This window comes from Semicossyphus pulcher, unplaced genomic scaffold (genome assembly GCF_022749685.1).
Source record: "Semicossyphus pulcher isolate SPU_LCO1_2020_fin unplaced genomic scaffold, fSemPul1.0.p SCAF_11, whole genome shotgun sequence".
Classification (NCBI taxonomy): Eukaryota; Metazoa; Chordata; class Actinopteri; order Labriformes; family Labridae; genus Semicossyphus; species Semicossyphus pulcher.
The window spans coordinates 20254231-20362129 of NW_027211615.1; the positions used below are offsets into that span (position 1 = coordinate 20254231).

The following is a 107899-nucleotide window of genomic DNA, read 5'->3' on the forward strand; positions in this document are numbered from 1 at the left end:
AAGTCGGCCCTGGTATCCTTACCCTTATGACTACATGTTCCTGACCGGCCAGTATCCTCCAGGCACAATCACTCGTTCCAGCAGCAGCTTCAAGCAGGGTGCAGATCACTGGCAAGACGCTCACTACCTCAGGTACCACTACCCTGCCTACCCCAGCACTCAGCAGGTTGAGACCCCTGTTCTGGAAGCCCCTCAGAGCTACAAGCAGCCCAGCCAACCTGTGAAGCAAAGCACTGGCAGCGCTAGTTATGATTGGAGTGGTGCAGCGACTGGACCAAGCCAGCCTTACGGAGGAGTTGGTCGTCAAGGTTCTCTTTACCAGCCAGGACGGTTTGAACAACCAAATCGGGGCAGCCCAGCAGCTGGACACGGAATGAGCAAGGTAAGCTAATTTTTGGGGGTTTTTTTAGCATTAACCTAATCAATGTCAAAGCTTGAGACTTAATTTCAATATCTCTTGTCTTTTCAGGTTGGATACTAAATGAATCTCCAGCAGACCTTGTTTCTGATTTTTAATAAAGATTTCTTCAAACTCATGTTTGTTGTGGTTTTGGCAGCAGGTCCTCTCATGAAGCACCAGCAAGGCCTAAATGTTTGACTTCAACTTAGCCAAACTAAGTTTTGACAAACAACTTTAACTACAAATGCCAACAAAGCTAACTCTTATTTGATCACTTAATCTTGACTGCAGGGGGTAGTACAGGGACCATTGGGATTGAACGTGCTGACAAATGACTGAACATGATGGATGCACTTAATAGGAAAATGCAGCTCTAAACTGAATACTAGTGGCAACTATCTTGGAAAACAGTAATGTCTAGCAGCACTTTATTTTTGCCAGGCATTGTTCCAAATTGTTGGACTTGACACTTAACTTGCAGGTGCAAATCCCAGATCCTGTTTTAATTCACCATTAGTCTCACTGCTTTTTAAATTCCCATTTTTAATTTTTTTTTTCCTTGAAGGCACTCTAAAGGCGCATTCACACCTGAAGTCTGTTTGTTTGGTCTGAATCAGACCAAATTGTTACAATTTTGCTTTAAGTTTGTGTTCAAACTGCCTTTTTTTTTTTTTTTTTTTTAAACCAGCGGACCAAAAGTTGATGCATGGGGAAACTGCTCTCTGGTCAGAACTTCCACATGGGAGAATTCCCTGAAGGGGAAAAAAAAGCAAGAGCACACTGATGAATCACACTCCACACGATCGAGGACTTCAATGCAAGTTTTTCTACTTTTAAACAACGTTGTTCCACAGTTCAATCAGTTCCATTGTCCTTTAGTTTTTCACTGAACAGTTTGATTAGTGTGCTTGTGCGTTTCAACAAGCATTTGTGAAATTGTTTGGTCAGCCCATATTCAATTTCCTCATTGCTCCCCCACGTCTGTCCTCTACTCATCTGGCTGCGAGTCTCTGCAAATGTCAGCACCTGTAAACATACAATGCAGTTTTATGGTTTGTTTCCTGTATTTGGTCCTACTCAAGTCCGTTTACGTTCTCACCAGAATCAAACTGGACCGTGGTTTGTTTGGAAATGGACCGAGACCCATCTTTTCTAGCGGACCATGGTCTGGACCGGAGTTTTATTCCGGCGTTCACACCACCTAAACGAACCGCACCGAGGGGACAAACGCTCCAGGGTTCGGTTCAAACGGACTAAACAAGGCAGGTGTAAACCCGCCCTAAAACTAGAAGGTCCATGACTTTAAAACGTTTTGGTAGGGTGATGCCAGCAAGTTCTCATTCCGATGGCAACAAACAATGCAAAAAGTATCCATTAGCATCTCAATGAGATGCACCAGGCTTTAAACTCATTGTTCTGTAAACCCATGCATTTCAAAATTAGAACCAGAAATACTTTAATTCCTGGGAGGAAATTGGGCATTGCAGTTGCTCTGACAAAATGAACAGGAGCAACTGTAACAGGCTGCATGCACGGTCAATGAATGCGCAGTCATACTTGATGTTTCCATAATTGATGGTCAAAGTGCTTCTATTGTAAGTGACTCCATTTCAGCTGGTCACAGCTGATAGGTCAAAAAACAAGGGACTTTTACCAGGAGGACAATGTGAGTCCTTAATGAAATCTAAATGAATTATTTTAACCTATACCATAGTTTTCTATAAGACCAAAACCATGAGTTCTTTGGCCTATACCAGTCATTGATAAAAGGTGCAACCATGAGCATCCATATGACACACACCAGAGCAACCATGTGCTTCTGAAGATGATTGTGACAAAGCATTAGTATTTGATGGAAGGGGATGGAAAAGGGGAAGCAAGAATCACAAGTAATCTACAGAAACATAAACAAACTAAGGAGAATTCAATTATGCTGGAAGAAAAACCTATATACTGTAGGAACAAAACTGTGGAATATAACACACCTACTGTGCAAGGGTCAACACAACTAAACAGCTTCACACACTTCCTGTTGAAGTTTCAGCATGCAGGATCCACCATCATCAGCATTGATTAGCTGCAGCTGTGTTTGGTTACCTCATTGTGTCCTGATTGGTCAGTGTAGGTCACTTGAAGCAAATATAAACCTAACACAGCTTGATGATGGCATTGGACTCACTCATTCAACATGATGGCTGGTTTGGTCAATTCAGGGTAAGCAAAGTTCTGTTTGATGATGTTTCACTGAATTCTGCTTGGTCACTCTTGTAATGTTTTGTCTCTTTCCTTTGCTTTTGTCGAACAGGTCCTTGCTCCTTGTTATGCTGGCTGTTACAAGTTACAGCTACCCTGTGAAGAAACGTAAGGTCAAGTTCCTCCCTTGTCAGCATGTAAAAGTTGCTTAGATGTTTAAAAATTCTAATGGATATCTCTTACTACCTAGGTTCTGATCCCAGCTCCTCCTATAGCAGCAGTCGTGCTGCAAACCCTGCTTCGTCTAGCTCAAACTGGGAGGTGCCTTCTTCTGGTGGATATGTGCCTGCAGCTTCTGGTTCTGGTACACTGTCAAATCCTGCTTATGCACAAGCTGTTCCGTACACAGAATCTGGTCCTTCTCAACCCAGTGTGCAAAGACAACCAGCAGCAGCTTCTCACAGGGCTAACGCTGCTGCTCGAGGGCCTTCAGGATATGCTGGCAGCTCCTCTGCAGGTTCTTTTCAACCAGCCTCTACCCATGGTAACAAAGACTTGCTTAGAAACATTTTCTGCTTTTGGCTTCTTGATTGTCTTTACTTCTGTAGGTAGTGCAGTTGTCTCTTTGTACTCAAATGGAGTGGTAATAAATATTTGACCTCAATGTATAAGCTTGAAATGCTAAATCCTGTTTTACTTCTCCTCCCAGAGGTCACCTGGGCAGTTCAACCTCCCAGTTTCTTCACTGGTGACACCAGACCTAATGCTGAACGGGCGTCCTCTGGTAACTCTGAAGCTTACGGTCCCAGCAATGTGAGTCCACCTATTTATCCAGAGTACCAGGGAGGGGAATTGTCCCAATATGAGAAGACCTTTGAGCATGGCAACTCTGAATCTGAGACTGAAGAGCAAGGCTTCCAGCCACCTCCTCCTGGTGTAGCAGTTGCAGCTGAACAAGGCTCCCCCAGTGAAGTTCAGCCATCCGGCCTGGGCAGAAATGGGCCCTGGTATCCTTACCCTTATGACTACATGTTCCTGACCGGCCAGTATCCTCCAGGCACAATCACTCGTTCCAGCAGCAGCTTCGAGCAGGGGGCAGATCACTGGCAAGACTCTCACTACCTCAGGTACCACTACCCTGCCTACCCCAGCACTCAGCAGGTTGAGACTCCTGTTCTGGAAGCCCCTCAGAGCTACAAGCAGCCCAGCCAACCTGTGAAGCAAAGCGCTGGCAGCGCTAGCTATGATTGGAGTGGTGCAGCTACTGGACCAAGCCAGCCTTACGGAGGAGTTGGTCATCAAGGTTCTCGTTCCCAGCCAGGACGTTTTGAACAACCAAATCGGGGCAGCCCAGCAGGTGGACATGGACTGAGAAAGGTAGGCTAATGTTTGTTAGCATTAACCAAATAAATGTCAAAGCTTAACTTTATTCTAATGTCTGATCTGTCTTTTCAGGTTGGATACTAATTGAATCTCCAGCAGACCTTGTTTCTGACTTCAATAAAGATTTCTTAGAGCTAATGTGTGACTTGGTGTTCAGTTGGTTTTGGTAGTGGGTCCTAAGGAGCACCAGCAAGGCCTAAATGTCTCACTTCCACTTAAACAAAGTGACTTTTGTTCCACTTGATGGTGTAGAAACTTTAATTACAAATGCCAACAAAGCTAATTCCTTTGTTTGACCACTTAATCTGCACTTGAGTGCAAGGGGTAGTACAGGGTAACACTTGGGTAGTGCTGACAAATGACAGAAGGAAAATGCATCTCCAAATTATGGCAAAGACTTTATGCCCAATTAAGACTAGTGGCAATTATCCTGGAAACTGGTAATGTGTAGCAGACAAATCAAACAGATCCTGTTTTTATCTGACCTGAAGTTTCTACCATCAGTGTCTCGCTGGTTTTTATATGCCTAAACATGTTCCTCGCAAAGTGTAAAGTACATTTTTACAATGTCTTCCCTTAAAGGAAATTTAAATCTGGATGTTCCATCATGACAAACTTGTTATCTTATATTTAAAGCTGTCAGTACCAGGGCTTGGGTAATGCCAGCCAGTTCTCATTCTTTTGCATCTCAATGAGATGCACCAGCCTTAAACTAATGTACTTGCCCATGCATTTCCATAGTTGATGCTCAAAGTGATGTAAGGGGAAAAGTCACGGCTGGTCGCCGGCTCAAATGATAAGGGACTTTTTCCGAAGTCCACAAGTATGTTGTGTCCTTTGGCTAACCTAACCGGACAATGACCACATGTAAGACAACACGGGTGCAACCATGAGTGTCTGAATGGCACATAATAACCTTGTGCTTCACAATGAGAGGGTTCAAAGGATTGTGAGTGTTGGTATCTGATTACCTTAAAGAGAACACGTTGCACAAATTGAACACCAAAGACTGTACCTGTGTTTTTCCTGCTACAACAAACCAAGCTCCACTGTTAAGTCAATAGTTCAGTGGTATTTACAACGGTAGGTGTTTACAGTAACCGTCATGAAATCAACTTAAACTTTGGTCCCTCATGGCATTCTTAGGGTGGGTTCACACCAGCCTTGTTTAGTCCGATTGAACCGAACCCTTAGAGCTTTGTTCCATCGGTGCGGTTCGTTTAGGTCGGTGTGAACGCCGGAATCGAACTCTGGTCCCGACCAAACAACTGGACCATGGTCCGCTAGAAAAGAGGGGTCTCGGTCCGTTTCCAAATGAACCATCATCCAGTTTTATTCTGGTGAGAACGTAAACAGACTTAAGTAGGACCTAATAAAGGAAGCAAACCATAAAACTGTGCATTGTAGCATATTTACGAGTGCTGACAGTCAAGAGGGAGCAATGAGGAAATAGAAATATGGGCTGACCAAACAAATGCTTGTGGAAACGCACGAGAACATGGAGGTATTCAAACTGTTCAGTGAAAAACGAAAGGAGATGGAACTGTGGAACGGTGTCAGTGTGATTGATCAGTGTGCTCTCTCGCTTTGTTTACTTCGGGGAGGTTTACCACGTGGAAATTCTGACCAATCCAAGAGCAGTTTCCCCACACGTCTAAACTTTTGGTCCGCTGGTGAAAGCTGCCGTGTGAACACAAACCAAAGTCGATGCAAAATGCAACATTGTAACAGTTTGGTCTTTGATTCGGACCAAACAAACATACTTCAGGTGTGAAGGCGCCCTTACCCCCTGTGATGGTGTCTGGTTACTGAATCAGGATATGGGAGCTTTGCACTTTAGTTTCTCAATCCAACTACCTCTGCTCCAGCATTAGAAAGATGTATGCCACTTATCCGTCTTCTGACGCAATCCATACATGAAGTAAAAGCCATACATTTTGAACACATGTTGTGTGTGGCTGTTTAAAGGCCTCTTTTATACTCATGAGTACAGGGGCATTCATAAACAAACCCCAATGTCTTCGGTAGTCTTGATCTATAGTTTGGCTTGAGCTGCGTCTCAAACACGAGTGAATCAATACCCAATCTGTTACAGTGACATTGCCTGATGTCATTAATGGACAGTGGGCATCCTAATTCATATAACAAATCACCTCAGAAAGACTCTCCATTGATCTTTAATTAGAAGCAGCTGTTAATCACCTTTATGACTCTCCTCAGTGGCACCGTAATGGTTTCTGCAGTGAAGCCACAGCAGTCTGTTCAGCTACAGAACAGCAGCATCAGCAGGGTGTGTTTACTGTCTCTGTTTATGGACAGCACACCACACTATTAATGGATCCCCTTCAGGTTTTCAGGATATTTTTAACATTTCATAATTGCGATTTTTATTCAATTTAAGCCAAGGAGAACAAGAGAATTACAGCGCCTTCATCTCTAACTCCTCTGCCGATGTAACAGCCTAAAATCCTCTCTTTCTAATGGTCTTTCCAGGGAAAGGGACAAACAATGACCCACAGGAGAGAAATGGCAATTACCTCCAGTAAGGTGCCCACTTCACACACCTGTCACAACACAGATGAACCCATCATAAAAGGCCGGTGGAGAGGGACAAAAACGAGGGAGTTCTCCCCCGGTGACCCTTCAGCTTTCATAGTCTCCCCTCCTTTTCAGCTCGACTATTAAGACATAAAGGGGTCAGTCCCCAGACGGCTCCATCCTCCCCGCACACACTCGTCTTTGACATAAAACCTTTGCTGTGTCTTCTCATTGGTCGCCACTGAGAGTTGACATCAAGAGTGTAATTGTAACTCGGTTTGCATTGTGATGAAATGGTTGCTTCTTCATCTATAGTTTCATTTTGTGACTTTCAGTGACGGTTTTAACATTTTTAATGATCATTTATAAGTGTTTTAAAGGGCCAGTTCGCCGATTTTCAACCTCAGTCCTATCATGCTATTACGGGGAGCTAATGCCATTATAGTAGAAAAAAATGTGCCTTTGGAGGACGCTGTCCGCTTCTCCAATGGGCCCAGGCCAGGGAGCTTGGTAAGCTACACTTCCTGAATCGAGGACACCCGCCTCCGATGTCTCGTGCAAAATCGTCAGGTTTGAAATGTAGACTGCAGACCTGAAGATTTTTTAGACGATCCACCGGTATATTCCCGTTGCCTGCAGCGAAAACTGCAGCATTTCACACCTGCGTCTCTCGCTGGGCTGCGCCTTTCAGAGGGAGGGGCGCAATGCATGCTGGATGTTGTAGGAATGTAGAATGGGCGAAACCACGAGCTGTTTGTACAACTTTCTCCACAGCTATGATGCCAATTTCAAATATTATTGCTTCTATCGATTACAGAGAAAACAGCTTTGACTGACAGCGGCTTTTTCCAGGGGCGAACTGCTCCTTTAATGCTGACTGCATTAAAGGTCCATACTTTAATCATATGAAGGGGACTTTAGTTTGATATATAACATAATAAAAATCATTTAATAATTTCAGTGATTTGTAGCAGTGCTCCTAAACATCTTGCATGAAGCACAGTAAAAAAAAAAAAATACATATTGCCATATGTTGCGATTTGGCATCTGGCGTCCTCCTGTGCCACTTGATGTGAAGGTGGGGTCTGGTTCGACTTAGCCATGTGGCAAATACAGGCCTAAACAAACATGGATTTCAGATGTCTGGCTGTAAAACTCAGATAAAAAGCCGTGGCTATATGGGGAAATAATTTGCTCGTAAAATTCATAGATCTTCATACTTGAGTGTTATTCCTTCAAGTGTTTTACGGCTCCCTCTTAACATAATGAAACAGAAATAAAACCCCACGGGGGAAGGATCTAAGTTTTATCTACAGTCGTTCTCATCAGCGTGATTTCTTTTGATGAGATTTGGTCATTTATTGTCAGATTGACTTATTTATCTATCTAAGCTCACACACTCAATTTGAAGCGCACAAAGAACAGCAAATCCTTTATTCTCAGCAGATTCCTCACATTTGAATACCTTTGTGGTATGAAAACCATATCATTAAGTGCACCGCAGAAATAGAGGAGGCATCAGATTCCATTACCTGCTACAACCGCTCAAGTCTTCCTCTTTTTCCAAGAATACACAGGATGTGTACAGACCAGTGTTAAAGTCTACCCCCAGCCATCGCAAACGGCCCAATTGCCTTGTGATTAACGCACAATAAAAGAATGCGATGGCTTAAAGAAGCAGCAGGAAAAGCTGCCCAGTGAAAGATTGGTGTATGGCGCACTCTATAATTAAGCCAGTCTGCACTTGATGAAAGTAGATCACACTGGCGGGCCACGGCTTCACAGCCAGTTTGTTTTTACGACATAATTACAGTCCAAATCAAATGAGAAGATTTAATATTGCGCCACGACAAGCATGTGCCCAATGCCAACAATGACACTGACCCCCCTGAGGCAAGGTGTGTGTGTGAGTGTGGGGGGCAGGCCGGGCGTCAGGAAGCCGACAGCAGAGAAGCTTCCCCACCACAGTAGCTATGTACCTGCGTCTGGGCCCACCTGGGAGGTCTGACACCAGTGGAATTACACAGACAGTGGGACAGAGGAGAGAGAAGAGGGAGGGAAGGTGAGGAGAAGGAGGGAGGGAGGGGAAAAAAAGTTTATCTGGAAGGAATCAATGCAGAAGAAGCAGGAAAAGGAGAGGAAACAGAGAACAAAGAGCTGAAAATAGATACAAGTGAGGTTATGACAAGAGAGAAGGAGCAGACCTCAATATGCAGACAGGGAGGGAGTGGCTGGAGCAGAGATAAATAAATGTTTTGCTTGATGGCGTCTCCATGGAGAGGTGACGGCCGGTTGTTTGGGAGGGCCTGTGCAGTCACGACCCGAGGAGTTGTTTCAGTGATAAAAAAGAAGGATCAGTTAAAGTGTTCAAGTGGATTACATCGAGTGTCACGGTCATGTCTGCTCAGTCTTTCATACCATATTTGTGATATTTCACTAAGATACCAGAAGTATATACCAGAGTTTAAAAACAAAGGAAAGTCCACTGAAAAAAATAAAAGGTTAGATTGACTGAAAAATTGGGATAATCAATTGAAAAGGCCGTATTTGAAGGCCGATTGCGTCACAGCGGCGCGTTGAAGACCCATTTCGAAGGCTCCTTCAGATACAGCCAACAAATGCGTCCTCCTTTTCCTAGTATCCCGACGTATCCCGAGATTCATTGCAGGCCAATTCAAATGAGATGGCGGACTCTTTCGCAGCCAAGGAATGCACTTTTAAATGTAAACGAATAGCTAATGTTACACAAGTTTAAAAAAACGAAAGGGCCCTGGAAACAAATTATCTTAAGGTTAAGCTACTCAACGTTAGTTTTGCTAGCTAGTTAGCCTGCTAGCTGCCTGTTGCTAAGCGACAGGAGTGGCGTTTCGTGACGCAAGGGTAAGGGAAATGCAAACAGGAAATCCTCCGTAGACGCGACATTTCAGTTTGGCTTTAACGGTCTACACAGGCTATGAATGGCTCATCCTCCGTAGACACCTCCTTCAAAGGCTGCAGCCCCTGGATTGGGACACAGCTTATAGCTTGTTTAAGGCTGCACGGTGGTGCAGTGGTTAGAAGGTTCAGACATAACGGGCCTTTCTGTATGGAGTTTGCATGTGTGTGGGTTTCCTCAGGGTACTCCGGCTTCCTCCCACAGTCCAAAGACATGCTCGTTAGGTTCATTGGTGACTCTAAAATAGCCCATAGGTGTGAGTGTGAAAGGTTGTCTGTCTTAGACTTAGACTTAGACTCAACTTTATTGATCCCTTTGGGATGACTCCCTCTGGGAAATTCAGTCTCTGTGTGTGTCTCTGTGTGTCAGCCCTGTGATTGACTGGTGATCAGTCCAGGGTGTACCCCGCCTCTCGCCCAGTGACAGCTGGCATAGGATCCAGCCCCCCGCGAACTTGAACAGGATAATCGATAAAGATAATGGATGGATGGATGGTTTGTTTAATCAAACAAAATTGCTTTAATCAAATTAATAATTTGCCACTGACAGAGTCCACATAAAATAAATAGGCTCAACCTGAATAGTAAATCATTTTACACTTTTGGAGAGAATAAAAAACACTTGAATGTTGGACAGCCTCTTTTCTTTCCCCTGTATAATATCTTACTTTTAAACAATGGATTCTATCTTTCCTATACTTAAGGGATCGTCTGAATGTAAGGGATGAAATAACAGAAACCATAAGTTGTCATTTCTGTTTTGAGATGAGTTCCGTTTTGATGCTTGACGACATGGCTGCATCTTAAACGACCAAAACCTCCCACCGAGCGGCTTCAGCGTTTCCCTCCCTCTGAAAAAGTCTGCCTTTCCTGTCCTTTACTTACACGCTCGACACGACCACAAAGCCTTTGTTCCTCAGGGTCAGATTGTCCCAGCAGAGAGAATCTTCCCAAGCCGCAGCTGTGGAGTGACCACGCTCGACCACACCGCTCTCTGTCTCCTGACCACCCTTCTCTCCCTGCTCGCCCTCCATCCATCTCTCCCTCCTTCTTTCCCCTGTTTTCCCAAGCGCAGCCAGCTGTGCCAGATTTACTCTGGTTGTAGCCCAGTGTGCCTGTTGGGCGGGCAGCGTCATTTGACTGGGTACTGGTCAGGAGCAGTAGATTAGTAACTGTATATGTATAGAGAGGCCAGTGGGGCCTGAGCCCTGTGATCCAGTGGAAAGTTGGGTCTCTGCGGCCGCCTTGTGGTTCTGTGTGGCCCAGGACGTCAACCGCCATGCCTGCTGACACCCTGTTCCCCGAGGACGTGGTTTTACTCCAAACCATGATTTCCCATCTCCCGCTCCGCGACTCACTGTCTGTGACTACAGGGCCTCTGCCCAGCAGAGAGGATACGGCACCTCCTCGCCACTCTCCCTCCAGGCCGCTTTTTCTCCCACGGAGCTGGGCACGCAGGAGGGGGCCTTCTCCTAAACAAGCTTAAAAGAGAACTTTGTAACCTCATGTCACATGTGGCCGGGGCGAGATGGGCTGGTGGCGGAGAAGTGGCCGGATCGGGACTGTGAGCACAGATCTGTGTGGCCTCTGATTACATGGAGAGTTGCCCTTAGACATAAGACACAGTTCGGTGTGGGCTGAAACGACGCCAGAATAAGTTGTGAAATATGATGTTTGCGGCTCTAATCAAATTTGCAAGACAAATACGCAACTCCTGCTCCTGAATTGGATAAGTAAAATGCATGTAATGCCATAAAACTGCATATTTTTTAAATAAAAATATGAAATTTGGGACCTAAACTTTGAAATCATTTGATATCACAGCCTTACCTATTTTCGATCATTAAAACCGTCCAGCTGCTAACCATGCGCAGAGAGTCATGCTATTGTTGTGTCAATAGTTCTGCCATTGCTGGGATAAGAGCTGTGGGAATGTGACATCTCCTCAGCATGCACATTTCTGCTGACCAGAAGACCAGAATCATCAACATGGCACCCAGATGTCAGCCTTCAGGCACACACACACACATACACACACACAAAGAGTCACAAAGCGATCCCTCCTGCAAACACCGAAATTCCTCCAAACATCTTCCGTGTAAGCAATTTGTACTCACATGTCCGATTATTTTGCAGAATATTCTGACATAATAATCATATTTCACATTGACTTATGCATAATTCTGCAGAACCGAAACGCTGTACGGGTCGTTGTGTGTGGCAAGAGCTGGCAAGCAGCGAGAATTCCTCCTGATTTGACTTTCTCACACGAGCCCGCCTTCTTTTCCTTTCTTCACTCCTCTATCTCCGCTCCATTGTTGTCTCTCTCTTTTCTCGCGCTCTCCCTCCAACTTAGTGCGCTCACACACACACACACACACACACACACACACACACACTGTACTGTCTTTCTGTTATGTTATCCAACGGCCTGGAGGCTGAAGCGAGGACGGGCTTGACTGCAGTTGGCCTGATATCAAGAAATACCTGATGGGTCCCCGCACTCATGCCAGGACTCATTTATGAAGCATGAGACTGTCAGGAGCTGCAGTCACTAATAAAAGTATGAGTCACTCTCTCACTTGTATTGTTTTACAAAGAACAAGGGAGCTGTACTAGTAGTCATAATTGAAGTTACGAGTAGTAGTGGTAGGAGTGTTTTTAGAATCAATTACCTGGAATAGTCGTAGATTCAGTCTGCGTCTCGTCTTGCCCGAAGAACGTTTGGCCAAATAGCTGCGAGCTAGCAAGATTCCTCTCTGACAACATGATAGGTAGATTAATTCCTGAATTTCAACCATAAAAACATAAACTCAGAGACCTTTAAACGTCACATGAGAGCCATTAAACACCTACCGCATGTCTCATGCATCTAATGACCAAATGATTCTAAGAGTTAGAAAATGTGACTTTGTAGATTCTGATTAAAAGTTGAAACATAATTTAAGAGGAATTCATTTCAGGATTAGAAAAAGAGTAAGTTTTAAGGACACAGGATATGCTATTGTTTCCTGATTAGTTGTACACATTAATGATTCGCACGTCCACTTTTATTCATCTTTTCCAGCTTCGTTTCGCTCACCTGTTTTGCACAGATGCTCCAAAATATCTGTAAGAGGCAGTGTTTTGACGTTCGTGAACGATGCGATTCTTTTGAACGGCTCTTTAGTGCGAACAACGGGAACCGAGTCGTAGGTGAGAGCCGTTCTTTTTATAGTCGTGCCCAAATTTCACCGCCTGCCGAAGTGATTAAGTGCTTCTAAACCTAGTACACACATGCGACTTGAAATTATATTGGTGGGATGTCTAAGTTCGTATCTGATTCAAACATTACCCTGTCATTATCCTAGTGATTATTTCGCAGATAAACCAAGTAACCTCCACCTGAAAAAAAAAACAAAAAAAACAAGAACTATGAGTCGTTCTTTTGAGCGGCTCTCTGAAAGGAACGGCGCCATAAGATCCATCTCCCTTCAAAGAGCCGTAATTCCCAACACTAGCATGAGGTGAGTGCTTGTAGTGCAAGTAGCTGCTACTAACAATAGTGATGTTCTGAAAGACGTCTTGTTTATTATTCTGTGTTGTGTATGCTTTTATAATGTTTGCTGTTTGAAATATAGCTGGAGCCAATCCCAGCTGTTATTGGGCGAGAGGTGGGGTACACCCTGGACTGACCGCCAGTTAACCACAGGGCTGATACAGACAACCTTTCACACTCACATTCACGCCTACGGGCAATTTAGAGTCACCGATGAACCTAACCGTGGACTGAGGGAGGAAGTACCTGAAGGGAACCCACGCATGCACGGGAAGAGCACGCAAACTCCACACAGAAAGGCCCACGTCGTCCGGACAGGGATTCGAACTGATATGTGGCGACAGCGCTAACCACTGCACCGCCATGCAGCCATTCTACAACATACTAAATTAATAATAGGGAAAATATATTAGTTTCACTTTTGTTTATGTATGTTGTAAACTGTTATAGTTTTATACATGTTTTCTCTTGGGTCAGCCCACGTGAAGTAAATTAACGTTTTCCAGCTTAAAGCCAGCATCAGATCAGAAGTGATGGTTTGTACTTGTAATGGTTAAAAGTGTACAAGTTTGATGTTATGTGGGGTGTAAAGATGCGGCTATTTCCAGACAGTTACCAACGAATGCCTGAAATGACTAAATTAACACTTTTGCTCAACTCGTTGCAGAAATGCAAACGCTTTTTCTCCGTCTTAACAGAAAGGAACATTTACAGTAACGGCCTCGAATGACAGTTTAGCAACAACAGAGTTTGTAGCAGCATATTCCAGTTTTGGCTGTGCACTAAAACCAATACTAAAACTACAAACTGTTTAATGGTGATGGAAGAAGAGGAGGAGGAAATAATCAGAATGAAAAGCTGCTTCAATCATAGAGCAATTGCAACATTTATTGAAGTGTTGGCTTTCTTGTATTGATTTTTCAACACATTACAAAAATACATATATGTTCAAAACAGCAGATGTGTACTGTTCTGAAATCACTTTTTTCACAATGATGCACTCCCCCCAAAAAGACCAAGGAAACTATTTTGTACAAAGAGTGTAAGTGAAAGTCGTGAAAAGTGAAATATGAAAATGTATTTAAAATTACAGTTGTAAGTGCCATCACAAGACCTTCAACCATGAGAGGGGGGAAAAAAAACAACATAAAGTTCATGAACGTCTCAGAGAAGTGATGTGGAAAAAAGCGGTCCCGCACAAAGCGTCGTATTCCCCTGCCGAAGGTTTCTTCCTTTAGGATCATATCACTCTTTTTTTTAATCGTTTTGTTTTACATCCTTGACGGATAGCTTCACCAAACCAACAACAGGAAAATCATTATAAAAAATTAAATTAAAAAAACAAAGGACTGAAGAAACCAAAAGTCAATAATGGCACCACTCTTGTTAGAAAAAAATAATAATCTGGCATGATTCTGCAATATTACATTTCCGACAAATGTCTTCCCATACAGTGAACGAGTAATCATACAGAAACATATCCATGAAGATAAAACCCCTCCACCAGGATAATCATACAAAACTGCTATGGCATTCAAAAACATCTGAAAGAACATTGGAGAAAACAATACTTTATTATCATTTAAACACTTACACAGAGTATTTCATTAATGGCATACTTCAACACTGTAAACATATTGTAAGACTGAATGTCCATGTGTGATTTAGATCTCAGGGTTGCACTGTTCGTCGTTTGAAGGTGGTGTGTTTTGTCGCTTGCATGGCTCTTTTTGGCCTGACTCTTAACTCGAGTTTTCCTCGAATGAATACACTGTGCGTTTACAAAAGGATCTAGATTTTTGCACTCATGCATCAACATGTGTAAGCAAGCTGAAAGCAGCTCTTCAGACCATCTCTTTTTGTGTTGATGTTCTGAACTACGCGGGAACTGAATAGCTTATGGAGTGCTGCTGTGACCTCAACATCGATTCCTTGCTTAGAAAAAAAAAAATCACAAAAAGAGGAATTTGCATTCGAGATACAGTAAAATTCTTTCTCGATCAAAACAAGTGTGTTTGGGCGACGATGAAAACCAGACAAAACGGCCAAAAAAAACAGGTCAAACTTTCAAGTGAGGATGATTTTGACGATTGAGAATTGCAGCACTAAAATGAAAGATGAGTCTCAATCTCCTTTCATGTGGCTTTGCTGTCTCCCTCCCTCTCACGCTCGCTGTCTCACTCTGACGGTCCGTTATAAGATGTGGCCAGTAGCATTTAGGTACAGAAAAAAAACTCACTTTTCATATGCTTCCAATTTCATTTGAATGACTCCTCTCCCTGGTCAAGGTCCTGCTCTCTCTCTCCCTCCATTTCTTTCTCCCACTTCTTCATTTCTCAGTTCCAATCTTTCATTTTTACTATAAGAATAGCCCCAACGCAAGGTCGCCCGGCCTTCCCACCCATTGCAGCTGTGCTCACAAATTATCATAACTCATATAGCCAGATTCATTTCAGGATGAACGATGCAGAAAATAAAAACTGTAATCCCCAAAAGTCACGAACATGCACACTGTCTCTGAATCTGTTACTGGGAGTTAAACCCGTATCACTTTGTGAGGCGAATGAACAGGCTTCCCTTTTAAAAGCCGCTCTAATGCATGAATCTGAGCTAGTGAACTGTGAAAAGACGCCGTCGGAGAGAGGCTTAGAGCACGCCGCGGAGAGAAGAAAACACACACGCTAACACACACATTGATATGAATTTCATTTAGAGCCGTTTTGTGGGACACAGGAAGTCGACCTGGGTCAGAGAGAGCGGCCACGCCAGACACGGGAGGGAGATAGAGAAGATTTAGACGGCGTTACGATTGTTGAAGTAGCTTTAGTTTAACTAATATGGGTGGGGGAGGTAATCAGGAGGGTCTGATAAAGCAATAATGAATGGTAGTAACACTTAGCATATACTGTGGATGATGCAAGCAGCTGGTCTTCTGATTGTTTAGTTTTAGGCCGTCTCTCAGGTACAGTCGGGGCTACTTTAACATTAAAAAAAGAATATATTTACAAACAATAAACAGGACTGTTCTCCTTCTCACATTAATCACAAGTAGTCTTAACTCATTCAACGTATTAAATATGGTGGTTTAATCCTACATTGGGAATGTACTGAGCATCAGTTAAGGGTATCTCCATTAAGTGCAACCTTTATTTACGTCCTCACTGACGCGAGGACAGCAATACAGTAACTGCATTTGGAAATAATTATTCACATGCCAATATTTAAATGGACAAATTCCCTGAATCAATTTAAAGTAACTCATCAGATCTCTAAGATAATGTTGGATTTTTTAAATCCAGCACAATGTTTTATTGTCAGGCTGACATTCAGTGCTTTAGGCCTGTGTGAGGGAATGGATTGTTGTCCGCTGCTGCAGGTAATTATATCAAAAAAACCAACTATTTTTACTTTTAAAAGCTAACTGCTTCACACAATTTTACTCTCACATGATAATAAGCTTCCTTAAAGGAAAACAAAAAGAAATTTGTATTAAGGGTGACTTCTTTCCAGTTATCTCATTTTAGAAAAAAAAAAATGTTTTAGCACATTTCAAAACTAACTCCATATGAAATCCCACAAAGATGTACCTGCACATGCCAAATATCATTACAAAAATCCAATAAATACAGAAATTATTGCACAGTAGAAAGGCTCCATGGATTCCTAACTGATAAAATCCTCAGACGGTTTGCCAAGAAACACCAAGCATGGCGTTCCAGACAAGTTTTCATTAAAGTTTCCCTTTGTTTATATTCTCAGGTGGCAGTTTCTGTGACAAGAAAAAGAGATGAACATCAATCAGTCTCATTTTTTTAAAGAGAAAGAATATCCAGCCAAGCCCCATAGCTGAAGAAGTGGTTATAGGGATTTTGTGTGTGCATGTGTGTGTGAATGTATGTGAGTGTTTGCTTGTGTACACTGTCGGCTGTATAAGTAATGTTTGCTGGCTTAACCTCTGTCCGCCTGCTCCAGTTTGACCTCACTGGCCATCAAATGTTCCCCATGCCACTTCTTCATGTGTTTCTCCAGCGTGCTGTAGACACTGAAGGGCATGTGGCAGATATCGCAGCGGTACACCTCCTTACCGAATTGACCGTGGGTCTTCATGTGGCGCGTCAGCTTGGAGCTCTGGGCGCAGGCGTAGCTGCACAGGTCGCACTTGTAGGGCCGTTCCCCTGTGTGGCTGCGTCGGTGCACCGTCAGGTTGCTGCAGTTCTTGAACACCTTGCCACAGTACTCACAGGTGTCGTTCCTCCTGTCCTTAGAACTCGGGGGCCTACCGGGTCCAGGTCCCCGCATGAGGTGAGGAGTGCTGCTGCCGCTGCGGCCCGAGGCGCTCCCTGCTTCCATCAGCTCCCCTGGCGGGGTGGAGAATCGAAGGCTTCCCGTCTCTGAGGAGGAGTGCTCGGAGGAGGTGCCGAACGGCGACTGACGAGAATCCGTGAATCCCAGGAAGGGTTCTCTGATGAAGTGGCGTGACGCGGCGTAGCCAGCCAGGAGCTGAGAGTAGACGTTCTCTGGGGAGATCAGGGGTATGGTAGGGGGAAGCTCCAGCTGTTCCTTCTCTATCTTGATCCTCTTGTTGTTGGAGGGGCTAGGGCTGGTGATCGGGGTAGGCCGACGCTGGAACAGCCCAGGGAAGGAGTCTGCTTCGGATACACTGATCCTGCCGTTCATCAAAGGCCTGTGCTCGTCCTGCTCCTCTCGCTCTCGCTCTCGCTCTCTCTCTCGCTCTCTCTCCTCTGCTCGCTCCCTGTCATTCTCTCTTGCTCTTTCTGCTTCACCCCTCTCTCCACCATCCCCGTTAGGTTGTCTCTCCAGGCTTCTCTTGTTGGTGTTCAGTCTCAGGTGATTGTCCAGGTGGTTGTACTGGTGCATGATGCCCACCCCGCCACTGTCACTTACTCTGTCACTGCTCAGGGATTTCTCCTCAGGCGACTGCCTCGGCCCGTTCTCCCGATTCTGGCCGAACTCTTGAGAGTCTTCACTTAAGTTGGAATCTGGCCGACTTCCATTCCTCATTTCTTCCTCCTCTTCCTCTTCTTCCTCTTCTTCTTCCTCCTCTTCCTCCTCCTCCTCCTCATTGTCCATCACCATCCCTCTTGAATCCCCCTCCCTACTCTTTTCCTCACCCTCTCCTCCTTCTCCTCTGTTTCCCTGCTCTGGTGAGCCGCTCATGGACCCAGACTTGTTGTGCATATGTGTCTTCATGTGCCTCTTAAGCTTGCTGGCCTGGGAACAGGCGTGATCGCACAGATGACACTTGTATGGCCTCTCTCCTGTGTGACTGCGTCTGTGGACGATCAGGTTGCTCTGGAACTTGAAAATCTTCCCACAGAACTCACAGGATTTAGACTTCCCCGGGGTCTGGTTCTGACCCTGGGGATCCGGAGGGCTGGAAGAACCGTGTCCCCCCTGAGGAGTTGGCGGCTGGGGAGCGTAGGTGAGAAACGTTGGGGGCTTGGCGCCAGGCTGGAAAAGCGTTGGACTCAGCAGGCGGTGCATGGGTGGCACACGGTTGGGTGAGAGAGGCGGTGTGGGTCCCCCGTTATTGGTCGTGTTGCCCGCTAGTTCCCTCAAACGTCGAGAGAAGTCCATGGAAGGAGGGTCCATTGGTGCCATCCGCATCACCCTCTCAAAGGCACTGGGGTGCTGGGACAGCAGCCCCATCTCCTCTGGGCCAAGCCGCTCTAGGGGGGGTCTTGGGGGTGGAGGAGGGCTAAGAAAGGGTGGTGTTGCAGGCAGCCGGGTTTCCATGTACCCCGGGGGAGGGGGGTGTTCCCTGAGCAGGGGCGCAGCCATGCGAAGGAGGTGGAATGGGTTGTTGGCGTCACCGAGGAAAGTGGGTAGAGGGGAGCGGGGCAGGGCATCAGGGCAGGGGGGTGGAGGCAGGGCCATGCGGGGAGTGAGGGAGCAGTTGATAGGGTGGTTGTCCAGATAGATGCGGATGCCATGAGTGTGCTGGGCATGCTGAAGCAGGAACCAGGCGCTGGTGAAGGTCTGCTTACAAGTAGTGCAGATGTAGCTGGATGGCTCATCTTTATCTGTAGGCAAAGGGAAAGAAAACCACATCAGTGTTTTAAAAAAAAAAAATATGCAAAGTTTTTATTCAACATTTCAAACCAACCTTTAACTAACGTAACCTGTGTGTACGTTAGAGGAACATGAATTGTACAGTACCTAAAACTTTCTGTTTGTGTCTCAGTATGAGGCTCTTCCATGTGCTTTTTCTGTGTATGTATGATTTTTGAATGTGCGTCTGTGTCTACAGGCTAATGCAGATGGCAGGTACTGCCCTAAGGCCATGACACATTATGCTAATTCTAATGTCAGCGAGGCTTTAATATACAGATCCATCTCGTCTACTCTGTCATTTCCATATGGAGACAGGGAAGGCAGCGACGGGAAAAAAAACACACCAATGGGGAAAAAAGGAAATATGGAAGAGGGGGAGAGGGAGGGTGAGATGTGGCATTAGAGAGAAAGATAGACACACAAAGGGAGCGACAGGAGAGGTGATGAAGACTATGTGTAAACAGTAAAAACCCCTCTGGTCTTAATGCAGCCTCCACATTAAATAAAGCTCCACGTCACTGGTGTAATAATAAGTACAGTAAAGTTATTTGTTGTGGCTTCACACACACACACAAACACACACAGGCCGTACGTCACTCAATGACAACTCGCCCCTTTAAATGGCATGACTTAATAATGCCAAATGAACCTATCAGTCACTGTGGCACGGCCCTGTCAGCCTGCCGGTGACTCATAAAAAAAGAGCCACGGTTTGGATTCATCTAATTCGACACAGGCTAACATTGAAGAAGCATTTCCATCGTCTTGTGTTTGCTTGCAAGGCATCTGCATCTACTTTTATCATCAGTGGCTACCGCAAGCCGAGTCAAGCTGGTACGGTGGTCCCACAGCTCGGAGCCCGGAGGGGGAAAACAAAGACGGAGAAGTTACTTTTGCCCAAAGTCTTATGTGATCAAGAAGAGAGCCCTTAAGATGGCTGACTGCCTCAAAGCCACACATTGTCATGGAATGTAAAACACACATGCGGACACAGAAACATGCGCAGAAATGTTTTCTTTTCACTTTTCCTCTCTGTCTCTCACAGCACACCTCAGTACACACACACACACACACACACACACACACTTGTGCCGTGCTGAACAGATGAGCAAAAGCTGATGTTGGATCAGTGTCTCGTACAGGAAGCTGATTTGGCGGTGTGATTGGTTTGGCTTTCCCCAGGGGAGACGGGGTCAGAAAGAGTTAATGAGGGGCTCATTTACTGATTCTGTCTGTTTTTCTCCGCTATTAGTGGGGCTCTGGTGTAGCCGTCACTCTCACTGTGTGTGTGTGTGTGTGTGTGTGTGTGCGGGTGGGAGATGACCTGACTCCTGCTTCTAACGTGTGTGTAACAGCATGTGTACGTGCGTGTGTGTGGACATGTATGTGGATGTATTTTAGCGCCTGTACGTGTGTGTGTGTGTGTGCGTGTGTTGGGGGGCGAGTGGCGGGCTGCCTGCCCGTGTTTAGTTTGGCGAGGCTTCACACGGCCGCTTGGCAGCGGAGAGCTGGACAGCTTAACAGCTTGGACGGGGAGAAGAGAGCGAGAGCAGGAGAGGGAAGGGAAGAGGAGGAGGAGGAGAGGGGGTAAGAAGAGAGGTGGAGGGACTTTAAGGGCCAGACGTGCTCGGGCACACACACATGAGCAGTGACACACACATAGAGGCCATTTACATGCCCCCAGGGACCAAGAGGGGTCTATAGGCTTGGGAGTTGTTTAATTTCATGAACACACGAGGATCAATATGAAATGAAGATGTGAGATTGGCAGAGGGACTGATGCTCTCTCTCAATTAATCAAATAGTGTGTTTTCTTTTATCCAGTTTTTTTTTTGCTCCGCACACATGGCCTCATCAATGCGCAGCACCCAACCACACCAGCACCCCCACAACCTTTCCATCCCACCACCACTACAGCAACACATTTGCATCTTGTCATATCTTACACAGCTGTGCCATATGCTGCTAAAGGAAGCGTGGCAGCTAATAGACTGGCAGCTGATGGCTGCTGCCTAATGACGGCCAAAGACAAATTTCATCAACTTCCCAAACAAGCGAGCGAGCGAGCGAGTGGGGGGAGGAATCAGAGGGAGGAAAGGAAACTAGATAGCTAGATTAATTTTCTTCTTACATTTTTTTTTTACTTTTGCAGAACATTTTAGCACGTTAAAAACGCATTAAATTTCTTCTCGGCATCCAGGCAATAACTAGAAAATTAAACATAAATTAAGAGGACTTAAGGGGCCTAAAGAACCTTATATTTGCTTGAGTGACAGCTCTCTTAGGCTATCACGCTCACAGTCACGGTTTGCAATTGCCACACGGCTCCACACAGATTTCTTCTGATTGCAAAAATGTAGATTTTTCTGTAAATAACTGATAGAAAAATAAGTGTAAACCCAAAGCTGCATGCTGCAAAACTTCCCCTTTACACTACCTTCTATTACAGGTACACACACAAAGATGTACACCCTCCATTCTCTCCTCTCTCACACACACTTGCACACACGCTGGGTGAGTGTGAACATTGTCACTGCGTAGTGCCCCAGCCAATAAAAGCCTTCATTAGGGACTCACGATGGGCCGTGTCATGCTTCAGTTTGAGGTAATTACAGTCGTCTCTCTGACATGCACGCAGGGACCCCTCCACTGCTGACCGCCAAGGTCAACTACCAGTTAGAACAGTTACACTCTCGTCTCCAACGCAGCCACTGATGCCGGACCTAATCGCCCAATTTACTCTGACACACCATATGCACACAGACACGTAACCACACACACAAGCACGCACGCTGTTCGGCAAATGATGAAAGATGAAAGGTTAAATGAAATGGAGTCGCAGCAGGATTGTGTAAATTGGCGTTGCATTATAGATTGAATTTGCCGTTTTTTTTGTCAGTTAGCGAGCAGTGCAGCTTCTCCTTTATGCTGCTGTGTGGTGCCATTGCCTTTAAATGGTCTTAATCTTTGACTCATCAGATATATTTCTGCTTAGGTGTCCCCGCAGACAGACTTTCCCTTGAAACAGATGAGCACAACACGGATCTGAGACCAGCTTAGCTCTCTTTGTCCTGTGCAACAAAACAAGGGCTAAGGGCCAGGAGGCCTGGAGGAAGTTATTAAAACATTGGCACATGCGTGAGGCTGAGGTGGGCCAGTAATAATGCCCTCCTTCTCTCCTGGGTTGGATTTTTTTTTTTTTTTACTAAACCACCGGGCCAATTAAGCCAGTCTTCAGGGACCGAGATCTGAGCTTTACATCAGATTTTATTCCTTCCAGATTGCCTTTTATAGCCATTATTTTGCCTTAAAAAGTACAAACAAAATGCCAGTGAATGAAGGGGAGCCATGATATTGACTGTTTGCATATGGCCGGTGGAGGAAAGTTGGTGTGAGCTTGGCAGGGTTTAAAGTAGACACCAGGCGCACGGTGCAGACATGTGGATTTGCGTTTAATTTAAGAATTCACATATGCCATCCCCGCAGTCTGAGTTTGATTTATATTTTGGAGGCATGAGCTCCCTCCATTTAAGTTACAGTTCGGGGGCTTTATCAGTCGCTCTAATCCAGAGGGATTTATACTAAGACCACAGAAGAATAACAAAAATCCGCAAACTCAGCCTTCGACAAGATGGCAAACCGGAGCTTCTCAGTGAACAGTGAACAGTGAGTGGATGGTAATGAACGCTCACTGATGCCAAATTAACTCTCAAAAGCTTAGAAAAAAAGAAACGTAATTGAAAATAAGTAGGATTTGAACGCTGGCCCGGCAACTTCTTCTGCTGTGCTGCGTTCACTGGCACGGACACTTCCACAGTTAGACAGAGAAACATCCACAGTTGCTTTACTGCAGAAAACGGAAGACAGAGCAAGTTCTGGTTGTTAACAAGGATGTGACTGTGAAAGCAGAGGATGTACTACAGTAGGTGTCACCTGCCTGTGTGTGTGTGTAAGGATACGTGTGTGTGCTGCAGCATTCCAGGGGTTCAGGTTCGCTCTTCTGCTCCGGCATTCCATCAAGGGCGACAGAACGCCACAGCGACAGATTTGCATACTGAACAAAGCCGCCCGCAGGCTAGGCCACTGGGACACAAACCTGCCCCTGCAGCCCCTCCTACACACACACACACACACACACACATGCACGCGCAGGCACAAGCCCTGGGAGTACGCGCATGTGTGTGTGCACCTGTCAGGGGTTAGCTGACACCTCTGCTGCTGGCAAAGCAGCTCCTCATTAGCATGGCTGTGATCTAGGGGTCCCCAGGGGTCCCAGCCTCCTCACCTCGCCCGCTCCCCCCCCCACCCCGCTCCCCTTACACCTCTGCTCCTCTCCTCCTCCTCACATCTCCCATACGTCCCTCCATCTCCTCCTCCTCAGCCTTCATTTCTCCACTCTAACCCTTTGCTCTGATGGCTTGTTTGTCATGACGGGGGCTAATCAGGAGGCCACGCAGATCAAGCTAGCGTGTCTGCGGGTGGGTTTCAGAGGGCGTCGGGGGGGCTCGGACAGTAGACTAGCAGCGGCTGATGGTCTCATGTACAGTATGAAGTAAAAGAGAGAGAGAGATGGAGAGACAGAGAGAAGGAGAGAGACTGTGGAGGGTGGCGGTAGCAGGCAGGGGGTAAGGCTCTCACACAGTGTGGCTGGCTCCATGCTAACTCAAACCAGCTTCGGCCTGCTAACCATGCACATGTGTGTGTGTGTGTGTGTGTGTGTGTGTGTGTGTGTGTGTGTGTGTGTGTGTGTGTGTCTGCAGCCAATATGACCAGCTGAAATGCCTGAGAAGCTTTAAAGAAACAGTGCTGCTTAATGTGTTTGCTGGAAAGTGTGCAGGGTGGAAAGTAAAAACTATTTTCCCTTCACTAACTTAATTTCTTCACTTTCCTCTGCGTCTTCCTTTTCCTCTCTCACGTACACACTTTAGCACCTGTACAAGGTATCTGGGTACTCCACCCTGACCCTCATGCCTCCTGGGATGCGGGTCAAATGAACAATAAAAGGGATCAGGTATCTCCAACAACTGATCACTGGAACGCACACACACACACACGGAGCGAGCCGCAGCTGTACAACAATGCGCGAGCGGAGCAGGCTCTCATGTAGCACGTTACCGCCATGAGGCGAGCTAACCCAGCGAGGGCACAGGGGACGCGCTGTGAAAAATAACTGGAAAGACCTCTCTGTCAGTGAAGAGCTATGACTTTTGGCTCGGCTTCTAGGACAAAGAAAGAGGGAGGGAGAAAGAGGGAGCGATACAGGCCGAAGAGAAAAAAGGCTGAAAAGAAAAAGGGAGCTCCATAAAGTGCATTAGCTAAGCTCTCTGTGGCATTTCTCTAAGCCTGACTCATCGCCATCAGCTCCTAACTGGTCCCAGCGCCTGCGTTCATGTGTGTGTGTGCGCGATTCAGGGGTATGTGCACACTTGTGGGGTCTGCTGTCTGTCATGTGACGCTGACAAATGGATGACACTCAATCGTGCCTTGTGGTCGAGATAGAAGCAAGATGGAGGAGAGGATGAAAGACGGAAAATGAGGGGTGGCGGGAGAAGGGGGAAAAAAACAACAGACAGAGAGGAGAAGAAATGTGTCTTGTTTGTGTTTATCACTTTCCTTTTTCAGTAGAACTTTAATCTCTCATTCCATCACCTACCCGGATTACCGTGACGCAGCAGAGCAGCAGCAGGGGAAACATGACGCCATGCATTCAGAGAGAAAGTAAGGCAGAGCTGTAGCGGTGAAAGGATGCTAAATTAAAGTCCCCACTGAGGCTACAAAAACACCAAAATGTTTGCAGAGGTGATGCCATCAAAAGACAAAAAAAAACCTCGCCCTGCTGTGACAATGAAATGGAGACCGACTTTGTGGACTCACACAATGTTTGTTCGAGGTTTTACATCCAAATGAGCTGCAGTCAAACCCCCTCGGGGACTCGCACTTTGTCCAGAAAGTTAATTTCCTATTCAGCGGCAGGGGATAGGAAATTGACTCTGACATGTGAGTGACACGCGAATTCTGTTTTTGTGGGTTTATTAAATTTTTCATCGGATCAATCATTTTATACAAACAGTGGATAAAATGTATCGTGCTTCTCTTCTTCCCTGAATGGTCAACTAAGGAAAATTAAATTAAAGAAAAGCACAGAGAATATGGAAACAGAAGCAAGAACAAAAGGGAGGAGAAAAAAGCGCCTCTGTTTGTGATGTATGTGTGGCGGTTTTATGGATGTGTTTGTATGTATATACCCATGCTCAGCGTGTGTATCTCAGGCTACCATCCTGTGACAGGGTGCTGTATTCTTTCAGCAGTAGTAATGGTCCCCAGCTGCTTTTTGCCCACTGGAGCCAAGCAGCCAGGCCCACTTAACTAGCAGCCCACAGGAAAATACCACCGCGGCCCTGAATGAAGCACACAGGCCTTTCCAACCCAATCAGCCTGCTATAAAACTTGCCCCTCACATGCTTTAGACATGGCGTAAAGTCCTTTCCAGTGATTAGCAAACAGGGCCTGAACATTTATGTTCCTTTTCACCATTACTCCAACATTTCTCTAGTTTAATACGTGATTCTGGCCACTAAAGGCTGTGAGAGGATGCATTCCTTTTCCTCACGCTCCAACACAAAGCAAAAAGCTGTTAGCAACACAGGAGAGCGCCCAGAAGTGTTGCATCATTTGACGCCAATTCTGCAAGCTATTTAATTAGTGTTAGCTTTCTAAAAGGAAGTAACAAAAAGTAGAGTGTTGAAAATAAAAAATGGACCAGAGATATATAGCCCTCTTTATTAAAACCGCTCTGCTCAGTGTTGGAAAAGAGGCATTAGAGCTACTTTGAAAAGAAGGATGTGGTTATATGATCCCCTGGCTAGCTTAGCTTAGCTTAGCGCAAGGCTGGAAATGCACAAATAGCAAACCTGACGCTTTGAAACAGTAATAAAATCTGTGTTGCAGCACCTCTTAGACTCCGTTATTCTCACTTTCACCTTCTTTGTTTTGTCCATACAAAAGCAGAAGTGCTAAAATGACATGGTGTGGTTTTGCTGGGGGTTATGTATCAGACATATATTTCCTGCCACAGAGCAGTGACTTCCTGGAGTGTTGTTTTGTTGTTGTTAAAATTCAGCTCTTGTGCTGATTTAACAACGAGAAATAAAGTGGTGATCAGGGGGAAACTGCTTCGTTCAAAGCTAACAAAATCCACCTACGAGCACGTCTTAAGCTAACCATTTCAAATCATGCAAAGCTAAGCTAGCAGACAGCCGGTTACGACTTCATGTTTACCTTACAGCTAGGGCAGTGGCAAGTCTTTTCATAAAAGTGTCAGTATAAAATGAACTCAAGCTCATTTCCAAAAATGTGAAGCAAATGTCAAATGTTTTATGATTGTACCTGAGGGTAAGGCTAAACTTTTAGCTTAGCGTCTTATGTAGCAATGCTAATAGGAGACCTTCAAGCTATTTAGGACAAATAAAAGGACAGATGAAGATGGAATTTCACTTACGTCCTTCAAATACACAAACTATGATCGAATACTATCAAATTAATTTACAAAAATGATCAATATTAGCTTTAATGTACAACAACGCAACACACAACAATCTGCTGATGTATTTATCTCTGTTAAATCTATCCCAAAGTGATCCAGTGAAGTCGGGACAGCACAACATTATTAGCATTGCAACGGTCGTGTCTTCAGGTGTATTCTGTTCTCTCTCATTAATAGGTCCTATACGTGCTCAGGTGTGTCAAACCGTCTCTAACATTTAACCTTGAATGCTCCACACACACCCACGCACACACACACATCCAGAAATGAGCATAGACCCATCTCTCATCATACACACCCAAGACATATTTATGAAGTGACAATTGTGCGTGCGCGTGTGTGTGTGTGATTGGGCTGACTTTGGCCTCAGGCCTCCCCCTGTGGGTTTTCATGTGGCCTCTCCCTCTCTCTCTCTCTCTTTCTCTTGTCGTTTCTTTCTGTCTCTTTCTCGTTCTCTCTCTGTCTTTCTGGCTGTTATCACGCTGATACATTTCCTGCTCCTGGCACGGCTCCTGCATAGCTTATGGTTAAAGAAAGCTTTCATCTATCCAGTGCCTTTAGGACACACACACACACACACACACACACCCACACTCGATCGCACATATAAACGCGGGTGCAGGCCAGCGCTGCCCCACCAGACCACAGGCCCAGACAAGCTCCGCTGGCACCAATCACCCTGATAACATCTTAGGCTTTATTTCATTTTGGCTCGCTCTGTTGTGCTCTGGGAAAGACAGACACGGAGAAGAGGGCTTTATGGAAAAGTATGAATTACGCCAGTATACAGGGAGAGTGCAGCCCCCTTAACCTTGAGCAGTTAACTCCCCTGTCTGCAATGCCATCTATGGACATGACAGTGCAAGCCCTCTTTCATCCCAGAGCAGAGCACATGATTCCTGCTTTTCCTTGTAGATGGGAGCACATGTTCTGTGAGGTAACGTGACTTTTATTTTGAAGGACAATTTTGAGCATCTTAAAGTGGGGTTTTTTTTTTCAAAAAGAAAATATAAAAAAATCAAACCTCGCAAATAAAAAGTTTTGGTATAACTTTAAAGTGTCTTTCCAAAATAAAAGTCCCTGGCGCTCTGAATAATCCTCAAAAACGACCTCTCTATTAAGAGTTTTCACAGGAAATGGAACTGCTTTCTGCCAACAAAAAAATGTCCCTATGAAAATTGTTCACAGTGTTCAGTGGATTAAACGGAGTAACGCTGTTTCTGGAAGGAGCTTTTGCTATTAAAATTATTAAATTATTTATTTTGTCAAGTTGAAGCACTACAAATGCACATCCCTTGTATTGGAGTGGAAGCGTAAAGAAATCAAAAGCTCAGTTTTAAGGCCCCTTCGTTTAACTTCCACTGCTTACAGGATACAGCTGTATAAATGATACTATGTGGTGTATCAATATGTCGTGTGCATGCTATATATGGCTCCTGGCTCACTACTGATTCACATCTAAGTGACAAACCCATCATCTTGTGTTGTCTGTGTCCGGTGTGCTCTCTCTCTCTCTCTCTCTCTCTCCGAGTAATTGCTGGAGACAAATAAGTGGATGAAATAAGGGGAATCGTAAGTGTACCATGAAAGGCTTTCAATATCTCTTGTGGCGGAGCAGCCTGTAAAAAGGAAAATACAGCCATAAACGCTGTCTCCTCATTTTCTTCTCCCACAATCCCGCCCAATCAGAGCGGGACGCTAATAAGATAAGAGGAAAGGAGCAACAACAGTGAAGCAAGTAGGATTACCCCTGTCTGACTGGCTAACAAGCGCCATCTCTTTTCCCTTTTCACAAGTACTAATGGTAGCCCTCTTCCTCCCAAAGGCAAACACTTTTCTATAGAGGAGCTGCGGTCAGAAAATCTCCCCATTTACTCCTGAAAGGGGGCATATTACATGTTACGCACAATAGCTGAACACACACACAGACACATGAGTTGCATGCATGTCGCATGAACACTTTAAGAACATGCTGCTCAGCAGGTTCGTCTCTCGGCTCCTGCATGTGTGTGTGTTTGGACGTGTACATTCGCTCTGTAATTACTGTAAGTTTTAAAAGAATTTTGCAACTTTACTCAGCCTCTGAAAGCACACCTGTTAGAAAGGAGAAGCAAGGGCTACGGTGCAGCAGTCAAATTACCTTGATTATAGCTATTTATGCAAAGAACATAAACACATCACAGATTCCCACTGACACAAGACAACTTATGGTCCGCAGCAGCGACGCCGTCAACTTCACATCAGCACTTCACTCAAAGCGGCGTGTTTGTGTGGAAGACCGAAGCGCCATCATCGCTCCCCATGCGTAGCAGGGACGGGGTGTGAGGTTTCTAATGCCTCTTAAGTAAGGCTGTTAAGGAGCAAAGAGTCCACACATCTGGAAGACACAGTCAGTCGGCACATGCTGAAAGTTAGCGGTGGCGCTCGCAGTCCAAATTAGTGGCGAGTTTTATTCCCCCGCTGTGGTAGGAAAATATCAAATCTGCTGCCATATGAGTGCCATAAAGCTGGCTGTGGAGCGTTTGATGCCTTCATGTGGGAGCCTTTAAGCTGTGTGTGTGTGTGTGTGCGTGTGTGCGAGGCCTTAATGTGAGATGTATGCATTCCAGCATGCGCACACATTTTGTGTACGTGTGGTTCTTATCTGTGTGTGTGTCTTCCTGCTTTCTGTTTCTCTGCGTAAATGTTTAATTGTTTAATCTGTAAGCGTGTGTGTGTGTTTGTGTGTGTCAGGTGGTACGTGTGTGTGCAGCCGTGCCATTTTAGCAGCTTTTCCTTATAGACCTAGTTGACCCTGCGCGTTATAGCAGACAGACACACACAAGCAGAGTCAGACGGCCCCTGGGGTGGTCCTGTCTGAGGCTCAGTGTTATGAGCCAACAACTCTAGGGGCCCATACACAGGCAGGAACACGGATACTGTAATTGTACACACACACACACACACACACACACACACACAGATGTAGCGTACGTGAACATCGTAGGCGCACGCAGACGTAGAAGCAGCGACTTAATGAAGTTTATTATTAAATTATTCTACCTTACTTTTAAAGCTGTATTTTATGGCGTGATCCCGCAGAAATACACTCACTACTCGTGCGCTTATTCTACGTCTAAATGTAGAATGTAGAAGTTGATTCCTTTTTTAGACCCAACCGGTGTCGACAAGTGCCTGTGCAGAGGTGTAGTTGCATGCAGCGTGATGCAGAAGAACATGTAATTACATGCAACACATAAAATGCATCACATGGGTATAATTGTTCTTTATTTAATTTATTCTTTAAAAACTGCTCAAAATTGGTTCAGAAATAACATTGAACCTGGCTTATGTGTCGCATTACTGGAGAAACGGAGGATTCGATTGTTAAGCAACCATATTTTTTATCAAGTCCAGTCATCCGTCATCTGTGTTCATAATTCAAAAAATATTTTTTATATATCTGAAGCATCAGATTATCTTGTCTTTCTCTATTTCTGTTACTTTTGTAGCTTAAAAGTGCAAAAAAACACATGAGAGGGAGATTCTGCATCGTGAATGACTGTTTGTTCGTCTTAATCAAAAACAAAATGATGTGTATTTTTGTGCAGGAAGAAGTGTACTCCTATTTTTACCCACAGAGGAATAAGGAAATATTTGCCACTCGCAGAAACTCACACACACACACACGCACAAATGAGAAAATTAAAAAAAGACACACATGCCTACTAGCAGACACAAGGCAAATTCCCTGGCAAGCATTCAAAACACTCATGTAAGAGCGCATAAACACACACACACACACACACACACACACTGCACTGGAAACACACACACCACCTACACAACTGCCACCATGTAACCCCTAATCACAACCCCAGAGCTTGGACATCAAATGAAGCAAGTTTTTAAAAAAAATCATCAGGAGTAATTAACGCATTTTCATATGCAAATGTGATTAATGCAAAACTACAAAGTCATTATGCAAATCGACTTTTCCTTGAGCCTCTGTACAAATATTCGCAGCTCAAATCAGGGATCAGTCTCGCCATCTTTCTTTTTTTATCTCCTACCCTTCTCCCTCTCTCTCCCTCTCTCTCTCTCCTGGAGTAGAGATAATGCGTAAGTAGCATGTGAAGTTATTTCTAACTCACACACTGTGTTTGTGTGCGCGCGTGTGTGTGTGTGTGTGTTTTCATGCGATGGGCCGAGGCTATGGCATTACGCCGCCTGCCTACTGATTACTGGCTGCTTGGCACTGGAGCGAGACAGGGAAGCCGGCGTACAGGGGAAGGTATGAATATGCAAAAGCCTGATTGCTTTTCATGATTAAAGCCTATTTAATATGGAAATGAGAGCAAGCCAGGTGATTAAAGGAGCATTGGGTGGTGGGGCAAAAAAAAAGGGAGGAAAAAAAAGACAGGGGGGGGAGAGAAAGAGAGAGAGGGAGGAAGAGAGGAAGAGAGGAGAGGGACACCTTCAAATCCACAGCGGTGCTGAGGTGTGGAAAGTAGGATGTCACAGTTATTTAGTGACAAGTGTCGAACATGAGGGTTTGACCTCGCCGGGTACAAAGGTCATTTGTCGTTTTTTTGTGTGTTACACCACAGATTTTTAACCAGAAACCACCACTAGTCATATTAGGTAATGAAATAAATCCTTGATGCTAATTGGCTGAAGATCAAAAACCGATCCTACCGCGTTATTTAAAAAAAACATCTGCACTGCACTTTAACACACTTTCAAACCTGCAAAAATGTTGCACGTTTAGGTGTGACAGTTTTAAAGTGGCGGTTGTCTCATTTAAATCCTTTGATCATAATCCAGTGTCACTCTGGTTCAGTTAAGAGCAGCGGTATCGGTATCACATCGAGCTGGCGAGTCGCTTCCTATCAAAATAAGATGACTAAAGTCGACCAATGTGGCGATGAAGAAGTGAGAGCAGGAAGATGAGAGGTGGACGGAGAGAGAGAAAAAGATGTCGCTCACATGGTCTCATGAAATATTTACCGTGCGATCTCTATACAAAGTGTTTGTGAGAGACACAGAAACAGACAGACACACAGAAGAGAGACGAGTTGTCATGATGTGGCTTCGCCCAGGATGTGCTGGATGTGTTTAAGTGCTCCGAGGGGGCCGCCAGCCGTCCTGGGAGGGGTTCAAAGCAGGGCCAGGGTCGCCTTAGCATGGTAACGCTCCCATAGCGACAACCTCTCGCTTGCCTGGTGACACGCGTCATTCTTCACAGACGCGGCACGCATACACAAATTCATACAAGGTGCACACACACGCACGCACACACATATTAACATACTCTGACAAAGCCCACACATAAACACGCAGAGTGCATGCATCAGCAGGAGAAACTCAAGGAAAATAAAATAGGGCACAGAAGGGCCATTTTTCATCTACGCCGAATGTGCATGTGTGTGTGTGTGTGTGTGTGTGTGTGTGTGTGCACCTTTTGGGGTTGAATCTGCTAGCCTTGCAGCATGTTTGCAGTTTAAGCAAGCGGGCTGACAGACAAAGAGGCCAGACAGGATGTTATAAAACACAAGCAGGTGGAGAAAAAAGAACAATCCAGGAGAGGAGAGGGTTAAGTGTTATGCATACAGCTATACAGCGCAGGTATGTCATGCACGCCGAGGACATTATGGTACATTTCTGCACTTATATGTGTGCAGGTGTGTGTTATGTATGATGCATGTTCTCATTTTGTGTGTGTGTGTGTTCTGGCTGCAAAGGTCTCAATGCAAGCAAACGTGATGATATGTCCTTATGTGTGTGTGCGTGCGTGTCTCCGTGTGTGTGCTGCTAACACTTTGGACTTAATTAGACCTAATAATGTAATCTAATTTGGTTGAAACTTGAGACTGCCTTGAGTGGCAATCTAATGTGTTGAACAAAGCGCTCCTCCTCTCTTTCATTTGCGGCTTGGAGTGCTTTCATGTCCTGTTCTCTTCGTGATAAGACCGTCAGTGTGTCTGTCTGTGTGAGTGACTAAATGACTGCCGCTCTAACAGGCTGACTCACTCGCTAACTGCTTAAATGTTTTCCCCCTGACCACCTAACAGACAAAGTGCCGTGTAAAATTCATTGAGTCTTTTTCATTGCATGAGCTTCCAGATGAGTTCCATGTTTTCTCTCTACTGCCGCAGGGCTTCTAGGTTGGTTCAGTGCTCGTTTAATATCAAAATTGTGGCTGGAGAATAAAAAATTAAGCGCGTCACAATCTAACAACAAAACTGACGGGCTGCTGCAACTTTTTCCTTTTAAATAAGATGCTAACTGCTTTCTTCCATCTTTATTTTTGGTTCAAAGAAACAACTTAAGGAATTTCTATAAATTTCCCATCACTTTTATTTTGAAAAACAAGCAGTGACAGCGCTGTCACAAATTATTTGTAATCTTCTTTTATGTATTTTTCTTAATCTATAAAAGCTGGCGACCACACGCAGCAGCTGCTGGCTACACACGCGGAGACTGAGCGTCTATGCTGCTGATGAAAGTTATCTGCAGCAGCTTTTATTTTGAAATGTAAAAATAATAAGAAACACGGTCCCTTTAAAAAAAAACTTTGCATGTATGTGAGACAAAAAAGTCTGTAAGGCACTCTGTTGACCAGTCTCTCTGTGTAATCTCTTTACGTTTTATTGTGGCGGGTAACTTCCACAATAAAAGCGTCTCCCTCCTCTAACCGAGTCCCTCTTAGTCTACTGGAGTCTGTGTAATCCTGGATAGCCTTCCCAGCTCTTGGGTGTGATGGTGACTGTCTCCTCTGATAACTTTGAACTGGTTTCCCTGCAGCGCTGGCAGTCTACACGCCCCCCTCCTCGCCCCTTTCTCGCCCCCCCTCCCCTCCCGTAGCCAGATGAACGGCCTTGCTGCTTTATTAATCCCCTTCTCCTCACCACGCACACAGATGAATTTTAATCAGCTTTCTTAACCTCTTTTTTTTTCTTCATATGCTGCAGGATTTCTTTACAAACGCTGCGACACGTGACGTGCACTCACAGGAGCCAAAAAAACAACAAACACACACACATACACACATACAGGGGGGGTGGCTCCTCTATCACCTTCCTCCTCGCCTTTCACAATTGGTTTCAGCTGAAGAAGTCCTTCAGGCCTGCCAGTGTGTGTTTGTTTGTTTGTTTGGTGTGTGAGCGTGTGTGTGTGTGTGTGATGTTTTACTTTTTACGTAGCAGAATAGACGCACACAGCTCTCACTCACACTAATGAAATCATCCCGAGCTACATTAATCCCTCCTGAAGGCCACTGTCAAAATAACAAGCAGCTGGGATTCTTTAAAGAGAGATATCTGTCTTGGACAGGTGAGAGACGTGTGTGTGTGTGTGTGTGTGTGTGTGTGTGTGTGTGTGTTTTGACATGAGAGCGCTCTTCAAAACTGTGTTGAGAATTGAGCTGCTCCTCCTTTAAATGCTCAGTGTGTTTCCGCCTCCGTACCTCCTCTCTCCTGTTTGGGGCAGATCCCCCTGGCCGGCGTCATCCTCCTCTCCTCAACCTCCTCTCTGCAGGGGGTCACCTGGATGCCCACCTCCACCGGGATGGACCCTCTCCCCAGCTCCAGCGACCTGGCCCTCGGAGAGAGCTGGATGCCCGTGAGCCCGCCAGCCTCCCCCGGCTTGGAGAAGGACCCCGGTCTGCTTCCCGGCCCCCGGCAGAGACGGCGCTTGTGCTCGATGAAAACCAAGATGTCGCCCAGAGGGAAGTTGGTCTGGCATTGGCCGCAGGTCAGGAGGTCATGCTCGCCGGGTCCCAACCTCCGAGGGCTGGGGGTCGACGGTTGGGGAGATGGAGATCCCGCCCCTGATTCATGATTGGTCTCTGCTGCAGAAAAGGGAAGAGAAGAGGGACACATTTAAATCATTTGCTGCTTTTTTTAAAGAGACACAGGAGCAGCACTTTGGTAACCTTGTTGTTTTAAAATGTGCTATATAAATAAAGTGGATTGGATTGGATTAGGAAGAGAAAAGAATGCACACAGAAGTTTATTTATTTCTGTGGAAGTCACATGATAAAAGCAAACCCTCCCTCCAGCATGTGATGATCATTACGTGCACACTTGTGTCACTTTCATGGCATAAAACAACGCCCCTGTGAAGCTACTTTGCCCAGACAAACACCTGCGCGGCTTATCCGTGAGAGATCTGCGTGGGTGGGACCCGGTACATACACTATAACATCTATATGTGTGTGTTTGGTCCTATTTGTGTGTGTGTGTGTGTGTGCGTGCGGCCAGGAAGCTATTCATCTCACAGTGCAGGCTGGGTTTCCGGTGAGGGCCTTTGCTGCGCTGCGCTGTCACAGCTAGACGGCTGCCTTCACCACGTGGGAGCCCCAGCTTGTGCAGAACAAAGTGTAGCGTAGCGGAGGCCACATCCACCAACATGTGTGTGCGCGTGTGTTCGTGTTCGTGTGGATCACAGAGTGAGACATAGAAAAAGAAAAACCAGAGATAAAGAAAAAGAAGTGCGTGTGTATGAATGGAGCAGGTGAGTTTGAACACTGTATTCTCCACAGACAGAAAATCTATAAAGCCAAACCCGGGGTCCTGTTAAGAGAGTAAATCTCATTCTTCACAGATCTGACACGGTCATTAATAACCATTACACACTCTTCCCCCCCGCTCGTCCCCTATGGCACAGACTGACTCCCTCAGCTTAACGTAAATCCCTCATGGACAACCTCCTTCTTTTTTTCTAAAACTACCCTGATGTACCAGTATGAAGACGTGTCCTGGAGGAAACCTGAAGCTCCAGAGACTCTGGGGGCGTCTGAGCGAGCGGGTACCCAGGGAGAGGTGTTGATGCCTGGGAGAGGAGTCTGTCTCTAAGCCCACCCCTCCCTTTTTTCTTTTTTTTTTTGTGCCTCTCTTTTCTCTCTTTCTCCAAACATGACACCCTAATAATTGCAAAGATTAGACAAAGAGTGTGTGTGCCTGCCTGCGTCTCGGTGTGCAGTTATCAGAACAAAGATCCTAAACTCTCTTATCACCCATCTCAAACTGTCAGGGAGGCGTTACTCCTCTAAAAATCCCAGTCATAACCGTTAGACTCCGGCGGAGATCCGCCTGAATATTACGCACATTTTTCCACAATTTTTTATCATTTCAAATATTTCTTTGCAGCGATGAATCCCCCCCCTCTCACTACCCAACCACGCACCCACCCTCCCACACACGCACACACACGTTCCAGTCCACTCACTTCGCCCTGGAGTGATGATCCGACGCCAAATATCTTTTCTCTAAATGGAGATGGGTTCCTGGATGCCTGCCAAATAATTTCCATCTCATAATCTTTGGCGGCAAAGAAGGAACACAAACACATATTTACCTACAGTTCACAGCTTGCGACCATAATTCACATGAAGCAATGTTCCAGAGTGTTCACACAGGCCGTGTAAGCGTGCACATGCATGCATGCATACGTGCATATGTGCGACGCATAAAAATACACGCAGGACTTTGCTTTGCTAACAATATGGCGCTCTTATTTCCTGACGTTGAAGCAGGACAGGTTGCAGAGGATCTGCCGGGATCTTTGTTTGTGTGTAACTTGGATAAAGACAGCGAGATGACAGACACCTGGACACATTTGAACTTCACTTTCTGCCTGCAAAGATAAAGTGGGGCCTGTTCGTTAGCCTATGGTTGAGTAACACGGCCTGGGGGCAGAAGGCGGTAAATTAGCAGGCGTTGGCACTGTCACTACGACACTCAAATATCAGTCGGACATCTTCTTTAAACCGCACCCCTTTATGAAAAACCCGCTCGCTCGCTCGCTCGTCTTTCCCGAGGCTCACCTGTGTGAGAAAAACACAGGTGCGAGGAGGAACTGAACGTGGAATTCTTCCAGAGGGGGGGGGAGAAGACGAAAAAAAAGACAGTGTGGACACAAACACGGTGAAATGGAAACATACACATGAAAGAAAAACAGTCTAATGTGGCCTATCATCGTGACAGACAGTGTCTAATTCCTCTGTATAAACTCGTATGTGAGAGGAACATGCTTGATAGGTGAGGGAGCATAGCAGACGCACTGTCAAACATGCCATCGAGGAGAAGGCGTGATGATAGCAATGAAACCCAGCTGTCTAACACGATACCGCACATACTTTATTCCTCTCTCTCACACACACACAGGGAGCTATACTCTCCCAATGACAGTCCTGCTACTCTGCCTTATCAAGTGCGAGTTAAGTCAGGCAGCCTTAGAGCACCCCCTATCAGTTTGATGAGGAGAGAGTCAGTCACTCTGCTGCTGCTGCTGCTGCTGCTGCTTCTGCACAATGTGTACCAGATGGGAGACAGAGGCGAAGACAATGGGCCTCTTTCACCAATATTTCCATTTGTGCAAAAAAAAAGGTGGAAAATTATATTAAACGCTTGATGAAGAAGGATTTAAGGGGTGAAACTTCTTCATGAGAGAAGAGGAATAGTTGGGATTATTTGTGCGAGCAGATGTCAGTGTTTGCAGCACATTAAGGTTAGGCCTGTGTCGTATTTAAACTGTAAAAATCTGTATATTATGCGGGAAATGTTTGATGTTTTTTCACTCAAGCGACCAGGTAAAACAAGCAAGGAAGGCAACACATGCCAAGATACATAAGGGTTGTGTCCTCTGATTTATCTCCCCATTATTCCCACTGACGCCTAATTATTGCTTTCGTCCTTAAACACTAGTATAAATAAATTTGACGACCTTGAGTTGTTGCCTAAGGTGAAGGTGTGGGCAAAGTTAAATGTGCAGCACGGTGTCTCGAGCTCGGCTCTGTCCCGCGCGGGGTTTGAACCGGAGGACGTTTCATTTAGCCGGATTTGAAACATTTGTTTTTATTCAGTGATGTGAATTTGATTAGACTCTTGTGAGCGCCGTTTAACAGAAACCGTGAAACTATTTCCCGTTGCCGCCGGAGTCCTGACCTTACACAACATTTTAATACCAGCTGCACACTCTGTTCTGCTGGTGGAGGCAGAGTAAGGCCAGGGGCACTCGTATGACAGTCGACCATGCTGTATGGGTTCAGACCTGTCTCCCTTTCTTTGTTTTCCCCTTTCCTTCTGCTGAGCTAAACCACCACACACACACACACACACACACACATGTGCAAACCCCACAGGGAAAGTCGGGTAAGATTCACGCTGTCATTGAAAATAAATGACACCAGCAACGATGCAGATGGTTGCAATCAAAAATTCAAACAACAAGCGGCCTCGCTTAGCCTATCCCTTTTTCTCGGCTGCGATTGCCAAGCAGAGCTGCAACAGTTCGGTTGTGTAAGGCCAGGCCTGTGTGTTTCATTATCTTATCACCATTTAATCTGTAGCAGTCGCGTTTCTTATCATAAATCTTAGATTATCAGGCTGAAAGTGAGCAAAATACAGCTCTGCTGCTGACTGTGACTTGTCACTAAATCGCTATAAATGACTCGCGAGCTATGATGCATGACATTCGGAGATATAAATCAAAAATTGCCAAACAATTTGAAGACGTATAAAAATAATAATAGAGGAGCTTTATAGCGTTTCAAAATTGATTAAATGTGTTCGATAATTTTGCAATATTGAAAGAGAAGCTGAGAACAAACTGCAGCGCCGCAGTGCAAATCATAAATCGCTCACCAATCATCTCCTGTGAGATTATCATCCGCTTACCACAATGTGTGTGAATATTTACTGTGCTGTTGCAGTGCGTACGGTGGGTTTTCTCCCCCAGCATTCGACAGCCATATGGTGCGAATAAAGAGGAAAACATTAACTGTTTCACAAGTAGCATGCCAATTCTGAGAGTAAACAGTTATGGCGAGGCGTTTCCATGGCTGGATGGCTGAAAACAATCGTCTGTATTAATAATTCTGGTATCAGGTTGCAAAGACCGCCGGGCCTGTGATACTCAACACCAGGTGCTGCATGTTACTATGTGAGTAATACATGTACCTATGATAGATTTCTTTGTCATGGAGGCTGAATCATTGGCTGGGAAAAGCTAAAAAAACCTTGAGGTGTCGTTTGCCTGAAGGAGTCTTAATTAAACAAAAGGATGAACAGTAAACTGAAGGTCAAATCCAGCTCGTTACATGTCATTAGTTAGTGTGTGAAATATGCAGTTTGTAGCATTTTGACGGTGGTATGTGCGGTTTCTCTCTGTCTGTTTCCCTGGCGCATACTTGTGCATTGTGTGCATGCATTGCAAGTTACAGTCACTTGTGCGTCCCTCTTGATGTCTGGCCTGGCAAGTAGATTTCCAGTACATAGTCTTCTGTAGAAAGCCTGTCCAGAAATATGCTGATATTCAGGTTCTGTGTTCTCCCATGAAGAGTGTGACCTATAAGCCCGTGGCTGCAGGGCACCAGGCTGTGTTTAGTTACACTGAGTAACCCCTTGTCTGACATGTGGCTGATATATGCTGGCACCCTGCAGAAACGTCGCATTATTACTTGTGCGAGGAGACGCTGGGAAGCTGCACCACCTATTTACAAAGTTACTTTTAAATAAACAATAAAGACCACTTACAGAATTTCCTAAATGTCCTCTGCACATATGCAAAGCTCTCATCTTATGTTGACTCAATCAAATTACAGTTTGGTTTTCCCCCAGCGCTCCTCAGATCCTTCAGCCTGAGGTGGGATCCTGGTCCTCCTCAGACCCACCCAGCTTAAGGAAACAGCCCACAGCGACACACAGCCTCCCCACACTGAATGATGGGTACGTTAAGAGCTTTCCATCCATCCATCACAGCCCCTGATGCGCTACCGTTATTAAGACATCCTGCACGTATGGCAAACATAAAGGTGCTTTATGCAAATACAGGACACACTCACACACACACACGTTCAAGCACAGACAGAGAGAACAATAGGACTTTAAAAATTATGCAATCGCGTGTTTTTTCTCCAAGTCCACTTTTGGCATTGCACTTGACCTCCTTGAATACACCACAAAGAAACAAACAAGAAAATACCTGCAGGTTCAGTCCTTCCCTAATCCTGCACTCCTGCCTCTCAGGTCATTGTCACAGCTCGAGGCCGCAGTTCATCAAACAGGAGACAGTGTGTATCATGTGAGAGAACAGGTAGGACCTGATTCAGGCCCAGATAGCCCTACTTTAAGGCACCTTACTGTACGTGCTGTAATAGCCACTGAGGCACGGTTTTGACCTCTGCACAGCGGAGCTGAACATCGAGCGTTTGTCAGCTTTTGCAACAAATAAAGCTTTTGTTGGACACAGGTCAGCAGTGATGACAGATCTCCAAAACACGTCTTTAAAAGCTTCATGCAAGAACAAAAACATGCATCTTACATGTGACCCTCAGACGAAGAAATAAAGACATTAAAAGCCAGTGTGTATTAGCTAATTATCCATCTAATTATGCAAGAATCTACATTCGGCAGCACAGGTTGAAGAATTTGCTGACTGCACAGCAGGTGCTTGGAGGGTTTGTGTAACTATTATGCAAAAGGATGTTAAAAAAAAGAACAGAAAAGAATGACCCATGGCTGCAAGGTGGGGAGGCAAATATTTAACATTGAGTCCAAATTTGTACCCGTTCCCTAAAGACAAATGAAAATATGCATAAGGTTGCAATTATTTGTCATAATTCATGCAGGTAAACGTTAAAACCGAGCACACATGCCTGAGGTCAAACTGTACTTATGTTTTTTTTTTTTTTGCACAGTTAAAAATGAATTGTGGGGGATGAAGTTCGTCCCCACCCTAATGAAGTGACTGTGCCAGCAGAGGATAAAATGTCAGATCAATGTTGAAGCTGGATCGATATAAAGTCTGCTATGGATGCACGACACTTTGGAAAAATAAAACACTTCTTAAAGCAAACATTTATATTTCAGATTGCTCCTTACGACTGAAATTACCGTAATTATTTCAGCTGAATGGGAGGAAAGTCGGTGACATGAAGCAGAGGCAAAGTGGAGGCATAAATGATAAGTGTAAATGCCAAACGTGTCGGGTGGGACGGAATGCGCCGAAGCCCTTTCAACACAAACCAGATTGGCCAAAGATTACATCATGAACTTCTGCAATGAATTACCCAGATTAGGCCTCTATGAAATTGGATTTAGGCAAAGCAGGGAGCGCTGGGAGATGAAGGTTAGATTGATTTAATTGATTTGAAATTGGATTATGTGACTTTTTAATCATTAGCCCGGGAAAAGAAAAAAAGAAGAAGCGATTCCTGCCTCAGATTTAATCTGCGCAATTTCATCACAATTTTTTAGTCGCAGCTTTGAAACAGTGCAAATAAGTTGTGACTCTTTGTGTGAGAATGTTGTGTTAATAAAGTTTAGATTGTGGTGAATTTGTGTGTGTTGTTTGCGTTTTTGTGTGACTGCAAACTGAACTCGTTTTGTGCGTAAATTGATTTGTGTTATGTGTTACCAAAAAGTGCTAATGGGCCTTTATGTGTCAGGAAAAATATGAGACTGTGTGTGTGTGTGAGTGTGTGTGTGTGTGTGTGTGTGTGTGTGTGTGTGTGTGTGTGTGTGTGTGTGTGTGTGTCTGAGTGTGTGTGAGTGATAGACTGAGATCAAACGAGATTATTTGAATTAAAAATACGTTTAAATTTAAATCTAAGTAATCCTGCAAAGTCACAAAATAAATACCTGCGTGTTTAGAAATCAGTGTAATATTTCACAAAGTGCACATAAATATAAACACGACGCCACATGTTGCAAGATGGCAGATAAAAATACTAAATTGTGTTGTGATAAAATGTTGGATTACACGCTCGAGACGCACGTGCGTGCACATGCAAACAGACAGAAAACACACACTCACACACACTCTCTCTCTCTCACACACACACACTCAGGCAGAAAGTCCGATGTAAGTGTCAAAAGATCATCTGTTATAATAAAGTCACGTAAAGCTGCAAAAGGCGCGCTTAGAATATCACTGAATGGTGGTTAAATTTTAAAAGTGTAAAACAACAATTACTGACCCGCGTAGTCGCTCAAAATCAGTCTAAAAGTCGTTTTTAATAAACAACATAGATCTATGTTTATCTTCTGTTATCACATGGTAAATTTTATGTCACAAATCAGTGTAATAGTGTAACAGTGTGGTCGATATTTTGCGTCCTCATTCGGCGCGTTTTAAAGAATAAAAACATGAGGATGTTTTAAATCTGCAAATGAAAACTTTTATTTCCCCATAACAATGATAATTAATAATAACGATAACCTATAATTAATTTAAACCATTTAAGTGGATCATGAAAGAAGTGGGACATGTGATTGTAATGAAACTCACCTTGTATTGTCTCCCTGTGCGTCAGTGATAAGTGCTGCGGGTTCACCTGCTTGCGGCGGGACATTGCCCCGGCATTTACTCTGGCATCGCCCGGTGAACGGCACTTGGAGTCGGCTTGGACCGTGGTGTCGGTCCTCTCTGGAATCGCAGGTGACAAACTTTTTCCCTAATCCCTCTGCTGTTCTCAGTCTTCTGCTACAACTTTGATGCGCGCGTGGGAAGGTGAGTAAGGAGTCGGACAGGAGCGCAATGAGGATGGGAGAGCAGTTTGTCCACAGTGTCCTGCAGGCAGCGTCTTATGAGGAAGCAACACCTGGACTGAGGAAGCCAAAGTGGAGTTTTAGGAAGAAGAAGAAGCGGCCGATGAGCTGATCAATGCGTAGGTTATTTGTTTGCAATGACCTTTCGCAGATAAAAATCCTGGACTGCCCACCTCTGCAGCGACCGTGATGGCTCCACCGGCGATGCGCTCAGGCTTTTATTTGGCTCCTTTCCCTTTCTCCTTTTCTTAATTTAATGATATGATTGTATCATCTGGGGTCAAACTGCTGCTGTTTATTCTAGGATTCCCTACAGTCCTTCCATTTCAGCAGCGGTGCGCTAAAATGACCCTTTGGCACTGACTCCTCCTGCGCGTTTTGGCATCGGCGCGCGGAACGGCAACTCTTGGCTCTGGTGGCAGTAGCCTCGCTGATTGAGAGAGAGAGAGAGAGAGAGAGGGAGAGAGAGAGAGAAAGGGGGAAGAGAGAGAGAGAGAGGGAGCAGGCGGGCAGACAAGACACCTCCTCCTCCTTCTCGTCCAACAAGCAGAGGTCCAATGTTTCCAGGTTTCCTCCAGTGTCGAGGCTACTTCTTGTTGACTCACACGATGAAAGAAGCTCTGTTAGGGAGGACCCCGCGTTTATGCGCGCGTGTGTTTGTGTGTGTGTGTGTGTGTGTGTGTGTGTGTGTGTGTGTGTGTGTGTGTGTGTGTGTATAGTCTATATGCAGCCTGTGTTTTTGTGTGGGAGTGTGTGTGGTTGGGGTTGCCTCCTTGGAGTGGGATTGGATTCAAGTTCAAGTGCGTCCGTGACGTTTGCGCGTCAGACACAACAAGCATGGGGAGGAAGGCAGCGGACAGCACGCGGACACTGGAGGCAGCGAGAGGTGGCTGTAGAGCTCAGCGCTGGTTGATCATTACTTATTTGACACAGAAAGTAATGATTACTGATCATCGGTTCCTTATGTATGACACACTGTCACTCACAAAAATGACCCTTTTTTCCTCTTATGTTTTTGCTTTTAATGGACATTAAACCCCCCCCCCCAAAAACGTGAAATCCGCGCATCTAATCATGATTTTTTAATCTCCATGCTTCCTTTTTTTATCAAGTTTTAATCAGATTGTTAAAACTTTATTTCCTTTCTTATAATGCCAGCTGAAAATTTGCGGATATATCATTAGGAAACAGTTTTAAACGTCAGGAATGTCCGGACCACCCACACCTAGATCTGATTCAAGAAAGCACATGAGTCAATCAGGGTTCAAAGGTCACCTTTCATTTAGATAATTAATACTTTTATGATATTGTTACATTTGAGGCTCAGTAAATGACCAGATAAGGCTCCTGATCAGTATGTAAAGCACACCTATTTCCTCTCATTGGATCAGAGGGAGAAACAGCAGGCTGCATCTTTGTTGTTGGATCATTTAAGCATGTTGTGAGGCAACAGTACCCTCTGTTGGCACAGTCAGGAGAGGGTGAAACCTTACACACACACACACACACACACACAGCCTCGCTGTGTTTTATTCTTATTTTTAGATAAGAAGCCTCCTTAATTTGCCATTTATACAATGCAGAATGTAAGAGAGTCCTTGAAGAGCAGATCAGGTTCACTCAGAGGCAATTAATGGCACTAATGGGCAATCATTGGGCACATAATTCACTGTATTCGTTTAGATCGCTGTGTGTGCACAGATAAGTGCTTTGTACAGCTCGGATAAGAACATGCTCAAGTTTTTTTTTTTTTACCTCAGCATACAATTCAAACCTGTGCTGCGCTATAATTTGAGTGAAATACATTGTTGAATAAAAATACAAAGCCTAATACGGCCATTTAAAGCCGACACCACTTCCTGGTGGATCAGCAGAGAAGTGTGCAGCTATATGCATTTTATAGTCGGCCATTAATAAAACATGGTGGGCAATTTTAAGAGCATTAGAAGTTTGATTGCTTCGGGGCAGGCCTAGGGGACTTTCAGGACAGTAATTATTTATATAAATGAAATGTCATCTCAGCTCTGGCTCAAGTAGACATAACCTCAGCAGACTCCACATGGAAACACTACACACAACAGCTCGCTTTCACACACACATGCCCGGCATGTTGTCGAGCATATTGCTTTGACTGGAGAGCATAAATTCAGTATGTGATATTACATGAAATGTCTTCTTTTTTTCGCATCGGGGCCAAGAGAGCAACAGCAGCCGTGGACACGTCGGATGCTCAAGGAAAACATTATCCTGGGTTCACACACACACTCTTGCTCTCCCTGCTGCCTGCAAGCAGCTCCTTGATCCTCACCCATGGGTTTCTCAATAATACATCAATGTCTCCATTATAGCTTGTATCTGCAGGCTGCGGGCAAAGGCAGTTTAAGCTGGGTTGCACAAGGCCAATATAACACAAATACCCTGCTTGTGGACACAGGAAAGGTTTTAAGTCCAGAGTGTTGCCTCTGAGGAGACAAGCATCTTTGCGTGGCAAAGTGCCATTGTTGAATCGGAGATCCCCTGAACGCACCGCAGGGCAATAGCTACACAAGAGAGGAGGAGATGCTGAGATGAAAGTTTAGTCCAAGTTACAAAAAGACATTATGTTCACATTTTAGCCCAAAAAGTGGCCCAAGATGTAAGGAATCTGGACACTTATAATTCATGTTAAATAACAATAAGAAGGGAGAGCTCGTGCACATCAGTGGACAGAAGTGCATGCAACTTAACAGGCTTTGATTTCTGGGTCACAACCTTCATCACATCCTTTTATCGTCCATTTTTCATGTCCCTCTCATCTCTAAAGAATACCAAAAATGCATTAATATCTTAAAATAGACCAATATTGTGCTTATAAATGAAAGAAAATAAAAGATAGTATTCTGGGTACCCGAGGTTTAAGTATAAAAGCCGGTCACTGCAGACGTTTTGACGTGTTTAACCACCACAGGACTGACACAAACAATGAGAGGTCCACTCCAGGACAGCTCGTGGTAATATGAATATTGCTCTGGGATTTGCTTATAGTCGGTGCTTCATTATGCAATGTTTAATATTAATAAAGAAAGTACAAGTATATATTATTCATAAGCTGATTTACTGTGTATGTGTGTGTATGCGTGCGTGTGTGTGTGTGGACTTGAGTGACAGATTGAGATGCTCCCTTGCTACGGGCAATACAACGAGACAAGGCTCTTACTTTTCTACAGGACACATCCTGACAATTTCTGCAGCAGTTAAGAGGATTTGTCCGAGCACCGCTGAATGTATAATGCATGCAGATTCCAAATTTTAATTTGGACCAAGTAAATGATTCAATGCCGGCTTTTCTCAGAAGTGAGGGTTGGGAGGGGGGACGCAGAGGGCACGAGATGTTACTTAGATGTAGCCTGCTCTTATTGCTGGAAGAGGGAAAGCAAACAAAGGTATAGGATGGTGACAAAGGGCATTGCTTTATGTTGGATTTAAAATAGTGAGGGAGGGAAATGAATTTGTACTGAAATTTTCCTGCACTGTAGTTTAACTTTGTTCTGCAAAAGATGCTCCTTCAGTCGTTTTTTCTGCTATATAATAGCCATATATATATATATATATATATATATATATATATATATATAAAAGATATCAAATATCTTGACTTAATATCCTTAAAAAACATTAAATTATTCCCTTTTAGTCAAATAAAAGTTTAATTTGTTGTCATAATGGGCTGTAACATGTCACTCATATATCAGGACAATGCTTTAAAGAATTCCTTTTATGTTAAACTCTTTTGTTTATTGGCGCAAATATATTTGATAAAAGTGTGATTTTTTTAATCTATATTATTTAAAACATTACTTATAGTCTATAACTTTCCCCTTACAAAGTAGAAATCACTTTGCATGTTTTCTCAAAGGAGGTCTAACTGGTTTAGAAAATAAATCTCTTTAATATAAAATAAATATGTATATTTTGTCCTGATTTCTTATCTTTCATTACTTTAAATGCTGTTGCCTGTGTAGCATGTCATTCTCTAACCCCACTCACTCTTACTCATATTTTTACATCCTTCCATAAAATAACTTTGCACCATTAAATACGCCTGTAGTTAAAATTATCTTCTTTTCTATTTACCTTTAAATTAAGGACCTACAAACCTACTGCACAAACCATTAAGCTATCCATCATATTCGTGCAGCCTAAGTACAGAAGTTGTCGTTTAACAATAAAAAGGGGACCAAATCAAGAATTAAGTCTGCAAAATAAGTTCATAAATAGTCAGAAAATCGTCTGAAAAATATCGTGTAGAAGATATATATTACACTCATTGTTCTTGTGAGTCATCTGGTCAAATGACTGCATGTGTCCAAAATCCATTCCTGGCTCCAGAAGTCAATGTGTAATTATTTGTCTCCCTCTAGTGGACATAATTGGTAATACCATATTTTCATCAATCTTAGTAGAAAATACGCGAGTAGTCTATATTTTATCTCCAGCAGAAGGAATAGTAATTTAAGAGTTCAACAAACTAATGTAGGAGAGGAAATGTAAAAACGACATTTAACCACATTACGCCTCTATCCGGCACCCTGCGTGATGACGTCTGCCAACATTCTCTGACGTCCTCCAAAATGGCGGTGCCCTTGTTACAATGGGGACTGTTGATGATGACTTGTTAGCCAACTTTTTGTGAATAACTGCGGATTATTTATACAGACGTCTCTTTTCGGCGATCTACTCGATCGGACACATGTTAAAGGTGAGAGCGGTGTTTCATTACGAACATAAGGACTGAGATGGATGTTAATTTAGTCTAGTTTTGATTCCGAGCCGTAGCGGCACTCGGACCTCGAGTGAAGCAGGTCTGCTAGCCGAAGCTGCTAACAGAGAGTCACCTGTTTGACTTCACGTGAACTAGCTGTCAACTTTGACCACATGTGTTTTAGAGTACAGATTATTAAGGCAGTGTGTTTAACGTACCTTAACTGCAGACCTCTCGGCCTTTACAAACTCCACTAACATCCTCGCATTAGTGGTTATATGGTAATGTTAGCTTCATGGCTGCAACTTAGAGTGCTCATTAACGCTAGCTCGGCTAACACTGAATGCTAGTAAGGTTTCGCTTCGTTAATTATGGGAAAATCTTATGTTTTGCTTTTGACAGTCATACTAATACATTGATTATGTCACTAAATGTATTGTTTGTAACATTATGTAATGTTAGCATGCTCAGCGTCGATCGTTATTTATGAATGAATGAGATGGGAGGTGCCATGCAAAACATTACATTCCCCTTAGAATAAGTTTACTATTTTCATCATTTCTACATTTTTTTTTCTTTTTAAACTCTGAACTGTTAATTTTGTGGCCCCCACAGTAACTGGACATTGGGAAACAACTGTTTGGCAAAACATGAAACATCCCTCCATTTTGGCTTATGGGATAACTTACACCGAGGGATGCACCCATCAGGATTTTTAGGGCCGATACCGATTACCGATTTTTTAATAGTGAGAACTGCCGATCACCGATTTAAATGCATTTTTCCAACATTTCTAAGAATATAAAATCATAATTCAGAGAGAGATATTAATACATTATAATCTTAGTTTTTATAACCCATTGCAGTTTATTAAGTGTGCTGCACATCATAGACAAGTACAAACCAGGGACTTTAACAACAGGCTCAAGTGTGTATAATGCCTGCAGAGGGTGGTCTCATCTAATTGTAGTTCCGTCAATGACTGATTTATTTTAACGACGATGGAAAAATATTAAGTTGTCGTTCAGTTTGATAAATTAGAAAACTGAGTGCGATCCTTTGGAGCGCGTCTGTGTCTGTGATCACTGTGGGTCACAGAGCGGTGACGCTGTGCCACTGGAGCAGGAGGAGTGCATCCTGCAGGATTTCCTCCTGGTAAAGTGAGTGCTTGCATCCGTTGAGTGAATCTTGCTAACTTCTGATCACCCCCTCTGCACTTTAGGGTAAATCAGGAGAATGCGTTTCTGAAATTGACATGACACCCCTAGGTGTTTGAAGCTATAAACATTGAACATCAAAGTAAGCCCACCTCACAGTTTTCATAATACACCTGCAATGCTAGTATTTACTCTTGTCTTTAATACTAATTGTTAGTTATGATAACTACAGTGTTGTTGTTTTTTTGTCTTGTTTCTTAACAGTCCAGTGCAGCAGGTCCATCCTCTGCAGCTTCTCCTCAACCAATGAAGGAATCAAAGGAGAACCTCTCAATGACCAACCAAGGGATCCTGGACCACATCAAGCCATGCTGGTACTGGGACAAGAAGGATTTAGCCCACACCCCCTCTCAGTCTGAAGGCCTGGACCCTGGCACAGAGGCGCGGTATCGGAGGGAAGGAGCCCGCTTCATTTTTGACGTGGGGACCAGACTCGGCCTGTATCCTTGATGGATTGATTGATTAATAATAGGCAAAGCATGAACATTTCATTTCCAAAAATGTCATTATGGCAAGTTTAATGACAGTAAAAGCATCAAAACTGAAGAAATCGTATGACTTTAGTACTTTACTTTGTTTTATAGACATGCTTGTGAAAAGGAAGCTACAGTGAGTTACTTTATTTAATGTAATGTACTTGTTATGTTTATTTTACAAAGCTGCTTATTTCTCAATAACTTAATTTGTTATTGATTAATTGAAATATTTAACTTTATAATTGTAGATGGTTTCTATGATATCCTTGACTGTCATCAGACACTATGACACACTGGCAACCGGCATCATTTATTTCCACCGTTTCTACATGTTTCACTCCTTCAAGCAGTTCCCCCGATATGTAAGTTCATCTGACTGCTCTCACTTTGGTTTTACTTTTCCTGGAATGTGACCAAATTTGCAGGATTACAGGTGCTATTTGCCTCTCGACAGGTGACGGGTGCTTGCTGTCTGTTCCTGGCGGGGAAAGTGGAGGAAACCCCAAAGAAGTGTAAAGACATCATCAAGACAGCTCGCAGCTTGCTGAACGACGTGCAGTTCGCCCAGTTCGGTGACGATCCGAAGGTACGATTTCTTTCATTCTCCCTGCTGTCTTAAGATATTTCTCCTGTTCACACTGGTCAGTGTAAGTTCACAGTTAAGGTAAACCTCAATCAAGTTTGTTCACAGAGTGTAGAAAATTAAGAGTCAGAAATACTTTATTTATCCCCGGGGGAAACTTTGTGCGTTGCAGTTACTCAATACAGACGAGTAAGTGTGAATATAGAAAATATAAGCAGAGTAAAACTATGTGGATATGTTAGTTATATACAGAAAAATATGGGGGGAAAAAAGATATTATATATACATAATAAGTAAATATGTGAAATATATATATACAGTGAAGTGTATATACATTTAATGTAACGGTTTTAAATAGGTGTCTGTGTGTCAGACAGTCAGAGGGAGGAGTCGAAGAGTTTGACGTCACTGGCCTTGCGGATCAGTTGTGTTCAGTTTGTCAGCGTCAGCTATCCTCTGCCTGCTGCCTCAGCACACAACAGCAAAACAGGATAGCACTAGCCACCACAGACCATAGAACATCCTCAGCATCGTGCAGCAGATGTTAAAGGACCTCAGCCTCCTCAGGAAGTAGAGGCGGCTCAGGCCCTTCTTGTAGACGTCTTCCGTGTTCTTGGCCAAGTCCAGTTTATTATCCAAGTACACCGCCAAGTACTTATAGACCTCCACAATGTCCACACTGACCCCCTGGATGAATGCCCTGACATAATATCATGTAGCTCTAAAAAGAGAATAATGATAACATTTTTTTTTAATGTAGTGTTAATCTGCTCCACCAAATAGACAATATCTCATGTATGAGGATTTAACCTCCTGACTGACCATGTTCCCCTTTTCTGTACTGAGAACAAGGTGTTACTGAGTACACGCTGTGATGTAGGCCGATCTCCTTCTGAGCCTGTTAAGGAATTTAATTTAACCTTAATTTAAATGCATTTTTATATTTATAATTTATTATGTGCAACTGTAAATGCAATGCAATTATCGTGTATTTTTACTGTTAAGTAACTGGATAATTTATACATGAAGAATGAAGCTGAATCTACTGTGTACTCCAGGGCAGCTGACGGCTAGTAACATCCTGTGGCTTTCATGTACCAATGTTTAATTGGATCAAAAATAGACTATAATACAGAGCTTCTGAAAAAATCTAATCATAATATAACCACACAATGCAGATATGGAACTTTTAGAGTTCTAAGTAAGGGTTGTAGATCTGATTTAAACGCGTTGTTTTCATGTTGATAGGTATGATAATGTGCAAGACATGAAAGTGTGTGCCTTTGCCAGGTGAACAAGTGCCCTTGTACTGTTCCAAACCAACAGGATTACTTGAGGTGTCTGTGTTTCTTTCAACAGGAAGAGGTGATGGTGTTGGAGAGAATTTTGCTCCAGACTATCAAATTTGACCTGCAGGTGGAGCATCCTTACATGTTCCTGCTGCGCTACGTCAAGCAGCTCAAAGGTGAGATAGGAGAAGTGTGGCTTTGGATCCTCACATGGGGTGAAAGTATTTTTTAGTTCTAGGAATCTTTAAAACGTATTGATCTTTTCCTTTCTGTTAAAGGTGAGAAGAATAAAGTGTGCAAGGTGCTGCAGATGGCCTGGACCTTTGTCAATGACAGGTGAGTAGTCAGCAAGCATACTCTCTTTTTATTTCTGATGGTTTTCTGTGGTACATCCCTGATGTGATTTCCTTACATTTGAGATGAAAAACGCAGTAACTATATCCCGTGTCCCTGCAGCCTGTGCACCATGCTGTCTCTCCAATGGGAACCAGAGATCATTGCCGTAGCCGTCATGTATCTGGCCGGCCGCCTCTGCAAGTTCGACATCCAGGAGTGGACGGCCAAGCAGTCGTCCCGCCGCTGGTGGGAGCAGTTTGTCCAGGACGTCCCAGTGGAGCTGCTTGAAGGTATTCATCATAAAGCTTTGACACTTCCTCTGAGATATTTCTGTTATCTTTTCTCTTAATGATAACGTGTCTTTGTCTTCCAGACATTTGCCACCAGATCCTGGACCTGTACTCCCAGGGGAACAAGCCCATCCCTCAGCAGATCCAGGAGAAGGAGCGGGCCTCTGTTCCTCCGATCCCGGCCCCTCCGATCCCACAGGGACTACCACCAGCCGCCAACCCTCCTCCCCCACCACCAAAGAAGACTTCCCCTCAGGGAGGCAGCCCTGCGCGCCAGCTCAAACGCTCACATGTGAGTAATATGCTTGAATTCTCTTTGTCTTAAAACCATAGTCGGTGGAAAGTTCCTTCTTTCTTCCCCACGGTTTAAATTCCCACATTAGCATATTTAAAGTGTCCTACAGCTTGTGTGTGTGTGTTTAACCAGACGTAACTTTTGTTTTACAGACATCCCCAAAGGATGAACCAAAGGCTCCAGGTAAGATCCAGCAAAACTGCTCCTGTCGTCTGTTCACCCAAATTAGCTAATAAATGTGACATAAATTCAGATCAAGTCTTGGCATGATTACAGATATATAAACCCTAGATTCTAAGTGGCTGTGGTTAGTATATACCTACAGGTTTTATGAATATGTAAACCTGCAGTTAAAGTACTTGAATGCATTCACTGATTTTTGCTTTTATTGAATCATCTGTTAAATTTCCAGAACAAGTTGGATCAAAGATTCCCAGACTGGAGAGCCCAATGCCCCCTCTGCCTACATCGCAGCCTCCGCCAGGTAAGAGTGACTGTTTGTCATCCTCAGCCTTCCTCCAATCTAATTAGTGAGGTTAAAATGATTTCGAGTGGGGTTAGAGCGTCGGTACACACTGTCTGTTTGCGTGTGCCATCAAAAAGCCCGTAATGAGCAGCCCGGACCCCTGCCTGCAGCTCCAGCTTAGAAAGCAACATAAAGTCTTTAGTCTGCTTACATAACTCACAACTCGTCTGGACATGATGTTTCCTAACACACGCACACTCCTAACCTCTCCCAGACCAATCTGATTAGTGCTTGAGCCTGATAATGAGACCTCCTATGTGGCTGAAGCCTGGCAGTCCTGCTCTGGCTGTGCGCTCACTGTCTGGGAATAGAGAGGTTATTTGAGATCAAAGAGGACTGAGTGGTCTCGAGGTTTTTACGGGAAAGATGATCAACATTTTTAACAAGTTGTTTTCTCTTTTATTTCCTGTCGCTCACCAGACCGCAAACCCGCAGCTCCAGCCCCTCCTGCGGAAGCAGAACCAGGAAGTGAAGCTGCTCCTCCTCCCCCGCATGCCCCACCTCCACATCAGCCTCCTCCCTTACCCCATCGGCCGCCTCCACCTCCTCCCTCCAACTACATTATGTCCACCACCAGCTCTTACATGTCTGGAGAAGGCTTCCAGAGCCTGCAGTCCATGATGAAAACAGAAGGTCCCTCCTATGCTCCCATGCCGCCCAGCTACGCGCCACCAATACCACCGTACCACCCCCATGTCTACCCGCCGCCTGCAGCGCCACCTCCAGGCCCCCCGCCTCCTCCTTCATCGTACCCGCCACCCAGCTTGGCGCCAACGTATCCACCACCAGGCTACAACAGCTACCCTCCACCACCGCCACCACGCATGCCACCGGGCCACGTGCCCCCTCCAGGTATCGGTCTCCCACCTACTGGGTACCCTCCCCCACCCCCTGGGCCCCCTGGACAGCCACAGGTGCCGCTCCCTCCGCCACCCGGCATGCCCCTGAACCGCGGGGGGTGGATGAGATGAGAGTGTCTCGACAGAGTATAAACTGAGCCTCTGCTGGAGAGGGAGGACTAGGTTGGTCACCTCAAGCTGGACTTTTGTTGATGAGGTTCCTCCTGAAGGAAGAGACTTGAATGGAAAAGTGAGGTCTGAACAGGTCTCGTCAGGTCAGGTTCTCATAACCTCATGTGAGGTGTTATCATGAGAACCTGACCTGGTGAGAACCTGTTATATTTTTGGAATAAATAATTCAAACATGTACAGGATGGTACTTTTTGTACCTAGTTCCTGGATCTTGTAACAAACACTTTGTCCACTCTTTGTTAATGTTCTGGAAATGTACCAGGAAATGTTCACAACCTGATATTTTCTTTTGTTTGGTCACATGCTCATTCACTGATTGTGATAGAATTAAACATACCACTTTTACTTAACCTTAAAGTAGATGGAAGTTGGAGTCTCATATGTCCCTTTATATTCTTTCAGCTTGATTATGTGTTATGGTTTACTTTAATTTCTAGCCATACAAGCCTCTTTTCTTGCAGTCTGTTTTTTTTACTGTCCCCACATTGCCACGGTTTTGTAGAAAAAAACAGAGCGCAGCGAAACCTGAGATGGCTGAACATGCAGTTGTCAAATATATAAAAAGGAAATAATACTGATGGAAACACATGAATATGCAGTTTGTCCAAACAGGATGTACATATTTTTGTCATTTAAGTTTCTATTCTGTGCAAACACTGAGGTCACGTTATCAGATGTTATCGCTACTATTAGACGCATTTTTCCTTCATATTATAGCACGCTCTTATTTCCTGTCTCATTGTTTTTAGTGAATCTGAACCGCAGACAGAATAACATGAACTACAGTACAAGAACCCCTTTTGTCAAACCAACCTTGTCTAACACTGGACAGTCATAGGTGTATGTGTACATATCTGATCTTTTCATTTAGAGAGAGTTTCTATCCATATGTGCCTTAGTCGGGCTTCTCTTTTCTGTATCCTGCACACAGCTTTGGTTTTGTGTCTGAGTGGCATTTAGGACAATAAAGAACAGCTTTTCCTACTTTGAACTGAGTCGTGTCTTTTCAATCTTTATAAAGGTTATTAAGTTGTGTTTATTCAGTACTTTAGCTAACTATTTCAACTATTCATTCGGTACTTAAGCTAACTATTTAAACTACTTATTCGGTACTTTAGCTAACTGTTTCAACTACTTATGTACTTTAGCTATTTCAACTATTTATCCAGTACTTTAGCTGACTATTTCAACTACTTATTCAGTACTTTAGCTAACTGTTTAAACTACTTATTCAGTACTTTAGCTAACTGTTTCAACTACTTATGTACTTTTGCTGTTTCAACTACTTGTTCAGTACTTGAGCTAACTATTTAAACTATTTATTCTGTACTTTAGCTAACTGTTTCAACTACTTATTCAGTACTTTAGCTAACTGTTTCCACTACTTATGTACTTTTGCTATTTCAACTAATTATTCAGTACTTGAGCTAACTGTTTCAACTACTTATTCAGTACTTGAGCTAACTGTTTCAACTACTTATTCAGTACTTGAGCTAACTATTTAAACTACTTATTCAGTACTTTAGCTAACTATTTCAACTATTTATTCGGTACTTTAGCTAACTATTTCAAATATTTATCCAGTACTTTAGCTAACTGTTTCCACTACTTATGTACTTTTGCTATTTCAACTATTTATTCAGTACTTGAGCTAACTGTTTCAACTACTTATTCAGTACTTGAGCTAACTGTTTCAACTACTTATTCAGTACTTGAGCTAACTGTTTCAACTACTTATTCAGTACTTTAGCTAACTATTTCAACTATTTATTCAGTACTTGAGCTAACTATTTCAACTATTTATCCAGTACTTGAGCTAACTATTTCAACTACTTATTCAGTACTTGAGCTAACTATTTCAACTACTTATTCAGTACTTTAGCTAACTATTTCAACTATTTATCCAGTACTTGAGCTAACTATTTCAACTACTTATTCAGTACTTGAGCTAACTATTTAAACTACTTATTCAGTACTTTAGCTAACTGTTTCAACTATTTATTCAGTATTTGAGCTAACTGTTTCCACTACTTATGTACTTTTGCTATTTCAACTATTTGTTCAGTACTTGAGCTAACTATTTAAACTATTTATTCAGTACTTGAGCTAACTATTTCAACTACTTATTCAGTACTTGAGCTAACTATTTCAACTATTTATCCACTACTTTAGCTAACTATTTCAACTACTTATTCAGTACTTGAGCTAACTGTTTCAACTATTTATTCAGTACTTGAGCTAACTGTTTCAACTACTTATTCAGTACTTTAGCTAACTATTTCAACTATTTATCCAGTACTTTAGCTAACTGTTTCCACTACTTATGTACTTTTGCTATTTCAACTATTTATTCAGTACTTGAGCTAACTATTTAAACTATTTATTCAGTACTTTAGCTAACTATTTCAACTTATTCAGTACTTTAGCTAACTGTCTCAACTACTTATGTACTTGAGCTATTTCAACTGTTTATTCAGTACTTTAGCTAACTATTTCAACTGTTTATTCAGTACTTGAGCTAACTGTTTCAACTACTTATTCAGTACTTTAGCTAACTATTTCAGCTGTATGTATTCCCCACCTATAGCCAACAATTTCAACTTTTTCTGACTATTTTAACCATTATCCATTCCTTTTTCTATTTTAACTGTTTCCTCTTAACTATTTCTGTTTAACCATTTATTTTAGATATTTCAAGTTAATATGTCATTTATTGCTTTATGACTGTTAAATTATTACTAATTATTTAAACTGTTTATTCATACTTTGAACTTTTACTGCAATTTCATAATCAAATCCAGTTGTTTCATTCCCCCCTCAAACAAAACTTATATTTTTTTATAATCAAAAGACACTTTTTAGTGACATTAAGTCAATTATATGAGGTTTCCACTCAAAGTTCACCAGGTTGGAATCACTCATATACAAAACTTCTCAGAAGAAAATCTGTAGCTTTACTTCCAGCACTGTACCAGCAGAGGGCAGTCTAACTCATCCACTGAAGAAAAACAAGATGCCTGCAGGAATGTTTGCTCCATCAAATAAAGACAGCACTTCACAGTATCATTAACCAACTTGTTTATTTTCTCCCAATTTTTTCTAAAAGTGGCCTATTTCATGTTTTCTTTTCACCTGCCAAATATTCATCTCATCAGTGAAAGTCATGAAAAGAAGTTACAGCCATGCTAGTTACTACAGGAGTTGAGCATTATGCTGTAGACTCTAGGATTCTGTAATGTGGTTTTAGCATATAGGCAGAAAAAAAGAAACACTATAGATGTTTAAAAAAAACAGTTGAGTTCCAAATCAAAACACCATGCAGAAACAATGTGGCACATTTTAAATCAAATGCCTTATATAAAGTATTCAAAATTGTATCATGGCTTCAAATTAGTTCCTAGAAAAAAGGACACTTTTATAAAACCATACTCTGATTTATTTTTGAGCCATTATTTGAAAGAAGAGAGGTGCATGGCAAGAAGCCTTAGAAATGTTCTAATTTGGAACAAATAACACTAGAGATGGGAGAGCTGGAGCTGTCAGTCACTAAACTCATCTATGAAATACCTTTACAGTTGAATTAAATCTCATACATCTAAAATATGACTGTTTAGTTACTGATAGCGCTCCCATCTCTATCTAACACCTGGCAATAAATACTTTGACAAACAGTGTTTGTTCATTCTGACATCAAGAAATACTCGTTTTAAATGTTAGTGTTTTCAGGAGACACCTAAGGGAAGACTTATCTCTCATATTCTAAGAAAAAAAAAGACTTTAAGAAAACATGCGCTGCATAAACACACCTGCTGAATCCAAGACGACAGGAAAGGACTGAGCTCAAGAAGAGTAATCCAAACATACCTTTAAAACTGAACATAGACATTAGCATTTGGCCGTGAACATTTTAGATTTTGTAATTCATTGTTAGAAGATTGTTGGGAAGAGGCTTTTAGTATGGATTCAGCAAACGCCTTCAGCAGTCTTCAACCGAGTTGTAACCAGGGTTCAATAGAGAAAAAGAGGATTCACAGGCAGATGCTACAGCTGCAAGAGAACCATTCAGTCTCCATACGCGCACTCACACACACCAACACGCACACACGCTGTCAAAGATGGGCAAAGGTAAAGCTGTAGCCCTCCCAACCTGAGAAAATGATTGTCAAGCATGCACACAGCATACAATTTTAGTTAATTTCACAAAGTAAGAAAATTATCTATCAATTAACGTACGGAGATGGTTTGATTCAGAATGGCTGTGATACATTTTCAGATGTTACAGAGAAAAGGAAAAGCAGTAATTAATCTGGAAAAGAATAAAAAAACAACAGAAAAAAAAGAAACTTTTTTTTTACCAAAAGCAAACCCTGTTTAAGGTCCGGTTGTGTGTGCGATTCAAACTAAAGAATTGATCACATGGCCACGCTAGAATACAAAATAGATCAAAGTAAAATCAACAATAACAATGAAGTAGTGCTATGGTTTTATACATAATATACACAAGTTAACAGTGATCTCTAGACTTAATTATCCATAGACTTGTCTTATGAGCAAAAGGCGCTAGGTCACAGTGGGTTTCACATTAGTTAACACTTTAGAACGCTAATGCTAGTTATACTCGTTGACCACTAGGGGGCGATACATGTGACAGGAGCTAGGATCTCTATAGGAGGTACTATCAAAACTTCTCTGAAGATACCGCCACCGTGTTGCCTTCAAATCGCAGCAACAAGTGAAGAGATTTCTGCCCCTGCGGCCTCATCAGGTCTGTGCTTTAAACCATGTCATATCGCTAGCTTAGTGAAGCACAGCTATGCTATAAAGGGCTAAAAGGGGTGTGTGTTTATCGCTTTTACAGAGAGAGATCATTGTGTAGCTGGAAGCCTCCAAATCAACGACGTAAAAGTGGTGAATCGGTGAAACTAGCTGCCAGTTGTCAATGCTTCATGAGCTCTGAGATAAAAACATGTTTGTACATGTGAATAACAGACTAACAGGTCCATGAAGTAGCTTTCTTAGCCAGTCTTAAGAGAGGGTTTGTTGAAGGAATGCTGGGTGCTGTAGGCAGTAGGGAGCATGGCATGATGGGTTGTGTAGGCGCAGGTAGTACGAGGTGTTTTCAGGTGAGTGTAGGTACTGTAGATCCTGATCTCTCTCTCGCTCTCTGGTTGCGGTGCTACAGCGGCCCTTTGAACTGGTTCCCAGAGAGGTGCTGTCTGATGGACAGCTTTGATCCTGCTGCATCACCCAGCTTTCTCCACACCACCTGCAAGCAGAAGCAGAGAGAGGAGTTGAGAGAGGGGAAGAGGAAGAGCGAGACAGGCAGACTTAGACGCAGAGACTGAAAGAGTAAGGCGAGGCAGAAATAAAAAGACTTTCTTCTTCAAGTGTGAAAACTTCAAATGCTCGCAGTTTGGCTTTGAGCTGCAGTCTTCACACACACACACACACACACTCACACACACACACACACACACAAACTACGGTGGAGCTATCTCTGAATCTCTGTCCTCTGTCTCTGCTGTCTCTCTGCGAGTGAGTGAGAAGGGCCCCCGGGGGACCCCAGTGATATTACAGAGGTACCATTGTAGTGCTCCCCAGATTCCTGGCCTGTCACATACCTCTGCAGGGCCCAGATAGCCCCGCTCTAGTTTTCTCTCTAATCAGCGGACCTTTTATCCAGGACTGGGCCTTTCAGCACCAACCGAGAGATGGAGAGAGACGAGGGGGGAGGGCAGAGGAGAGGAAGAATGGCGGGAGGGAGGGAGGGAGTGCTCTTTTCCCTGCCGCTCCAGTTTAATTGCTCTGACAGCTCAACTACGAGCATCTACTTACAGTGTAGAGTTGGCTCTGGAGCCGGGATGATGGAGTGGGAGGGGGGAGATGGAGAGATAGTTGGAGAGAAAAGAGGAAGCAAGCGGGAGCGCTGTGTCCGGGACACTGCTGCAAGTGTCATTCCAAACCAAATGAGTCTAAATGAGGCTTCCTCATTAGTGGAATCAGCTCAAAAGCTGACCTGATTTAACCAAGCAGGACGGAGCCTAAAACCTGACCAACAAACCGGGACGCTATGGACAATAAGGCTCCTGTGTTTACACCAATGAAGAGCATATAGTATGGAAAAGTGCAACACAGTTTACTGCATTAACCAGACCTAACTATATTCAGCATCAGCTCTTAAATCGTGATCTGTTATGTAAGTTATTTCGCAGCCCAGACAGCTGACCTTGCATGATGCATCACACGCTCACCTCATGCTTTCCTTACTTCCTCCTTGAAATTCAGTTTGCACGCATTTATGCAGCTGAAACCAAGGTCTTCTGATACTTAAAATAGCAAAGCATTGAAAGCAGCATGCTCAGGGTTACTAGAGGAAGAATTTTAAGGGAGTATGGAAAAAGGGTTGCGCTTACGTTGCACATCTCTCGCACGATGGCCTTCTCTTTCTCGCTGAGATCGTCCTCATAGTCCTCGGGAACCTGCTTGTCCAAGTTCTCATGGACCTCCAGCACCTGATGGAAGACGTAACGATAAAGTTTGTTTTTATTATACGCGTGGAATTTAGCTTGTGTGATTGTGACATAGATTGCGAACGGAATTTAGTACCTTCATGGCATGCACCACAGCCTCAGGCTTCTGGACGCAGGACAGGTAGCCTGTTGCAGGAGAGGACTCGCTGGTTGGGAGACGACCGGTACCCTGAGGGGAGAGGAAGAGGAAAAAAAAATCATAAATATTTGTGTGTTATTTCTTCCGCAGTAGATAAACAGGTCAGGTCTAAACCAACAACATCCGGTGGACATTCTCTACAGCCTGTCAAACTCTTATCTCGTCACATCTGCCGTCACACAGCATTTAACCCAGGGGTCAAACGAGCACCACCTCACGTAGCTCCCCATGTGAGCCACTTCCAAGAAACCTTGCTCAACACCAGGAAAATAACCGCTCTCTCTCTCTCTGCATCAGAGGGTGTTTGCCTCTGATTTAATAGGAGAGTGTTCTTGTACGGTAGCACTGAAAATGCCATCCCTTTCATCCCCACTCACATCACCTCTCCTTCCCTTGTGTTTTTATTTCCGTTCTGCATTCACCACATATTCAACTCCCAGCCAGGTCTGCTACCTGCACAGAGTGATTTAACCTGCTGTGATGGGAGCAGCCAGCCAGGAAGAAGACCGGGGGTTTGTTTGACTCATCCTACCCCCTGGTTAGTTCCAGACAGTGGCTCTCTGTTGGAGGGACACAGATCTCTGGGACACACAATGGCACCATTCACTGTAACCTGGCATCAAGGCCCTGCATTAGACACAGCTCCATGGCTCTGTTAGCCCGGGTTCAATTCTCCACTCGCTGGTGATGCGCCTGTCAGCTCCCTCCGCACCCACTGGCCCCGTTTAGGTGCCAGAATGAGCCCACACAACCTAATAGCACAGAGATAAAATAATAATCCCACTGCAGCAGAGAGGGAGGTTTTGTGGAAACAGACCAAATAAACCAAAATGAAAAGCAGATTAAGGTTGCTGGTCCTGCCTGAAAACTGCTCACCTGACAACCACTGAACTGTTACATAAGATTTTGTTGAATATTCAATAATAATTTCAGGCGTTTTTCGTAAATGTAAAAAGTGAAAATCAACTTTGATAGCAAAAAACAAAATATAGCAGAGGTTTGTTTTTTATCCACACACAGTAATAGTCAAACATGCCCTGCTTGTTAGCATGGGGTCGCCTGCCATAAGATATTACATTCATGAACTTTATTTTCAGAAGAAAATGGAGAGAATGAAAAGGTTAATAGGAAACTTGAATGTTTCCTGTATTTAAATGGTTCTGCAGCATGCATAAAAGTATCCAGCTGTCCTCTGAATGGACCCTTCTTCCAACTTCTGATGTTACATAGACATATAGACTAAAACCAAAAATCAGGAACTGTGAGACCAACGGATAGGTGAAGGCGATAAATTTGACCTGATATTTGTTGACAGATTTTGGGCTTTGAATGCTTTTAATGCTCTGTGCTGGTTAATGGTGGAATGTAAAGTGTACATTTGCTCGAACGCTGTAATGAAAGAACAATTTTGAAGTACAAGCACTTCTATTTCACTTTTAACTTAAGTCTACAACATTTAGTCGCCAGCTGCTACTAATCTACTTCATAGATTCAGGTTTTACATTCAAAATAAATCATCATTTCAGTTTAAAAAAACATGATGCACTCATTAAATGAACAGTAACTTCTACAATAGGGCTGCATGATTTTGAAAAAATATCTAATTGTGATTATTTTGACTTATGTTGCGATTTCGATTTGTTTTGCGATATTAAATTGAATGATAATTTTTCTAATTTTCATTGAACAAACATATTAAAATGATTATAGTGTGTTTTCTGCAGGGATTTGTACCAAACAAAGACATTTGATACTTACATCTGTGTATGACGTGTAGGCTAGAATATCTCTGCAGCACAATGTTTAAATTAAAAAGGTATTTTAACACATTTCAGCTTTAATAAATATTGCGCCTCCTGCGATTTGAAAATTGCAGCAGGCCATATTGCGATTTCGATTATATTTGGATGAATTGTTCGACCCTATTCTACAATATGAAAAAAATCAGCTTACACATTAGTAAAGCCGTAATAAAAAATCATTACGGCATTATTACACTGACAGGGGGCATCACACTGCTAATCAATAATTGTATTGCACGAGTCAGAACGACAATATATTGCCGTATCGATATTTTGTCCAACCCTTACTGCATGTCCCTTTAGAAAAACAAAGAGGAGTGAAGCATAGGATGATAGATACTCTACATATGTGAGAAAATGATATGTAACAATGGTCTTACAAACAAACATATTCCCCACAGAGTAAAGTGAGTCTGCTCTTGTTTAAGGTCAAATGTAACAGCTTTAGCATACCGGTCTTCTGCAGTACTTTGAAGTCAGCTACAAGAAAAAATATGTAAATTGCTGTCACCTCTGCTCTCTTCAGTTGGTTAAAGCTATTATGTGAAATGTGTAAACACTTCCTAGCATCGGGTCAGGTTTTTCTGTTTATTTTGTGAGAGTCGTACAGCAAAGAAACAGATGATGACAGCGCAGAAACACAGCCTGCTTGGGGCAATGTTTACTGTTCATATGGATGTACATTTTGGGATGGCTTGCCTGCATAAACACGCCTGATTTCGGCCTTGCATGATGAGGCGGGGAGGACGACAAACACTGTCAGTATCAATGGTTTGTTGTTTGAGCACGCAGAATCAAATCTGACTGTGGAGTGTTTGTGAGAATCATGCAGCCTGCCCGCTTCCTTTCTCTAACCATCTTTCATATTCTTCTTTCTTTCTCATTTTCTATTTGACCATCTCACACACGCACAATGACCTGAAACTGGGCCCTAATGGTACAAAAGAATGAACACAAAGGATAAACTGATAGATTAGGATGGGTACACACAACAGTTCACTCGAGTTCTGCTTCAGGCCCCACATCTCTCATCTACTCTTTCTCTCTCGTTCCATCTTCCAACAAGGGCTTTTTCTCTCATGTGGATGAACTTAGTCACATTAGAGAGCAGGAAATCGATCATCATGCGGTTAAACATGTCACGACAACAAAGTTTAACAAGAGGACATGCACCACAGAGAAAAGTTAATCTGTGCATGGTGTTAGCTTTGCTTGTTTTGAGATATCATCATATTGTTGTGTAAAATATGTTAAAATATTGTTGTTGAAATAAGACGTTCCTGGTTTACACCACTGAACGGTATTTCATTTTAGCGTTCATGTCATATAATTTATATATAATTATCATATACCTAAACAAAAATGGACATAGACCTGTTAGCAAGCTAAAGTAAGCTCTGCCAGTTAGCTAGTTTAGTTAGTTTAGTTTTGATGCAACAAAAGTTGCATCAGTCACTGACTGTAAATAATGTAAGAACTAGTTTTTGTGGTTACATCAGTTTTAATTCATATGTAAAAATCAATTAAAGGAAAATTTGTGTTATAGCAAATGTTAGTTCTACCAGTTAGCTAGTTTAGCTAAGCAACAGCTACATCCTTTATCTATATACTGTGTCTAATTATTTTGCATTAACTAAGTATGTAACTATGTAAGAACTAGTTTTGTGGCTCATTCTGTTGTAGTTCATTCAACTGTAAATCCTAATTTAGTGAACATTTACGTTATAACAATCCAATGTTAGCTCTACGAGTTATCTAGTTTAGCTACTTTGGGAAAGTACCTCAACAGCTAAAGCCTACGTTTGAAGTAGTGATTGTGTTTCAAACTTTTTAATTCACTGATATTTGAAGCTCCACTTACCGGACATTTGTGTTATAGCTATCAAAAGTTAGCTCTGCCAGCTAGCTTGTTTTTCTAGAGAAGCAACGATTACATCTACAGTTACTGGTTATAAACGTTTAGAACTAAACTAAACTTGTGCCTATGTTTGAACTTGGTTTTGTGGTTCCATCACTTTTAATTGATATGTAAAAATCAATTCAAGTGACATTTGTGTTTTAGCTAATGTTACTTCTGCCAGTTAGCTAGTTTAGCTAGCTAAGCAACAGTTACATCTGTGGTTACTGGGTATTTGTTAGTATCAGCTAATACCTATGTAAGAACTAGTTTTTGTTGCTCATTCTCTTATAATTTACTCAACTGTAAATCTATACTGAGTGAACATTTGTGTTATAACAAGCTAATGCTAGCTATTTAGCTAGTTTAGCTTCTCTGTGAAAGTATTTAGTAACAGCTAATGCAAACATATGAAATAAAAAACAAAATTTAGCTCTGCCAGTTAGCTAGTTTTCTAGACAAGCAACAAATACTACAGTTACTGGTTATTTAAAACAAACTAATGCCTATATGTAAGAACTATTTTTTGTGTTTCAAACTGTTTTAATTCAGTTACATAATTTTGCTCTGTGTATATTTGTATTACAATAAGAACATCTGATGTGACCAGCTGTGGGCTGAATGTAGCTAAATGTAGTCACACAAATCTACTTACAGTCTCCACTCTCAGTCAGAATGACGTCAACCGTCATGTCAGTCAGAGCCAAAAGTCACCTCTAGTCAATATCCTGACCTTGTTTCATGCGAACCTGTACCGTTAAATTACATGCGGGGAGGCAACTATCAAGATAATTCACAGTTTATCCTTCCTCCTGCGGCGAGAGACCTCTCGAGGGGTCAAGGTTCATGGACATTATTGAGCGGCGTAAACCTCCACAAGGAGGCAGTTTTGACCCATGAGCTTAAGAAGTGCGAGCTGACTCTGAACGCACTCGACCTGCGCCTCACACTGAGGGCCTGTGATTAAAACACAACATTGATTTTTATACACTGGTTAGTGGCATAGCCCAGCTCTGACCTCCCTTAAGCAGTCAGAAAACAATTACCCAGCCTCCCTAGACAATGGCAGGGTCAGGGGTGGCGGTGGATTTCAGAGGATTATTACTTTCATAGTGGGATTCAGTTCAAACAGGCTCCAGGGAGAAGCAAGGGAGCTGAAGGCCCAGGATATGAGAGGAGGAGAGGAGAAGGCTGACTCCTCTTAACTTTCAATCCTTGTTTTATTCTGTTTTAGTTTCTCTTCTTCCTCCTCTCTTTTCCAGTCTGTCTCATCCCCCTGCCTCCTTTCACTCTCTCTCTTTTTCTTCCCTCTCTCTTACTGTGTGTGTGTGTTTCATTTCCTGTCATTTGTGAGAGAGAGTTAGGTTGCCTGTGGAGGTATAATTGGAGCGTTAGATGTAAAGTGAATTAGAGCTGACTTGACTCGATTTCACTGAGGAGGCAAAGGAAGAAGTCTTCTCCACAATTAGGCGTGTGGGTGTGTGTGTGCAATTAAACAGTCTCTATACGTACCCACCTTTGTATAAGCAGTGTGACAGTGTTTAAGAAGATAGGAATGAGTAGGTGTCCCTCTATGTACGAGCGTGTCTTTGTTTGAGTGTACCCTTCTTGTGTGGTATTTGTGTGTATAAGTGTGTGTGTAAGCCTCCTGCGTACTGACCATGTGCATGCCGTCCTGGCGCTGGGGCAGTGAGGACAGCTGGGACTCTGAGTGGTAGAGGGTCATCCCCTTCCTCAGGACACGGAGGTCACCTGGGTTACACTGCTGAGGGCGGAAAAACAAACACACACAACAAAAAAAACAGATATAAGACTTCAATGCTAATCCAAACTATTAATCCAAAACAGATAAATCACAAAGGATCCTTTCCTGGGTCACATGCATTTTAAGGCTCTTCTTTTTAGGCCATTAGAGCTTATCCTTTACTGCATCCTTGACATTATTGAGGCATATAATAACATAAATATAAAAGTGTACACAAATTTTATAATAGTACTTATTGGCTGTCATATTTTTTTCATACCAGTTACAGTATTAGAGCTGGAATGATACCGGACACTTTTGAGGCTGATACTGGTTGATATTTGACAGTTTTATCTCGCTGAAACTCATTATTCTGGTCATTTTCAATTCTTTAACACAAACGCCAAACCTACTCAAACATTTTCAATTAGAAAGTCCCTTACATTATTTTTTATAAAAATCCTGTACATGCGATGTATTGGGCAGGAAATCTAAAAGCCAAGAGATAATGTACTGTACTTCCTGTCTTGGTTATATTTTTATATTGGTTCGAGCAAAGATATTTTTTCAGTTGCACAAAAAAATATAAGCAAAAAGCAAAAACTACAATATCAAACTATAATTGAGAACATTTTAAAACATAGACAACATGCTGCATGAAAATGATTTCAGCTTCAGTTTACAATTCTTTCTGCATCTTTGCAACTTTCTCAGGCTGGATTAAAAAAAACAAAAAACTTTTTTCTAACTGAATTGTTATTTTCAAATTTCCCATTATTGATTCTGAATATTGATCTCTTCAGGTTTTTAGAAATCTGACATTTATTTAAGTTGTTGTGCATTTGCCAAAGAAAATCCTCCATCCAGAGTTATATCATTGTATTTGTTTATTGTCCTTTAATGTGTGTCTATGTTACCTGTCAGGGACTATTGGTATAAATTAGCATTCTTGCTAATTCCAGCAAGTTTACATCTTGTATTTTTAAACTGATGATTATCATGCTCTGTCCCTGTCAAATAAACTAATAAATAAAATTTTTTAAAAACTGGGAAACGTGTTTACAATTTGGCCTCTAATATGAACTTAACATGTTTTTATATTCAATTATATTGCGTTTAAAGACAACGTGAATCAAAAGCAAACAACAACAACATACGCACTAAAACCAATGATAACCCCCTATATATATCATGATGTTTATATCCTGGTCTGGCTCTTCTAAACGTATTAAGATCCACTGATGGTTCATTAAAAACCCTGATGTTCCGCCTCCTCCTACACTGGCACCTGCCCGTTCATCGTCTCTCACGCCATCGCTTCCAGCAGCATCATAAATGGCTCTTCAGTGACGCTGGCCTGAACCTCAATGTCTCATGATTGGTTGCCATTATGCAGGATCAGAGTTCATAAGATTTGTCCTCATTAGCAGCCAAAGACCACTGCTTACTGGGGGCGGTAACCAGCCTTGCTCCTCTCTGCAGGCAGGAACATGGCAGCACCGCTGTTCCTTCTGACATTTCTCATGTCACGCACTCGTGTTCCCTCTGCGCAGGGCTCGGCGTGTAAACACACGTGATGCCTGCAAGCGCTCAGGCAATAAATAGCCCGATGAGCAGTGGCTGTGCATCTGTGTATGCGTGGACATTGTGCTGTGTTGTCTGCCTCTGTATTATCTCTGTCTGTGTAACACACACGCAGGTGCACAGTCACATACACAGTTGGCACACACACAAAGCTACAATCAGCATTCCCCTTGTCTTCCCTGCTCTTTGATGTTCTCCCTCCTCTCCTCTCCTCTTCCAGCTTAGTATCCTGCGAGTGTTCCTCTAACCTTTCACAATCCTTCCCTTGGCTCTTTGTGATCTATCCTTTGGGTTTCGATATTCATGCCCTCTATTCTGTTCCTTTGCGAACGTCTCTTTGTCATTTCTCCAGGCTCTGTGTCATTCAGAAAGCTACGCCTTAAATCCCATATCTGGAGCAGTGATTTAAACACTCAATCCCTGAAATTAACACATCTGTTTACTGAATAAGACGACCGATTAAAAATCCTGTTGAGCTGACTCTAGCTGTCTCCAACTTTCCTGCCCTTCCTGAGTTGACCTTGACCACTGAGACCAAACAAAGCCATTTGTTTGCCAGACAGCTGGGGACAGTTGACCCTCTGCGGTCTAAAACTCCGACCCCTTCGTCTGCACATCCATCACAATGTTCTCGGTGCCGACAGGGAGAAGCTGTGGACATCACGCATCACTTCCTGTTTGAGTTATGAGGGGCAGGGGTGATGCTGCCCTGACAAAAGGGCAGAGAGGATGGAAGAGGATGTATCTTGAGAGCAGGAATTTATTGTAATAAAGAACAGAATCAGTTTAATCTGAGTTACCTGCTGTAAAAACTAGAAATAGTCGGAAAATTTTAATTAAAATAGTAGGAATGTCTAGCTCTATATTTCTTTAAAGGGCCAGTTCGCCAATTTCTAACCTCAGTCCTACCATGCTGTTAAGGGGAGCTAATGCCATTATAGTAGGAACAAATATTTTATATTAATATTCAAATATTATTGCTTCTATCGATTACAGAGAACACCAGCTTTGACTGACAGTGGCTTTCTTCCTTCTATAAATAAAGATGCTAACCTTTTCCCTTGAACTGCAGCTTTAGCCCCGATGTTTTAGCACATAATGATGCGTTCAGGTAGCATATCAAAGAACACTTTTGCAGGGTTGGTATTTTTACATCTCTGCTGGACTAAAAAGTTAGCTGTAGCCACCATTTTCAATTAACTAAGCGAAAAAACATTAGCTTAATAAGCAAGCTGGCTAAAGCTAATAGTTTACAGTTACAGAAAAAATTCAAATTTCTGGCATGTGTAAGGATTGAAAGCTCAACTGGTGTAGCAACACTACCCCACCCATCTTCCTTGTTCCGATCTGATTCATAAATCAATAAATCAGTCATATCGAAACTTTGACATTCAACAACCCACAACTCATTAACCAGGAGTCCACTGGACTCTACTGTAGTTCTCTAACAAAATGAGTTAAATTAGCCTGCGGTTAACGGATGGAGTGTCATCTTAATCCATCATATAAATCATTCAACTCTCAGAGTCACACTGAGCACTTTCGTGTTAATGATAAAGTAGAAGTGAGCGAGGACGGAAAGTGCCTCTCACTTCACTGAGCTGACAGCAATAAGTAACGGATGAAAGACACTGGAGATCCGTGTGGGAGAAAGAATGAATCATGCACATGCATGAGGCTGCGCATGTTTAACTGCGAGCGTGGGCGTGCACGTGAACACAAACCTGTTCTTCTCATTGTGTTCATACCTGTACTGTTTCGGTCCTTGTTAATATTCACTGTGGGACCTAGTTAACTCCCTCCCTGCTCCCTTTGGTACAGTGAAATCTTTTAGCCGAGCTGGTTTGGAGGGTCAACATTCCTGTGATAAGGGGCTATTGTTTCCTTCAGGCTCAATACAGGTTTCACTGGGCCAGTTTCATAACAGGAAGTTAGGCAATATGTCCATTCAGGCAACTAATCCACTGTAACAATCCCACCTGCTAGCATTCAGACACATCAGTAAGCAGGTTATTGCATAAGAGTCATAATAAATAGTAAAGTCTAAAGCTCTATTTTTCCAATATTTACTGTTATACACTCAAGTTTGTAATGTACTTTGTATTACATGTAATAATGTAAAGAAAAACAGTTTATTCATGACAAAAACATCAAGATTTTTCATTTCAGACAGACATTCCTTCATATTTCAGTTGCACTCGTACACCAGTTGTCTGCCATGCATTATTGATACCTGGATCTACCTGTCTGAACCTCAGAACTTCAATTATTCAGCCCACCAGACGTCCCGACAAGCGGGTACAAGTGCGTGTCATTTATGCACCAAAGCACAATATAGCAGTCATTCACCTGAGGTAACTTGTACCAAACCCTCACTGCGCTGTGCAAAAAAGGACAGCTCCAAGGACAGAGGAAGGCTTTCTTGCCAAGATCGGCCACATACAAGCAGGGCCACCTGTGCTCGTTTATTAGCATAGCATGCTAGCAGCACACAAGAGGGGCTGGGCACAGAAGCAACACCTCTGCTAGGCAATGCAAACCAATTCCTTGTGATTTATAGCTTTGAGACTGTAAAAAAGGTGATTCAGTTCTATGGTAATGTTTAAGCCTGTATTTTGTCGTATTGAACTTTGAACGATAAAACTGTAAGGTGCAACACTAAGTACCTGAATATGGTCATTTTTAGCAGTTAGCTCCTTCACCTGAGGGTAATTAAAAGAGAGGATTAATGTCACTCTTAAGTCTGTACTGTAAATATGAAGCTACAGCTAACAGCTGCTAACCTAGCTTAGCTTAGCTTAGCTTAAATTAAGTAAAAACAGGAAACCTCTTTCCAAAGCTGAAATAAATCTACTATAAGCAAATAAAAGTTTAAAACATGTTATATCTTCTTAGTTATGTCTGTACAATTAGCAAAGTGTAAAAATGGGGATTGTAGTTCTCTAAGCGTGTCTCTTTTACCCTTCAGTTTTTGTACAAATTTAACAAACAAGTGTGTGTTAAGATAAAAGTGAGTTTTAGAGGAGCTGTAGGCAGACCTTTGTCACCTTTGGACTGAGCCAGGCTATTTGTTTCCAGTCTTTGCACTTAGCTATCCTAGCTAGCAGCTTTAGCTAAATGTTTAGCACACAGGTATCAGAGTGGTATCAATCTTCTCAACTGAATCTAAGCTAGGTAGATAATTAGCACATTGCGCAAAATGTCGAGACTATTTTATAAACATTACCATAGAGTTGAAGTGTCGAAGTGTCAACATAAACGCAACATTACACAAATCATTGTAACAGAAACTGAGTGCATTGCATCACAAAGGTGTTGCTTTTATTGTGTCCATCCTCGGGGAATAAGAAAGCAAAAGCTCGAAGCTGTGAAAAGTCCCGACACCGCACAGACAAAAGAATGAAGTAGGCAAAAGAGGCTCAACCAGTTGACCAAGAGAGGAGCCAAGACATAGTGACGTTTCAGAAAGTTACCTTTTGTTTCGTCTGTATCTGTGATAAACTATAGCGGCTTTGAGCCTACAGGGAGAGAAAAACATGATGTGTGTTGGTTTGTTATTAGATACTGGTCTATTGGGAACCATTATTTACAGCAATGATAGCAACTTTACTCGTTCTGGGTTGCAAATAAGAAGATACTGTAAAAGAAGAAACAGACTTTGAAGCTGTTTTAGAGGAGGCAAAGTTTAAGTGTGTTTAAGTCTTGTTCTATTAAGACTGTAAGATCTGTTACTGTAAAAACATGCTCATCCCAGCGCAACATTTAAAGATAACTACTTTAAATGTGATCAGGGACTACAATTAACCTGACGCAGGTACATATTAAAAGCCCTGACTGCTGTGAGACAATGTGTAGCGCCTAGTCGTATCAGTGAAGGGCTAATTATGTGGATCATTTAGGTTTCTGTTTCAGCGGTTCCAGCCTACACGCTCTGCCTACATATGAATCTGCTGGGAGATAATTGGGCGAAGAAAAATCACTTTAAAAAAAGAATAAAGGCTTTATTCAAAAGCCAGTTAAACTGTGAAATTCAAACTCCACTGTCTGCAGCCTGACTCGCATTCAAATGAACTGAAACATCATAAAAGAGAAAATTTGATACACGAAAGGCTTTGATGTTCGTATATTTACCCGTAATTAAGTAGCCATAGCTGTGACTGCTCTACAGTTTGACCCCTAACATGACCAATTAATGTTCCAGTTAAAGTGTTCTGCCCGGAGTCCACTGTCTGCGGGTGTGAGCGTGAAACACACACCTCTGCAGACTGACATGTGAACTCCGGGTGAACCAGAACAAAAATCCACCCCCGCCTTCTCACACTCCCACCTCCACTCGCTCAGCCCTCCATCCTCTAAAATTTGGGAGAAGTCAGAGCAAGGTCAACTCTGGGAGAAATACTTTGCTCTGTCACCGTCACTTAATGCCTCTTTCTCCTCCTTTTTCCTCCTCTCATCTCTCCTCTGCTCTCACAGCTCGCCTCGGGGGCTAACATCAGTGCTCGCTACAGAAGCTTACTGACTCCCCATGAATAAAACATAGATAAACATATTCTTCCACTAACAGGCAGGCTGTTGTGAGGGGGTAGCTCCACTGAAGCATCAGGCTACCACTTTGTCTCATCACAGACGCCTGTCACATGTTTTGGGGTGAGTTTTTGGGAAGTTGCAAAGGCATTGTTTAGTGAGGGTATAAGTTCACATAGGACTGGACTGGGTTATACGCAATAGCGTTTACATTTGTCTGTGTTGTTTACCTGTGAGAGAAGTTTATTGTTGTCATCCTCCAGGATCCGCACTTTCGTCTCCAGCTGCCTGATGTAGTTGGAGGAGGAATCTGAAGAAGAGAAGGAGAAGAAAAGAGGAGAAGGAGAACTGATTAGCATTTCAAAGACCTCAAGTAGAAAAACAGGCGGGCATGGCTACTAAAGTAAAAGGCCCACATAGAGCTGTAAAGTTTGCTTTAAGCCTTAAGAGACCCATAAACCCATTCTCCAAATTAGGGGTTTCATGCTAACGCTAACCTCCTGACACTGACCCATCAACAACATAATTCCTCTGCTAACCAAAAGCCACGTGGAGGGATCTGATTTTGTTGTTTTTTTTGTGTTAACTGCTTGTTAGCTGCTTATTACTCTAGTCTGAGTATCAGCTGGTAAATGAGAGTCCATTAAACCGAAAACTATCGGAGAAAAAAATATAAGCTCACCACTTTACTAGAAATATAAAATTAGACTGGAAAATGTCATAAAACATTAGCAACAAAGAGTCTTTAGCAGTGCTAGCTGCTCTGTAAGGCTGTATTTAAACACAGCAGTGGTTGGAGCTAATATTAGCTTGCGAACATGAACAAAATGACACCATTCTGAAGTTTAGCGGGCAAAATATTAACCATGAGTAGCATCATATTCTAGCTTGTTAGCAAGCTAACATTTGATAATTAGCTGTAAACACTAAGTACAGCTCAGACTGATAGCAAATGATCGTTTTCCAAGTACTAAGTCATGAACCAAAAGCCCTTTTTACACTGCGGTTCCGCCTCAGCGCCGTAACAAAGGTCCGCCGACATGCAGCTTTTGCCATTTTACATAAAGCCGCTGCAGTGTGTGTTTTTAAATAGCCTTCCGGCGGTGCGGAAGCAAAACATGCACAAGGTTTAAACAAACAGCGTGTGCTTCAAATACACACACACGGCGTTGTTCCGCCATGACGGCTCTGCTAACACAGACGCTGTTTCGCCTCTGTTACTAAATTCGATGCCGGCTCAGAGGTGGAACGACTTCGCCCCACCATTACGCCTCTGTGCGTTCTACATAGAAGACGGAACCTAACAGAGGCGCAATAATCCCGCCTCCACCTGGCAGTGTAAAAGGGACTTTAGACTAATGGTAAAAAAAAGGCAGAACTAATATTCTAATTAGAGTAATAAAAAAGAAAAGCTGCAAATCCTGATATTTTCAGAAGCTAAAAACAGCTAACATTTAGCATTCATCCTTGGGATTCCTTCCTGACAGTACATTTCTGTTTAGCGACTGATTGATTAATGAACTTTAAATTTAAGCCTGCTGACTTTTAGGAAAACGCCCATTATGAGTGTTTCTCTGTAGATCAGTCTACCATGTGTAGTTCTATGTACAAAGTCCTCATGTGCTATAAAACTAGCTGTAGCCTGATGTCAGAGGTCAAGCACTCAGCGTTCCCACCCAGATTAGCAGTGCTTGACCTAACTTTCGACCCCATTCTCAACTGGAGCCATTTCCCAGTTTGGCCCACATTCTCCTGTCTCACTCATTCATCGTAAAAAACAGACGTCCATGTTGGAGCTCAGATGCTGCAAAACTGCTTCTATACTGTTTACGCCCGCCAAACAATCTAACTGTGGCCTAATTGCTCCACAGAGATTCCCTCAACCGTTGTTTATCAGCATTCTGCTTTCACATGAATCAACTTTTGCGAGTTCAAACTGGGGACAGGAGCGGAGTGCTGCAGCTTGAATCGGTAGGTGGCACAGAGCCTGTTATCTAAAAAGGCATGTTTAATTTACAGCGAGATCAAAGACGAGGAACGCACAGGAACGGCGCTACGACAACTAGCCGAGGAGAACACGACTGCACACACAGCTTTATTTTATTTTGTTTTCTAAATGAGGAGAGCAGACAGACAGAGAGCGGAGAGAGTGATGGGGAGTTATAACAAAGCCGATGGGGAGTGTGCTGATAAATGGGTTGAGTTAAGATGCTGTGGATACAGCACGCACACACACTCACGCACACATACTGTTGCAGCTTGTTGCATCAGTGAGGTAACTCTGTCCTTTGTTTGTTTATACTTAACTGACCCTTAGAAGCCTACCCTACCTGTGTTTACAATGCTTCATACTTAAACAGAACAACCAGGGGGCGCTATTCTGCAGAAATCCACTGCAGCCTGGATCTTTTACAGAGAGACAACAGCTTCAGCCGTGTTTTGCATTTTACAGGTTGTTTACATGCACTTAAGTTAACAGGTTACTGTCAACTTTGTGCACGTCCTTCACTTCCTAAACATCATGTGAAATAAGAAACCCAGGCTTATAGATCAGAGAAGTAAGGTGAACATATGTAGCTAGATTTCAGCCTGAGAATAATGTCTTAATGAGCATATGGTTAACTGGCTTTATAAAAGGGGATTTCAAAGACTCTGTGTCCCAAACAGTTACTATAAATGACAAATAAATAGGTGGATTTTCAGTGTAAGAACCTCTGTTTTTTTAACCAATTAATCCGAGTTTGTTACTCTATTATTTGCATGTTACTTTTAAAAAACAGTGTCAAGAAAGATGTCTCTTTTGGGTTAAAATAATCCACAATTCACGATAGCACAAACTCTAGAATAAAGGAGATATCCAATCGGCTACCAAGGTGCAACCGATCCTTCTCCACTGACCCGAGGCTGAGCAGAGGTGAGTGACAGCAGCACCCAGCAGGTCCTGTCTATGTCCAGCCCTTTGACTCTACAGCACGGCCCTGAGCAGACAGTGCCGTCAATCGGCCGGTTAGACGAGGGGAGGAGGCTGCAGTGGCCCGAGCTGGTAATCCTCTCTTTCTGCCTTGTGACCCTCTAATCTGGATTCATCTGCTGGCCTGACCCGCAGCCAGATCTCAATCCGATTAGGTTGAAGGTTCCTCAGCCCTCGCCAGCAAACTCAAAACAACAAAAGAAAGAAGCCGTAGAGGAAAAAAAAAAAAAGGGAGGACGGGAAATGAACGTTTGTTTTTGTTTTTTTCTGATCAGTGTGGATATTTAGATTACTTACAGAGATTGAGATCTCGCCATCAGTAATCCAATAAAGTCAAAAGTCATCTGAGTCTGTCAGGATTATTTTTTATCTCCTTAGAACTAATTAAAGAAAAATGCAGATAAGCAATCAAAGATAAATATTGATAAATAGCTCAGGCGGAGCAGAGTTGAGGGATCCCACTGTCTTCACATACCAGAACACTACGACTCCCTCCCTCTCCTCATCATTAAGCCTTTGATGTGTTATACGGGGGGTTATGTTAAATCTCAGAGCGCATCACTTGAGCATCACACATGACAAGATTAAGTGGTCCTGCTTAAATATGTGCAGATCTGCCGTGGGAACATGCACAAAACGCCCTGACGCCCACCTCCCCCCACACACACAGACACGCTGTACACACGCAAAGAGCCGCGGGGATCTGCAGGGAGGATCCAGCCGTCACCCTCTCTTGAACACCCGGCTCTGGAGAGTCATCCTGGTGGGAGAGGGGTCAGGCAATTAAACTGTTCCCTGGCTCCCCCTGCCACTCCTCCACCCTTTCATCCATCCTCCATCCCTCCGGCTGCACATGCTCTCCTCGCTTCTCCTCCAGAGGAGCTGAGGGAAAAGCTACAGATCATGCAGAGCATCGCATAGCCAGTAATAATAACAGTCTATGCATCTTCTGTTATACATAACAAGCACCCAGGGAGAGGCCTTTATTACTAATGCATACCCTGCATGCAATCTTAAGGGCTGATAAAGTGAATAGAAGCAGCAGTAAACAATACAGAGAGAGATGCAGACACAGGGGGGGAACCGTGTCCTTAAAACGCACAAGGAAGCTATTTTTACCCCTGCACAAGTGTTGTTTATCCAATGAATCGACAGCATGTGAGAGCTCTTAATGTGCGCGCCTGTGTGTGTGTGTTTGTGTGCACGCAGGACAAAAGGTGACGCAGACGGTGGTGCGAGTCCGTCCCCCCTCCCTGCACGTCACTTTGTATCACGTCAGTCCCGCTGTGACCCACTTCCAGCGGCCACTCCCTCCTTAACTCCGCTCTGCTCCCCGTTTCCCTCTCTTTCTTTCTCTTTTATTACATCCCTCTGTTTTTACTTCTCTCGTCCTCTGTGCTTTTTTTCTGCTCTTAAAAAGTGCTCAGCTGTTTTAAAGACCAATCCTTTGGGTCAGCTGAGCTTTCTTGGAAGCTCTTTTCTCATTCCTTTTACAGGAAAAAAGTTACGCAGAATAAAAGTCAAGCTCCCGTAAATTTGGTGCAATCCTCTAAAAGGTCATGACCTCTGCGGGTTCTTCTTTGTGTTTCACTGAGCTCCAAACATCCCCATCTGTCTGTTATAGATCACTCTGCCTCTGCAGCATGCCACAGTTGCTCACACTCACATTGTGTGCAAGATTTATCAGACAGTTTAATCAATAGTTCTACTTGGAATAAAGCTACATCTCCATCCAAATAGTCTATATAGTCTAGATTTTTTTCCCATTATAATTCTGCAAAAAGTCAAAAAACAAATAATGAATTGACCCTTCGCTAAGTCCCACCCCCCTTGGTTACTGTTGCTACGCCTGTCAAGCTTTCGCTCCGGCATGTAAATATTATGTCGCTTTCAACTATAACGGTGAGAGATGTTCCGAGAGAAATAATAGCAAATTTCTGGAAAAATAGTTCCCAAATATCAGAGAGAAGTCGACAGAAGCTTCATCCAGAAAATAACTTGTCAGCGAAGTGTTGAGAATGAAGAGGATAAAAAGCCGGTCTCAATGCAAGCATCAGGCACCCCACGTCTTGACAATTCATGTTAAGGACAATCATATGAGCAACAATGCTCCTGCACAGCAGGGTGAGTCAACATATTGTTTTATTCTCAGCTAATGTTTAGTTACGACTCCCTATAACTTTCATTATCTAATATGTTTTAGCCCATTGCTAGCAAAACTAAATGATCCCACTTTTTTATTTTGTTTAAAGCACGTCAGGATATCGCTCGCATATCGTTGGCTCGATCCAAACACTGGGTCTCCTAAAGGCACAACAGGAAAGCTCAACAAGTTTGCCAGGACAGGATCGCAAGCGGAGACCAGTCGACTGTCTTCAACAATTTATGATCTATGTCCGACATCTCTCCTCTCGAGTTTTTGGCTTCGGAAAAGCGAAAAATATGACACCCCCCCTCTAAACTTTGAGGATATCGGCTGCCGGACTTGCAGATTACATATGCACTCTCCGTCTTCTGAAAGCTTGACAGGACTCCCGCGCCTAGTTACGCTTGTTAACGTAGGATTGGACAGTGGCTGTTTAAGGGAGGGGCTTTGCAAAGGGTCAATTGGGCCAAAGCTTGATACACACAGTTTGCACTTTGTATTCTCGTGAGGTTTACTGGAGACTACAGCCCAAGTGTTTTAGGAAGTTATCCTTTTTACATGCAAGTATAAATGTGTGAGACATTCTCATAGATTCAGGTCTTCAGTAAGTGAAAGGGCTCTGGGCTGAGAGCTTGAAAGAAGCTGGGGAAGTCAGACAGCATTGACTGGGAGTCAGACTGCATGTTTGGCTTTTCATAGGATTTGTTGAAGGCAACAAAAATAAAGAATGCAGCCAGCCTTATCCTTTAAACGTCACACAAAATGAATGAAAAGCAGATGGTAGAAAAAAGTAATTCACATTTCTTAGCTACAGCAGCATGGCATGTGTTTACAGCTAGGGTTTAGTGTATGTGAAGTAAATGGGCCAGAACATGATTAAATGCTGCTTTTATTTTGGTAAATGTGCTTTCAAATATCTTATAATGCAGTCTCCTCCTCACGTTTCTAGATTGTCTTTCCATCTGTGCATTTGTTCTTCCTCTCTGCCACACCCTCCCTATATATGTGTCAACTCTCAGTGTGGGGCAGTGGGTGGGACTGAATTTACTGGAGGTCAAGGCAGGCTGCTCGTTTTTGTAGCAGATAGAGGAAGTGCAGGCGGCCTGCGTGGAGCCGGGCTTGCTGGTAAAAGGGTTTCTGCTAGATTTAGGATGGTGTTAAAAATAGACCGCACGTGTACAAATTTACACCGGGCATTGAGCTGATACTGCCGGGAAAGTTACAATTAGAGCAAAGCCAGCTTTCAAGCTGTTGACTCCAAGGTCTTTGCTACATCAAAGTAGCTTTGGTAAATTTGTATGGTTAAAAAGGACCAGGCTTCCCTCATGTTTTCAACTCAGATCCCGTGGCCTATAGAAGCCTGCAGTGAATTGAAATCGCTCTGCTTTTATTATTCCTGGCTCTGCTCTGGCTTTCATCTCCTATTCACAGCTGTATGCAGTGTTTTTAGCACTGAGACATGGATATTCTCTCAGCCATGTGTGTATGTGTGCGCGCCGAGTATGAATAAGTGCTCATGTGCAGCGTGTAAGATAGGGAATGCATGTGGGATGCATGGCTGAATATGTGTGTGTGTGTGTATGTAGGAGAGTAAGCGAGAGGGTTTTTGCCAGAAAGGGGATTTTCAAACCCATCTGTGATTACACTGTATATATGTGTGTGTGTGAGTTTGTGTGCTCAAGGCAGGAGGTTGGGTCAATTACCTCAAGATGTTGAAGAAAGAGCAGAAACAGTCCAAACAGTCTCTTTCTCTCTCTCCTTTCTCTGCACCAACACCCAACTCAGAGTCCAGCAAATTCCATGAAATCTGACCTCACCCTTTCCAGAAAGTCGAATTTATCATACAAAAAAACATCTCTGTTAAGCAGCAACTTAAAGCAAAAATGTCTGGGAGAGTAGGAAACTCAAACTAAAAGGCCCACCTTAAAAAGCTGAAAAAGGAGGGAAAGTGAAGAAAAAAACAGAGAGGGGAAAGGGAGAAAAAGAAACAAAGAAGCGAGAGGCACCGCTGGTTCCAGTCATGAGAGGCGGGTTTGAGGGAAAGGAAGAAGTTTGTTCAGGAGAGTCACTATTTTCTATGTTGATATGTTGTATAAAACATTAAGAAGTTTTGTCTGAACAACAGTTAAAACCCCAAAGACGTTCAGTGTACAGCAACAGCAGAAATGATTTCAACGCTGAATTGATCATCACTGTTGTGCCTCATTTTTCCACCAATAGGTCATCCATTCTAGCTCTGTACATGCAGTTTACAATGACAACGGTGGCAGATTTTACCACTCAAAATGTTCTGTAATATTGAACACAATCGAACGAAGGCAAGGCCTCTTATCTATAGCTAATACCCATTGATTTTGTCGGCCCATATAATCATTGTTAGCAGATAGCCAACTATCAGCTGTAGCTAGCTAGCTAATTAACGCTAACTTTGTGAGTTAATTGAAAACCCCATCTCTTGTAGACTTTCTGATGTTTACAGCGGATAACGCTTAAACAGAGAACAGCTTGTTTCACTTTTACAAGAAAAAAATGAAGATGGCTAACCAATTAATTGGAAGTGAACTGAATGCTGCCTTAGTTTGAGAGTTGTGTAATGTAGAGGCTGCTTGAGTGTAAACGGCCTGGAAGACCGTTAAAAAGCAGGACAAAGATGCTAACATTTGGTTTAACTTCATACAGAGTTGATCTGTTTGGTCCTGAGTGGGGCTTTTGTAACACAAAACTGCAACCAAAGATTGTAGTTAGCTAAAGATATGCTCCTTTACTTTGGAAGCTATGCTAGGGTACTAAAGTACATAGCGAGCTTGTTAGCTGCACATGCTTACTATTGAAACTCGCTTTAGAGCAGACAATCAAGCTATTTAAACCATTCCTTACATTTTTGCAGTTATATTTTTGGCATTACAAAGGCCATGAAAAAAGAAGGCACATTCTGTAGAGACAACTTATCTCTCTTACTGCAGCTCCATGCGCAAGGCTTTGGCATGTGGAGGAATCTGAAGCGTACAAAAGGCCTGTCATGCCAGTTACTGTTGCTTAGCTATCAACTGGTGTTTGGGGTAGGAGTTTCAGAGAAGGCTATGCATGCCAACACACACCATAATAGAGGAAAGTGATTCTGTGTGTGTGTATACGTGGATTAAGCAAGCATCTTGCATCTTTACCTGCAGCCAGAGCAACGTGTGAATACGCATGCATGTTGTTGGCCAGCATGCGGACGTGCCTATGCGCCTCCTTTGCTCGGCTGCCCAGCGCATCGGTCAAAGCCAGGGCAGGCTGACCAGAGGAACAGAGATGAACAAGTTAAGTGGGCACCCATGCTGCATTAATGAGGGGGATGGCAGAACCTGGCAACCCAGGCACGTAAACCACGGGCCCCTGGAAGGGCTTCAAAGGCTCGCCTGGCTCATCAGCTGGCGGGGAGCTAACCCCATCTGACAAGACATGGCACCCGCTCTGAGGGAGAGAGCGCATCACCTCCCCACGCACTCTCTGCTGTGTGTGTGTGTGTGTGTGTGTGTGTGTGTGTGTGTGTGTGTGTGTGTGTGCGTGGGTGAGTGTGTTCTGGAGAAAGCAAGACATGTTTTTTCCTGTGCATGTGATATTTCTAAGTGTGTGTGTTTGTGAGTCTCTGTGTGTGATAACAGCACTGTATTACTTTATGTTTGAAGGGACACGACCCATGCTGAGGGACTAGTGTGAAAGTTAAAGTGCCTAATGGATTACTCTTTAAAAGGACGGCTTATGAGCCCCAACAACCCTTTAAACATTGACCAGGTAGAATCAGCCTTTTAATCATCTGCTGCTTGTGAACCAGGGACATCCCAGTCAGGGTTTTAACTCAGTGCTGAATGCATTTTCCCTTTAATGCAAAGTAACAGGCCGTTTGAGAAATCATCTGTGTCAAATACAAAACTGCGAGGAGAGATTTGGCCTTCAGGAGGTTTTAGTGGATTAAATATTTAGCACTCTTTTGTGTATCATGTCAGTATAATAGTTTAGTGAAGCCCTGTTTGGTTCTGCAGTGGAAACAAGACTGCTGATTGGCTGTGGCTAGACTTTGGACCTTGCCCATATACAGATAGTGAATATACAAGCTGTGTCTCCACTGTTCAAGAGAAAGACTTCAGTTGCGAGCCCTGTTTTGTGTCTATTATCCACATCTCCTGGGCTAAAACGGGTTTCTGTCTACTTTGGAAAAATCCAAAACGGCAAGTGGACTTGGATGAAGTTCCTTCAAGAACTCTGAGGGAGTTCACAGAAAGCTTTAAACTAGCTGTTCAGTTGTTCTGATACCAATACAAGAATTGGTATCGGCCTCTGCTACCACCTAAAACAGGGAATCTGCGAGTACACCATTTAATTGGTTATGGTATCAGATTTGTGCATTTACCTCAAAACCTAATTTCACCCCCAAAAAACAAATTAAGCCTAAAAACTTGATAAATGGACTGTACTTATGTAGTCGCTCAAAGCGCTTTTACACTGATTCACACTATTAGGCCAATTTCCAGCCAGGATCTATGGATACACCAAAGGCCATGGATTCGGGAGCAATTGGGGGTTCAGTGTCGAATCCCGAACCTCCTGAGATAGAGACGACCGACTCTACCACTAAGCCACAGCCGGTTACAGGTTGTTTTTTTTAACTGTCTGGTGCTTATAGAGATTGCAATGTCAATTGCAAAAGCCGGCAACATTTCAGCGATCACGGTTTTTCACCAATATTATGTTTGTTTTTTTAATTGCAACATTATTCGGAGGTATTCGGTATTGGACAATTCTCAAGGCTAGCCTACTGTCATTGGTATTGGGAAGGTAATAATGGTATTGGAACATCTCTACATAAAACAGATGATTAGTTAATAAGGGAAATAATTCTTAGCTGCAGCATTAATCTAAAGCCAAGTGTTACAAAACTTCTCAGAAATAATTCAGAAAGTACTCTCAGAGTTTGTAAAAGTAAAGTTCCTGAAATGTCCTAAATATGTTGGTGTTGCTGCCTTACCTGACAGCAAGAGTATTTAGATGGGCTGACACACATAGATACTACATATACTTCTCAATTTATTAAGTATTTTGACATTTGGAAACACCGTTTTTCCAAAGAGATTAAATCATACATTACAAAATAGGCGCTCATTTGTTTCCTGTTATCATCCAGGCTGAACCTCATTTCCTCTCAGATCGCCAACATACATCAATCAGACTGTTCGGGTTAAACAAGAGGAAGTGGATGTATAATCACTATTGACTTCATCTAATTACACACAATAACCACAGCATGTTATGTGTGTAATTACACCCACTGTAGTCTTTTAAAGTAACACAAAGGTCAGCTGGGGCTCTTTAATGCTCTGAGGGCCGTTAATGTCGATTGAGTGGAAATTGAAGACCTGTGTTCATCTCTCGTGTCTCGCTATCGATCAGTCTGTCAGGGTCCTCGGTGGGAGAGACGCAGAGAGGGACAGAGGGAGATGTAGTGTATTTATAGACTTAAAGCAGACAGTAACACAGACGTGTGTCTCGCTGCTATCACACATCCTGTCCGGCAGAGTGATGCGTCCCTCTGCTGTCTGCTCGGCTCGTCGTCACTGCCCTTTGCAGGGTCAGCGGGCGCCGTGACGCGCCTGCAGCGGTGTGCGTCAGGGCTGGAAATGTGTCCATGTACGTGTGATGTTAGTGTGCATCTGTGATTACGTACTTAACAGTTAAAGTGTTAATGGGGTTTTAAAATAACAAGTTCTTCAGTTTTTTTGAGTGCGACAAGGAAAAAATAACAATAAACAGCAGTGCCACGGCTTATTTGTTTTGTGGATGCCCATAAAGCTGGTGCCCTTCACCCTTAATCTTTTGATTAGGCTAGAAGAATGGCAATCTGGCAGCCAGTTGGGTTTAATCCCAGGAAATCAAAGCTGTGGGCTTATATTCAGTCCACACCCTTAATTATTGTCAATGTGTGCGTGAGGTGGCTATTCACTGGGAAACACAACAAAGGATTAGTGATATTTGGAGATGTATTGGTCGTGGACGATTGTTTATGTACAGGAATTTAGCTGTATATGTTATGCTGCAGATTGAATTTATAACTATATTGCAATCTGTGTTATGAATGTGAATAAAGCCAGGATGAACTATAGCTGTGTGCCAATTCAGGGGCTGCAACCTTCAAAGGACGTATTTGAAGGCCGATTGCATCACAGCGGTGGGTCGAAGGCTGTCCCATTTCAAAGGCTCCTTCAGGTGCAGCCGACAAATGCGCCCTCTTTTTCCCGGGCCACGAAGGATGCACCCGATGGATCCTTCGTTTCCTGAGATTCATCGCGCTCCAATTCAAATGAGTTGCATAAGAGAAGCAGCCGAGGAATACACTTAAATGTAAGAGTCTTTGGTTTCAACTCAATCAAATAGCTAGCGATACAATTTTCAAAAGTCCAAGAGGGCCTTGAAACTTTAAATCATCTTTGAAATATCTGCCTGTGAAGGTTCTCAGTCATCCAGGTCATGGTAATTCTAATCCAAGTTATTGAAGACGTTTCACCTCTTGTCTGAAAGGCTGAGAGGCATGAGGCAGAGTCGTTAGCCTGAGCTAGCCTAACTTACCCTTGATTACACATCTATTAGCATACTAATGACCTACAGAGGCTTATATTTCTAGCTCGATCCACCAGTCAGTTTTAGAACTGAAGAAGCCTTTCAGATGATTGGTGAACCGTCTTCAAGAACTTCAACCAAGTCTAGTTGCCTTTTGGATCAAGCCTAGAATCATCTTTGTAATAATAGGTTAATTTAAATGATGTTAGTTATGTTAGCTAGTTCGCCAGCTAGCTACCTGTTGCTAGGCGCAAGGAGCGGCGCTTTGTGATGCAAGAGTAAGGGCGGGAGCAGCTGGAGATGCAAACAGGAAATCCTCCGCAGACCAGACCGTCTCATTTCAGTTCGGCCTTAGTGGTCTACGCAGGCGATGAATGACTCATCCTTCATAGACCGCTTCTTTCGGAAGATGCAGCCCCTGAATTGAGACACAGCTAATATTTAGGGCATGTTTGTAATGGGCCAGACAGTATCAGTTACGGTGAGTACGCCAGCCAATGCACAAGCAAAGAGTTTTAGTTATAGCTAGCAAAATGTCATGTTTTTCATTGTACTCGTATAGGAGGGTTACTCGGTATCAGACAATTCTCAAGTCTAGGTATCGGGAAGGAAAATTGTATCAGAACATCTCTACTAATAATGTTGGACGGCTTTCTCAAAGACGAAGACTTTCTTGAGTAATTCTAAGCACACCTACAAATCCTTTCACTGTTCCACACTCAGTGACATTCATGACCTTTGACACTAAAAGTCAAGGGTCACAACTCATGACTGATTTATGGATGGGACACTACATACCAGTGGATCGTTCAACCAGTTAGATTTCATGCTTGCATACATGAAGATCACTCTGTAAGAAGTACGGTAGGGCTTTCCCCTTATCTGTCTCAAAAAGCAGTGCACACATGCACAATCCCTTTTGTTTTAATACAATTCAACATCAACAGGCATTTAGAGGGGGCGCTTTGTTGTGGGAATTATGTGTCTTTTGCTTATGGATATTTACTTGTTGGTCAGATTGGAGTGAAAGCATGCCCTTTTCAACTAAAACATTTGGAAAAGTCGACTAAAACAGCAATTTAACTTAACAGATATGTTGCCTATAAATGTCTGGATCTCGTCAACATGACACCAATGAAAGGCTGTGCAGAAGATGCTTCAGAGATGGATGGTTTTACCTCGCACAACCCGCAACCCACCACAGTGTGTAAACAAACACCAGAAGGCATTATGGGTAGGGAACGTCCTCCCCGAGCCCGTGGCCCTCTTTAACCTCATTCCTCTCCCCGTTACCACGGTTTCACCACCACAAACCCCCTGGCAACTTCATTTGCATTAATCTGCATACCTCCCCGCTCCTTTAAAGGCCTGTCTGAGTGACTGCTGAGCTGGCAAAGGTTGTGCTTATGTAAGCAGAGTCTAACAGCGAGCAGTTAGACGGTAAATACAGAGAATGTTTTAACCATGAAACCCCCTTATTATCGGCCTCTGAAACTCCCATGTGCCATGTGGGTTCGGATGCAAATTGGCAAACCAGGTCTTCCAATCCAGTGAAAATAACCTTTTCTTTCCACTGACATCATCTCGTGGTTTCATTACTGTTTACATGAATAATAACCGCCTCGGATTTCATTCTGATGCAAATCAGAGAGAATCCAGAGCGGGCCAGATTCATCTTGTGGCTCTTCCAATAAATCCACGCAGACAAAATCTATGGTGACTTTATGTCTAAACAAAGAATTACCTGGGACAACAGGAACCAAATCCCCCCAAAATACTGTAAAAGAATACAAGACTGATTCTTTAGCGTCAGCGCATTAAAATGTGTAATTACTGGAGAGAAGGCTAAGCTCTCAAATGGAACGACTCGGAGAATCAAAACCCCAGTGTCATCTGGAGCTTTACCAACTATTAACGGAGAGCTGACGGATAAAAGGGATCTCAGAAGAGCTATTAGCACAGTAATTGCCACAAAGAGAAAGACATCTTACGTAAGAGCTGTCCAGATAGACAGTTATCTCATCCCAACCGCGGCTAAAATTGGATTGATGTTGGACCGGAGTTCCACAGCCTTTGACTCGGCCCGACAGCAGCGGTTTGAGCTGTGGGGAAACTAAGCGAGGGCGACAGCGCAGTCGTTGGAAAAGAGGCCATCAGAAAGGAAACAGGAGAATGGGAGCGAGACGCTTTACAGTAGGAGTAAGGAGACAAGAGATACAGTGCAGACGGGGCAGAAACAGGCGTAATAACCGAGGGAATTCTATTACATCCCATTATGAGTGCTTAGCGCTGGGCTTAGGGCTAGACTGCGCAGCTTCATCCAGGTCTCCACTACAAAAGGAAACAAGGCTAGCCAGGAGTCATTATCCACGTCACCGGATTTATCCCTGGAGAGTTTTTCCGACTCGTAATCATTCCGACCTACAGGCGAAAAGTGACCACTGTATCAGGCTTGGAGTGGCAGACATCCTCATCCTCATCCTCATCCGCAGGGCAGAACAGTCTGAAACGTATCCAAACAGGCACATGGTGCTAACCCGGGCTATTTTTAATCCCCTGTACATGAAATCTTCTTGTAAGACGCAGCAGCAGCAACATTTTAATCTTCCGAGCGTCTGCACGTAACACTCACTTTCCCCTCACACGGTGAGGAGCGTCAGGCAGAGGAAGAGAAGGAAGCCCACGCACCTCCATGTATGTTTGTGATTTCTTAAAGATGAAGAGAGGATGAGTCAAGATAGCGTAAATGCCAAGGACCTTTCAGAGGTAAACTTCATAAGCCCAGACGAGCAAACATCAGGTCTGCCAGGCTGAGAGAGCGAAAGCGCCAGGTACACGTTTTCTTAACACGACTTCTGTTTGATCGGAGCTGCCAAGCATTCCCAAAGCTGTCTGATCTTGTCTAATTGTTTCTCCTTTCAATTGACCTGGAGCACAGTGAGCCCTCTAACATGATCCGTCTGTCTCTGCACTGCTCTGTTTCCACACAACCTTTACATTAACGCCTGGGCAGGTAAAAGAATATTCATCAACTGCCAAAAACAAATCGGTTCATGAGCACTTATTTATTCCAAAGAGTTGTTTTCCATGTAGAGGAAAATAGAGGAAATACACTGCCAAATTCTTTGGAGGTTTTGAGTAGGTATATATATTAGGGGTGCAACGATTAGTCAACATTGTGGACAAAAGATCAATGACCAAATCAGTTGCCAACGAATTAAGTTGCCGGTGACATCATCGTGCTCATTTTTCATGCTGTGGAAACATGCAACATAACATCATTTTCTAGAGCTGAGCAAAATGTCGGCGGCCGAAGCACCACCATCGCGTCCTTAAAATTCTAAGGTCTGTGAGCATTTCACTGTCAACGCTGAAGAGAAAAGGGTCGCCTGCAAGATCTGTAAAGCGGGCCTTGCTTATCACGGGAGCATGTCGGTAATGAGCGAGCATTTGGAGAGAAGGCACGTTGGACTTGTGGATGTTACAGACTCACACAGATAAGATAATTAGCATCTCAGCTAGCTAACGTCTATAGACAGAGTTGTATTGGTTTTTAACATTAATATAACACTGTAGTGCTATAGAAACAACCTGAAACATCTCTCTGTTAAATCAACTGTGACATTTAACTTAACAGTCCACAGTTACAGCCACGCTGTGTGAACAATTCATCTTTTTCTCTTTCTCATTCTCTTGTTCTTCCTCCTTTTTCTTCTGTTTTGTATCAGTTGGAGCCAAAGTGCAGCAAAGTTTATTAAAAGACATATTTTTGAATGAAGAACTCTATTTATTGTCTTTATTGTTAGTTTGCGCATGCTTAAAAGAACCTGCAACGAAATTTAAAAACTGAGAGCCGTTAATTAATTGTGCAATTCATTAATTGTGCAATTCATTCTCAGACTAGTCAATTAATCGTTTCAATAATCGATGACTAGCCGACATTTGTTGCAGCCCTAATGTATTCTGAAAAAGTTTTGAGTTGAGTTTATTAAAACTATATTTCCCATAATGCAACACTAACAGTTGCTGCTACTTATGTTCGGTTAGTAAAGATTTTTTTATGCCGTTCCCATTCACATCCACCGCTGCATGAATCCTCAGTATAAAATAGTGCATGATGTTCATTTCTTGTGTGCTTACTGCAATATTATTTTACCATAATATGAACATGTAGTATGGAATTAGGTCACAGCTTGAGACGCAGCTGGAGTGGATTTAGGATGTTCTAAAACATAAGGGAATACATGAAGACATAATGACTGACTGCTGACCCACACACACACAAACAGTGAACAGGCAGACTGTGTGAGAGAGCTCTACAGAGTATACAATCAATAAAAACAAGCAGCAACTCAAACAAACACAGCTCCAATTACGTGATAGTGATTAATCTCACCACTCAACATTTAATTGCAGATAATGAATGGCATCATCAAGCGGCGTTGTTACACACACCCAGTCCTTCCTCTGCATCCCTTCGGGCTATAATGAGAGTTACTACTGCTGCGTCTACCCATGTTAAACTAAAATTTAGGGCATCACATGTGATCGGATGTAGAGCAGATTATGGAATTATATACTGTATATGCTGTAGCCCAGTGCATAGGGAGGCTCATATAGGGTGTATCATACAGGTCCTGATGACGTAACTGCCTCTGCATCACAGAGACGCTGCGACCCTTTAATAGGCCTAAACCCCACCTCTAAACCCCACCTCTGACTTTACAGCCATTAGGTTTATTAGTGAAGCTTGTACAGGAGGCAAAACAACACACACACGTAAACAGAGGGGAGAATCACAGCGACAAATTCCATTAGGAGACTATCAGTTTATAGCCAGATGGTTAACCTGCCCTGAATCAATCACATGGAGACCGCAGTGCAGCGGGACTCACACACACACACACATAAATACCTCATAAAGCCTAATGGAAACTCATCAACCGGTAATTTCATTATGGAGGACCTCTCTGACACCCCATCGTCAGGTCGTCAAGCCACACGTTCTCACTTTATGATCCATGTCTATAATTTACACAGCGGGGAGGTTACAGAGGCAGTTCGGTTGGATCATCCTCTGACGGGGCACAATCATAAGCAGGCCTCATCAATCAAACAGAAGCGGTCTTTGAACAGTTTTTTAAGGTCTGGGTATCGTCAATGAAATGCAAAACAGCAAAATGTGTTCCCAAACTATAAAATAAAACTGTTTGTGACAGTTAAATTACAGCCGGGGCTGAAGCTGATATGCTGCCACTGCGACTCCAAAACCACTGAACTGCCGGAGACGGTGGAATAAAACACTCAGGCTACTGCGTAAATACTTTTAAAGAGGGGAACATTTGATCTGATAAATCCCTCAAATCTGCTCCTTAAATGCTGTTTCAAGATGTCCAAAGTTAACTTTTTTGTTTCAGTGTTAGAACTTCGATCGTTATGTTGAATAAACCAACATTCAGGCCACTGGGAAGACAAAATGTAGTTTGCTTGGTTAGTTAGCTAACGTTCGGATTACAGAATGTTTTAATGTCGCCTTTTTCAAGGAAGACACTTATTGATTGTCTTGCAGAGAGCAGGATGAGGAAGGAAGAGATTAATACCACTTTAAAGTTTGCTAAATATGAAGCTACAGCACACAGCTTGTTAGCATAGCAAAGCAATAAGACTGGAAACAGGAGACAGCTAGCACTAGGGCTGGGAATCGCAGGGTAACTCATGATACGATATGCGATACATGGTATTATTACATCGCAATAATTGATATTTGCAAGACAAATATATAATGATACATCACTGATATTTGATTAACTTCTTCGGCAAATTAATTTCTGTTCACGTTACCCTCATTCATTCATCATTCATGCCATAAGCGCCACCGCAGGGAGTCATGAAGTAGTGACGCGGTGATTCAAAATCAGAAGTAAATCTGTTTAGAGCAGCATTTATTTGAAAATAAAAAAAACTCGATCTTTGGCGCATAAGTCAGGACGATGATATATTGCCGTATCAATATTTTGTCCCTCCTCTAGCTAGCATCACTGCTAACAAAAAATGTGCAGAGCAGTAACGACCTGGAGTCTTTGCTTGTCGTCTGGCCAGCGTTAAACAAATAATACACCATAACTTTTACACGACACATAAAAAGAAGTCTGATAGTTGAAAAAGCTTCCTGGCAAGAAGTCCAGAAGGCAAACTTAGAGGCAACGAGAACCAGCCAATCGCAGCGCAGTAGGGCAGAATTAGGTGGTACTGGATTGGGGTAAGAATCCTGTATAATGCACAACTTAACAGTGGGCCCTGCCTAGAAACGATGCAGCGTACAACCCTCCTGTAAAACAGCCAATTGATTCTTTTAAATCTCTTTGGGCTTAAAGTAAAAGTGTAAGAGTGGATTTAAAGGGTAGTGAAGTGTTTTTGCCAAGCTAAGCTAAGCTAAGCTAAGCTAACCGTCGGCCAGCTCTAGTTGCAGATTTACTTCATAGACACGAAAGCTGTATCAGTCAATCAGTCAGGGAGTTCTGAAAATTCCTCACAGCAGCTTTAATGTTGCCTTTATATCAGACAGTATTTTCACTTTATTTTGAAGGGACACCGTCTTGATATTATACAAGATACTAGGTGTTAACAGGGCTATAAACAATTAATGATGTGTGATATTACCAACTAACTGCGTCAACAGCGAGGATGACTCATCATCATGATCATTTCTGCCAAGTTAACGTCCACTCCTTTATTTTTTTTTAGAGGCTGTCTGGCTGCTAAAGGTCAGCCAGCAGACCTCCATTGCCCCAGAGACCTTTGCAACCACAATCAAAAGGCAGCAGCGATGAGTCACCGACCCAGGCTAGACTACCTTTACCTTGCAGTTGGGTCAGACGCTGCTTGGCCTCCATTGTCTGTCGCGGAGCCAGCTGTCCTTTGGGAGCTGCTGTGTCAGCTCGCATTAGCCGTGAGTGACACAGATCAGAAGAAGCCAGCTGTGACCAGGTGGTCCCTCTGACTCTGTGGATCTTACTAACAGGCCAACGGTGAAACAGAGGGAGGTCAATGGCAAATCCAAGACCAAGAAACTGGTGGGGGAAATAGCCATGGATGGAGAGACAGCGTAACGAAAGAGGATGGTGTAAAATCTGGACATTTTAAGACAAATATAGAGAAATAAACCTGAATTTGTATCAGAGGAAGGGTTAAGAGTGGCAAAATTGTGGCAAAAAAACCCTTAGATGTTATTTGCCATTTTGTACATGGAGGGATATTAAACCTCTAATCATCTTACAGTAAAAGCTCCAGATTAGCAAATAGGAACATATGCTAGCTCTTTGTCCTCAACATCAATCTGCTGCTTTTTTGGACTTAATTCATTGGTTTCAACAGTTGGAGATCTTTCTGTTTAGAGTTTTGTCTCTTGTGACTTTCCTCCATGTGTAAGGCTATCCCATGAGTGTGAATGCGTTAAGTTATACCCCTTTCCCACCGAAATTAGCACGGGTTTTTTTAGACCCGGGAAGACCCGCTTATAGATGCCGATTGTCTCTTTTCCCATTGCCAGTGAAGTATCCTCCTGTCTGTCTCTTTTCTGCTGCGTCACCGTCTGACGTCACAAACGCTCGAAACAGGGTTAGTAAACAGTAAAGATGTTACGGTGGTGAGGTCTTTATTGTATCTATTACTCATTCACTCTATTTATTAAACTCTGGGCAGACAAATTTTGCTGCCCAGAGGACGGAGACGGGTGGAGTTTTTAGCTGAGATTACGAGGAGTCGCAGAAGTTACCGACGGAGCATAGCATTGCGCCAGAGTGGGGGCGGAGATTAGCGTGTCGACCCGGGTTTTGTGTTCCCATCAATGCCGATCGGAGCCGAGGCGATAACTACCTGGGTCTACTGCAGAGTCATTTGAATGACTGGTCTGAATGCCGATTGTAGCCTTTCCCACTAAACAGAAAAGCCGGGTGTCAGCGGGTGTTTTGACCAGTGGGAAAGCGGCTCTACATGTGTCTGCAGGGTGTTTAACTTCCTGCAACCGCCTGCAGAATAAAAGCGGGTATAGGAATGAACGGACAGATTATTGATTTTGTCACATCTGGTGTCCGCAGTGACCAAAAGATAGATCCAAGCCCGGCTTTGTAATTACACAACAGGGACTAATTAAAATGTAAAATGCTGTAGGATGAAGGCTAATGTCAGCATAAGTTTCACTGGCCTAGTTTTCCACTTTACATCTATGTACAACATCATGTGTCCTTTTCCTGAACTGCTGCACAGACATGTATAAATAATGGAGAGATAGCATTGTCCCATTTCTCTCAACTCCACTTGTGGAGTATAAACTCCTGACCCCTCTCTCACATGTTTCCTTCCACATGTGGAATCGAATATAACAGTTCAACAACAGTGCACGTTCGCAGACCCTGACGCCTGACTTACATAACCAAACTCCCTGTTTTTATTACAACATAATGACAATACTCTGCGTTCCCTTTACCTTACATCCAAGTTCCTGTCAGCGCACTCTTCCTATTTAACATTCCCCTGAAATTTAAAAGGCGAGGCAACTTCCCACCAAAGAGCTGCGAACATCTGCAGCCTCGCGCTTATCACAATTTCACAATCGGTGTCGCGATGTGACGGCCATAACTCAGAGTTAAAGCTGTAAATAAGTCAACCTCAGACCACCACTGAAACATGTGAGGATAGAGAAGCATTTAAGCAGCTGGAATCGCTCCAAGTTCAGTTGGGAAAAACACTGTAATCATATGCACGTCTGCAGAGATTTGAATAGAGTTGCACTTGTTGGATTAGGCTGGAATGTGGAGAGGGAGTGTACAGTTTGTTTACCTGTGTGTATGCACCTGCACTATAGCAATGAAGAATCGCTCCTCAGCTTAAGAGCAGAACAAAGTGATCTCACTGACACACTTCCTTATAACCTTTAGATCTCCTGTTTATCAGGTTTCTTGTTGAGTCCTTGCATGAATAATTGGTGTAGTCAAAGAATGTTCCTTGCGTGCCGGGTAGAAATGTCAACATGTAAAGCGAAAGCAGCAGTGTGAGAGGAGAAAAAATGGATTTCTCTGTTGAAATATTACCTTCTCAGGAAAAGAAAGTATGAAAACCCAGCAGTGCTCAGTGTTCTGCAGGTGCAGTGATATCTCTCGCCTCCTTTTGTTTAACCACCACCTCTTGGCGGCAGCAGAAGCTGAGGTTTCAGGGATGGCCAATTTCCAGGAGTGACATCTTCCTTTACATCTACCTCTGATTTTACACGCCTTTCTTTTCTATCTGGCCTCGCTTTCATTCTTCGCTTTTCTCTCATCTCGTCAATCGTCTCTACTTCCCCTTTCTGTTCTCCCATTTCTCTCTCCTCTTCCCCTTACCCTCCATAACCCCAACCGTCATCAATTTCTCCCTTTTTCCAACATCTTGACTCCTCATTTCTCAGATTCACCCTTCTCCTCAGCGCTCCATCATCTTGCGGCCACTGATGTGGGCTCCTCTAAAACCTCCACCGTCAGCCTTTCCACCCGTTTGGTGAACCGCCCTGCCATGACTGTGGTAGATACAACATCAACACAACAGGAATCAGTTCCATGCTTCAGCTTTCATTCTACTTGGCGGGCTTTTATGAGACGTTTCCCTCATCCAGAGGTCAATTATTAAGTTCTGCATGGAAAAAAAATCACATTGCACCTTTCATCTTCTTCCATGTAATATAAATACTGCAGCATGGGTCTGGAGGATAACTAAGCTGGAGCACATGGCAGCAGGCTCCCTCTTCATCCTCTCTTGCTTAATGCCAACTGTGTTTGTTTGCTGTACATGTGCTGAGTACAAGAAGGCCCTGCAGGTGTACAGTCTACATTTCTCCTTAAGGGAGAACATAAATCCCTGGCTCTGGACGCATTCCTCTGCAACAAGATCCAACTTGTGTAGAACTTGCCAAAAACAAAGAGAGTAACAATTGACAGAGGAAATATATCATTGCAGAAGGAATGCACAGCGCTAGAAGAGGTGTAGAGAAAGCGCCGTAAAGCACACCCCATAATACTGAATAAAAGGGCATAGTATCCTAGCAACAAGCTGCTTGCTCTGCGCTGTCCTCTGTTGCTCCTGGTTCTTCAACCTTGCGTCTTTCTTTATCTTTCTTTTAGAGGTTCTCCTCCACAAACACCACCTCCTTTTATCCTTCCACTTCCTGTAAGAACACCCTGTCGCACCCTAATAAGAGCACTTTCATCAAGTCTGCACCATTTAACACTCTCCTAAAGGGTTTAAGAGAGCGCCTCTGTTCATACAGTGCATATCATACGCAGGGCTACGTGCCACGTATTTAAAAGAGCGGTGGGCAGAAATACAGCACTGGGTCCCGCTCATCAAATCCTTTTAACAGAGAAGCCCCCACCTCCCTCCAAACCCTCTGCCATGTTTCTGAGAGCCAATGCAGGGCTACAGCATCGATGGATTAATCCCCTTACATCTTTTGTTGACTGGGAGAAGGGCAAGCGAGACAGAGAAGATATATAGGAGATAACAGACTGTAAATCATCTCCTGAAAGCCCTGTTGGCTGGCTTCGGGACTCAATTAATAATTTCCAGATTGTGATCAAAAGTAGTGATGGATAGCCAGAAGTGGAATCATGAAAGAAAAGCATATATGTGAGGCGATGTGTGGGTGGGTTCATTGGGTTCGCTCATCAGTCTAACCTCATTCAGACAGCATTGGAAATATCACAGCTGCATTTCAACCAATTGGAGGGAGCAGAAGTGTAGGACAAACGCTACCATGCATATTAGCACTCAATGCCATCTTAAAGTTGATCTGCTTATTTGATAGGAGCCCTTAGATCCATCTGCACTTTGTAAAGAACTTCAGGGCCTGTGTCCACTAACAACAAAGTGAAAAAATCGCCCTCTGCGTGAGCTGTTATTTTTTTATCGGCGCCGATATTCGGCATTTTGACGCATATCTGCATCTGCCTTTTCTTTTTTTTTCCGACGGCCGATAAGAGATCAATTTAAAACTGGGTTATTTTGGCTCTGATGCAGCCGCGCCTCTCTGTCTGCAGTCACTACTCTGTCTCCAGCATTGTCCCACCCACAGCACTGATTGGTTACACGCAGAGCCATGGCACGGGTAACAGCCAATCAGCAGTGAAAGCTGTGCATGCAGAGTGCTCACACACACGGCGGAGAGGAGAAAAAGTTCATTTCTTAGCAAATTTTATTTAACTTTGTTTTATTTACTTTATAAAACTTCAGGAAGTTATTTATTTATTTAAGTTTTCAGTTAACTTTATAAGAGATGCTGCTGACCCTGGGAACTCCCTGCGCTTTTTGTTTGTTTGTTTAATAAACATATGCTTAAAGGCATTTAAACAAAGTTAAGTGTTAGAGATTGTATTATTCAAAATTTTGACGCCAATATTTTAACTTTTACTGCAAATGAATATCGGCTCCAAATATCGGTTATCTCCTTGACTACTAATAATCGGTATCGGTATCGGCCCTGAAAAAACCATATCGGTCTATCTCTACTACCAAGGGAAGCAGAAGTGCTGCCAGACAATTTTCGTAACCTAGCAACAGTAAGTGCCGGCAAGGCCAGAAGCGCTGCCAGCGCAAAAAGCGGCGTTAGTGGACACAGGCCCTGATAAAGTCGTGTTTGTGGTTACTAGAGATATACTGGTACTTTTTCCTTCCTGATACCCGTTCCACTACCTGAACTTGTTTGTCAGTCAGTGTACAATCTGATTCCAGTGCAATAAAAAAATAGAGATATTATTATTACAACAGCATAGACTTCTATTACTAATCCTGTGTGGCAAGTTGAAGCTTGAAACTGACGTTCCTTACTTGGACTAACGTTCATTCCCTGCTAGCATCACTTCATGAATGACATGAAATGAGCTTCTCTCTTTTGATCTAAAACTGGTTGCTAGTGTCAGTCATGTTGGAGGAGTAAAAAAGAATCTAATCTGCTGAAATAATCTAACTTCTTCGAGGGTAATTACTTGTGGTATCAGATCGATGCATGAATTGGCTTGCAGGGTTGTTCCGACACAATCCTGGTATCGGTTGGCCTTCGATACTGCGGTTTTGTGTATTGGCGAATTGGCCAATAAATGCACCCATCTGATACCATAATCAATTATTCTTTAAAAAATCAACTGGTTTTAGGTAATTAATCGTGTCACAGTTAGGGCTGTGACAGTACTGAATTTTTCTAATTGGGTGAAACACTAACGTCCCCTTGCGGTTTGGCAGTTAGCTGCCCATCAGCCCGCTGCCGCAGTATGTTTTTTTTTTTGTTTTTTTTTAATTTTTAAATTTTGAAAGTTTATTTTGAACACAAAAAAAAGAAAAGAAAACAACTACAACACAGACAATGAAAAGTTCGTTCAAAAAGGAGTGGGAAGAAGTCGAAATTTATCTAATCCCACCCCTTCTCCCTGCACAATGATTTATAAATCTATAAATCTATCCTTCCTTAGAAATACTACTATTAATAACAATAATAATAATAATAATAATAATAATAGTAATAATGAACATGATTTATACTAAGTATACACCAATATATCATCTACATTTATAGAAAAGGACTAAGACAAAAGGACCTAACAATAACAAAACACAACATAAACTACAGCATGTATTGATGTACTGATTACTGTGATTTAAACACAAGTTTGCAGTTCACAATGTATTGCTCTGTATAGAAAGACGAGGTGCATCCTTGAGACGTATGGATAGTGAGTTTACTGCGTCCCTTTACAACATCACTGGGTCCTTATTTAGAAATTAAAAAATGGTGATGACGGTCACTCGGTCCACCCCGCGTAAGCGTCACAGCCCTGGTTACAATGACCAACAGTGTAGCTGGCGTCACAGCCCTGGTTACAATGACCAACAGTGTAGTGCTGGCAGAGAGTGATATGTTAATCACACCTTGAAAAAGTCCAGCAATCAGTGTTTTTCCACCAATATTATGTATATTTTTTTAATCACACTAATATTGTTTGGGTACTCAGTATCAGTTGTATGGGAACATCTCAATTGCCTGGCCACTATATTTCCTTACTCACGTTATCCTCTAATGTGTTCCCTACTTATATTCCTTTATACAGTATTATCATGCTTTTTAATCCATGTTTAAAAGCAGCCTTGCTCTGGTTGCAATGTGCTAATGGAAAATCCTTACATAACTGGTAACTTGCCTTTGTTGCCTTGCAAGCTAACGCCTGATTCAAAAAAGTGCTGATGTTGAAGTGTCCAAAAACAGCAGCAGAGGAGTGGAGCGGTGTGAGATCAGAACTAAAGAGGCCACAGTGCTGGAGAGGAGAAATGGCTCTAATTGACTGTCAGCAACGCCGTCTCCTCTCAGCGTGTGAGTGAGGAGAGTGTGAATATGCTGCCTGATGCCCCCTCTGAAGATAAATAACTGGCTTCATTTGCCTCATCTGACGCCTAACAACTCTATACCAAGCCATAATGGCCTTCTTCACGAAAACTGACTGCAATAGAAGCAAGAGGGTTGCATCTCTTCCCTCTTTCTTCCTTTAAAAACACTCTTAAACCAAACTCTACATGTCCACACTTTCAGTCGATTCTCCCTCCGTCAGTCCTCTTCAACATCTGCTTTTAAGATCAATCATTTTGGCGAACCAGTGTGTGATCTGGAATTATGTGCTGATGGAGTTAAAGCGGATTTGAGGGAAACCCAGGAACAACTCCAGAGTTTTGGATAATCAAGTGGACGTCCCTTATGGTGGTTCCAATAACAGTAATACCAATACCATGAATGTCAAATGAAGGGATAAAAAGTATTTGCCCCTAAGCCTAAATTTTCATACGATCAGCTTTCACCAAAGAGCTTAATGATTGTCGCAGTCACATCGGTGGAATCGAATGTTTTACATTTGGCTGAGTACAAATAAGAACTGATTTTGATCATCCCTTACAATCCGAGCCTAGTGAAGCTGGTCTGTCTCAATACGTTTCTGAAGGAATATTAACAGCCAGTAGATTGTCTCTTAGTATTTGTCAAAACTGGGAGGCAGGAAAACAGATAAATCACTTCTGAATAAATATTTAATGTGTAGGGCAACGTTGATGGTGCATTCAGAGTCTGACCTTCCCCATGTGACTCACCGACTCCCTCCTTAAATAGAGCGCAAGATGAAAGGAGTGTTACAGCATTTCAAATACTGTCTAGTTTGAGTAGGGGAGATTTAAGTATGGGTAAACAAGACTCTAAAGCCAGGCTAGCTGGTCTGTGAGGTTGCATTTGAGCTAACCTTAGCATGCTAACAAGCTCAAAATGGCAAAACAAGGTTAAGCAGGCCATGTTTACTATTTTCACTGTCTTAGCTTGGTGCTTTTGTATGTTTTCTGGTTACTTCATTTGATATGATGTTGGCGTTATAGAGAGCCTTAATTGTCAATGCATTTAACTTAAAACCACAAATGTGTTTCTCACGCTGGCACTAGAGGAAAAAGTTAACAGATAACCAAAATCTGTACGATTCATCATCTGGGAACCATGAATGTCTGTACCAAATGTTATGCCAATCATCCTCGTAGATGCTGACATAAGTCATGGGAGTATTGAAGAGTTTGCCCCACTAGTAGTGCTAGATGAAAAGTCAGGGGGTGACCAAAGCATCCTCTGGGGACCAGAAATGGCTACACCAAATTTCATGGTAAACCTTCCAATAGTTGGTAAGACATTCCTTGAAACCATGAAAATCCACAACAATCCCTTAAACTAGAAAGAATTATACATAAGCTGCTATTTAGACATTTCAGTCTAGATCAAAGAGGTGGACAGACTGACCGACCAACAAACCAACCAACATTGCCGTCCCAAGGCAAATTCCACAAGTGTGGCTAAATGCAAAGGAAACATGTCTTGGGAAATGGAAAAAAAAAGTGTTCTTAAAGTTCAGACAGACAGTCAGAAACGTCCTTTTCCGCCATCTTTCTAATATAAAGTGGATATCAATATGCTACAGTGACAGATGGCCATTGTTGGAAAGGAGGCGGAGGGCAGTTACAGTTAACCCCTCAAACTCAGTTACCTCCTCCTCTGTAACACAAGACCCCAACATAACACTCACATGTTCTCAGATCGGTTCATTCTTAACATGTTTAGAAAATCATCCAGCATTCTTTATTGCTTTGATTGATAACTTGTCCTCCAATTGTTTCAACTATCGCTTCTCACCGGGCTCTGAGCACCAAGATCAAGCCAAGAGAAACGTCTGTCACAAGCTCTTTCCCAAACCCAAACGGATACATGTTTTTCCAAGTTACACAGTCCAGTCTTGGCACTTAAACACGGCCTGCAGGAGGAAATTAGCCTCCAGACCAGCAGAGTAAGGTTACCTGAAACCTTCCAAAAAAACTTCCTGAGAATAGACCAACAATGTTGAGACTGTACAATTCATTCCAGATGCCGGAGCCGACCGTCAGAACTCCACATTATCTCATCCATCTCGAGGTTCCGCCGCCAGTTTCACATTTTCTGCAGGCGCTCCAGTTATGTCTCAACTACGACTTTGAAGTCATCATCCAAGCAACCAATCAAGTCGATATTTCATTATTGCAACAACCCAACTGAATTTCCCGTCAGCTTGCTCAAATGAGGAATTATGACTCTCAACCTGAAAACTATTGTGCCATTCCACATGGGACCCACCAAAAGTGGTCCCATGCCTACATTTCAAGCGCCAGAAAACAATCTATAACTGTTAAAACTCCATGTTGAAATGAGGTGACACTAGCTCTATCTAAATGCAAGCAAGGTGAAGACATCTGCTGACGCCAGTCTCCAATGTCACAACCTGAACCAAAGAGCTGACAGGCAGAAAATCCAGATGAACGCCTTGTTCCTCCCAGGCCCGCGAAAAGGAGCTGATGAAGAGGTGTTCTGTCGAGGAGTTGCTGACTTTTGGCAACCTGGGACTGTTCTATTGTCGAAGGTCGCAGGGTGTGTTGCATAGACAGAAAACAAATCGCTGATGGTGAGATTGTGCTACAACCCCAGATGGGTTTTTGACACTGTGCCACCTGAGCCCAGATACTCTCTCCAACGCCACTCCTGTGTCTCTAGTTTGCATCTTAAACAGCTGTTTATATCTTATCTATAATATAGATCAATATGAGGCTTGCCAGGGGTGCAATTTGGTCATAAAGTTTTAATTAAGTCAGCAAAGGACAGTGGGGCAGAGGACAAGTGAGGGTAACCTTGATAAAGTTAGTGAACTATCATTATTGTGACTGAAAATGTAACTTTGACCACGCCCTTTCTGTCTCTTCCAAGTAAGCTATGTCACCCTAACAAGCACACACACATGCACACACACACACAGTGCTGACCTCCCTCTTGCTAGTAATATTCTGCACGGGTCATCCAGCATGGAGGCCGCCTATGCCCGAACCTATCCCCATCCCCCTATCCCTTACTTCCCTCCGCTTCAGTGGCTCTGAGGCTAGGCGTGGGCGCCGTCCACTCGCCCCACTGATCATTGCTGTTGCCCCGTGCGACTGAGCGACCCAGCCCCTCCAGCGGCCCATCGGAAAAGAAGGACACACTTTTTAGATCAGGACGGACGAAGCCTGAGATAAGTGGCTGAAATTGCCTTAATATTGGTAGTGAAAGATGTCATAGAAGACCTCATAAGCATTAAAACAGCAGGCAGAACTTTTGTAAAAGGAACCTGCATTACATTTCATAGTGGGTCCGTGTCTACGTGTGCGCCGGCTCTATAACCTCATTCTGTCGTCTGAGTGCTGTGATGATGGGAAAGAACGGACAGCGCATCAGACAGCAGGTTCACACGGATCGAGAGAGGGACGGGTGCAGATGGAGGAAGAGGAAAAGACTGGAGGAGCGTCTCAGATAAGAGAGGAGACAGGGGAGGTAAAAGTTCAATCCAGCGACCTAGACACACACGCCGTCTTTCCTCTTCCGTCCTCCTCTTTCCACGCAGTTCCTGCTGTGACACTAAGAGGAGAGAGACCCACTTCCTCCTTTGTTTATCCAGGAATGTGGGACGTCCTGACAGGCTGGCTTTTCATTGACAGTACACAGCTGAGAGTTCCCCCTGTGGCTCTTTTTCTCAGTCTCTCCTGCATGTGTGTGTGTGTGTATGTGTTTCTACTCCATTATCTGTGTTATCAGTCGACCAGGCCTCACACAGGCAGGCGGGGCGCTAGGAAAAAAACGCAAGCCAGAGAGCGCCAGACGGGCCTGTGATCCAGGAAACTATCGAACAAAATAGTTAATACAATTCAGTCACGGCAGACGTTGGATTTCTGATTATAATATATAAGAATACAAGTGTTTCTCCCATTCTGTATGTGTTTCATTTGCACACTGAAGCTAGTCTAATGAGCAGCATTTCGGTTTGGAAGACGTGTTTTAACATGATTTAATTATAATTTTCACAATTATATTAAACCTAAAAGTTGTCATTTCAGTTTAGTCGCCAAGTCCTCTTTTTTTGTTGACAACGCACCTTGAAGGAGTTGTGATAAAAGTGCAAATCAAACCGTAGGGGTGGGGCCACAAGAAGCAAAGTCAGCTTCTTGGAACACAGAGAAACGTGTATCTGATTGTGGACAAACAGGAAATCAGCGACAGACACATCCTATTCCTGCTTAGACGCCCTTTTACAGCCTGCAGACACGCCACACAAAGACTTGAAACCACAGCCGAGAGGAAAACACCATTGTGTTGTTGATGCGAGGGTTTCCTTTGAAAACCAGAAAGGAGCTCACGCAGAGAAACTCCAAGGCTCACTTTGATAAGCTGGCTGTGATTGAGCGATGTTTATTTGAGAAAACACAAGAGATACTGAGAGCCTGACTGATTCTTTGAAGAGATCAAGCTGGCTATAAAGATTTTTGCTGTGATTTGAATAAAGAAAACAGGGACTTTGATTGTCTCAACTATAAAATGTGACCTCAATCTTTCAATTCAGCTCTCAAGAAAGCGACTCAAATGTGTGATCTGACTTTAAAAGCTCCCTGATAATTCACCTCAAGAGGGAAAACGGCTAAATGCTACAGGGGAACATGAATGTGAATTTAAAGGCACTGACTAATTTCAGTGAGCATGATGAAACACAGACACACTGGTGGCCAACTGGGAGGGCTGGTTTTACAGTTTCATTGTGAGCTTGTAGGTCACGTCACTCCCCGGGGGCAAAAGGAAACAGAGACTGAGAAGAGGGCGAGACAGAGAGAGAAAAACCTCTAAATCAGAGAGGGGAAAAAGTTCACATCACTGCGGCACCTCATATTTTAAACTCACACACACACACTGAAAGGCAAGGTGCTAATGATGCCAGTTTAAACACGCAATTTTATGACCTCTCACCGAGTTAATTGGCACTAATTTGAACCTAATTTGAGCCTAAGCGAGAAGCCAGTGCTTCCCAGGAACAGCATGACTGACTTACAGGAACAGAGGTCTGAGCAAGCACTCTCCTCTTACGTCCAAAAAACACATATGAGGCAATTTCAAATGAATTGCTAAAGGTCTTAATCTCCGGTGAATCACTAACTTATCCGACTGGTTTCTGAGAGCCACGCGCAGCTGAAGGTGCTGACAGACTCATGGTAATGACGTCTGAGAAGTGTTGCGGCTAAATCACAACAGGAGGAGGCAAACTCAAAATCACCTATGCAGAATGTCTGGCTGTAGAAGATTGGTGAGGTGAGGTAATGACTGAGGGCTTGCTGGTTAAAGACTGAAGCTGGGGAGCTAACCGCTAACAAACTAGCTGGACGAGACTATCAGCAGCAGCAAGCTCCCTGAGATACCTTTAAGTTATCTTTTTTGTGCGGCAATGTGTAAAACACAGATTAAATCACAGAATTTAACAATGAAATGTAAAACACGGAACGTCAGCCAGTGAGCCTGGAGGGAAATACGCCTGATACAAACTGTCAGCTGGTTAAAAAGCCATCAAGAAACTGAATGTAGCTTTTAGCTCAAATTCCTCAGAGCTATTTTCTAACTTACAGTAAAATTTGGTGTATAAGACGCACTTTTAATACTTTTTTTTTCCATCTAAAAAGTGGGCTGAGTCCTATATACCGGTGCGACCAATTTACCGTATAAAACGTGGAGAGAGGTTACGGTGTTATACCCAGACGACGACGCTAACCACCAGTGGTGACGTCACATCTCGGCATTAAACTGTTTCCGGGTCCGCACCGCTACAACGTCTCCTATTTACAATGTCCCGCAGTGCTGTTCGGTGTTTTAAACTAACTTGATTGTTGCTAACGTTTTGTCACGGACATGCACCTTCATGATCGCCATCGCAGCTGCCACCCTCACAACAATCAGCGTTACTTTAGGCTGCCAGCTACCGCTAGCTACTGGTACCGGTAGCTAGCAGGATTGCAAACTCAACATGGTGAAAACAGACGGTAGGCTGTGATTTGTGTGTGTTTGGAATTAATTAATTGAAATAGTGTTGGAATAACTTATATACACGTTTTTATTAATGTAGAAAACCTTTTTCCCTCTGAGATACACCCCTCAAAGAAAGACTGCGTCTTATATTCCGGTGCTACTTATATTCCAGATTTTACGGTAGGAATTTTATTCATCCAACACATGATAAGAGATCAGAATCAGAAAACACGGCATTTTGTTAACAAAAAGAAGCAAAAAACAGAAATTAGGGGGAAATTTTTTTTACAGATTTTACAGCGTCCTCTATTTTTGTACTGCTTTCCATTTCCTTACATATCAGCTCTGTCAAAATTGCCTGCTATTGGTAACCAGCATGAATTTGTGGGCATTACTCTTGCTGTACTCTTTAGCTACGTGAATAGGGAGGGAGGCGAGGAAGAGGCCACTGTAATCTTTTAATTAATGAAGGTCCGCGGTTTTAGCGTGCTGTGTCCAAATGTCAACAGAAGTTTAACATCTCACTGGCCTCTGGCACACACGTGGAAAAACAAACACGCGCCGGTTTGTGTGAAAGTGAAGGATGGGTCCACCAGGGCTGCACACAGAGTTCTCCCCTCACAGCTGGACCAAAACCCATTTACTAAATCAATGTTTTATTTACCGCATGTTTGTATTACTGCAGGTTTAATGTGTCACTCCATGTACATGCGGTGACCTAGCTCAAATGAACAAGGGTGTTGTAGTAGACGGATTATATGGGTTGAGCTGAAAGTCATTCATTAAACTGATAACATCACAGGCATGGAGAACTTGACAAAGCTTTTAATACAAAAATAAAGTGCCCGGCTGCACTCTTCCTTTCTGTAAAACTAGCTTATTATGTTGTAGTCAGCCTGGGTTAAAGAATTCCTCTCTCTCTCTCTCTCTCTCTCTTTCCTGCTCTCTGCCTTGTTAAGAGTCACTTTATCTGCTGAGTTAGAAACAATGTTCCTTTAAAGCCATTTGGCAGCTAAAGGCCAGCAGCACGTACGAGGGTCTGCCAAAGGTCAACAAGCATTATTGCAAAGAGGATCTTTATCAGTTCATCTGGACAATGTCAAAGCAGCACTTCAGTGTCTCGCCTGGCCACTTTGTCTTAATCCATCACAGCTACACTCGGTCCTTGCGACACTATAGGGGAGCCCGATGCCAGCGCTCTGCGACAGCATCATATTTCAGACTGGAATTGGGTTCCAGACCACCTAAGGCGAACGCAGACGTGGAGAAGTCCGGAAATAGAAGTCACTATTAAAGGTTATGAAACACAGTGGTTCTCGATGTAGCCCCTGCTGTTCTTTCTCTTTTATTTCTTTAGTACAGAAGCCTTTGGTCTCCTCACACACACACACACTGTCCAAGTAAACATGCACACACACAGATTGTAACCCCAAAGGAGGAGGATTGGGGGGGGTTTGTCAGCCATGTCAACGCACAAGAAATTCAATTAAGCAGACAGCAGGATGTCTCCGCAACCCAACCTCCTTTGAGCTCAGTATGCCCTCCAACAGTCCCCCCCGCCGCTCCTCCCCCAAGCCTCCCAGCCAACCCCTTACCACCGCTCAGCCACTCCCCTAACACCAACAAGACCTATTGAAGGACCTTTGCTGGGCCCCCTTTTATACTCTCTTCTCCCACTGCCTCCTTTCCCTCAAAAGAGATGGACTTCTAAATTAAAGACGATTTTAAAAAAGTCAAAATTGTCTGTAAATGCATAAAATAAAAGCCTCAAATAACTGGCTGGTTTTACTGCTAGGACACCATCACATTCATCCTCCTCCTCCTCTTCCTCCGGTCTGTGTGTGTGTGTGTGTGTCTGGCAACCAGACAGATGCTGTTCATTTAGCACTTGAGCGCCGATCCTCGAGCTTGTCTCCTAAATGCCCAGGGGAAGCCACTGGCATTCGCACAGCGTTAACTAAAGTGACTCTGCAGACCTCACACGGCGAGGAGAGCTGACCTCACAACATGGTCACTCCGCTCCGATTTCAAGCAGCCAATTGAGGAAATCTGTGCGGGTGAAGAATTTTCCGACTGCTCAGGCTTGTAGAAGCTATCAGCAAACTTTGAATCGGAGCAGGTTTTTGAGATGCATTTATTGAAAGAAGTGATTAAATACTTAACCTCGCCTGCCTCTGGGTGCAGTTATCTTGTGTTACAGCAGATTAGTATCAATGTAGTGTTTGCTTTGTGGCTGGTTTTTATCGATTGTTTTCTTTTTTTCTCAACACTCTGTTTTCTTTCCGCATTGGACTTACTTCGAATTACGTGAAAGCCTGAAAGATTTGTGATGCTCATCTCTGTTTGGGACGAGATAGCATCAAGCTCATTAGCAGTGCATTGGTTTTAACAATGACAAAATAACCCAGGTCTTTCCCATGCTGGCTGCATCATGTGCGTTTGAGTGTATCTGCTTGTCATTGACAATGATGAACACACTGAGCCAGGGCCTTAGGGGCACACAATGTCACACACATCCAGCAAAACAGTGGCTTATAGAGGAGCCTGGGCCGCTGCAGACACAATATTGATGTTGCGTAATGACAGCCAATCGCGGCCTTAAAATGTTGGCATGCGAGTGTGTCCCTTCCTCCTGCATCCTTTAGATGTGTTACCTTCACGGTTTCAGTCCACAATTCCAGGACTGTCCCGTGAATAACAAGCGACCTATGTAATCTGATTTGTAGCTGCTTGCTTTGAGCTTCTATATGCTGCTGCTGTCCCTGTAAATCAGGGTAAAATAAAAAAGATATGAAATTTTTACTGGATGGGGGATTTTCTTTTTCCTATGCAACAGAATTTATTCCCCATGCCAAACAGATCATGGCGAGTTATCAGCCAGTGTCCTAGCTAAACGAGGCTTAGTGTCCTCCTGTTCCATCAGGGCTTTTTCATCCCAGCTCGGAGCTTTCAGCCGTGTATTTAGGTCTTAAAACAGGGACATTGATTTCTGGTCCCACGCCACGCATTTCAAACGGGCCCGAAGCAGACGTGAGAGCTCTTCCACAACCAAAGACGACAACGATAATCAGTGAACGACCCCAAAAAAATCAATTTGCTTGAGCCCCCCCCCCCCCCCCATCCTTTAAAAGCCATTTAGATAAGTCCTCTTCCTTGAGGACCACGAGTGCAGTGACCTAAATCAGTGCAGATTCAAATGATGGGGTTGTGTGGGTCTGAAAAGGCCACTTAAGGATGCTGTGTGTGCATGTGTGTGTGTTATAATCACCCCAATCAAGACTTACAGTGAGGTTAAGCCCAGGCCCCCCATGATAATCCTTCACAGCAATTTTGATCAGCATATGCTGTCAGTGCAATCACAGGCATATGGTCACTACGCATATGTGTATTTTGAGAGCAGAATTACAGAACTACAAGATGTTTACTATAATTTCAAGAGGAATCAAAAGGTTAACAACTTGTTGCCCTTGTTGAGAGATATTTTTATATTAAGGCTAACTTTTAGCAATTAAAAACACCATGAGATGTATTTCTGTAAGACAACAAGGCCAAACAGCTTTTATTTTGAAACTAATCCCTGGCCTGGTTGGTTGGACTCTAGGAAGGGCTTCTTCTAAGGCCTCTTCTTAGGCGTCTGTGAAGTCTGCATGCAGATAATGTCAAACAGGTGTTTCCACAGGTGGAAATAGAGTTGCTACTCACCATTAAGTCCATTGGGGATGCTCCTGTGATGGTGCGGCGCTGACAGGTCATCCATGGACCTCCTTATGGTGGGGCCCATCTTACTGTTCTCCGTGCTGGGCTTGTGTATGTGGTTGTGGTTGTGGTGGTCGGGGCTACCAGCGCTACCTGTGCTGGAAGTGCTACTCCCGTCTCCAACATCCCTGACCGTGCCGGTGCCGCCGTTCAGGTTGGTTAAACTGGACTGACTGTCTATGGAGCTTCTGGACCCTGCTCCGTTCCTCTCCTCATCCAGCATGAGGATGATCTCCTTCAGCTCAGAGTTCTCCCTCAACACGGTCTCCTGGTTGGCCTCCAGCTCCTTCAGCTTCATCATGTAGGTACCCACCTCCTTCCACATGGCACTGGCAGTGTAGCGGCCGAAGCGCTGCCACTCTCGGGACAGCTTCTTGCCCTTCTGTCGGTCGTCGTCCAGGAAGCAGCACAGCTCCCGGAGCTCATGGTTGTCGTCCTGCAGCTTCTGGTTGATCTCTTTCAGGCTTCGGATTTCGTGCAGGTGCACCTGCAGCCGCCGGTTGATGTCTTTCATCATGTTGCCATGCTCGATCATCAAGTTCATTTTCTCGCTGTCAACCCTCCTTAATCTCCGGACCAGCTCCTCTTTGCTGCACCGCACAAGCTCATCGTCCGTCAGCTGGCTCAGCTCATCCTTCGCTCCCTCGGACGGATTTTTAGCCATGACTGTCTCTGCTGCGAGTCTCTTTGTATAAACGGTGGCTCGAAATTAACTGAAAAACTAACCAAGCCTTAACTGCGGCATTGTGTTAAAATACATTGTCCAAAATATTAAAGTATAGTTCTGCCCTCCTCTTCAACAGGCCGATAATGAAAAGGAAAATATTAATGTGATGCTATGGCAACCCGAGCATGAACTAAATGCCCTCGGTAATCTTTTAAAAGGAAATATCCTATATGAATCCCCGAAACAACAGCAGATATTCACATTCCGTCAAACACGAAAACACATAGTTCAAAATCGATTACCAGAGATTTTTAGGTCCTGGCCCCGAGTCCTGTCAGCACAACAAACCGCGTCCCATCGCAATGTGCGTTGATTCCGCTGGACATCCCTCCATTCAAACGATGATACACAGAAAACACTAAAAATAAAAAAATGTACCGCTCGCTAAGACCTCATTTAAACTACAATGTAACAATTCTCGTAAACACGACACCAATAAAAAGCACACTTTCCTCCCGGTGGTGCTGTGCAGAGCGCGTTTCGCTCGGATATAAGCCTCTTTACTGAGGTGCTGTTGTTGGTGGACGGAGGACTCAAAGCCCTTCAGCCAGCCAGCTCAGAATTAGCAGTCGACCCCCTCCTCCCCGTCCAAACACTCGGGTTTGAAATCATTCAAGAGGATTTCAGCCAAGACGGCCAATCAAGACGCAGGAGCGGAGTGGGCAGCAGGTAGATGAAAAGTGCGGCGAAGCCTCAGCAGGCACGAGCTCGGCCCTCTTAAAGGAACAGTAACACAAGTACAGGCAGCACTTACGCAAACATGTATTATTGTTTTCGAAAAAATAAGAGTAGGCTACAATTACTGTGGCTTACAAAGCTGAGCTTACGAATATTTTATTGTAACGTTTGTTATCGCACGTATTTTTAACTGTTCTGTCTTGTACATTTAGTTTTTAATTTACGTAAAGCTTTGCTGTTTGACTTCTGTTGGTAGACCGAAGGGCTTAGTATTTCGTGTGAACCTACTTTTATGCAAAGGAAAAGCTGTGCAGTAAGTAATTTGACCCATTTCTTTTTTTAATTAAAAAATAGCTTTGACAACCGTTGTATTGACGTCAGCCTCTGACTTCAGTGAGATTCACCTCATAGCCATCTTATCTTTAATGTAAAAAATATATGTAAACAAACTCCT

The 107899-nt window shown here is 43.3% G+C and overlaps 3 protein-coding genes across 5 annotated transcripts; 1 reads left to right on the top strand and 2 right to left on the bottom strand.

Annotated features, from left to right (window-relative positions):
* Positions 1-13853: 13853 nt before the first annotated feature.
* bcl11bb (BCL11 transcription factor B b) lies at positions 13854-42541 on the bottom strand. Of its 2 annotated transcripts, none has more exons than XM_069686302.1 (3): positions 41878-42541; positions 34052-34432; positions 13854-19030 (listed from the first exon to the last, which is right to left on the bottom strand). In XM_069686302.1, the coding sequence occupies exons 1-3, from the start codon at positions 41939-41941 to the stop codon at positions 16935-16937; spliced, it is 2541 nt and encodes an 846-aa protein (XP_069542403.1). In that variant the 5' UTR covers positions 41942-42541; the 3' UTR covers positions 13854-16934. The 2 variants fall into 2 exon arrangements, with proteins under 2 accessions (XP_069542403.1, XP_069542395.1); XM_069686294.1 differs by having other exon boundaries at positions 34052-34435.
* A 4226-nt stretch (positions 42542-46767) lies between these two features.
* Positions 46768-53906, top strand: ccnk (cyclin K). Its single transcript, XM_069656748.1, has 11 exons — positions 46768-46875; positions 48300-48535; positions 48852-48933; positions 49026-49157; positions 50514-50619; positions 50722-50779; positions 50900-51069; positions 51153-51361; positions 51517-51547; positions 51777-51848; positions 52311-53906. The coding sequence occupies exons 1-11, from the start codon at positions 46867-46869 to the stop codon at positions 52859-52861; spliced, it is 1656 nt and encodes a 551-aa protein (XP_069512849.1). The 5' UTR covers positions 46768-46866; the 3' UTR covers positions 52862-53906.
* A 2076-nt stretch (positions 53907-55982) lies between these two features.
* Positions 55983-107398, bottom strand: ccdc85cb (coiled-coil domain containing 85C, b). 2 transcript variants are annotated; one of them, XM_069683644.1, is made up of 7 exons: positions 105987-107398; positions 71372-71451; positions 70091-70135; positions 64950-65054; positions 59528-59620; positions 59335-59433; positions 55983-58187 (listed from the first exon to the last, which is right to left on the bottom strand). In XM_069683644.1, the coding sequence occupies exons 1-7, from the start codon at positions 106702-106704 to the stop codon at positions 58098-58100; spliced, it is 1230 nt and encodes a 409-aa protein (XP_069539745.1). In that variant the 5' UTR covers positions 106705-107398; the 3' UTR covers positions 55983-58097. The 2 variants fall into 2 exon arrangements, with proteins under 2 accessions (XP_069539745.1, XP_069539753.1); XM_069683652.1 differs by lacking the exon at positions 70091-70135.
* Positions 107399-107899: the final 501 nt, after the last annotated feature.

Coding starts and splice junctions, on each gene's coding strand:
- ccnk (XM_069656748.1), top strand. Junction 48,934..49,025: donor TCAAGCAGTTCCCCCGATAT/GTAAGTTCATCT, acceptor GCCTCTCGACAG/GTGACGGGTGCTTGCTGTCT. Junction 51,548..51,776: donor GGATGAACCAAAGGCTCCAG/GTAAGATCCAGC, acceptor TTAAATTTCCAG/AACAAGTTGGATCAAAGATT.
- bcl11bb (XM_069686294.1), bottom strand. CDS start 41,941: ATGTCCCGCCGCAAGCAGGTGAACCCGCAGCACTTATCACTGACGCAC. Junction 34,436..41,877: donor GCACAGGGAGACAATACAAG/GTGAGTTTCATT, acceptor CCTTTTCTGCAG/CAGAGACCAATCATGAATCA. Junction 19,031..34,051: donor CCCCAAACAGGAGAGAGGAG/GTACGGAGGCGG, acceptor CTTTGCCTACAG/ATAAAGATGAGCCATCCAGC.
- ccdc85cb (XM_069683644.1), bottom strand. CDS start 106,704: ATGGCTAAAAATCCGTCCGAGGGAGCGAAGGATGAGCTGAGCCAGCTG. Junction 65,055..70,090: donor AGATACAGACGAAACAAAAG/GTAACTTTCTGA, acceptor TTCCGCCCTCAG/CAGTGTAACCCAGGTGACCT. Junction 59,621..64,949: donor GCCAGGACGGCATGCACATG/GTCAGTACGCAG, acceptor CTCTCCCCTCAG/GGTACCGGTCGTCTCCCAAC.